This window comes from Glycine max, chromosome 12 (genome assembly GCF_000004515.6).
Source record: "Glycine max cultivar Williams 82 chromosome 12, Glycine_max_v4.0, whole genome shotgun sequence".
Lineage (NCBI taxonomy): Eukaryota > Viridiplantae > Streptophyta > Magnoliopsida > Fabales > Fabaceae > Glycine > Glycine max.
In genome coordinates this window covers 367,833-508,165 of record NC_038248.2, presented here as the reverse complement: position 1 = coordinate 508,165, position 140,333 = coordinate 367,833, and the positions used below count along the sequence as shown (strand labels likewise).

At 33.1% G+C, this 140,333-nt stretch overlaps 18 protein-coding genes and 1 long non-coding RNA gene across 40 annotated transcripts; 7 read left to right on the top strand and 12 right to left on the bottom strand.

Moving 5' to 3' along the window:
* The first annotated feature begins 856 nt into the window (after positions 1–856).
* LOC100786497 (NADPH-dependent aldo-keto reductase, chloroplastic) lies at positions 857–2,943 on the top strand. Its single transcript, XM_003539663.5, has 5 exons — positions 857–1,033; positions 1,225–1,400; positions 1,760–2,003; positions 2,277–2,456; positions 2,588–2,943. Exons 1-5 carry the CDS (start codon positions 914–916, stop codon positions 2,813–2,815), a joined length of 948 nt encoding a protein of 315 aa, XP_003539711.1. The 5' UTR covers positions 857–913; the 3' UTR covers positions 2,816–2,943.
* Positions 2,944–3,889: 946 nt separating this feature from the next.
* LOC100781886 (uncharacterized) lies at positions 3,890–11,529 on the bottom strand. Of its 7 annotated transcripts, none has more exons than XR_003263692.2 (18): positions 11,388–11,529; positions 10,967–11,173; positions 10,798–10,881; positions 10,534–10,607; positions 10,378–10,411; positions 9,801–9,889; positions 9,235–9,349; positions 8,965–9,002; positions 8,336–8,433; positions 8,125–8,180; positions 6,947–7,223; positions 6,719–6,843; positions 6,293–6,349; positions 5,719–5,784; positions 5,305–5,379; positions 4,714–4,795; positions 4,112–4,180; positions 3,890–4,006 (listed from the first exon to the last, which is right to left on the bottom strand). XR_003263692.2 is itself a non-coding variant. In XM_014764378.3 (17 exons), exons 2-16 carry the CDS (start codon positions 11,108–11,110, stop codon positions 4,745–4,747), a joined length of 1,383 nt encoding a protein of 460 aa, XP_014619864.1. In that variant the 5' UTR covers positions 11,111–11,173; positions 11,388–11,529; the 3' UTR covers positions 3,890–4,180; positions 4,714–4,744. The 7 variants fall into 7 exon arrangements, 5 of the variants coding, with proteins under 5 accessions (XP_014619864.1, XP_014619863.1, XP_014619867.1 ...); XR_003263691.2 differs by having other exon boundaries at positions 4,112–4,167; XM_014764378.3 differs by having other exon boundaries at positions 3,890–4,180.
* Positions 11,313–13,443, top strand: LOC100777779 (prefoldin subunit 6). 7 transcript variants are annotated; one of them, XM_041007291.1, is made up of 3 exons: positions 11,313–11,449; positions 11,544–11,564; positions 12,751–13,443. In XM_041007291.1, the coding sequence occupies exon 3, from the start codon at positions 12,766–12,768 to the stop codon at positions 13,153–13,155; it is 390 nt and encodes a 129-aa protein (XP_040863225.1). In that variant the 5' UTR covers positions 11,313–11,449; positions 11,544–11,564; positions 12,751–12,765; the 3' UTR covers positions 13,156–13,443. The 7 variants fall into 7 exon arrangements, with proteins under 7 accessions (XP_040863225.1, XP_040863227.1, XP_040863226.1 ...); XM_041007293.1 differs by having other exon boundaries at positions 11,319–11,449; positions 12,754–13,443; XM_041007292.1 differs by having other exon boundaries at positions 11,322–11,564; positions 12,754–13,443.
* Positions 13,444–14,245: 802 nt separating this feature from the next.
* On the bottom strand, positions 14,246–16,663 carry LOC100812193 (F-box protein At5g07670). Its single transcript, XM_014764375.3, has 2 exons — positions 15,332–16,663; positions 14,246–14,735 (listed from the first exon to the last, which is right to left on the bottom strand). The coding sequence occupies exons 1-2, from the start codon at positions 16,522–16,524 to the stop codon at positions 14,465–14,467; spliced, it is 1,464 nt and encodes a 487-aa protein (XP_014619861.1). The 5' UTR covers positions 16,525–16,663; the 3' UTR covers positions 14,246–14,464.
* A 1,899-nt stretch (positions 16,664–18,562) lies between these two features.
* LOC100811664 (structural maintenance of chromosomes protein 6A) lies at positions 18,563–22,662 on the bottom strand. 5 transcript variants are annotated; one of them, XM_041007288.1, is made up of 9 exons: positions 21,958–22,465; positions 21,751–21,849; positions 21,528–21,633; positions 21,312–21,445; positions 20,588–20,643; positions 20,096–20,182; positions 19,605–20,022; positions 19,190–19,284; positions 18,563–18,829 (listed from the first exon to the last, which is right to left on the bottom strand). In XM_041007288.1, exons 2-7 carry the CDS (start codon positions 21,815–21,817, stop codon positions 19,930–19,932), a joined length of 543 nt encoding a protein of 180 aa, XP_040863222.1. In that variant the 5' UTR covers positions 21,818–21,849; positions 21,958–22,465; the 3' UTR covers positions 18,563–18,829; positions 19,190–19,284; positions 19,605–19,929. The 5 variants fall into 5 exon arrangements, with proteins under 5 accessions (XP_040863222.1, XP_040863223.1, XP_006591964.1 ...); XM_041007289.1 differs by lacking the exon at positions 21,958–22,465 and adding an exon at positions 22,543–22,662 and having other exon boundaries at positions 19,190–20,022; XM_006591901.4 differs by having other exon boundaries at positions 21,751–22,459.
* A 680-nt stretch (positions 22,663–23,342) lies between these two features.
* Positions 23,343–27,897, bottom strand: LOC100809695 (leucine-rich repeat receptor-like protein kinase TDR). Its single transcript, XM_003539620.5, has 2 exons — positions 24,682–27,897; positions 23,343–23,992 (listed from the first exon to the last, which is right to left on the bottom strand). Exons 1-2 carry the CDS (start codon positions 27,323–27,325, stop codon positions 23,568–23,570), a joined length of 3,069 nt encoding a protein of 1,022 aa, XP_003539668.1. The 5' UTR covers positions 27,326–27,897; the 3' UTR covers positions 23,343–23,567.
* A 13,088-nt stretch (positions 27,898–40,985) lies between these two features.
* On the bottom strand, positions 40,986–49,772 carry LOC100811128 (protein RFT1 homolog). 2 transcript variants are annotated; one of them, XM_014764372.3, is made up of 16 exons: positions 49,275–49,768; positions 49,096–49,155; positions 48,921–49,000; positions 48,698–48,792; positions 47,863–48,020; positions 47,528–47,679; positions 46,526–46,644; positions 45,910–46,073; positions 45,666–45,740; positions 44,980–45,051; positions 43,515–43,652; positions 42,700–42,855; positions 41,714–41,766; positions 41,455–41,633; positions 41,254–41,338; positions 40,986–41,177 (listed from the first exon to the last, which is right to left on the bottom strand). In XM_014764372.3, exons 2-14 carry the CDS (start codon positions 49,148–49,150, stop codon positions 41,517–41,519), a joined length of 1,434 nt encoding a protein of 477 aa, XP_014619858.1. In that variant the 5' UTR covers positions 49,151–49,155; positions 49,275–49,768; the 3' UTR covers positions 40,986–41,177; positions 41,254–41,338; positions 41,455–41,516. The 2 variants fall into 2 exon arrangements, with proteins under 2 accessions (XP_014619858.1, XP_014619859.1); XM_014764373.3 differs by lacking the exons at positions 40,986–41,177; positions 41,254–41,338; positions 41,455–41,633; positions 41,714–41,766 and having other exon boundaries at positions 42,727–42,855; positions 43,475–43,652; positions 49,275–49,772.
* A 3,006-nt stretch (positions 49,773–52,778) lies between these two features.
* LOC100776909 (uncharacterized) lies at positions 52,779–55,488 on the top strand. The gene is made up of 4 exons (XM_003539567.5): positions 52,779–53,184; positions 53,860–54,076; positions 54,647–54,740; positions 55,001–55,488. The coding sequence occupies exons 1-4, from the start codon at positions 52,892–52,894 to the stop codon at positions 55,264–55,266; spliced, it is 870 nt and encodes a 289-aa protein (XP_003539615.1). The 5' UTR covers positions 52,779–52,891; the 3' UTR covers positions 55,267–55,488.
* Positions 55,489–55,809: 321 nt separating this feature from the next.
* Positions 55,810–59,491, bottom strand: LOC100787575 (uncharacterized). The gene is made up of 9 exons (XM_006591899.4): positions 59,314–59,491; positions 59,177–59,223; positions 59,037–59,097; positions 57,819–57,858; positions 57,080–57,324; positions 56,934–56,997; positions 56,669–56,760; positions 56,356–56,577; positions 55,810–56,102 (listed from the first exon to the last, which is right to left on the bottom strand). The coding sequence occupies exons 1-9, from the start codon at positions 59,443–59,445 to the stop codon at positions 55,968–55,970; spliced, it is 1,038 nt and encodes a 345-aa protein (XP_006591962.1). The 5' UTR covers positions 59,446–59,491; the 3' UTR covers positions 55,810–55,967.
* A 5,527-nt stretch (positions 59,492–65,018) lies between these two features.
* On the bottom strand, positions 65,019–69,690 carry LOC100800982 (splicing factor-like protein 1). The gene is made up of 2 exons (XM_003539457.5): positions 67,219–69,690; positions 65,019–66,085 (listed from the first exon to the last, which is right to left on the bottom strand). The coding sequence occupies exon 1, from the start codon at positions 69,591–69,593 to the stop codon at positions 67,251–67,253; it is 2,343 nt and encodes a 780-aa protein (XP_003539505.1). The 5' UTR covers positions 69,594–69,690; the 3' UTR covers positions 65,019–66,085; positions 67,219–67,250.
* A 2,161-nt stretch (positions 69,691–71,851) lies between these two features.
* Positions 71,852–72,783, bottom strand: LOC106795223 (uncharacterized). The gene is made up of 2 exons (XR_001383699.3): positions 72,412–72,783; positions 71,852–72,246 (listed from the first exon to the last, which is right to left on the bottom strand). It is a non-coding gene; the product is annotated as an uncharacterized lncRNA (long non-coding RNA).
* A 1,239-nt stretch (positions 72,784–74,022) lies between these two features.
* Positions 74,023–78,753, bottom strand: ATG3A (autophagy-related protein 3a). 2 transcript variants are annotated; one of them, NM_001254461.3, is made up of 10 exons: positions 78,413–78,753; positions 78,065–78,135; positions 77,813–77,929; positions 77,556–77,719; positions 76,493–76,578; positions 75,750–75,801; positions 75,240–75,305; positions 74,847–74,974; positions 74,455–74,556; positions 74,023–74,323 (listed from the first exon to the last, which is right to left on the bottom strand). In NM_001254461.3, the coding sequence occupies exons 1-9, from the start codon at positions 78,571–78,573 to the stop codon at positions 74,460–74,462; spliced, it is 942 nt and encodes a 313-aa protein (NP_001241390.1). In that variant the 5' UTR covers positions 78,574–78,753; the 3' UTR covers positions 74,023–74,323; positions 74,455–74,459. The 2 variants fall into 2 exon arrangements, with proteins under 2 accessions (NP_001241390.1, NP_001354641.1); NM_001367712.1 differs by having other exon boundaries at positions 76,493–76,566.
* A 962-nt stretch (positions 78,754–79,715) lies between these two features.
* LOC106795222 (pentatricopeptide repeat-containing protein At5g66520) lies at positions 79,716–81,525 on the bottom strand. The gene has a single exon (XM_014764370.3). The coding sequence runs from the start codon at positions 81,409–81,411 to the stop codon at positions 79,843–79,845; it is 1,569 nt and encodes a 522-aa protein (XP_014619856.1). The 5' UTR covers positions 81,412–81,525; the 3' UTR covers positions 79,716–79,842.
* A 3,071-nt stretch (positions 81,526–84,596) lies between these two features.
* On the bottom strand, positions 84,597–90,758 carry LOC100793394 (COP9 signalosome complex subunit 4). The gene is made up of 15 exons (XM_003539324.5): positions 89,929–90,758; positions 89,573–89,704; positions 89,335–89,486; positions 88,825–88,928; positions 88,640–88,700; positions 88,210–88,302; positions 88,011–88,111; positions 86,728–86,836; positions 86,589–86,633; positions 86,452–86,520; positions 86,283–86,374; positions 86,133–86,175; positions 85,636–85,695; positions 85,346–85,405; positions 84,597–84,809 (listed from the first exon to the last, which is right to left on the bottom strand). The coding sequence occupies exons 2-15, from the start codon at positions 89,700–89,702 to the stop codon at positions 84,735–84,737; spliced, it is 1,194 nt and encodes a 397-aa protein (XP_003539372.1). The 5' UTR covers positions 89,703–89,704; positions 89,929–90,758; the 3' UTR covers positions 84,597–84,734.
* A 1,705-nt stretch (positions 90,759–92,463) lies between these two features.
* Positions 92,464–96,463, top strand: LOC100786683 (BAG family molecular chaperone regulator 7). Its single transcript, XM_014764368.3, has 3 exons — positions 92,464–93,807; positions 95,145–95,435; positions 96,021–96,463. The coding sequence occupies exons 1-3, from the start codon at positions 93,127–93,129 to the stop codon at positions 96,243–96,245; spliced, it is 1,197 nt and encodes a 398-aa protein (XP_014619854.1). The 5' UTR covers positions 92,464–93,126; the 3' UTR covers positions 96,246–96,463.
* A 6,340-nt stretch (positions 96,464–102,803) lies between these two features.
* On the top strand, positions 102,804–108,589 carry LOC100819495 (trehalose-phosphate phosphatase A). Of its 3 annotated transcripts, XM_006591897.3 has the most exons (13): positions 102,804–103,127; positions 103,409–103,501; positions 105,828–106,311; positions 106,407–106,547; positions 106,648–106,719; positions 106,870–106,995; positions 107,114–107,170; positions 107,261–107,362; positions 107,479–107,556; positions 107,662–107,731; positions 107,825–107,895; positions 107,999–108,091; positions 108,294–108,589. In XM_006591897.3, the coding sequence occupies exons 3-13, from the start codon at positions 106,015–106,017 to the stop codon at positions 108,354–108,356; spliced, it is 1,170 nt and encodes a 389-aa protein (XP_006591960.1). In that variant the 5' UTR covers positions 102,804–103,127; positions 103,409–103,501; positions 105,828–106,014; the 3' UTR covers positions 108,357–108,589. The 3 variants fall into 3 exon arrangements, with proteins under 3 accessions (XP_006591960.1, XP_040863221.1, XP_003541164.1); XM_041007287.1 differs by having other exon boundaries at positions 102,812–103,501; XM_003541116.5 differs by lacking the exons at positions 102,804–103,127; positions 103,409–103,501 and adding an exon at positions 103,812–105,496.
* A 2,460-nt stretch (positions 108,590–111,049) lies between these two features.
* On the top strand, positions 111,050–115,965 carry LOC100810057 (beta-fructofuranosidase, soluble isoenzyme I). 2 transcript variants are annotated; one of them, XM_003540527.5, is made up of 7 exons: positions 111,050–111,725; positions 112,367–112,375; positions 113,344–114,173; positions 114,538–114,699; positions 114,795–115,021; positions 115,115–115,202; positions 115,380–115,965. In XM_003540527.5, exons 1-7 carry the CDS (start codon positions 111,401–111,403, stop codon positions 115,581–115,583), a joined length of 1,845 nt encoding a protein of 614 aa, XP_003540575.1. In that variant the 5' UTR covers positions 111,050–111,400; the 3' UTR covers positions 115,584–115,965. The 2 variants fall into 2 exon arrangements, with proteins under 2 accessions (XP_003540575.1, XP_040863220.1); XM_041007286.1 differs by having other exon boundaries at positions 111,615–111,725; positions 112,295–112,375; positions 115,380–115,876.
* A 1,496-nt stretch (positions 115,966–117,461) lies between these two features.
* On the top strand, positions 117,462–122,865 carry LOC100783345 (agamous-like MADS-box protein AGL12-like protein). The gene is made up of 7 exons (NM_001255908.2): positions 117,462–117,808; positions 117,925–118,009; positions 119,566–119,627; positions 120,181–120,280; positions 120,386–120,427; positions 122,261–122,302; positions 122,455–122,865. The coding sequence occupies exons 1-7, from the start codon at positions 117,627–117,629 to the stop codon at positions 122,554–122,556; spliced, it is 615 nt and encodes a 204-aa protein (NP_001242837.2). The 5' UTR covers positions 117,462–117,626; the 3' UTR covers positions 122,557–122,865.
* Positions 122,866–130,194: 7,329 nt separating this feature from the next.
* Positions 130,195–135,648, bottom strand: LOC100809525 (NAC domain-containing protein 7). Its single transcript, XM_006591895.4, has 4 exons — positions 134,600–135,648; positions 132,804–132,982; positions 132,414–132,685; positions 130,195–131,784 (listed from the first exon to the last, which is right to left on the bottom strand). Exons 2-4 carry the CDS (start codon positions 132,961–132,963, stop codon positions 131,173–131,175), a joined length of 1,044 nt encoding a protein of 347 aa, XP_006591958.1. The 5' UTR covers positions 132,964–132,982; positions 134,600–135,648; the 3' UTR covers positions 130,195–131,172.
* Positions 135,649–140,333: the final 4,685 nt, after the last annotated feature.

Genomic DNA, 140,333 nt, shown 5'->3' with positions numbered 1-140,333 from the left:
GCGCTACTGCCTTTCAAGAAAATCAAGACCAAGGCTAACTGAAAGAAAGTATTTCATTTAGGCATGTTCGAGATAGTGCTAAGCAACAGAAACATATATAAATCTTAAATGTACTTTTATATTTTGTCAGCAAAGTCAACTCTATAAGAGATTATATATAAAATAAAGTTTGAATGTGACAGATAAAAGAAAATACAACTTTTTTGTAACAAAAAACTCTGTTGATGACTTTGTAAGTGAATAAAATATTCTATGCTTTGACAATTTTGCATGTCAAAAAATAGTTTATTTCTTCAACATATTGGTTGCCCACAAAAACCAAAATTGAAGAAAGTAGAGTTTCATGCGCCCACAAGCTAGAACATCATATTTAAATGGTTTTTTTTCTTATTATTATCAAAATTATGTATATAGAGAAGACTTTGGCCATTTTCAGGATAATCAAATGGTTGAAGTGCCAACTCACTGACCGACCTTCAGAGTTCAGAATATGCACGTTATTCTTTTGCATTATATATATATATATATATATATATATATATATATATATATATTAATTAGTGTGGTATTAACTTCCTATGAGGGACTAATGCCCTAAGGTATTTAATTTGCTTTTGGATGATGGATTGGGCCACTTAATAAAATCCCAAGAGACAGGGAAGATCCCATGCTTTGATTTGCATTCCTCAATAATTGATTTTAACTCTTGGACAAATGCAATATTATATATTAATTAGATATGATCAAATTAGATTCTCGTAAAAACTTCAAACCTAAACTATAAACTGACTAGTTAGTATACCTTGACTCCGAGAATCTATATATAGCCAAAGTTAGAGACACATTAGCAATAGCAGTGCAGCAAAAGTTAGAAATAAAAACACATACATACACACATAAAAAGACAGACAGAATGAGGAGCAATCATGTGCGTTTGAACTGCGGCATTACAATGCCTCTTATTGGATTAGGCACTTATTCCTTCCCAAATTATAGGAAGACAACAGAACTTGCCGTCCACAATGCCCTTGAGGTATATATATATATAGTGCCTTATAATATATACTCCTTTGCCTTGGGATTTTCTCTTATTTCAATTTTCTGTCCCTTATTTCACTAGCTCTGCTGCTTGCTATTAGATAAAGGAAAAAGCTACATGATTTTTATATTTTAATTCTTCATTTACCTTATTATTGACACACGTGTGCATATGTACATATGCAGATGGGTTATAGGCATTTTGACACAGCAAAAATATATGGTTCTGAGCCAGCACTGGGCAAAGCTTTAAATGAAGCAATCTGCGAGGAAGAAGTAGAGAGAGAAGACATTTTCTTAACATCCAAACTGTGGGGGAGTGATCACCATAATCCTGTTTCTGCATTGAAACAGACTCTTGAGTAAGCAAATAGAATCTTTGAAGATGTAAATTGCATGCCTTGGCTTTACAACAATCTTGAGGGAAAATTCGGATATACCCGTATCTTAACCTTTGCCTTTTCATGATTCTTCTAAAGTAAATGAAAGCAAATTAATGACCTCAAATGCATGTGATGTATCATCATTACCAAAATCAAAATCTCATGTGTCCAACAATAAGTGAATATTGCCATGCCCCACAAGTGGACTTAGGAAACAAATATGTGACAGAATCTTTTTAATATCACAGCTAATTACTTAATTTTGAAGAATGGAGACAAATCTGTGTTGGAAATCTAATGTTGATTTTTTTCTTTTTTTTTAATTGAATGCAAAACAGGAATCTGGGCATGGAGTACCTAGACATGTACCTAGTTCATTGGCCTGTCAAGTTGAAGCCATGGGTTAACTACCCTGTACCTAATGAAGATGACTTTGAAAAGTTGGACCTTGAGACCACATGGGCAGGGATGGAGAAATGCCTAGAAATGGGGTTGTGTAGGTGCATTGGGGTTAGCAATTTCTCTAGCAAGAAGATTGAGTGCCTATTGGATTATGCTTCTACACCTCCAGCTGTAAATCAGGTGAGTTGAGTTAAATCTTGAGAGCATTTGTACTTCTTTTTTATCATATTCCTAGTGCAAAGTATTTATAGATATTATTAATAATTAATTTCCATTAAAAAAATTATTAATTACTTTTAGTAGATTTTTTGTTTTTAATTACATTTTTTTATTCATAAAACTCAAACTAAAATCTTATTTGAGAGGCCTAAATTCAATTTCACTAGTATTATCATAATGTTGATATTTATTGTATTTATTGACATTACTAAGTCACCCAAAATTGGTACACAGGTGGAAATGCATCCCATGTGGAGGCAAGGAAGGCTGAGAAAGACATGTGGGGACCACAAAATCCATGTAAGTGCTTATTCACCACTTGGTGGGCCAGGGAATGCATGGGGATCTACAGCTGTGGTTAATCACCCTATAATCAGATCGATTGCCTTCAAACACAAAGCAACTCCAGCACAGGTAAAACTCAACTCCAAAGCCTTGTTTATTAAGAACAATGATGTAAAATTATTATCTGTCATGTGAATTTTATAATTAGTAGAATGAAAATTTGTATATATTTAACATACTTTCCACTGTAATTTTTAAAGGTTGCATTGAAATGGGGACTATCAAAGGGCTCTAGTGTGATTGTGAAAAGCTTCAATCAAGAAAGAATGAAGGAAAATATAGGATCGTTTGATCTGAAATTGGATAACGAAGATATATTGGAGATTGAGAAATTGGAGGAAATGAAGATTATGAGGGGAGAATTTCACGTTAATGAAACCACAAGTCCCTACAGAACAATCCAAGAACTTTGGGATGATGAAATTTGAAGCCGAAGACATGGTTGCAATTTATTTACTCCACAGGGGAAGCAGAGAATCATAACAAAAAAGAAGAAAAGCACCTATTTTGTACAACTAAACTTACTTTTGGGGAGTGAACTAAATGTACTGTAACTACATTTTACTTCTGTTGCTTATGAATGATATTTCTCTTTCTTTCTCCGCAATAGTCATCCTATATAAAATTTTTACTATGAGACTCCAAGTCCAACTATTGATTATTACATAAGCGCCCGGGACACCAAAATATCAACTACTACATCATAGTGATAAAAGACTATATCATGATCAACAATGGTAAAAAAAATATATTCATATCTGTAAATTTGATTTCTATTACCAATGTAAAAACTTTATTAGTAGATAATTTATAAATAAATTTGTAAGTATTCTTTAAACTTTGAGTCTTGACGAGCTCTCGGAGTCTAATTCACCTCAATTTTTCTTTATAAAAAAAAGAAACTATATTACAATTTGAATTCACCCAAAGAATTTGGATCCAAGTGTTCTCGAGAATCATAATATGATTCTCTCCATATAACAACTCTTTCCCATAGTTTTTATGAAAACTAGTGTGTTAATTTTTTTTTATTCATCCTCTTCCTATTTTTGTTTTTTGAAAAATGTTAAAGTCACATTCTCTAACACACTCTCACGTTTGCTTAAAATTTATTAAAAATTATAAAATTAAATGGATCCCACATATTATTTAATGACTTTCTCTCTTGATTTTATATTTTTCAATACATTCTAACCAATAAAAGAATATATGTATGAAAGAGTGTGTTAAATAATGTATTGCTAATATTCCTCCAATTTTTTACTCAAAAAATATTCTTTTCTTAGTAACTAATTTCAGAAACATATTTCCAGAATGCATTAAATATATTTTGAAAACTAAATTCTTGAACAATATCTTTATAAGTTTCCTTAAAAGCAAATCGTACATCCATGCATGAATTGCATAATTAAATTCAAACGGATTGGGGGTGTGTATGTTTGTTGATATTTGTTATGCCGCAAGATGTTGATCATACAACGCAATGGAATGGAAGCATGAAATTTCTCATCAAAACACATGATAGATCATACAATTAATTTGGTAGCAAATGTTGATAATCCAATAATTACAACATCTATTATTCAGTTATGCTGCTATCTTTTCCCCAAGCCATGATCCTGCTCACAAAATAAGATATCATCAATGATCATATATTGCAAAGCAAGACCGTAATAGGGCTGGCGATCAGTTGAGTTGATAGCTTTGAACATGATCTTCCTAACCTTTTGATTTGATAAGTTATTCTCCAGCATCATCCATTTACAAAGTGAAGTTGAATCTAGAAACCATCTCTGAATAATTAGCGAGGTAATTATAATAAAAACAATTCTCGATATAGTTATAAAAAGGGTAAAATTCATAAATGGGCGGTTTATCACTGTATGCTTCATTCAGGGTTGGAACTAGAATTGCATTTTTATTGGGGGTGGCTAAAATCGAAACGACTGAACTAAATTTACGGGGGCGGGGGGAACTAGGAAGAAATTTGACAAGATACAACCAAAAACTAAAAAGAGAAATTTGAGTCCTAAACACCAGCTTACGTGAATTCTCATACTAGTACAGTGCAAAAATAATACACTCTCTTTATCATATGTTGTGCAATTTCCCCTAATGAATAACCTTTTGATGAAAAAGTCAACAGCTTGTATCATTGATTTTTTCTTTTTTTTTTGGATAGATTGTATCATTGAAAGATGATACATGCCTACCTAAAAATTAAAAATCTAAACAATTGACACTTTGGTCAATGACATTCAAAGTGCACAAATACATTGGAGAAGACTAAAACAAAAGTAAAATTTAATGGCCATCAATATCATACCTGTCAAAATTGGAAGCATTCATTACATGAACTATGATGGAGCTACTGGTGTAACATTTTCTTTAATACCTTGCTCGATGCACTGAAAGAAATTTAAAGTCATTTCTGAAGAAAAGGGATAGAGGACTAATCTAACAGAGTCAACAAAACGCTTTAAGAAGCATGTAAAAAATATCAGCCTGTAATTAGGAAACTCCAATTTAAGAGAGAGATCAATTTAACTAAGAAAAAATGCTATGTATTTTCAGTAGAGCAGGAATAGTTAAACTCACACTAGCTTTTCAGTCCTTGCATGCTACCATCATCAGATAAGAATGACTAAAGGTTTCATTACTCCAAAACATGTCCACGAGACATATAAAAGGATGTAAGGCATAAATTTGATTGTTTTCAATTTTCATTGTGTCATTATGCTATTTCTTTAGTATTAAGGTTCAGGAGGATATCTTATCATCATTGTTCTCTGCACTCCTTTCTCTTTTCTAACAAACTTCTTTCATCAATCATAAAGCAATATTGAGTACTGGATAGAAGATAAATATACTCTAGGATGTACCAAAATCCAAATGATACATCTAATAAAAAATTTACCTGAAGAAGGTAACCATGCAGCCAATCCAATGTTTGAGGAAATGTTGTTGCCGATACATTGACCACAGTCAACCCCTGTAACATCAAATGACAATAATTTAATAAAAATAATTGCAGATGATAAAAATTTAAAATCTAAAATTTACAGGGTCTTTAGGTAATTCTACAATCAGTGAATAAGATTTTATATCAACAGTTTCACATTCATTAGTTAATAAATGGAAGCAATTCACCATGGAAATATATATAAAGTATAAACTATAAAAACAAGTAGATATAGAACCATTTGCATTGGAAAACTGTGCAGCACTTGTCTTGTTTGTCATCAAAACAAACAACTGTCAACACACTAGTAAAAAGGATTTTCCACTAAATTTCCAGTAATCAATATCACAGTATATCTTGTGGACATACCTGCGATGTGAATGAGCACAGATAATCCTGTATGGTTTTCAAGTTGGCTATAAGCTTCTCATTATCCTGTAAATTGAACAACAAAATTCAGAAAAAGTGTCGGGACAGATCAAGTCCCAATCTTATTCTAGTTTATGCGGCCACCTTATGGTTCTTCAGTGGCACTTCTTGTTCACTTAAATCATTCTCCTCTTGCTAAATAATATTGAAAGCTAAGATTCTTTCTTTAATTAATTGTGATATAGATGTCTTTCTTAACAAAGTTATCACCACCAATGAAATGTTGCAGGTTTTTTTGATTCTTCTATATGATTGTTAGAAGTGGTTTGTCCACAATCACTGTAGAAGCCTTGTTGACTTGTTTTACAAGATAATTTCTATGGCTTCGCTGTGCTTCTATAATTTTAGTCGTTTTAAAGGATTCCGAAAGAACAAATCACTAAATAATTCCTTATCCATACCTTTCAATCCAATAAAATAATTTCCCCTAGAAACTCAAACACAAGAACTGAAAAGTAGCCAAAAGTAAAATACCAAGGCCAGGGAGGGGGGGTTAAGTGAAGAGTTACTGTACCAGGTCTGGACATTTGTCATTAAATGTCCGAGCAGAGATCCACTCCTCAAGTAATGCCTGAAAATAAGGTAAGACTAGTGCATTTGACCTAAGTTGTTTTCAAGAAATTCACCTATCCTACTACTGACAGGACAGAAGACAACAACCAAGACAACACTGAGGACCACAGTTATCATTGTCTTTTCCGTGTCAATATTACAGTTGCTGTAAATCCATGCATCAACCCCTAAACATTATTATTATTTTCATTGACTGCATTAAGTTCCTCATGCACTATAGGAACATCCTAGAGATACACAAAGGACAGCTGTAACCTTGGACAACCAAACAAATCCCCAAAGTCAGACATGCAACAAGTTAATGCAAAAAATCACTTACGCCTATAATTGTTACTTCCATAAAAAATAATGGACAATGAGACAAAACCTTATGGTCAAATTCAGCCATCTTCAAAACAATAGGCACAATTATTGGTTTGGGACCTGACTTCGCCCTACTAATAGTAGTTTTGTCTGTCTCCAGTTCCCTAAGAGAAGCAACTGCAAGAAAAACTAATTTTTTTAAAATTGAAACAATGCCCATCATCTATATTATGGCTTATCTCTTAGTAAGAAACCAATCCACACTAAAATATGGCAAATAAAAGAGACCAACCTTTATGTTCAGGGATGCTTTCAGTTAGGCCCATGGATGCCATGGAATTTGATACTACATCAACCTGGTCAGCAGATACTCCTTCATCAGAGCTCAAAATCCTGGAGCCACCATTACTCTCATCACTGCTACCCACATGAATGTCTTTTATTTGTGCAGTAGCATTATCATCCAATGTCATAAATGCTGGATTTATCTCTTTATTTTCTGAATGTACACCAGAGGGTGATTTATTGTCATCATCCACTAAATAAATGCTAGGATCCAAATGTATCCCCTGTCATAATGAAAATATAAGCAAAGAAAATGAGCCCTCACCAAGAGAAACACATTGATTGCATAGTAAAAAACGAAAAGGCATATCAAATTATTAAAACAATTTAATTGGACATATTTATGGGAGATCAAAGCTATGTATGTAATTATCATTTTTTCTTTTCAATATTTGATTTTCTCTTATTGCATTTTCAATTATTTAAAGGTATGAAAACAAAAGTTACAAATTGCTGATTTTATTTATATTGATAAAATAAGCAATACTATTGAAGATATGAAATGTGTACAAAAGAAGGAAAAACAAAATATCCCTCTACAAGGAAAAGAAAGAAGAAAATAGAAAAACACGCATAACAAGAAATCTCTTTGATCCCTCTGCATATCAAGTATTTGTTTTCATTTTCATTAACATGAGTGGTGTAATACTTTACATAACTAATTTATAAGTTTCAGAATATATTGAATTTTTTAAGATTTTGGACTGAGTGGGTATAGCCTAAGCCACCAAACCAAACCCTACTACTGGACAGAAAAAAATAAACATGAAAGTGGAGAACAGACAGGTAAGAGAAAATATGGAGATTTAATACTGTAGGTAACCAATTGGTAGGTTTTAGGACAACATATACTTCTACATCGACCAAGATACCAAACCCGATTTCTGCATATAGGGTTAACCTAGGAAAGTACATGAAAAATACACCATTTATTCTTGCACTGTAAGGCAGCCACTTTCCTTTGGGGCAGTCTTTTTGGGATCCTTGGTAGCATTGGTTGTATCATTATGATTTGGATAAATTTTTTATTAAACTAATCAAATATCGACTGACCAGCCTAAGAACTGCAAGGATGTTAAACAGGATATGCAAGGAACCTGCCACTACATACATATCCATACATACCTCGATTATAATTGGCTTCCCATCTTTCATTGCCTTTTTCAGATCACCAGCCAAACCTAGAAACCAAATGCCAATTTAACGTATGAAACAATCAAGTATAAATGAAATAAAATATCCATAGCATTCTGTAAAAAAAATGGACTATTTATATGGATGAAAACTAAACTCAATTTATTAAATGATAGAGATCTCAAGAAACAACTGAGAAAACCTTTGCGAACAACCCTGCATTCTCTGCAAAATTCAGTTATTAACTCCTCTGATGAACTGAAGTCTCTAGCCCATACTGGAGTCGATGCCAATGGTGCACTGTGGCAGAAACAAGTGTATCATTCAGATTTGATATATAAAAATATGCAAGTATTAATCACTTCAGTGATCAAAGAGATGAGAATCATCAGGCCAAGAAATGTAAATGCTAACATAAAGCTAAGATTTGACAATTTCTTTCATGTATGACTATGTTGACAACCACTAACAGTTGTACTATATAAATTCAAAAAAAAATGGTGAAATATAGCATTAAACATTTAGATTTATGGAATCAACACATGAATGACAATATATATCAACAGAATCACAGAAACTAAAAACGTTCTGCCATACTATATGAATTCAAGCATAATATTGGATTAATAGACATGAGTTTTGCATGCAATAATAACATTATGTATGTTGTGTGTATAAATGAACTTGATTTCATAAGCAAATAATTTTAGGGCCTTAGCATGGTCCCTTATGAAAACACTTGAATAAATAACTATCTAGACAAACAGAACTTTTAATTAATGCAAAAATATTAGTCAACTTTAGGAAGAAATAAATAAGTTCAAGACATACTCTGTTGATGTGCGCAACAATTCATAAACCATATCTGTCTATCAGAATAAACAAGAAAAATGTCAAAATTATTTGTATTTAATTTTAAACAATCAAAATAAAATATAGAGACAACTCCCTTTAGGTGCCAGTTAACCAGGAAAATAAGAATCTAGTTTGGTTAGCTACATCAAATTGGAGATACTTTGGTTAACTTGCAACTAATTGAAAGCCCTTAATTATTTTATACAACACGAAGATGCAGTTATATTAGAGACATTTAATACCTACCTGTAATACATTTGGTAAATTTAGCCTCTGTGCAAGCTGGGTGGCAATAGTAGACTTCCCAACACAAGCAGTTCCACAAACAAGGATTACTAACGGAACTCTTTGATGATGAAATCTGGATAAATGGGGAAAAAGAAAATGGAAAAGACGGCTCAATATTACTATAAAATTATCTCCCTCAAGTAATTTCTTTTTCTATCTGTATTTTTTTCTTTCCAGAAAACATGAATATGAAATCTTTTCCAACACATTAAAACAGCTAGAAAGACAGAAAATATGTGCATGCTCATAGACAAAATTTGCATACATTTATGTACAAACATATGCAAATTTGATGAATATATACATACATATTACATATATGAAGACGGAAAGTCTATGTATACATATATAAACATAGATGGCATTGACATACATGCATGTGTGCTAATCTTATCGTCATCTTTTAACAAAGGAAGAAAATAAGGACAGAATTTTGTCTGTTAGAAAATGAGGATAAGATATTGATACAGCTACATGTTTTGGAGAAAAAAAAGTTGTCTCCAACAGAAATATCGCATACTTACCTCGTCATCATCTTGTAACGATTTATGTATTCTTCTCCATATCCCCGCCGCTCCATAAGCTGCACAAATAGCACCCTCTTGGAACATTTCTATAAATTTATTAAATTACTGTCAGCATTTACAACAGTGAGGAATTCCAGCCATCATTGCTTCATCCCACAAAAATAATGGAATCCAGAAACCCACAGAAATTTCAGCTCCATTTGATTCCAAATTTTAAAACCATCTAAAAGCAACTTCAATGATATCTGTATCTGGACAGACCTGTCTAAAGACTCAGTCAACTACACTATTTTTATTCTCACAATTTTCCTGTATAAATAAATATCAAAGTGACAATATTTACAAGACATATGCCATGAAAATAGATGTACACCATTTTTAGCCTTCAAGTAGTATTTGTCCACAAAACTTTAATCTCCACAATGAGTTCAAACATGAAAACCTAATGATGAAAGTTTATTCAAAATTTCCTCAAGGTGTAATGTACCACAGCTTACTAAAATAGAGCAGAACAAAGTCAGGAAAAATGGAACTAGGTGTGCGATGGACAAATAAAATCAAAAGTTTGGCATACCTTAAATAGGTTGACTTCCAAGTCAGATTGAGAGCTGCATCATAGAAACACAATGAATTTTCTTCTATAAAACTAAATCAAAAGAAAAAGGGGGAACAAAAATACAAATAAGCAACATCAGGAAAAGGGGAAAGGAAGAGATGCAAACCAACTTACACATCTAGAAGGCTGTTATCTGTGAGCAGCTTCTTCAATTCGAGAGCAATTTTGATAGCAACGTGGTTTGGAATCTGAAATCAAGAAGCTAATAATAAATTATCCAACAATACATCCCTGCCAGTTTTCAAAACTCAACTCCAATCCATTGAATGAATCAATACCTTTTCCCTAGTCTGTAACATCTAAAGTAACTTCAATGAAAATAAGCCTAAATAGAATACAAAAATGAAACAGTATGAACAGTGGTTATCGGATGGGTACCTTGGTTACCGTTAGCATTCTGCTGAGCAAAAATCGGGAGAGAACATAGTAGTGATCCGCATTATCACCCAACCACACCTTCACCTGTATATATTAGGCAGAACAGAAAGCATATAGAAGAGAAGAAAAGAGAATAGGAAGAGAAAGAATGTGTAATTAAAATTGAAACCTTGACGAAATCGTATTTGGAGGAAGCGTTGCGGGAAGAGAATCTGACGGAGGGAAAGGAAGGGCGTTGCTTATCATCGCTGTCTTCGCCACTCACAGGGCTTGTCACAGCCACGCCCTTCTCCTTCTCCTTCTCCCTCTTCATCGATGATCAATCTATCAATGTCTTTCCTCTGTTCTGTTCTGTTCTGTTTCGCTCCAAACGCAACTATATCATATTCATTCATGAGAGTTCCACCATTAATTCTCTTGTCAATATAAAGAAATATTAAACGTATATTTATTTAATTTAATTAATATTATATTTAATATCTTAAACATATAAAAAAAAAAACATTGTCATAAAAGGTTTAAAATGTTTTTTGTTTTCCTTTACGTTAGAAAACACTAGAACACGAGTTTGACGGATAGCAATTTCGGACCTCTCTCACTCTCTCGCAAACCCTAGCGACACATCCCTCGTTCGTTCTCGCCCTCACGGATCGTCAGTCTCTCTCTCGGTTTCTTTCTAGGTTTTGATTTTTTATTAAACTTGTTTTCTTATCAACTTCTATTAATTGCGTGTTTCGCTGGAACAGGCGCGGAGAATTAATTTAGTGGTATGGTCTTACTCATCAATTTTATGATTTAGAATTTACTATTTACTGCTTATTTGGTTTCAATTTTCAATTATCATGCATTTCTTAGAAAGAAAGCCTCCTTTATTTTATTTGTTGGAGCTTCAACTTTCTACTTTTTTTTCTGCCAAATCTATGGGTCTTGGAGTGACCTATGCATGCTTAGCTGTGTTTTTGGTTTGAGCAAATTATGATGACTGTTTATTTGTGTGTATATGGAAGCTATCTATACCTTGTGATGTTGCAATTATGACTTATGGTTATATGATGAACATTCTCCTGTTAAGCTGTAGATAAATTATGGCTAATTGTGGTCCAACTCCAACATATTCAAATTCTTCCTTTTCGATTGAGGTCCAAAAATATGGATTTCTTCTTTTGATCATTAGTTGGGTTGTTAGTGCTTAGTACTGTTAACACTTTTGAGCTTTCATCAGTGGGTTCTGATCATTTTCTCTTTGATGAAATATTCTTGGTATCAAAGTTAATGTTGCTTGAACTATGTCTGCTGATTTTCCCTCTTAAGTTCATTCTTTTTTATTTTGTAGGTGTTCTAACTTCTAATTGCTATCCAAGCTTTACCTTATTTCTTCTGCATGTGAACATATATTTATTTTTTCATTTTCTTTCTTCTGCCCCCTATTCTTTTTTAGTTGGTTGTTATGGTTAAATAGTATCATGTTCATGACGTCTCAAATGCAAGTAACATCATGGATTTTGTAGAGACTGTGAGAGTGAGTGAACGTGCCCCTAGGTGTTTATGCTTAAGCAGGAAAAAAAATCTCAGGATTAGTGAGGTGGAGATCAAAGATCACTAACTTATTTGAATTTCTGCATATGTCAACTAGTATAGTATTTGAGAAAGATGTTTGTTGTTTGATTTCTTCGACCTCATTAAGTCAAACAACTTAGAATTAATTATTTAACTAAGCTACTTGTATTGTCATCATCCAGTTATTTGTGGATACCATATCTCGTCTGTTTATGTTTACCTTGCTATTTCTCTCTTTCTCTTTATTGCAATTTTGAAGTCATTTGCCTACTGATGTTCACTTTTACCAATCGAATACAATTTATGAGCAGTCTGCATTGGATGATGATATATGGTTTATATTACATTCAATTCACTGTGTATGTTATTGTTATGTTATGCCAATTGCCACCGAAGAAGGTCAGAAACACAATGAGTTCGTCGAACCTGAGAGATCTCCAACGCGAATTGGAGAACAAAGCCAACGATCTCAGCAAGCTTCAAAAGGAAATTGCAAAGAATCACCAAATGAGAAAGAAGTACACACTCCAGCTTGGCGAGAACGAGCTCGTCCTTAAGGAACTGGATTTATTGAAAGATGACACAAATGTTTATAAGTTGATTGGGCCAGTACTTGTTAAGCAAGATTTGGCCGAGGCCAATGCAAATGTCCGCAAGAGGATCGAATACATCTCAGCTGAATTGAAGCGTCTTGATGCCACTGTTCAAGATTTGGAAGAGAAGCAAAATAGCAAGAAAGATGCAATACTAAAATTGCAACAAAGGATTCAATCACTTCAGGCTGGGAAAGGCAAGGCATAGTTTTCCCTCACATATTGTTCCAGCATTGTAATTTGACCGTGCTAAGGTTGGATGTGCATTTGTATTTTGTGCCTCTTTGTTTTGGACTGAAGTTGACTCTTAGGAATGTGTTTCGGGAAACAATTTGGAAATTAGATTGATATTATTATAGTTGGTATTGGCTCATTTTCAAGAAAATGACCTGTACAAGGTTCTGTGGAAGGCTTAGAGAAGTCATTTGTTGCAAGGGCTACTTTTTGTGGAAAAGCCATTGGCTTTTTTCTAATGCATGGACTATTTTTTTTTTAATCTAGCTTTCAAACTATTGTCTTTTACCACCCTCCATATCTTTCTCTTCTTTCTTTTTGAATGACAGTTCATCAAAACAATTGCTAGATCGAGCACGCGACGCACATAGTCTTTCGAGAGCGGGTTGTCTCCTCTTCAAAACATTTCTACTACTTCCTTGCCCCCCCTGTTCAGAGATTTTTTTGGTGTCTTAAATTGTACTTCGGATTCAGTGAGATTCAAATTTGGTATACGTGAGATTCAAACTTGTATCTATCTATGATGAGATCATGGTTACATGAGATTCAAACTAATTTGATGTTTCAATTTTCGTTTCTTGTTGGAATGTATATATATATATATATATATATATGTATATATATATATGTTCTAAAGTTATATTTAATTTCGAATGAAAGATTTTATAAATGAAAGAAATCTAATTGTTTAGTTAAATTACAAAATTTTAGAAATTTGATTACTTTATCCAAGCACAGTATTTTGAAAATGAAACGTCACAATATCTATATTAATTTTCCACCTAGACATTTGAAAAAAAGAAAAAATAGCGTTCAAGTATGCTTTATGATCCAGTCAAAGAAAAAAAATATGCTTTATGATGTAATAATTATTCTACTTGGACCTCCAAACTACATCCATTAACAACTTTAAGTGTTGCAAGACATTGACATGTGAACAATCATAAGAAGTTCAAAGCATCTTAAAGTGCCATAACTGGCCCACAGATAACGGTAGCATGGTTTCTTCAAGTACACCTTGTCAAAGAGGAAAAAAATGCAAGGGAACAAGGTACCCTACCAAATTTCAACGAGTGAACTGCTTAAGACTTTTATATTATTTATTATTACATATCTAGGCTTCTCCCTTGGAATAAAGGAAGATGACAAAGAAAAGAACAAACTTGCACTGTCAACATCTAAGTTAACCGTTATAAAGTGATTACAAATAAATTGATACAATTTCCACTATTGTCAGTGAAAATAATCTGATTCTAAGACAATGACCTAGATATAAGATTTAGTTATCGTGCCCTTTTGAAAAATTTACCACCTTTCTTTCCCATGGTTATCCCCTTAACACTGGATGGAAGAAGTGATTTGGTATCTGGGCTCCATCTCAATTCCTTGAGAGTGGTGAACAAGGTTGCAAGCGCAGGAGAGATCTCATTGTCCTTTATATTCTTACATGACACTACTCTAAGGCTCTGAAGATCCTTCCACGAATGAATCACAGACTCCAAACCTTCTGTTGTTAGCAATGAGCACCCTTCTAAGTATAACAACTTTACCCGCCTGAAAAAGAACAACAACCATCAGTTCATACATAAATCCCAAACTATTCCAGCTGGGTGGAGGCACTTCATAGCTTCTCAACTAACAACAGCAAAACAAGATGAAAAGGCTACAAGTAAATCCAAAATATAGCAGCCATAAGGTTCAAATGTTCTTAGTAAATCCAGAATTGAAGGTATGCAAAGAACATTCCACAATAATATAGCAGAACAGAACCACTCCAACCACATAGTATCCAAAAGTTAGCTGCATTTTACAAACTTCTAATGATTTCCCTTGCGGAGTACATAGAAAAATGAAGCTAGAATCCAATTATTATTCATATATACATACACGAATAGAGAAATTTCAGGATCAGTTAATGAAGAAAAACACATAAGAGAGTTTAGGCCCTGTTTGGAAAAACTTCTAAATAAGCACTTACAAAATAAGAAAATTAACTAGATAAAATTAACTTATGCAAAGTTAAAACCAGCTTCTGGATAAGCCAAATCGACAGGACTTCTACAAATGCCAAGGGTTTATTGAGAAGTTTATTAAGACATGACCATAATAGCAAGTTGTATGCAAAAGAAAACAACATGAGCAAGCATTACCAGCAAATCATTGCAAGACTGAACATGCTATTATCCAATCCCCAGCAGTCCTGAATAACAATTTCCCTAACAGCCCTGCACACCGAAAACAAAGCCACGACACTCTTCCTATCCCGCAACTGACATTTCTGCAAATGCAACCGTTCGAGCGCGGGGCAACAACCCAAATACTCCTCCATACCCGGATTGGGATCGATCTTCTTACAAGACTGAAACCTCAAAGTCTTCAAATTCTCGCAGTACGAAATTGCGGCGAGCCACCCGTCATCCATCCTATGATCAGAGAAGGTCAACTCCTCCAACATTTGGCAACACTTCCCAATAGCCTTAATCCCATCAAAGCTCCCCTCACAGCCACTAAGCTCCAACTTGACGAGCCTCTTGCACCCCTGAGCAAGAATAGTCAACCCAATATCAGACACCACCGAATCGTAGAACCCATCAACGTGCCCAACGAGTTTCAGAATCTGCAGATTCCCACACGCGGCGATCCCGCGCAGAACATTGTCGCTGCAGCGCTGCAATTCGAGTTCCTGCAGAGTGGAGCACTCCTCGGCGACGGTGAGCAGGCCGATCTCGGTGGTGCCGATGACGTGGAGGCGGCGCAAATTAGGGCAGCCGCTGGCGAGGGAGGTGAGGCCGTTGTCGATGACTTCGACGGGGAGCATGTTGTCCTCGAAGAAGCACCAATTAGGGGAAGAGTTTGAATCGAGGTGCATGGAAATGACGCGGTTGCTTAAGAGAATGCCCGAATTTTTGGGGGAGATTAAGGCGGCGGAGAGCAAATCGACGTGGTTGAGATTGGGGAAGCGGTGGATGAGTCTGCCGGAGAGGAGGAAGTTCCAGTCGGAGATTCTGAGGGAGCGGACGAGGCGGCCTTGGAGGTTGAGCCACCGCTTGCAGACCAGAGAGTTTGAGTTTCGCTGAGTGGAGGAATCGGAGACTAGTGCAATGATTTTGAGGAGAAGTGCGTCGGATAAGAGAAGGGTTCGATCGGTGATGGGGAATGGGGAGAGAATAGGGTTGGTTTTGTCGGTGGTGCTGATGCGAGGAGAAGAAGAGAGGGAGTGGAGCTTCATCGCCATTACCATTTGGTTTAGGGGTTTCGATTTCGTCCATATGTCTGACCACCGCTTCTTCAATGGAGGAGTGGGACTAGGGTTAGGGTTCACGTTCTCCGACCGAAACGACATCGTTCTCGGCTTTGCTTCCTTCCTATGCTGCAGCGTCGGAGTCTCAAGTTTTGTGTATTACTGAATTGAACTGTGCGCTTTTTAGGAGCCAACGCCAACGGAAATGTTTGTTTGTTGAATGTGTGGGACTCAGATTTTGAATATTTGCTTTTTGCTTCTAACGGCATATAAACACACTAACAGACAAAATTACTTCTTGGGAGGGACTTTTTCTTTCATATGCTGATGTGGCTCCTTTTGCGTCTCACTTCTTTAGGGTAGGACGCATTAGTCACTCTTTATTTATGTGCAGATCCACATCAAAATCAAGGTGTTTAAGAATAATTACTTTGTCAACTATAGCAACGACAGTTTACTGCATTCTGCCTGTCTAGGAACAAATTGATTTTTGAAGATTAACAATTTTTTATAATAGAGGTCACTAACAAGATTAAGTTTAGAAACGCATATAGGTCTTTTTGTATTTGTTTTAGCATATAAACCTTCTTGTATTAGGGAGACTTTTATTTTCTCCAGCGGCAGGGTATATGTCCCCTTATTGTATTTTTGGGTTTAATATCATTTATATTTTTTCAAAAAAAAAAAAGGGTTATAAGCGTTTTGGGCGGTACAGATCAGATATTATTTGGATTGAATCGATCCCAACCCACCAATGGAGGAGTAATCATCGTTCTAAATTAGTGAAAGAGAGCCAGTAAAAAATTTCAGCTTTTATTTATATATTTTCTTACTCGTTTTAAGGTAAAAAATAAAAATAAGTTGTTATTTTGTTATAAATTATAGTTTGGACAATAACAAAGCAACGGCAGGGTTAAGTGAAAAGCTCAGTTTATAAGTAATTGTTACTTGTTAGGTCTTCAAAAACGAACAATATATTGGATTTTTTTGTTTAGATTTCATAACTCGTTCGAGGAGAGTAATTGTTTTATTAACAGTGCTATTTAACACTAAAATTGTCATTACGAATGTCTCGTAACCAAATAAGATTAGAGAGAAAGAATATTATATAAAAAATAGTGTTAGTTTTTTTTTTTAATGAAAACAGTGTTAGTTGCTAACACATAATTTATTTTCTACTTATTAAATATTGAGAGAAAGAAATCGTCTCTCATTCCAAAATCAAAATAGATAATAAACTTCAACAAAAGCATAGAGTAATACTTGGCATCTAAACTAAACCACGTCTGAAAGCTAAGAGAAAATAAATATTACAGCTGTTCCTACTGTAATGATTTTAGGTATATTTAATGACCTATATATCCTAATGAATTCCTCTAAAAAAACAAATATCCTAGTGAATTCCCATTTCAACTTTTCATTTTGGGAAGACATTTTTTTTAGCCACCATATTAATCAATTAAAGTTATCATTAATTAAATCTTTAAAAATATAAATATTTGACTTTTCATATAAAAAAATAAGTAATGAAATTTCAAACATTTATATAATTATTTTTCTAATAAAAATATTTACTGCATTAACAAGCTAACACGCTAATATTTTAGGTAGTATATTTGGACTAATAAAAAGAAATGCTATTAGTCAGTTTTTTTTGTTGTTGTTGAATGATATTAGTTATCATCAACTAAATTGTTAGAAATAAGATATTATACAATGAAAGAAAAGCAAATATTATTACATTTTATTTAATAATTCTAATTTTTTCACCAAATTTAGAAGTATGATATAAAAAACCAACTCACTATTTTCGCATTTTCATTTACTTCCTATACACGGTGAAAAGTCTCTACTTCCCATAAAAAAAAACTCACAAAATAACAATTCTAATTGAAGAAAGGAGAGCAAAATATAAGATTAACTTAAAAGAATTGACAAAATAAATGTCTCTAATTGTGTTCTTGTGTTATACTTGCTTTCGTGAACTCTAAACAAGTTGAATATATTACGGTGACAAGATTTGATTCCACCAAAAAAGAAAGATTTAATATCGAGTGCTGAAGTACACATGAAATTCTCTTTTGAGAGGCAAATTTATGTTTTTTTTTCACCAATCAAAGCGAAGCACTTACCTGGAATATACTTTAAAGGATTAACTTAGACATAATTTTATCTATTTACATTACATAAAATGTATAAATCTGCCTTAAACATGCCCCTCCCAGACACAATAATGAAAAAAAATTGAAGCAAATAATTATCAGATAATGGACATGATTAAACGCAGAATCAGAAAAATACATTTTCATAGGGTTTCCCGAAGCCATAAATAAAGCAAATTACAAACAATCAAGAACGTGGAGCGGCTATTTGCACCTTCTTTATCCTGTCCCCTGCCCTCACCGAACTGCACATTTAGACAACAACAACAATACAGTCAAGAATCAAGATGGGGATTTGCAACTATTAGATTGAAATTTCAATGAACTAGGCTACTCAAGTACCTAATAACCATGAGACCTATGTCCAGATTTTTTTTAAAATCACAGTGCCATCTACATACTGCAAGCTTAATGTGCACGAAACCACCAGTATTGTTTGCAGTCATCAATAATAGAATTTCCTTTTTTTCTATTTTTCATGTTTTCTTTGATTATATATGAGTTCGTAAGTAATATCCTTTAGTATAGTACAGTACAATTCTTACAAGCCCAACATAACACAAGAATGTCTTCACAACAATCATGACTATTGTTGAAACAAATACCTAGTATCATGTGGAGTGATGAATATCCGCTGTGATCCATGTGCCTCAGCAAAATCAACTAGAGGGTCCAAGCTGATTTTTCGGCTTACTGCATCCTGAAGATTAAATCCAAATTCCATAGTAGGAAACATTATTAACAGATGTCTACATTTTATATAAAACGAAGTACAAACCATAGTTATCAATCCAGGATAGTAGCTAACATAAACACTAAAGCAGTATAGTGCATAGTGGGAAGACCACTATTTTGAAATTTCTTATACAATTTATGTAATTCATACTAAATACACAAATTCTCAAAGATTTAAAAACATATTAAAAAATCTTGACATGCTCATAATTAACAATAAAAACTTATAGGTTTTGGCACAAAGCAATAATCAAGTAAATAGTAACAAAGAAAGCCGTGACTAACCAAAAAGATGGAGAAAAAAGAAGTGAATGGGATTGGGTCTTTAGGATACCAATGCCCAAAAACAAGACCCTGGGAAACAGTAAACAGAGAACATAGTAGAGAGACAAATACACATAACACATTAACAGAAAACAGATTGATGAAAAAGAACAAGAGAAAACTAGGGGGGAAAGAACAGAGAATGAAAACAAGAGAGAAGTTAAAAAAGAAGCCAGATGGGTTGCCTGAGAGTCACTAGAGGGTCACAGGGGTCGGGCAGTAGTCACAAGTCAGGCCTGATAGTTGTGAACTTTGAAAGGATTTTCTACAAACTGAAACACTATTTTTACCCAAAACCGCTACCATAAAATGCCCCTCTGTGGGAAATGCTTTCCAGAAGATCATTGACTTGCTGAAGAAGCGTGACCTTGTAAAAGAACTGATTAATAAAGTGTCAGTGTTGCTTCTTGATAAGGCTTGTTGAAACAATAACATCAACATGAAGAGATAACCTTAAATTTATCTTTGTTATTCCCAGAATGCAAAAATTCTCTGCTTTTGTCTTGATTCATAATTACACATGGATTCTCCACATCAATCTGCAGAATGAATAGGTTCAAGAAGTTGCAAGAAAAAGAAAATCACTAAAAAAGGAAATAAAGGCATTGCTGAAGATTTATTTGTTATTAGGTGAATGCAATGATAGAGAATCTAACATTTAACCATGCATATGCAACAGAGGCTTTTGCTCAATGAATTCAACTAAGACAATTAAATAAAATAGGCCACTAAACATGACCTAATCACAACGCATAAGTACATCAGTTCTTCCCAGACAACAACCTTCATAAATTGGAAATCAGGCATGCCAAAAATAACACACTTTTTAAATTTATATCATGCTACAATGCAGCAAAGCATAAGAACAAGTTCAAAAGACATCCCATCCCATTAATACAACGTAGTACATTTAAAAAAGAAGTGTTATAGGAGAGAAAGCCTACATTAAAATGTTCAACGATTTCTAGAAGATCTGTTTTCCAACTGACAACCTTCCTTCCTGTCAACAATGTAAAATAATGGTATTCATTCTTTGCAAAAACAAGATGAATTACAGTCCTAAAAAGATCAAAACTGCAAATGGTACCTTTTCTACTATAGCTAGTGTTGACTCCATTCCTAATCTAAATCTCTAACTCTTCACAATATCCTTTATGTCCCAAATTTGTCATTTCATCAGTAAATTGACACATGATCTAAATTGTTTGGCTATTTTTTAATTCACTACTCGCTCTCAGGAGTTGAGTTCAAGGAGGATGATTGTCAGCACTAATGAGGTTGATGGACTCTATATCTCGTAGAGGATGAAGTTTTTTTAAGGTAAAAACTCAGTAACTTTATGTAGTCGATTTTTGTTCGTGAAGATGAAAAGGTATTGCTATGGCATTGTAGGCTAGGTCTACTTGAAACATTTATTGACTAGACTTCTTAAGATTAAAAAACTAAATATATTTTCTTATGAAGTTTGTCAACTTGCAAAGCATCATCATTCCTCTTATTCTCCTTAACCTTTAAAAAAATCTAGTCCATTTGCTTGACTTCATAGTGATGTTTGGAGACCGGATGGGCCCTATATCTCATGAAAATTAATGTGTTGTCAACTAAAACATCATAGCAGTAAGTAAAAAGCTTAGAACTGAAAACAAGCACAAACACAGGGCAACATACCTTGGTGGTCTTTTAATGTAGCAGAACTTGTTGATTCAGATATCCTACGTTCTACGATGATAACAGGACCATATATTTCAGGTTTAAAAGCACCCTCCCCTTCATTTTGAATTTCAACTTGGATGACAGCATCACTACGGAGAGACAATAGCAATTCTATGAGCAATGTGAACAAATTTGATCATTTAACCAAATGATAGGAAATGGCAGACTTACGTGGCGCCAGTTTTAATGAAATCCTTCAAAGTGGAAGTCCTTTGAGTCTCTTTGGCTCGACAGCCAAATGCAACACACAGTGCAGCTAGGATTGTACTCTTACCACCTGTATGTAAATGCCAGAGCCAAGCAAACAATGAATATATATTTTTCCTTAGAAAAGAAAAGAAAAAGAACAAATGTGTTTGTGTGGTATAAATAAGAAAAAGAAAAGAAAACTGACTTCCGTTTTGACCGGTGATGAAATTGACGTGGTTTCCGAACTCGGTCTCGTGTTTGGAATGGCACATGAAGTTCTCGAGTCGAAGTTGCTTGACGATGCCTGCGGTGGGTTGATGAAGAGTGTGGGAAACCATAGATAGAACTCAGAATTGAATTGAAATAAGTAACGAATGGAGTGAGTGATGAAGAAGAAAACGACGCGAATTACGAGGCAATCAGTGTGGAAGGAAGGAAGCAAAAGACTGAATGAATGGCGGGAAGGAAAAAGAAAGGCGAAGGTTTGGGGCTTTCGCGCTATTGGGTTGGGCTGGGATCTCAACTATCTACTTTGGGTTTAGCGAACGTTTATCTATCTCTATAGTCTACGAATATGGTGAATTCTCTCTTCTTTGTCAGATTCACTCCACCTCGACTTTCACCAGCACCACGGCCTTTGTCTTCCATGGTAGTTTTGGTTTCTGGAGTGAGGGTAGACGAGGAGGACACCAATTTTGAATCAGAAGATCCTCTCCTCACAGCAGTCACTAATGGCGATGCGAGCAAGTCATAGGAAATCAAGAATAAAGGAGAGAGACAAATAATAGGTGCTTCATGGAATTTTCTGGCCATTGATGTTTTTCCCTTTTTTCTCTCTTTCTTCTCTGTTAGTTTTCACACTATTATGGTGATTTTATTTTCATCTAAAAACAAAAATATTATTTACATTAAAATTAATTGCTGAATTTTCTTTATTTTATTTTATTTACTTTTTCTACTTATCTTTTCACATTCATACGGGGCGAGAGATCTTCACCTTCAACGGTGACTGCAACTACCGCATTCGTGCCTCATCCAAGGCATCAACTCCGACCTGCCTCATAAACAACATCATTTTGACATTTCTCACACCCAACATATGGATTTTGAAACCCAGAACAACACAAGATTTGACACTTGAGTTCCGTATAATCACCGTGTTTTCATTTTATTTAAGGTTGTTATTTTTATTTTATTTTTAGATTTTAGTTCGTTTAAAAAAATATTTTCATTAAATATATTTTTAAAAATTCAACCAAACACATTTTTAGTACAATTTTCTATTTCCAACGAAAATCTGACTCGTTTAAAAACCAATAAATCTAACGGATTATATTTCTTTCACACGGTGAGAGACCTAAATCACGTTAGCCGTCGCGTCAATACTAAGTCCCGTTTGCGGTGTTTCTTTAATTGCGAGTTGCAATTTTTTATAAAACAATAATCAATTTATAGTTTTTAAATATAATTTTAGTTATTTTTTCTTCCAATTTTTAGTTTGCAAATAATTTTTTTTTTAGAGTTTTTCATCCTGTAGTGGTAATAGCAACAAAAGAATATAAGGAGTGCGTAATTTTTAAAACTAAACATTAAATTTATAAAATATTTTTTCTTAATTTAAAAAATGAATGTAAAAAAATTAATAGTGAGTTAAAAAATATTTGGTCTTTACTTTTGTTAAATACATTTTTTTTTTAAAATTACATTTAAAAATAAAAAACTCCCTACCATCCCTCTCTGCTTTTAAACTCATTTAAAATTACATTAAACCCATACCTTCTAATTGGTGGATACTAGTGGGAGGCAACATGTGTCAGTCATTCATATGAGCTGCACACTTTTTAATATATAAGCATTAGCAAACAAGAGTCATAACAATATGTAACTGGAGAAAAAAAAACTAGAACAAGTAACACTTGAAATTCCATTGAAAGTAAAATAGAAAATGATTCTCCTATACCAATCCCCCACAATAAGAAAAATATCCAAAAAAAGAAAAATCATTTCAATCATATAAACACATTAACATTGATCCGCAATTGGCTTTTGTGGCAAAGGAATGTCACCACCAACAACCACATTGTCCCCAGCACATCGACCTAGAACACCATCAAGCAATTTCCTCTTTGGCTTGGCCTCTTGCAGCATCAACACAACATCCCTCATAGAAGGCCTATCCGCTGGGTTTCTACTGGTGCAAAGCAATGCAATTCTAAGCATTTGTATCATCTCTTCTCTCACTGAGGTGCACCCTGCCCCTGCATTCTTGTCCAATATGTCATCAATGCCATCTTTAGACTTTATCTTAGACCTAACCCAATCAACAACGCTGTTCCCATCGCCAAATTCTGCATCAACCGAACGTTTTCCACTTAGGATCTCCATCAACACCACTCCGTAGCTGTAAATGTCACTCTTTTCATCGACTTGAAGGGTGTAAGCATATTCTGCAAACCAACAAACAAACAAGACCCTTAATATTCAAGTACAATTAAATTAATGCCATAATAAGACAACAACAAACAGCATTAAACTTATTGTTCCAACCAAAGTCAACATCCTAATGATTCAAAGCAGTTATGATAATTGACAATATTCTCTGTGGGCCCCAGTAAGATCAGTGAGAAAAGCAAGTCACGAAAGTTAAAAATAAATGAAAAGCTCTATCTCTTCTCTTCATGCGCAACAGTACACCGACCCATGCACCGAAATTGGTTAGGAAAAGTCCCTCATAGTCAATCCTCCCTATCACATTGCAACACACCATAACCTTAACTTGCCAGTTCCTGACATTATTGTTCACATTAATTTTTCTTTGTTTTGCTCTGTGGCAGTAGCATCTATAATTCTTTTTGTTCACACACCGATCGAGTAAAGATAAATAGATGGCAGGGGTTATTTAATTTGATAATTTCCAATACCATCAAGCTAGCAAGATTTAAAACTAAGCCGCATGCTAACAATATATAAAGCTCAACTCAAATCAAAACAATGCAATGCAACGCACAAACATAATAATATAATGAAGGTCTCACGAAATAAAAAAAATACTTATTAATACTAGGGAGCACAGAAAAGAAAATTATACTATAGTAGTATGAAGGAACAAGAATAGTAAGGTGGTGGTGGTGGTGACCTGGAGCAATGTAGCCATAGGAACCGGCAATGACAGACATGGACTCGTCGGTCTGAATCAACTTGGCGACACCAAAATCTGCGACTCTGGCCTCCATCTCAGCGTCCAATAATATGTTACTAGGTTTGAGATCGCGATGCACGATGACGGGATCACAGTCGTGGTGAAGATAGCAGATTCCCTGAGCCACGCCCAAGGCGATCTTATACCTAGTGAACCAATCGGCGACCAAATTATCTCCTTTATTTTTGCCATGCAACCAATCATCCAAGTTTCCATTGGGCATGTACTCGTATAGCAGCATGGTGCACTCCTTGTTGCTGCAGCACCCTAACAACCTCACGATATTCCTGTGCCTCACGTTTCCCAACACCTCCACCTCTGCCAGAACCCCTCTCCTCCTTCTGATATTCTCCTTCTGCTTCCCCCACAGCTTCTTAACCGCTATGATCTCGCCACCTGGCATTTCCGATCTGTAAACCGTTCCCGTGGATCCCATCCCCAGTATCTTATCGGACATCGACAAACACTCCAGCACGTCCTCCGCCGTGAAATTCAAACGCTGGAACGCCGTTAACTTCCACGGTCCCACCTCGTCGCCGAAACGCCTGTTGTAGTTCGCGTGAAAGCAGCGCGTTCCGGCGACGAGCACGAAGAGGCCGATTCCGAACGCCGCCGCGACGATCCACACAATTGCACCGGCAGTTCGCTTCGGCTGCTGTCGCCTGACGTCGACCTGGTTGTCGGCGGCGGAGAGGGCGTCGGCTGCGCAGGGTTTGGCCAACACGCCGCCGCATAGGCCCTGGTTGCCGGAGTAGGAGGAAGGATGTAGGTTCGGGAAAATGCCGGTCGACGGAATTGGACCGGTGAGGGAGTTGAAGCTGACGTTGAAATTCTCGAGCGTTGAGCAGTTGTTGAAGTTCGAAGGAATGGTTCCGGTGAGTGAATTGTGAGAGAGATCAACGTCGGTGATGGAAGGGAGAGCTGAGATTTCCCAGGGAATGATACCGGTGAGTGAGTTTCGACTCAGATTCAGTAAAATCAACTTCTGGCAGTGTCCAACGTCCCAAGGAATCGTACCGTTGATGGAATTTCCCTGCAGTTCGAGCTTATACAATGCCTGACACCCTATGAAATCAGGAATTTGACCAGTGATGTTCGACGAAGCAGCAGAGAAGATCGCAAGATTAGTAGCATTCCAAATAGAGGCCGGTAGTGAGGTTCCGAAGGAGTTTCCGGAGATGTTGAAGTACTGCAAGTTACCTAAGCGTTCCGGAATTTGACCACGGAAGTTGTTGGTGCTGATATCTAGAAACGTTAGGTTAGGGAGGAGCGTGAGGCCTTCGGGGATTGAACCGCTGAGGAAATTGTTTTGGATGCGAACCCTAGCGAGTGAGGTGCAGTTGGAAAGGGACGGTGGGAGAGAACCGGTGAATCTGTTGAGGAAGAGTATGAGTCTGACGAGCTTGTTACCTTTGCACACATTTTCAGGGATTGGACCTTCGAGTGAGTTTGTGGAAACGTCGAGTTTCAGCAGTAAGCCGTTGGAGCCAAGTTGCTGAGGGAGGGTTCCAGTGAGTGAGTTGTTGAAGAGGAACAGAGTGTCGAGCTTAGGTAGTTCTCCAATTCCCTGTGGTATTTCTCCTGTGAGGTTGTTGTCCATTAGGTTGAGCGTGGTTAGTTCGGTTAGCATGGTGACTTGAGTGGGGATTGGCCCAGTGAGTTCGTTGTCTGAGAGGTCAAGGCCTTTAAGGGACTTCAATTTTCCTATGGTTGATGGTATTTCCCCTGTTAACCTGTTCTTGAACAGCAGAAGTGTCTCCAGCTTGGTGAGGTTTCCCAGCTCCGGAATCACGTTCCCTGAAATGTTAGTGCTTGAGATGTCCAAGTATTTGAGGTTATAGAGCAATGCGAGTTCTGAGGGTAGTGTTCCTGAGAAATTGTTGTATCCAATTTCCAAGTGTTCTAGTTCAGCCAAGTGGCCTAGTTGGGGAGGGAGTGGACCTTCCAAGGCATTACCGGCTATGTCTAGAAACTTGAGTCTCGGGAAAGTGCCGTAACTTGGTGGAATCCCGTCGCTGAAGTAACTTCCGCCCAGGTTCAGTTGTTCGAGGAAACGAAGGGTGGTTAACTCTTGGGGGAGAGGGCCGGTGAAGCTGTTGCTGTAGGCGTTGAAGTGCCTGAGGAACTTGAGTTTTGATATACCCGGTGGGAAGGTTGAGTTGAAGGAATTGTGGCTGATGTCTAGTGTTCTCAGTTCTGTTAGTTCGAAAATGGCGTATTGGAAACTGCCGGTAAAGTCATTTCCACTGAGGTTAAGGTGGTTTAAGGTGGAAAGGTGGCGGATTTGGGGGGAGATAGTGCCGGAGAGATTGAGGTGGGAGAGGTCTAGGGTGGTGATTTGTGATGTCTTGGAGTGGCATGTGATGGCTCTCCAGGAACACCATATTGGGTGTTGGGGATTGGAGGGGGAGGGGGAGGGGTCCCAGTCATGGAGGTTATTGAGAGGGTCTAGGAGGGACGATTTTATGGAGAGGAGGGCGATGAGTTGGAGGGACAAGGGGGTTGTGGCAGAGAGAACTAGGAGTAGGTGTGTTTGGCAGAGGAAGGAGAATGTGATGAGAAAGAGAAGAAAAGGTTTCATGGTTTTGGGGTGTTGGGAGTTGTGGATGAGAAGGGGGTGGTGTTCAAAGGGGTAAATTTAAGGGAGGGAAGGTTTTGATGAGGATGGCAATCGCTTTTTCGGAGTGCAGGGTGCAGAGGGAGTTTCATCATGATAATTTGCTTCAGTGGGTTTTTTTGGTGGCACTGCTAGCTAGACATCAGAGAGAGAGTGATGAGAGAGAAACTAACTGCTACTTCTTCCGCTTCATCTTCTATTATACCACACCACCATCCATCTACACCCTCCTCTCTACGGTCCAGTCCCTTTATTTGAAGCTCCTACACCATCATCTCACTTTCTCTATCTATCTAATTTTTCTTTTTCTTACCTCAGTATTCTACCTTTGTCTGCTATCTCCACTCATACTTTTAATTTTCTTGGAATTCTTTTCTCCTTTTCTTTTGCTCCCACTTTTCATCATTCCCTTGTTTCCTTTATCTTTGCCTAACAAATCGATAAATATGTGCAACAGTGACATTGTCTCTCGCAGGATCCAAGAAAGCCATCCTCAATTTCCCACCATATTACCCCAAACCATTATTTTAAATAAACCCCCCCATTTTCTTTTTCTTTAGTTTTCTCTTCTTTATGTATATGTATGGAGGCTTTATTTTCTGCTTTATTTTTTTCCCCTCTCTTCATTCTTTTCCTTTATGGTGGTATTTTCGGGCTTTGGTTCTATCTTAATATTCCTTGGTTCCAGCATGGAGATTCAGGTGAGAACCTTGTCCAAAACAGTTAAGTATGGACCACAAATATTCTAAATTGGCTAACACCAGCATGTCTGCATAATCCCAATCACGGAATGCAGTGTCCATACACGCAAATCTATAGCTATAGCTACATAAAATAAATCATTTACCCATACATTATAGTGACAAGATTTTGGGACCAAATTTGGATGATCATTAGACCCTTACTTGGACGTATTGGACGCAAAGAGAACGTACTTACCAAACTTTCTCAGTTTTAAACAAATGAAAATAATCTTGAACCAGCCAAACAAAACAATGATATGCAACAAAATGATCTAATTGTCCAGTCTCTTTCTGTCCTTATAATTGGTTCTAACAAACTTGTGCAAATGTGCAAGGAATGCATTTCCCAGAGAACACATCAAACAAATTCCGAATTGAATTACATTCACCCCCACCACACACACACACACACAAAAACCCTATATTTTTGTCACCCCCAAATGCAGTCCGGTATGGTACATATTAAGTCATTTATCCTTGTTTTGTTTTATACTATATATATCAATGCCACTTTATGATTGGAGAAGAAAGAATAGCACATTATTATTTTCATAATTTGTTATGCCCCAATTTTAGAATGATGGTGTGATATATTTATTTTGTAGGATATCTTGTAGTTTTTTTTTTGGTAATGTAAGATATTTTCTAGTCTGAGACTCAAAAACTAATTTTTCAATATAAAAGATTCATTCTCATTAAATATTCTCTCATACAAGTATGATATATTTTTGTTTGATATCTTGGTTAGAAAAGTATGAGCTGAGAGATCTTTAAAATTAATGAAAAGATTATATTCTTTCATGAAATTACGTGTTGATTTATATAAATGTATAAATATGAATAAACATAATTCTTTATCAAGAGTCATAAAATATTCTTTGAAAGGTTAAAATTTTTCACTAACAAATAAGAGATAGTTTATTTAACATAAGAAAAAACATAATAAAACAAAGAACTTACCAAATTCTTTATATCTAAATTATTTCGTTTAATTCTTATGGATACAGAGAATTAAGAAAATTATTATTGTATAAATAGTTATTGACGACATGCTTGATTAGTCGAATGAGCAAACCATAATAAGGAACTCCATTGTATCTTTATGGAGATTCGCTGCATAGGTTGGCGGAGGAAAATAGATCGACCTAAAAGTTAATATTTACATACGCCTTGTAGACTTGTGTTTTATCTTTTGTTGTATATCATCACTCCTTATTGAATAGGAAAAAAAATGAACTTACTTGTTTTTATGTACTTTGAAAATGTTTAAAGTAAAATAACAAGAAAAATGTTAAACATCATTTCTTTTATAGACGAATCTAACATGTTATTAGTTATACATTTATAGCTGACACTATTTTATATCCACAAACTCATGTATGTGGTTTAGCCAGACCGTGGGAGTAATTGGCCATTGTTTTGTAGAAATTTTTTCTTACAAACTAAGAAATGAAAAAGAAAAATGTCAAGCATATTCTCTGACCTGAATTGGCGCGGGTGTTTGAAATTCAAGATAATGGTTTTGTCAATTTCAAAGCATCAGTGAAAAGAATGTCATACAATGATGGGTTCATTGCCGATGCTTAACTAATACTACTATATTAAATACCGAATATGCTTAAATTTTGTCGCTTTTTTAGCACAGTTTGACTTCACTAAAGCAATACTATGATGGGCAATTACTACCTTCTATCATTAACGTCATTAAAGTATTTCTTAAGATAAGAATAAAGCTTCAAACACAATCATCCTCATCCCAATTTGTTACAGACTTGTGCATGCTGCCATCCAACATCTTTTTCTTCCTCTAAATCGCATGTCTCATTATCTTTACAGAAAATTACACTCGTTTCTTTTTTTAATTACACTTTACCTTTCTCCTTTTTTTATCTTACCAAAAAAATTAATTATTTAACTCATTTCCTAGATACTGTTTAATAATTTAACAGAAAGTAGACACATGTTGATCACATAATTTTTAATAAAAATTTATATCTAAAACATTATCATCTTCTTCCTCACACTCGCACCTCTTGTGTTTTTTCCAAATTTCACTCTACACCCCTTCTTTTTTGTACCCTGCAAAAAATATCTTAATTGTTTAGCTTACATTACACCCATAATCTCTTCCTCCTAAATACCGTTTAATAATTCAACAAAAAGTAAATACACGTTGGTCACATGATTTTTAATAAAAATTTATGTTTAAAATACCCTCATTTTCTTCCTCTTAACTCCATAAAAGACATGACATTATTTTCAACTTAAAAATATTTTAAAACTCTTTCTTTTTTTTCTTTTTTTTCCATTAAACGTGAATCCAACTTTTTTTTGGACGTGAACTCACCTTGTTGGTACGAATGTGTTAACGCCTTTTTTTCTTTTTTTTAGTTCAGCTTTTTTGGTGCGTGTTGGGTCATTTGGTTGTTGTATTTTTGTTGAATGTACTCTCAGCAATGCCTATTGATTGAATATGGTCTTATGCTTCAAATTTTACTATTTTGCTCTTACATTTGTGTTTTAACTCATTTCTTTGAAATATTTATTTTTAATGACTAGGTGTTTGATATAGTATCTCAATCGAGAGCTGCATCTTCTTTCAGTGTTAACAACAATGAAGTAAGAGTCAAATATTAAAGGGAAAATTATTATTGCCTTAAGAAAAGTTTATTCACCGGGTCAATTGTTAATTTGTTATTGAGTATTTAATAAAAATGTTAGGACAATTTTGTCTGTTTATATATTTCAATTGACGTTAATTAACTATGTTAATAGTTAAAGGTAAAAGTAATGGAAAAGGAGGAGAAGTATCACATGTAATTTGAGAAAAATATGAGTGATGTAAATGTAATAAAAATGTTAGGACAATTTTGTTTATTGATATATTTCAATTGAGGTTAGTTAACATCTTTAACAAGAAGGTTAACAGTAATGTAAAAAAAGAAAAAATATCAAATGTAATTAAAAAAAAAAGAAAATACAAATGTAATTTATTCTTATCTTTATTTTCCTTGTCACTGGTATCCGCGGTTCCATGCTAGTATTATATACATTTTAAATGTTTTGACTTTAAGAGTAATTTTGTCATCTACATATATCAGAAATTATTTTTGAAGGAGTATTCTAAAATGATTTTGTTATTTTTATTGAAAAATGTCTTTTTAAATTACTGTATATTGTATACAAAAATGAATTTTACACTCAAACACCCACTAATAGCGATCCATGAGTCCATGACATGCTTTAAAAACTCATCGGAGTGAGAATTTAGGATCAGAATTCAGATGTATGTAGAAAGCAACTCGTTTGGCTAGGTAGCAGAAGAGACCATGAAATGCTGATTATTATAAGAATAAGCGATAGAACACCAAAAAGGCTAATTGCGCCGTACTAGTTGGGGGATTCGTATGTCTCATAGTTTTGCGAACAGAATATTCATGAATGATGTCAGAAAAATAACTATTCAAAACTAGTCATGCATAATTTCTCGATTATATGATTCATGAACGTGTTTAAGAGACACTGTTGCACGTTTTCAATTTGAATAATAATAAATTGAGCTTTGAGATGGAATGAATTTTTATTTATTCTATCTCTTCTCTAGACTCATATATAAATAAAAATAATTAATTTTATATTTATTAAAAAAATTAATTAATTTTATTAATCTTAAATAAATAATAAAATTATTTTTTTGTTTATATATAAATTTAGAGGAGGAGTAATACTCATAAAGCTGAAATTAATGTACTACACTACTACTATATAGAGAAACATGATATTTTATTATTTTTAAGTGGAAGTTTTTGGACAATTGCACGGTACAAACATCTTATTGAAATCCTAGTGTACGTGTTCTAGCATGGGATGTCAATATCATGGAACATTTTTCTTTTAAATTAATAGAAAGAAAAATATTTATTTCTTGGTATTATATATACAATTGTGATTCTTGAACATTGAAATCACTTCAAAAGTATATTTTTAATTAGATCAATTCAAGAGTGGATCACCTATAAAAGTGATCTATTTTAAACCATAATGTTCAATAATGTGTATATTTTATCATAGACCCTTTCCATCATAACATTTCTCTTTCCTTTTCAATTTCTTACCTCCAACCTCCAACCACGGTTCATCACTACCAGCAGCAATTTATGGCACAGATTTTTTTCCCTTTCCTCTGCGACAACAACCAAAGATGGAGATGGAACAACGTCATCATCTGAACCTTGTTTTTTTCAATCAAGCAAGAAGACACTTCCAAAGGAAACAAAAGAACATCAACATCCAAGTGATTAACATCATCCATTCTCCATAATCCAATTCAATGCTTCTCACAAAACAATTAATAAATCTTCACACTGATTAAATTCCAAATTCATTCACAATCAAATGTTTTTTTTCTTCTTATTTGCTGATTTAACTCACAAATCCAATTCAAGCGAAGAAATTGTGAAAAAGCTACAAGATTCTCAACAAACCCATCCAATCTCCCCTTTTCTCTTATTACACCACCGCACCCCAATCCACGTCCCGCTCCACGTTTCCAAAACCTCTGTTCACAATCTATAAGATTCACTTTCGTTATAGCTTCAAAATAAAAGTTCATCTGAAGATAGAGAAAGGATCGATTGTGAAAGGGAAAACGAGAGAAATATGATCAAATCACATGAAGTAGAAAAAGATATTGAAGTTTACGAAACGTTGTCGATTTCCGAAAGACAGTGGTCGTTATGTTTCATTTTGGAATGAGATTAATCTAAAGGTTTAAATTTATAATCTATTTTAAACCATTTAAAATACTGATCATCGAAGTAATACTCTTTTAATTAATACTTAAAAAAATGAAGTTTCAATCTTTTTTATTTTTATTTTTAAACCTTAATATATAGAGATATTCATAAAATTGTAACGAGTGAAATACATCAATACCTAATAGTCTATCAAATTTACATTTTCTCCTCTTTTATGTCTATATTTTTTAAAGTTTCTGTACATCATTTTACACCTAAATGTCACTTCACATTCCTTTAATACTTGTTCATTCTGTTGGTAATCTGCTAACATTAGTCATAAAATGATAGCAAGCACTTTGGATTAAACGCCATGCTGTACATCTCACTCAGACTTGAATTTGTTTTCTTTCATGTGGCATCAGATTCAAATTGTAGGGTGATGAGAGGACATTTTCACAGTTCAAGAAATCTACATGGAAGAGCTTTCGTCATTTACAGCTAGCTCTTAGCATGAGCAGAGAGCATGTGTCCGTGCATGTCTTTTCCCAACTATGTACAATGAAAACGATAATGGTGAATAAAACAAAAATTAGAACAGGGACAGATTGTAAGAAAAAAACAAAAGGGTCATGCAAGGAGGAAACGTACGTACACGTATAGTATATATATATGGTCACGTTTTTTAGGGCATAAAGGGAATCTTAAGTACTGATGAACATTTCCTACGTATGAAGGGGATCCTAAAGCGAAGGGAGCGTTATGGTAAGGTAAAGAACAGTAGAGTTGAGGTGTTGGGACATTTTGAAACTTGAAAAATGAGTTCAAAGGTTTGGTGAAATGACCAAAACAGGTACTCCACAGTTCTGATAGGCACATGTCTGTGAAGTGTGGAGTGGGGCTAAGAAAAACATTGGCAGAGGCAGAGGCCACGCCACAGTTCACAGCAGTAGTTGGGACCCAATTGGGGCATTGGCTTGCTGGAGAGTGCTCTCGTGGGCACCACAACCCCTTTGATCTGTCTCCCTTATACCCCTCATACTTTCTCCCTAAGATCGATGTTACACAATCCGAAATTCATTTATATATTTTTGTTCATTTATTAGGAGAATTTGATTTCTATCTCAGTGTAAAAAAAAATTCACACCAATGAGAAATCATATTGAGGATGATGGGTTATGCATGCCAAAACTTGTGCTTATGTCATCTTAATAAAATAAGTTATGATTAGTAGCGTGATTACTACTGTTATTGTTTAATCTCGATCTTTTTCAAAATGTAATTGATGATAAGTGATGTATATGTGCTCATTCAAAATGTATCATTTTGTGACAAATATGTAGAATTTCTTAGTTAAACAAAAATGAAATATAAAACGACTTTGGAGAAAAATTAGTTTAACGATTTAGTAGTTTGATTTTGCTCCCATTCCTAGGAACTGTCTGAAATATCTGCATGGTGATTATCCTCTCAAAAAGCACGATTCAGGACATATCTGAAATGGACCAAACTTAAATGCATATATCCAGGGCAGATAACAAAAATGACAAAGCACAATAGCCCCCCATATATGAATCACAATTCAGTTCTACAAAATATCTTTTTGTTCTCACGAAAGCATGATCAAAAGATTCCCACTACTTGCATGGCTTGTAATCATTAGTATTCACCAATTTGAAAAGATGCATATTTTTGTGTAGGCATGGTTTGGAATTGGCATGGCATGATGGAAACTGGAAAGAGGCACTGATAGCACACTCTATGCCAATAGCCAAAGCCAATGACTATGAGTATGAGGCTATAGTGCTATGTATGGTGTGGTGAGGCAGAAACAGAAGCAGAGGAGTGAGCATGATCAATGAGGGGCATGACTAATGTTGATGACCCTACCATTCATTTTGATTGACTCATGTGCCATGATGGTTAGGATAGCAAACCCTTCCCCACCCCAAGCGTGATTTCCTCTCAATTTCTTCAACTCTTCACCCCTCTCAGGCTCAACTTTCCTCTTCACTCACTACCAATTTAAATTTTGTCTCTACTCTTTCAAACCATATATTAAAATTAAAATATATAAAATCACCTATATGTGCACTTGGTGGACAAACAAACAGGTTGGTTTGAACAGCTTATGGATTGTGAGTGGAAACTGCAACAGTACATATGTACAGCCCTGACATCACCGCAATGTTTTCTTTATATCTCATGGCGTGACTTCCCTAGTTTTGGGCTGCTACATCACTAATAATGTAGTGGCTGAGGTTACTTCCCACAACATTTCTCAGTGAGATATTTTAGGACCAAATAGTTTCATATTTAGAATTTAATTAATCAATAATTCAAAAATATACTTGAGAATGAATAATAATGTCGATAATGTTACATTATTATAATTATTCGATTGATTAATATGATATGGTTGGCGGGTAATTATGTTTCTTAAGCGTATGGGTGTGTGGACAGGGGTTGAATCCTAGGCCTGTGTATTCGTAAGAATGCCAATGGAGAAAGGTTAGAGAAAAGTTAGTTTCTTAAATGAATTTTAGAATTTTAAAATATTAATCCTAATTCTCAACTGAAGATGTCTATGGCTCATGGTTGGGTAGTGGGTAGGGGTTGAAGTCAAAGAACTTAGTAACAACTAATTATAAACTTAATTATTCTACTTTGTATTAGTGTGTGTGATGTTTATAAAAGTCAGTGTTTTTAGTTCTCTTAGAAAGTCTGTTTCTGAAAACTAGACCTTAATTATCAGCATGACAATTGTCTCTGTATATAGTTATCTATTCTGCTGTTTTTAAATTTCCACAAGTTTGGAAGCCATTTAGGAGTGAGGTAGTGATAAAAGGCTCCAATTGAATAATTTAAAAGAGGTTACAGGTTAAAAGCTAAAAGTTCAGTACGAGTGTGACCATGGTAACCAAAACAATTAAAAAAATGTACCCCATGATGTTTGGAGTTAAGAGGTCTCCCATAAATGTCGATTAATTATACGTTCCTTAATTAATTGTTACGGATAATCAATGTAACATCCGTCCTTTGACATAAATACAGTCTATAATTAACCAAACCTCTGAGAGGCACAATTCAAGATAGAGATATTCACTTCAAAATCAGAGTATGAATTGAATGCAATGCAGAGAAAATCATGCACGTTCCTATGTATGCCTAAAAGGAAGAGAAGAAAAAGGGTACTATGGTTGGGCTAGTGAATGTCTAGAATATGGCATGGGGCAGTATATGTTGTGTCCTCGGAAAAATAGAGACCCAAGAACCGCAGACATCTCAATGTTATTAACAGTTTTTATGGCTTTTTCTTTTGCATGCATCAACCTCTATTCCTATTCTATTTTATGGGCAGTGAGGAAAGCAAATTAAGGCTATGAAAGCTGTAAAAGGACAAGACAGCATGCAGAGAGAGAGATACATACAAAACGGAAACTGTTATGAGAATAGAGAGAATTAGAGAGTTAGGTCCACAAGGGAATGATGAAAAAGTTTGAAACCTATACTCAAGAGGGAGAATGAGGTGGGTGGCAAAAGTGGGTTTGGTTTGGGGTCCAGCCACATTCTTTTTGCAGAGAATAACAGTGTCCTTGCATTGCACTCCTTAATATTAGTCTTTGACTTAACAGTTTTTACCCCCCTTCTCTTTCTCTCTTGTAATGTGCTTGTCTCAGTCTCTTTTTAGTTTGCGTTATTATTTTAATTATGATAATTTCTAATCAAAGTGGAGAACAGAATAATGAGGGTTTGAAGAAGAGTGAAGTGAGAGCATGTGACACCTTTCCTCTAAGTCAAGATTCATCAGACTTAACCCAAGTCTAACTCACTGTTACACCCCTAACGGAATGGAATGCGCGTTACACTCGTCAAATTCAATCATTCACAACTTAAATTGCTACCATTATATTGTTAATTAAATATAGACCAAAACTGTAAATTCTTCATCACATACAATAAATTTTTAGATAATTTAGGATTATTATAATCACATTTTGCATGACATATAGGTCATTGGATGTTATTAATTCTTTTTTCATAAGTTAAAAAGATTAATCCATGTTACATAGATGATATTGGTCGAGATTACATATGGTAGTCCATACTACCTAATAATTTTTTTTCCTGAAACTTTACTATTATTATTATTATTAAATTAACAATTCTTATTATATACTAGTACTATATATTATTCCCTAAGAGGTTATATCATTTATGTTAATTCCTCAACAAATCCAGCCATTTGTGTTGTGTTACAAAAAGTTTTGCTCATTAGAATTTTGGCTACCTACTTATATAATTGGGGAGCTGTTATCCTCCCAAGCTACAACCTTTTTTTAACGTTAATTTAATTTTATAATAGCAGTGGCTCAACTATGTCTATTATGACGCACTCTGGAAGAGTTCTAGTCTTTTCACCACAGGGTGATCAGTGTTTGATTTAATCTATTTTGAAAAGCAATTTAGAACTTATATGGATGGTCTCATCACAAAAAGATAAAGAACAAATATCTACACTTAGTGATGAAGGATACGTATCATTTAAACAAGCTTAAATAAAATTCGGAATGCTATATACTTTTTGGTTTAGCAGATGTTATTTATATGGAAGAAATAGTATATAAAAAAATGTGAAAGTATTGTAACTTAATTAAAGAGGAATAAATTTAGATTAGCATAAAAAAATGAATGAAAGACTTATAGCAGGCCCACCACTGATCCACCACCGAAAACAACTAAAAATAAGACAAGGAAAAAATGAAGACAAGAGAAACAAAAATAAAAGATCACATTGAAAAGGAAGGAAGTTAACTGCATCCAACTTAATCTATAATTGAAAACAAAGTTAAAGGGAAAAAGAAAAAAAAAAAGACAGGTTCATTGGCTAATGGGCGAGATATTAGTTGTATATCACGTAAAAATAAACCAAACTTTTGTTGGCAAGTTAGAAAAAGTTGGAGAGGATAATTAGGAGATAGATGATAGATCCATGTGATCAATAACTCTTAGTGATGAGGAATTTGAAACCTTTGCTTTGGCTGTTGGTGAACCTTTATGAGGCCTTAGGTGAATTTAACTAAAGCAAAGTTATCAAGAGAACTTAAGAGTATACGGTCCCATTATAATCATTACACATGTCATGTTTTATCATATTCATACGGTGTTTGTTGCAAAAAAGATGCTTTAACACGAGATATGAGAGAGCACTGCTAGTTATTTGCGAGTATGAGAAGAGGTGAATAGACAGGCAAATGATTTAGACCTTCTAAAGTAATGTGATAAAGCATAATGGTAATGGAATTTAGAGTCTCTTTTTGGGAGGGGGTGGGGGAGGAGAGAGAGAGAATTGGGAAATTTTCCTCAATATTTCAATGAAGTTAAAAAAATTGTCATATCCTCAGCTTTCCTTTTCATGTTGATATATTTGGTCAATAATGTCGATGCCAGGCCAGTGTTTGCATAATAACACAACGAATCATTTCTTAACTCCAGCATTTTATTAACACTAGGCTCATTTATATTTGCATGCATGACATTCAAGCTTGCTTATATCAACATTTCGAATATGAACAATTTCATTTTGTTTCTTTCTTTACTTTTTCCTTTTTTAAATCCTAATGCATCAGGGCACAAAATTTGGATAGATAATAGATATTAAAATGAAAAAACATTGCGAGGGAAAAAGGGAAAATGGACCACCTCCATGTGGAGATTCAGATTGCCACTATGCCGAAGTTCAAGTAACACTTAAATTGTTTTATTTGGTTGTTCTGATTCTCATATCTTTGAGAATTGACATGGCTTGACTTCATTGACCAAGGAGTGCCATTCTTCTTTCCTTTTTTTTGTTTTCCCTCATTAAATAATTACTAGAACAAAAATGTCCTTTACCATTTCGTCCTTATGCAGCTAAAATGAACACCACCCGTCACACTTTCTTAATCAACGACATAAATATATGATTAATTAAGCATATCTTCCAAAATATTCATCACGATAATGTTAAACAATTGGCACCAAAAGTTTAGTTATCTTTTTCTGTGTGTGATTTCAATCTTGGTGTTTCTATCTTCCCTGAACATGTGTCAGAGGCAGCCATGCAATGTTGCAAAATCAAGCAAAAAATGAGACTGTAGTGAAGTCCACCAAAGAATCCAACCTCTTAAGCAAAACTCAAAAGATAACATCATTCGGTTTTAGAAGATGGAACTCACTTTATAATTTTGGTCGTTGGATACTCGGCTAAAATCCTAGTCTGCATTTTAATCATAAGCTTCATCTCCTCTTTCTACTTCTCTTTTCTAAGCTTTCAAAGATTATAATTACCATTGTTGATAATTTCTAGTGACATTGGAGGCCAACAAACATACCCGTGGCGGTGGGTGTCCTATGAATCATCACCTTTGTTTCTTTCTAGCCATTTCCATCATCACTGTGTTGCTTTTGGTGAATTGGTTTTGACTTTTGAAATTTCTGCCTCACTTATATGACAGATACACTGACAGATATCTATGCTCCTCAAAAGTCTTAATTAAAACGTCCATTTTTTTTATCTCCAAATTTTCAATCACGATACGAGGATTTAACAATTTTAATAGTATTATATATGTCTAGAAATTCCATTTAGTGAATAGAAAGCCACCTTTATTCCTCTCGAGGGTTGCCACGATTATTTTTGCCAAATTATACTCATATCTCTTAAATGAAATTTTATTAGATACCTCTTTCTTTTTAGACTCTTAAATGATTAAATCTCCCTTAATTTTTATAACACCATAATATTATGTATCATTATATTGTGTATCTTTCTTGTTAGAGAAAAATGATCATACGTTAATAATTTTAGATTATCAATGTATAACTATTAAATTCATTCTTCTTATTAACAAGTCTCATGCATTTTATATAAATTGAGAGATATTAAAATAATGTAATGAGAGAAAGATACCGAGTATAATTTTTATGGACAAATTATATTGATACTCTCTAATTTCTTGAAATTTTATATATTTACCTTTTTAATATCTACAGTAACTCCTTACAAGAATGCATAGTATAACGTGTTTCTTTCAGTGTTAAAAAAAAAGTATAATGTGTTTCTTAAATAACAAGAATAAATGCTAGCTGTAATGTATTTTGAACAATTAAGGAGAATCACATTAGGCCTTAAAATAGTGCCAGTTTTAAAAGAGTTACAGGAGTGTCAATGTAATTTACCCTAATTTAGTTAAAGCTTGAGAAATAGAAGAGCAATTTGCCGATTTTTTATTTTGTGATTGACGCCATTGCTTTATAAATGTATTAGGGACATAATCTGCTATTTTATTTCATTTTAGCTTACACTTATAATTGCCATCTATTTTATCTCGTCTACGTTCTCTCCATTTTTCGTCCTCTCTTCAGTATCTTAATCGTCTATTGAATTAAAAGAATCTAAAGTATTTGAAATAAATAAACGGTAAAGCCCTAGGAAATTTTTGATACTATAATGTCGTCATTAAAAAAGGTGTTTCGTAATACCTTTCCCAAGTATCTACAATACGCACAAATAACTCAAGGTCATGAAACCTAAAATTTAGCATCCCCTCGTTTTCTATTTGATGCTTGACGTGGCGACTAGAGGCCTTTGATGCTGGTGGTGTTATAATCAAATAGTGTTTGGTCTATAATTTACAACATTGAAAAACCATAATGCTTGACCATAGAGCCTTGATCTCTCTACACCACCTTTGTCCTTGAAAAGAAACAATTAATATTTTTAAGCAACAAAATCAAAATGAAAAGCAATTATGCCGAATCTCTATTAATACAGAAAGCAAAAAGGAAAATCCAATGACCTTTTCAACTTTAAACACTATGACCACAAGCATGAAACGCGCATGCGGAATCTTTTGTTTATTACAAATTAAATGTATTACATTTTTTTACTGGAGCTAGATGTAATGCATATACACTAGTACTCCCTCATAAGAAGATGCAATATGAAACCTTCCAGAAAGTATGCCGGTAAGAATTAGAGGAATAATAGAGAACATTATTCTTCTCTCTTTTATACACGTCACATCCAAATTTGTTATGTATACAGTACACCATACACGCTGCTTAATATCGCCAAGAATTTAGATAAATAGACACCGCAGAAACCACAAAGAACTCATTGTCATTTTGAATTCATTATGTCAATAGTTTATAGAAAAACATGGCTAATGTAAATACTGTATTATACATATACCAAAATTTGTACCGGTAGTGGTGAGGTTATGTCTGCCACTATTCTGCTGCTTAGGATATAGCCTATAGAAAACTAACTGGCAATCCATCATCTTCTACTAACTGCACCAGAATTGCTATTTATCATATCAAAGGATAAATCTTAAAAAGTTAGTTGTTTCAAAGAAACAAAACTCACCTCAAAGTTATATTGCAGAAATCTTCAGTCCACATGATCATTAAAGCGAATAATTCTTCTGATGAAAGGTTTTTCCCGGCAATAGCTAAAAGACAAAAAAAGTTAAATTAACTAAAAAAAGAAACAAGAAAAAAACAATTATATTCAACACAAGATCTTAGAAGTCAAAAAAATAAACAAATAAAGGAAATAAGAATATACATCACATATGATGACACACAGAAGCAAACCAGCCCAACAGAGAGATGGAGGATAAATGATGGCTAGAAATTATCTCGGTCCAAAAGTACATTCTCAGAAATGAGAGTGATTACGCCTGAAAGTAACAGAGCAATCCATCCTGACGGCAAGCAACCATAGAAAGAAAACGAGGAAGATCCCTGTGGACAAAAGATTAAGAAATCCGGGGTCAGAATTAGCATCAAATTACAGTCAGCCAAATCAAAGCTAATAGCCATACCTGGAAGTAATTCTTTATGAATATAGCAGAGTATAAAATCCTCAAGGTCATATCTTTAGTTGAGTCAAGTAACCATAGAAGACTTTTTCTTTTCCACAAATGATGCAAATTAAATATGGAAATCAAAGGTTGAACTGACAGGGAACACATAAAATTCCTGGGAGATCAACACAGGGAGCATTTGTAGAAATCCTTCAGTATCTTATTGGTATGCTGGTAATAGTTGAACTAATAATGGCATTAGATTTTAGCAGCTTATGCAGAAGTATCTAGGTTACTGAGTCTAGCTGTAAAATAACAAATTGGTATGCTCAAATTCTGTCAACGTTAATTGTCTAGGCAAAAATATCATAAAACATGCTATTAGACAATACAGCAGCCATTTGATCTAACGTGTCTATGCCTCCATATTATAGAACATAGAGATCATATAAATATGTAGCAACCGGGAATTTTCTCATTACCTACACACAGTTCTCAATCACCATAATCAAGAGCTGAAAAGCCAATGCTAATAACAGAATACACAAATTCCTAATCATTGTTTCTCACAGGCACAAAATCGTCAAGTAATGGTTGTTACATTTCCTTTTATTTTTTGGCATACGAGGGCAATTCTTTATTTGCTATTGAGCTGCATTTAGATGGAAGATTCAAAAAGAAAAGGAACTCAATTCAGCATGTTGATTATCTTAATATAATGAGTAAAATACACAATTAACCCAAGAGATGGAATATTTCCTTTATTTGGTTCTCTCTTTCAATTTATTTTTATCCTTTTGGTGAAAAATGCCCTTATTTATTTTCACTGATAATCTCTTTCACATTTACATCATAATTTTCTTTTAACCTTCATTTTGATCAATAGGGGTTATATACGTAATAACTAAAATGTTTGAGCCCCCACATGACTTACCATAAGGAAAAAACAAATGTAAATTGTGAAATAGCATGAAATAAATAACTGTAAGGAATAGAAAGGATACTGAGAGAATTTGCCATAATCAAGCCAACTGCCCCAGCTGACCTTATTAGCAGAACATTCAAAACTATATAGATCAAAGAGAAAACAAGTAGTGAATCATTTGAACGCTTGAGTTGGCTCTCTGTTGCAACTGCATGCATAAAGGCTTCAGAGGTTCCTGAAGCAAGGAAAGAAATATTATAATTATGAAAATGAAGAATTTGATCCTCCAGCGAGCTAGTCATAAACAAGGAAAATAAATGTAAAATGAGTGTTGAATTAACACTATTTCAGTTCAGATTGTTATTTTATCAACAAATATAAGGCAAGGCATTCAAGTGAATCACATACACAAGCAGCATTGCTACTCATTGAACAATTTGACTTAGAATACCAAAAATATAGCATTATATTGGCTAACAAGTAACAGTCTTCCTTCAAGTGTATAAAATATATAAGTAGGTTTCAACTTCAACCATACCCAAATTTAAATATACATCCCCCACCCCCCAACTACCATTTTGATAGAAACTGGCTAAGAATTATAGAAAGAAAAACATAGAAGAGTACAAATGATTCAATGCATTTTACCTTCTTATTTTCCTCTCCTATAAGTGTATATGGAGAAGTTTATCCAAACAGGACCTAACTGCTAATAGAGCTTATCTAACACATTTACTAGTTCCTATTAAATTAAGAAAATACCTATAAACAAGTGTGTAAAAAAATTAGATTATATGAAGAATTAAAAACATGAGATGTCATGGTTGTAACCTGCAAATAATCAATGTACTTACAGAATAAAAAAAATGAGCAACAAGCGACAAGGAAAATCACCATTCATGGCCAAAACAATGACATAAAAGCAATAACAGCGGAGGGCAGTTGATGCTTCTCCATCACTCCATTTTTCACCATAAAGCAATCTAATGAGTGAATAAGAATAACTTGGACCAAATGCCATAAAAACAAGGCCTGCAAAACATAAAGCTGGATATTATACCACAAAGAAACAATAAAATATGCAATTTAAGGCATAACATGTCTGCAACGTCTTTTCCCATGTGGAAAACAAAAATAAAGCTATTTATACAACTCTTTAGTCTTTACAACTGCATAAGTTGTTCAATTTGAGTTTTAGAGGGGAAAGATTATGCAGGCACCTAAACTCAGATGAAGTCATGCAGCTTCTCATAATTGATGCTTGTGAGTTGCGACAAAAAAAGTTGTGTAGTTGTCATTACGATGATAAAAAGTATTAATTCTCCAAATTTCGTGCAAACCAGATTTATGTCTTATCCTCATTTTGGGATCATCTAGTATTATTGTTTGTATCAAATTATGTCCTCAAATGCCAATCACCAAGCAGACCACATGTTTTCCAGTTTCTCATGAAAAGGCTCTTCCTTATGGCATGCCATACCAGTAACTGAGGTCAAGCTAAAAGGAACTCCATTCACATATTTATATCCTTCTTTTATTTTCTATTTAGTTTTCCAAGGGGAAGGGTCAACAACAATCACAAACAAACCCTTTTTCTATTAGATGAGGTTGGCTGCATCAGCCAAACAACGCCATAGTGTTCTATTGTGATTCATTTACATTGGCAAATTGTTGACCTCTAAATCCTTCTTAATGGTTTGGCATATAGTTTTACTCGGTCTTCCTTCTATGGTTCTACCTCTAGTGTTAGACGTTAGGGTTACTTTCCATGTGATCTACTCCCCTTGTCTTCTCCACACAAGCCAAAACAAGAAATTCTACCATTTTTTCTACAGTAGGTACTAAAATTTTTCTCTAATGCACATGTTCCTCTAATTCTATCTTGTCTAGTATGTCCACTCAATACTCATCCAATGGGAAGGGTAACAGTCTCAAAGAGTTAGATTCAAGCTTTCTTTCATTCTTTTTTCTCAATTATCACAAAAGAAATGAATACAGGAAAATGAGAGAAACACATAGGTTTAAGTTTTCTTATTTTTGCAGATGACAAAAGGATGATTCAATACAGCCTTTTACAGCAAACTGAATATTAGGCAATGACACAACATAGCATCAAATATGCTTATTAAGTAATTTATGTCTAGATACAACTTAAGTGAACTATGTTGAGGAAGACTCAACATCAACATTTCTTTTGCAATCTTTGCAGAACCATTGATCATTCTTAGTCAAACTAAGATACCGGTAAATTTGCATCTCATTCAAATAAGGACCAGAAATAATTTCTTTTCACTGAATAACAGGAAAACTAAGAAATATGTATCCAGGAAAAAATATGAAATTAAATGAAGAGACATACCAATCAACAAAACTAACTTCAGAGATTCTGTCACGCCGTTTCCCAATTTCTTGCTTTTTCCTGGATATTGTCCTGTCAGGAATGACCAAAACATATTTCAGTTTGTGAAATTGAAAACAATTTCGCTATGGATTTATGCCAAACCCAAAACATTAAAATTTATTATTTAATATGAAAGAAACTCAGTCTGATATGCTTAGAAAAGAAAATTAAAAGAAGTCTAGATAGAATATTCTTAACATACTCAAGAAATCATGACCAAGACTTTAATGCATGTGACCTAAAAGAATGTCATGCACATACTATATAAAAATAGATAATTAGATATATCTCTCCACGGCATGATATAAGTTATATAATGCTAGCATATGCTGAAGCCCATCCCACCTTATTGTCTCATTTAATAAATTGACTTTGTTTGATCAATTTCTTAAAGTATTATAGTTTGAGTCAAAAAATGAGAGTACTGATACTTAAACCTAATAGACAAATACAACTACCGAGGTAAATGAAGGAGAGAGAAATGAGGGGCAAATTAAGAATTACACCCCAAAAGAAATATGCAATATGAAGAAACAGACAAAAGGAAGAAACAAAACTAAAGAAGAAGCAAACAATAGTTAAATGAATGCTAGACATGCAGGTTTTCTGGTCCAAACATCAAGTAAACAAGAGAGAAATAGAACCTGAAGTGGACCTGGCAAATGTTGCATATGAACTTTCTTCAAAAGGTAAAAAGACAAGTCTCACCACTAAGCTACCTGAAAGGTGGTGATTTTTTTTCAAAAAAGAAAAGACAAACGCATTCAGGTAAGGAACATTCATCATTTTTCTCAAAAAAATAAGAAACGCTATTAAATCTTAATGCAAATAAATTTAGAACATAAAAATTAAGCTTTCTGAAACAAATTACCCAAACCAAATACCAACCAAACTTGTCCACAAGGCCATATACTGCTTGATTATATGGTGTATCCAACCATACAAGTACTATCTTTTCTCCTTCCTGAAGGATCAATTTTCGAAAGGATTGAAAGGTAAACAGCATACACATCTTGGACAACTGCCGGTCAAAATCAATCACTTTTCCTTCTCTATAATTATAACCAGGCATTCATCAGAAAATAAGGCTGAAAGAAATAGATATGAAATTAAACACAGTTCAACCTACAGCAAACTAGAGGCATATATCAGGAGAAACAAAAAAAATCACTATGAGCAAGAAATATTACAGGGGGTAGCATCTTGCAAACACGACCCCTTCACAATGACTTTCGAAGATCAAGCCTATCATATTTCTAATTCTAAGCAAGCTCATTAGACCATTGCTTAGAGCATCTTAACGTAGAAAATTGATTTCTGTGGTTAACTAGAGCAAAATCAATATAATTCCTAGAGTCCTCTCCATAAGTGACTATCTAGGTCCTAGATTCACAGACAATCAGAATATTATTAATTTGCTTTATCTTCTTTTGGAAGAGAAAATGATAAAAAAATATCATGTAACATCCTTGTAGAGATATTTATGACAACAAAATAGCTATACCTGAATGGAAAAAGGTAAGAAACCCTAAATTTTTGGGAAAGCAAAAGATAGCCCCAATAACCAAGAAATAAGCAAGCTCCATATGCAGACTGTGACAATGCAAATATGATTGATTTTTCCTGAAAATGGTCATTCAACTCTGAATCAGTTGCATTTACATGGATGTATCTGTTAGAAATATAAAACATTTATTGAGTCTCCACCTAATAGCATAAGCTTATAGGAGAGATGATCCATAATCCATTATAGCATTATCATAAGTAATATTAAACATTTTAATAGGTTTTTTATTTGGACTTTTTTTTTTATCTAATACATATCTATGTGTGTGTGTCAGCAAAAATTCAAATCAAATTTCAATAGTACTAATATCAGGGGCTGTTTGGTTTAAGAAAACGGCTTCTGTTTTCCCTCATGTTTTCAAAAGTTAGTATAGCAAACAATGAAAACAATTTTTTATTGTTTTTTGTATTCACTTTTTCCTGTACAAACTTCAAAAAAACAGAAAACAAAGTGAAACTAAAAAATAAAAAACAGAAAACATTTCCTCTAAGCAGTAACCAAAAAGTCCCTTGGAAATTCTAGACATGAAGAAAACATCTATATCCAAATTGATTTATATTTTTAGTGAAGTAGTTGTTTTCTCTATTTTCTACAACATTTACTTTCTGTGATTGGATTACATGTCTGATTCATCTGAACAACCTTCAATTCATCAAGATTCAAGAAAGTAACAAATGAATTATTTAAATGAGCAAAAAAGAATATAACCTTTGGTCTGGTGTTTCAATGGTCTAATATGTATGAACAAATGTTAGTAAACAAAAAAGAAAATCAACAGTAATTTGCTGAAACAACAGTAACTAGCAAAATAGAAGTCAGTCCAATAATCAATTAGTCATTAGCATGTTCCAAGCATAACAGAAAAAGTACTGACTTTCTGCTGAACAATAAGTAAAGTAAAGATCAAAATATATGGCTCAGTATAACTAAAGCTCTTACAATTCCAGTTTGCTTCACAATTAGAAAATACATTGTCAAGCACCACGACAGAGTAGCAACAGTCTCAACCATCAGCCGTAATTCAAGCAAGACCAAGTTCTGTGAAAGAATATACACCGGCTCAGCCAGGAGCTCCAAAATGCATGCAAAACCTGGCACAACAAGTGAAATTCACTCAAAATTTCAAAATTTACCTCATTTGATATATTGAAGAGTTATTTAAGGATATTTGGTTTCATACATTTCGAATGGAGATAAGATTATGGCAAAAATCATTAATAAACCATAAAAGGAAAACAAAAGTATAGAAATGACAAAAAACTAGATTTGATTACCATTGATCAAGATAGCTTGCCCATGTGGACTAGAATAACTTATTTGTTGCCACCAGAAGACAAAAAGGCATACTACAACTGTAATAAATATTCCAAGTGGAAAACTCATCCACACTACTTTCATTAGCTTCACAACATCTCCCATTGAAGTGCCATCACTATAACATAAAAAATACATATTACAAATGAAGCTCACTCGAGTGTGGGAAAACTGAATTAAAAAAATAAAATAAATGAAAGATATAAACCCTTAATTCACATTATTTGAATTATAATATTTTTTTAAATACATAGTATTCTAAACTATCAAAGAATTGAGAGACTCAATTCAACTATTTACTAGATCTTTCAACCAAACTATAAACAGGTTTTTAAATATAATTCCAGCACATATTTGTTCTCCAGCCAGTAACATTGTTTATCCAAAGCATCATAAAACAATCAGCACTCACTTATGAATCAGTAGCTTTAAACCTAACACAAAACTCATTTTCCTTTTGAAGCATGTTGCAAAAAGTAGCCCACAACCATACAAGCATAATCAAAGTGGCATCAAAAGAACTAACAAATTCTTCATCATCAAGCATGGAAGAAGCCCAATCACTCACAAACCAGTCAAATACAGTGAATGCCCTCCCCACAATCTGATTTTGCCTATTTATGTAGCCATTCTCTTCTAACTAACAAGCTAGTCTAATGGACTAACAGACAAACAGCTGTTCTCATTCAGTCAGTTTTCATTGTACATCTAACATTTAAGAAGAAGTGAGGGACACAATTTCTTTAACATACACTTATTCCTACATAATAGAATTAGAAAATCATAAGGGATCACCATTTGAGGTCCATCCGCAAGCATGCTCGTCGAAAGCCCTCCCGGCTAAGAAATAAAATACATGTGACTAACAGATGAAACTGCACTGCATACAGCTGCACCAAAGAAAATAATTTTTTATCAAAAATAAAGCTTATGATGCAACTCAGAATGACAACCAAATAAAGAAATCCAGAAGAAAAGGGGGAAGATGGAGATAAAGTGAGTATGGAAAAAGAGTTACCGCATAGTCCTCTTGTGTAAGATGCCTTACAATCCATGTATTGAATATGAATGGAATTCCTCTTGATAAGAACTGAGTAGCTGGATTCATGATATGGGGAAATATCAGAAATAAAAAGCATATCACATCACATGTCTAATGTATTTGAAATGTAAATTGGTGAGATGGCGCTGACCTAATAGGTACTTGAAGGTGCGTGAAAGATTGGTAGCGTCTTTATCCTTCGACATGGCAACTGCGGAAATGAAAACGATTCTTGGATCAGATAGAACATATGTTAGATGATTTGGAAATGTAGACGTATCTGGTACGTTTTGGATAGGGCATCGGAGAGAGAGAGAGAGAGTGAAATACCTAGTTTAGCTTTGCTTAGCTTAGCTTACCGAGGAGGAGAGGACGGTGGAGGATGAAGAAGAGGTTCCGGTGAATTGCGGCCACGGTGAGGCGATAATATATGAAGTGGAAGCGTTTGATTTTGAAGAATTATATTATAAATTCCACAACAACTCAAGGTTCATATCATAGACTACTGCAGGAAGGATGTTCGGCGAAATTACTAAGTCACGCACGCTGCTCCAATTGGTAGGATTTTCGTATGACTCTTCTGGTCTAGTGATACAAATTAGAAAAACTCAAATTTCTCCAGTCATGCTGCTCGAGTGAGAACCTGCAGCATGGTTTTCTTTTTTTCCTTATTGCTCTACTCTATGTGTACTGTTTCCCAACTTAGGAGTGGGAAACAAGTCTCCCACACTGCATGGTTAGTCTGGAAATTCACACCCATTATAACAATGATTGATTATACACGAGGAGGAAAGGACAGGGTTGAACAACACACCAGGGAACAGAACCAAAAACACGTAAATAAATGGGAGGATTACGTAACAAACTAGTTCAGCACATGTGCCACGCACAGTTAAAATGTAAAATTAAATATATAAATGTAGTTATAATATTATATAAAATTATTTTGTACTCGATTTGAAATTAAGTAAATGAGAGCAAAAATTTATAATCAACAAGTTAAAATTAATTTGAAGATCAAACAAAACAAAACAGTTATTATATACTGTCAATTGATAAATGATAAATTTAAAAATATTGTTTGTAACAAGATTCCAACCATAAAAGAAATTGTTTATTTACAAAAAGTTACATTGTCACAATTAGATTGTATTAAAGTTATAAAACTAACCAAAACAAAACATAATTAATTGTTGGATCAAGAAAATTGAAAGATAATTTGGATTGGATGTTAGGCTGCAAATTTTGTAATCCAGCTTTTCATCCAGAGTCAATTTTTGTTGTTTTTTTTCCAATCATTGTATACAATGCGGCATTCCACAACATCTTTCAAAATCAAGTGAGTGAACCTTTTCTCTTTCATAAAATAATACATATTACATGATACATCCTAGAATTAATAATAAGTTCATGTGAGAAATAGAAGAATTTAAAGATTTGACAGATAAATGTGCCTTTGCACTGATTAAGTATATTGTTGAGTAACTTATCAAGTTGTTGCAAATGACTTTATATTGATTCAGCGTCACCTTGAAGGTAACTGAATTTGGTACTTAATGGTATAATGAGTGTCATTTTAGGAAAGATTTTGGATCGCTACTGTTTCTAAAGATGGTCAGCACGGATACACTCTGGCCATCATAGGTCAAGGTGACTTGATGATCTCTATTTAGCCCATAGAAATTCCTAAGTGTAAGGTGACTTGATGGTCTTTGTTTAGCCCATAGAAATTCCTATGTGTTGTTCATCTTGACACTATGATTGGATTGAGCAAATCTTTGTTGCATACAACAGTATGCATATGGTCATTATTGTTTATCAAATGTCAATCTTGTGACAAAGGTCCTATTGACTTAATCATAAGTCTACATTTGAAATAAGTGTAATATTAAAGTGAGAATAATTGTTTGATCAATTGGGTGAAAGAGTTGAAATAATGATATGTTATATCAAAATCAAAATAACAATAATATCATAATAAATTATTGACTTAGTCCTTGACATGAACGGTGGTGAACATCTCCCCTTATGTTCTAGTAATCTACATCATTATCTTTTCCATTTCATAGCAATTTCTCTTATCTTTATTCATCAATCCTAAACTTCATTTAGAGTATAAAAGTTGATATAAAAAAAATGTTGATGCATAAATAATCATACAAGAAGGAAAATATCTAAGTAACATTAGTATACAATTCTATCACAAATCTGTTCTACACATATAAATAGGGTAATAGACATGTATTGAAATTATCAATTGAAACAGAACAACCAAACAGATGCAATATTGTTTTTTTAAAAAAAAAAAAAGGAGTGATAAGCTATTTTGAACATCCAAGATGAAAACATGGGTGATTCTAAAACAATTATCCAATCAAAGCTGTCTTCTAAGAAACCAATTAGTGTTCAATGGTATATATTAAATTTTAATAAAACTGCAAATTTATTTTCTAGAAACCCACTTTCGAAGGGTAACAGAACATAGCTGAAATATTAACGTGAAAATTTCTCTTTCATACTAAACTAAATGGTATATCACAGTCAGAATCAAAGTAGTACAAAAACAAACGAATATGATAACAGTATATGGTTCATTTAGGTTCGATTATGTATTTTAGGAGAGGTAAAACTCACTTTGACTATTTCTCTAGAGTTAATCTCTCACTTTTAGTTATGGGAATACCTTATTTTTAGGGGAAAAATCAATTTTTTTATTAAAAAGACAATTCTATCCTTACTTTTCTAAAGAAATAGTTTAAAACTAATTGTAACATTTTGTTAGAGCTTATGTAGAAAATCCAATTCATCAATCTGATGATGAAAAATTATAAAGGACAATATTCTTAATTAATGTGTTGACCTAGATCATAAGCAGCTAACTGCCCCCTTTAGTTCAACAATGAAATTCTTATGATTTGTAAGCTTTTGGCTCAAAAGTTGAACTTTTTCCTTGCAACACATGCTCAGAGAGGGGAACCAAAAATGCCGCACTTGCAACACAGTTGTACAATTTTTTTTATTACTTTTTAATTATTTTGTATTATGTTTCATTATTTTTTTTATATTTTTTCATATTGCATGATTTCTTTCATAATGAAGCGCTGTAAAATAGAATAGTAGACTTATTCTATCTATTTTTAATTTACAATAAATTTTTAAAATTTAAAATTAAAATTAAAACTGACAACTCAAAACATAGATTTAATTTTTAATAATTTTGAAACTGAAAACAAGAAAATCACTCGGAATGGACCTAAGTTAAGTGCTACAACTATTGAATAGTTGGTTATTCTTCAAGAACCTTCACCTGATTTTCTAGTGTGCTTAGAAGCAGACGCTGTGAAAATTCATTTTCCTAGGGATTAATTTCCTTTCTGTTCTTTTTTTAGAGAATCTTTGTTTCTTCTTGTAACAAAGGAAAAATAGTGGGTTGAATTTAAAACTATTTTAATTTTTCTTTAATATTTAATATAATTCTTTAGATATTAAATCTAACTAAGCCAGTGACTGTGTATTCATCAATATAATTAGATTCATTATTGATTAAATCAGATTCAAATATACATTAACGACCCACATTAAAATAATAAATAAGGATGCAAACAATTTAATTCTTAGTTGAATATAATTAAATCTGTTAGAATTTTTTTGTTGACAAATTCAATCCTGTTACATTTATAATCTTTAAGTTTCAATCAAACTTAATGTTAGTTCAACTCTCCGCTATATACTATGTATACTGAGATGGTTACATAACAGAACCAATAACAAATAACATAAAAGGGATTAAGTAATATTGTCTGTTGTGATTCTTCGCGGGATCATTGCATGCTAATATAAAGTATAAACCCACTTGTGTTTGTGTGTGTTGAGTTGAGATAGAAACAAAACAATAATATAGGAAAGCTGTGGGTGCGCGAGTGTGTGTTATTTACTCCTAACCGAAAATGTTTTGCAGGCGGCTTGGGGCTCCTGACAGTATCAGTAGCAGTTTGCAACAATCCCTTCTCAGGGTTTCTTCTTCTACTTCTAGTCATACCCGCAAGATCAAATCATCATTAAAGCACGTCTATTTGTCTTCTTCTCACAATAATATGAATCTCTCCCCGTTACCTAATCTCTCCCCGTTACCGTCTTTTTTCCCAGACAGCCATGCCCAAAATGATGGTGATGGTGATGCCATTTTTGGGCCCGTTCCTTCTGACTCTGATGTTGAAAATGCTCTCATTACTCTTCAACAGTAAGCAACCTTTTTTGTAGCATTATTTGTAAAAAAAATACATAAACACCCATATATTACTTGACACCAAGAGAAGTGTAGGTATATGACTTGTATGATTTGACAAGACGAGAGAAATAAAAAGAAAACAATGTTTCATATAAGTGTTTGTGATATATGAGTGTCTTTATATCATTACTCTGATCAGCAAATTATACACCTGAGTTTACTTGAAATTGCACATGATCACTTGTTTTTCTTCTTAACATAGATAGATAGTATAGGGCCTTCTAACTCAGTTGATTTTGAATAAGGTACCTGAGTTGTTGTAAATCTCTTAGTAGCTGCTTTCAAATCTTATGGATAAAAAAAAGTGTAGGGTATTTCAAACAATTGAAGAGGCAAGTGTCCAGTAAAAAGGAGAGGGGTATCAGGAAAAAAAATTGATGAATGGTGTAGGCGTAATTTGTTGTTATTTAGTGCAAGCAAAATTATGGGATTTCTAGCGGAAATTCAGAATTGGTGCTTTCTTTGGTCCCCTTTTTCCCCTACTATTTTAGTTATTGCAATATTTCACTATTTTAATTTCTGCACTGCCTTTCTAAAGGGTATGCGTGGCATAAAGAATAAAAACTCTTAAAATAGGTTCTAGGAATATTACTATTTAGTATTTTTTACAATTTTATTTATATGCAGGGTCTTTGGGTCTGCTTCACGCCAGTATGTTAGGAACGTAGATGAAGTAGATCATGTCACAAATACTTCTTTAGTTGACCAAGTTTTTTCAGATGGATCAGAGACAGACTGGAAAGAACCCTCCCTCTCTTCATATAATCCAAGAATGTTACAAACTGATGTTTTTGATAAAGTTACTTTCGCAGTTCATTTATTGCAGAGTGATGCATGTGTTCAGGTGCAATTTATGGTCTATGACTCTTGTTTTAATAAAGAAACTAAAATGTTTGTATAGATTTATGAATAAAGTTTTAATCACTTTATTTTAGTTGCTAAATTCATAGAAACATGTTGATCTGCATACAGAAATATTGGACAGCAGAGCATTGTATGTCCTGTTTATTCTAGAATTAAATAAAGTAAATGACCTTTAATCTGGTGACAAGTGACAACCAGGTTCTTTGGGAAACCCTTAATATTCAATCAATCTTAGTTAGTTAATCTTTTGTCGAAAACCCTGCAGTTTATTGTTCCTAGTTTCTTGTTAGGTCAAACAACTTCTGGTAGATTACATGAGAAGTCCCTAATCGTAATGAACTGATATAGTAATGTTTTTCAAAAAATGGTTCTGCACTATAATAATATTTTTCAAAAAATGGTTTTGCACTATAATAAGTTTTTAAATGTAGTGCACTTAATCTTATGAGTACACACGCAATAACTGGGATTGTAGTGAAGTCTTTGGGTAAAGAGCACTTTTGTTAATTATTACAGGTATTGAAAAACTATTATCTTACTGTTACTGCAGAGGATGGTAAAATCATTATCATCAGATAAATCTCTTTGGGATGCTGTGCTGAAAAATGAATCTGTACGGGAGCTAAGGAGCACAATAACTGCAGGTTGGTTTTTAAACATTGCATATTGAAATATTTTCACAGGTGGAATTGGTTTCTTTTACTTTATTCATACTTACTATTACTATAAATGTAAATATTTTCTGTTTTCATTTTATGTTTTTACTGATAACTAAAACATATTATGTTGATTATATGGTAGAAAGTTGATTTCATTTTTATTTGTTACATGTTGGATGTGTTACTATGACACTTTCACATTTATGTAGCTATCACAATTTGATTAATTTGGACTTTTTGTGCAGAGAGAGATCGGAGCTCAAATGAAACTGTTGACAATGAATCCCCGAATACAAAAAATGTTTTTATGCGGATATCTGATGCTGCAAAAGGCAAACTCATGGAAGCAATTCAGAAAATTATGAAGATGATGAAGAATTTGTTTCAAAGTACACGTCACTGGAAATATGCAGGAAAATCTAATTTATCCAAAGATAAGCTGAGAGTTTCTGTCATGCTTTCCATAATGATCTTCCTAATGGTGGTGGTGGATCGTTTCTATTTAATCTAATTCATTCAATGAGAAGCTGAGAACTTTTGTCTATGGCCAAGGCACGAGATAGTTCAACAATGTGATTACAATTCTCTTTGAATGTTTGGCCTTATTTTCTATGGGTAAAACTTTGGGATTTATTAGTTTTTTGTTCCTTTTTGCTTCTTCCTAGGCAAAAAAAATCTGAGTAAGCTATCATATGGTGCATGAATTCTATCTATAGATAGTCTTTGCTTATTATCTGCAAGATTGTTTACAGTTATGTCATACTCATTGTGATTTGACATAATTAGCTCGGCTTTATTTTCTATATGTCGAGTGGTTTTTACTCCCATAAGATAAAAAATGGCTGATCCAAAACTAATGTGGTTGCCTTGATTAGAATCAAATCTTCTGACCAAGCAATAATAGAAAAAATGTAGATCCCTTGATTAGTTGAGCAATGTTGATAAATGGTTGTAAATTCCTTATTACCTGAATTGATTTCTATGGATAAAAGAAAACAATAACAAAAAAATGAGTTCAATCTTCCACTTGATATTTCATTAACAAAAAAATGAGTTCAATCTTCCACTTGATATTTCATTAATGTCAAATTAGGTCTAGTATCCAATTTTCACTCGCCAATTGTGGGTGTCTTTTTAGTCACATATATTCACATAAGCCAAGAAGGTACTGTGCTACTAAGTGGCCCCTTAGTCATATTTGTCTAGAGTGTTTTACAGTTCAATTGAATCAAGATCAGGAACCACAACAACCCTTTTCCTAAGCTCGCCAAGATTACAACACTGTTTCTGTGCAGTGTTCACCGCCACAATATCTTGTACAGATACACTATTTGAACCTGGAGACACCTGCAAGAGAAACAAAATTATATATGCAATTGTAGTTACAAGGTAAAATAACTAAAATATTGGATAAATTTACCCCCCGGGATCTACTACTTTAGCATCACATATTCTACAATTAAATTGGACACGCACAAGGGAAAAACTAAACTGACTATGCACTTTAGTAATGATAATAAATTGAGAAGATGTGCAAGTAGCAAAAAGGGTATTTTTTTAATTTTTAAAAAAATGTACTATGGGCAAATAACATTCTTACGTCGAACATAGTTTCTCCTAGTTTTAGTTTGATTGCTCCACTCTTGTACACCAGCATTTTGCCCATATATCCCCTTGGCAACTCTTCCAAGGCACTCTTTGACTTTGTGGCCTCTTGCGATACTGTTGATTTACCAATTTTCTCCTTCCCCTTGTTAGTCTGCTTGACCAAAGGCAGAGTAGGAAACTTAAAGAAAAGCATCCTTTGTTGCTGACTCTTCTTCTGTTACAAAAATATCTATGCATTATATCACAGTTTCTGCTGTGTAATGTTTGTACAATTACTTCATTATACGTCATTAATAGTCACTAACCAAGAGCCCGAGTTCTGCAGCAGAATTAACAGTATTCTCATCATACTCCGCACTAGAAGCAGCTTCACCAAATTCTTTCTCATCAAGAATTTCTACCGGATAAAAAATTCAATACATGACTGTCATTGTTAAAAAAAGCACCCTTTGGAGACTTGCTAAGAATATATTTTCTACACACTGTAAATATTCTTCTGGATTTTATCAGTATATTTCATGAATATTAATTCTATTAGTAGTTCATTTGTTTATGTATATGAGAGCAAACCTGGATCTCCAGAATTTGGCTTCCTCAGAGGAAGAGTAGTAGGATAGTATGAGTTTTCATAATCCTGTAGTTGAAGGTTCAGATGCTTAGATGTATGAGCAAGATACAGATAAGAATAGAACAGATGGGTGATGACAATTTCTCACCCATGGTTCCTTGTACTCTCTTTTGATTTTCCTGGCAGATGCATCAGTGGTATCATCATCATCATCAGTAACTTCTATCATGCAAGCATAATTTTGATCCTCAGTAGCAACCGAAGAATGTCTTGAACGAATTTGCTCATTGGCAAAATATTTAGATGGCGAGCCACTATCTACAGATTTACTTATGCCATATGTCCTGAGGGAATGTGATGAACTTCCAAGACTAAATGCAACTTCCACGCTAGCTGCAAGTTTTAAACACCAAAAATAAGCAGCAAACAAAATGAATACAATATTAATCAGGAAGGTGAAGGTAATTTATCATTGTGACCAGGACACACAGTCAACTAATGAAGGAGTCCAACATATTTCACGCAGTCAAAATGCTGGGCTAGTATTTTCCATGGGACTTCTCTGTTAAACAGAAAAGCTGAACATATTTCATGTAAATGTACTATATCTGGTTTGAAACTATAACCACGCTTTTCCCTTTACACTAATACTAACTATACTCTCCATGCGTAGCAACTATCTTTAATTTCAAAATCTTCAATATTAACCACAAAAGTTTTCAAAAAGCAATGCTACTATCATATGAAATAGAGTGATTAATAATGTTCTACAATGTTTTTCATAATTTCAACGATGTCTTTTGGCATGTAAGTTTATGAAAACAAACGACAAATAATGTTTTACAAAACTAATGAAAATTTACAACCAAAAACTAATGAAAACTTGCATTTTGTTTCCACTTTAGGCTCGCGTTTTGTAGGATTTTCCTGCAAACGTAGATAAAAGCAAATCAGTGACACTTTAGCATTAAGGGAAAGAAAAAAGGAACAAATATAAGGAAAGAAAAAGCCTCGTTAGCTTAACATAACAATTGCTACCTTTTGATATAATTTAACAGAGTTAAGTCCGTGTAGTCTTTATGGCAACCTCATTGACATCGAGCTTGATATAGTGCCAATGCCAATAACAGTATTGTTGGGAAATTAGGTAAGGATTAATAAAATATTAGCTTCTCAGAAAGTTCCCTAGCAAACAGTTTAATTATTCTGTGAGACAAAAAGAGTAAATTTGCAGCCTCACATGACATGAGGCATGACATCCTCTTGTGATATTCGTAACATTAACCTTCACTATGGTTCAGGTAACTAGAGAACACGAGCACGCTCCTCTTATTAATATACCTAGCGCATGGGATTTTGGGTGCCATGCCCACATTGTTTGTTTTATATTACTACCTTTTAGTGTACGTAACACTGCATCTTTGAAAAAACTCTCACACTCGCATGTATTTGGTATTCATTATTTTTTTAGGAAAATAAAAATCCTTCTTTTATGTTAAAAGTTCTCACGTAAATTTTTATTATGCGCATTTTTTTAATATAAAAGATTACAATTCAAATTCACACATATAGCAGCACACACAAAAATTGGTAAACTTGTTAACCCTTCCAATTACTTATTTACGCTCTTCACTAACTATTTTTAGTAATAGATTCGAAATTATGCTAAATTAAGAAATGCAATCTTTATATTTTAAAGTTTGACAGAAAAATAATTAGTTTCGCAATTCTTATTTGAAAATAAAAGCTGTAGTTAAAGAGTGTGGATAGACAGCTACTTTTGACTAAATAATTCCCGAATATAAACGTTCTGAGTTTTATTCTAACCTCCTTTTCTTTCGAGCATTTAAACAAAAGGAAAGAAAATTGAGTAATATATAATATTGAATTTTGAATTTTCTTTTTTATAAAAGAACTTCTCTTATTTTTATAATTCATTTTGGCTAACCGATCTAAGATGAAAATTAAGGGGGTGAGTTCTAACTAGTTTTATTTTGACAGCAATTGATTTTGATTTTCAGAGCGACCAAACAACAGTTCAAAAGTTACCATAATTATTTATTAGGAGCACAGTAATGAACATGAAATGATTTAAAGAGACTTACTTGTCGACGCGAGAGAGCTCGAGGCACTGCGCTATCTTCCTTCTGCTTATCATCCGCTTCGCTGCATCGAAGCAATTTCCACAATCAGATACTAACAATAATCTATCTATGCGGAATTCAAAGTGAATTTGCTCAATTACGTTTTGGGAGTTCGGACTGGTTTGAGATTCCTGGGTTTAAACTTGAGCTGAATGAACCACACACAACAAACAAACATCAATTACAACCAAAATTAACATTTTCAGAGAAAGAGAGGGATTTCGTGTATGTGAGTTACCTTCCGGGCTTTTGAAGAGCCCTGATCTGGATCCATGGCCTTGCACTTCAACAACACGAAGACCAAAACGACGAGCTCAGAAAAACGACTATTTTTTTTACGAAAATAGGCTTCGAACCCGTGACCTAACATCGGTTGCTTAGAAACTCTACCACTGAACTAAGAACACTATTTATGACCTCGCCTTCACTTTATATTATAAAGACCTAAGAGTTATAACAATAAATTTAAGTGATTTTGATAAGAGAATTTAAAATATTTATAAATCAAAGAAATAGGTAAGTTAAATAATTGTGTTAAAAAGTCCTCATTCGTTCATGTAAGATGAATGAAAAAGATTATTTTAGACCTGTAACTGTATCTTAACAACTCAACTTAATTTAATTACATATTTCAATCATGTTTGTGTTTGATTAACTCTCATGTGTTCTACTTCTAGACCACTATATAGTACCAAAAGTCTCTTCTCCCAAGTATGGTCTCTTCTATGAACTTCTACACTTTTTTGTTGAGCATAAAACTTATTCGGCCATCAAAATACTTATAGATTTACATCTTATAGGACGAATAATTTGAAATTTTTCAATGATTGATCTACTTAACCGTTCCCATATATACACCTATAAATCTTTAATCTGACATATATTGACCAAATGCGAACATATATACAATTACCCCATTTTAAAAGATATGCTACAAATATATGTAATTTTATATCAATATTGTTTATACTATGCCATTATTTCATGATTATAAAAATCTCCTTCATGTTAATATGTATACAATTTCTCTCATTTAATGACCATTTTGTATTAATTTTAAATGTTTTTTTCTTTATTTAGAAAGATGAAAATGAAAATCACTCGGCTAATTCTAGTTGAGGAAATTTTATAAGTTACTTGTACGAGGTAATATAACCAATTTATGTTCTACACTAAAATTAAAGTAGAGAAAACCATATTTTTTAAAAATTTAAATCCTCTTTACAACTACACTATATGTGTTTCTTCTAAACTTATAGAGAAATGAGTTATATGTCTATTTCTTTGTTTTATTTTTTTCATTTAGGATAAGTCGTACTCTTGATGTTACAGTCATTCAGGTAAACACTATTATAATTCAAATTATTCAAGAGTTACGACTTAAATGGTTTGTCTATAATAATAATATATCTCAACTTTGACCTTTTTTTACCTTAATTCATTGTTCTATGTTTATCTCAACATTGAATTAGTCTTCGAAAAAAACTCCGAACAGGAGTTGAGATCTAACAAAAAGGGTTAATCCTCTATGTGTAAAACCAAGGTTCAAATCTATGTGAAAAAATGTAGTCACATTTAGTATATGATGGTATCTTAAATGAAATTATATTCAAAAGAGAATGCATGTGATTTTTTTTTTAAAAAAAAAACCTGTTTGAAAATACAAGTTTGGTTAATTTTTAAAATTGACAATCATTGTTCATGAGTTTTTGATATTGATAACTGCTAAATAATTGTATTTTGATAATAGAAAATAAGGCAAAATTGTCTTTAAAAATAATTATTTAGCAGTTATTTGCGCTTAAATATTAAAGAATTGATGTTTTGTTGAATTTTGACTGCAGATATAAAAACTGGAGGTGTAACAAGCAAAAAGGCTAGAAAAATTGAAGAAAAGAAGAAAATCTGAAGCAGGCCCAATCCAATACGCGCGCTGAGCGCGCGTCACGCGCTAAGCCCATGATCCAACAGAAGCGCGCGCTAAGCCTGCAACATGCGCGCTAAGCGCGCGATCTACATGCGCTGAGCGAGGGGGTGTCGCGCTGAGCGCGCCTACGAAGGCCCAAAGCCCACTTTAGCAGCTATAAATAGAGAGCCAGTCTAAGGGACAAAAAACACCACGACAGAACCCCCTCTCCTAGGGGTTTCATTTACTCCCTTTCTTTCTTTTACCCCCTTCTCATTGTAAAGCCCTCAATGGCCATGAGTGGCTAAACCCCCTTAGTTAGGGCCTGACAGGCCTAGAAGCCAATGTGATGTATGATGTACTCTTCACTATTTATCAATGCAATACCAGGTTTTTCTTTCCTATTTTCTTTTCTGTTTTTATCTTGCATACTCATCTTTATATTCTATTAGGGGTTAGATGCTCGGGAGAGGGTAACTTCTAAATAAGATTTAAAGAAGATATGCATGCATTAGTTTTAGGGGTTAGACGCTCGGGAGAGGATAACTTCTAATAGAACAAGAAGAAAAGATATCATAATAAAATCATTGCTAGGCATAGAGTGATTGCATTATGCCCATGCGTCAAAGCAAACATCTAGAATTAGAACTTCATGCATTTTATCTGTTGAGTCTTTGCAAAGGCATTTGGGGGATAGATAGGTAAAATAGACTTGTCATCGTGAGGCATCAGGGGCAAGTAAATGAATAGATGTGGGTGGGATAAAATCACCTGAATTGGTAAAGAAAAAATCATAAACTCATACATCCTAGGCAGGTTAGGCAAGTCAGTTCCCAACATTATCTTATCTTGACTTTATCTTTTTCTTTTATTTTAAATTTTAAAAATCTTTTATCTTATCTCATCTATTATCTTTATCTTTTATTTTAAATTTCTTTCATCTTATCCTATCTATTATCTTTATCTTTTATTTTAAATTTTAAATTTCTTATCTCTTGCTTTTAAATTGGATTTGCATTAATCTAAGTACAAACAAAGTCCCTGTGGATTCAACACTCAGACTTCCGAGAACTTTACTACTTGTAACGATTTGGTGCACTTGCCAATGAGTTAACAAGTTTTTGGCGCCGTTGCCGGGGACTTTGTTTTTCGTACTTGATTATTTGCATATTCCAATTTGTAAGCAATTAGTTTTCACTTTCTATTTTTTATTTTTATTTTAATTTTTTTATTTTTTTTTATTTAAAAAAAGAAAAGAATAAAGTAAGAATGAGTAAAGAGAAAAAAAATTGAAAAATAAAACAAAGTAGCTAAAATAAATAATAGATAAAAAAAAAGAAGAAATGTTCTATGTTTATCTCAACATTGAATTAGTCTTCGAAAAAAACTCCGAACAGGAGTTGAGATCTAACAAAAAGGGTTAATCCTCTATGTGTAAAACCAAGGTTCAAATCTATGTGAAAAAATGTAGTCACATTTAGTATATGATGGTATCTTAAATGAAATTATATTCAAAAGAGAATGCATGTGATTTTTTTTTTAAAAAAAAAACCTGTTTGAAAATACAAGTTTGGTTAATTTTTAAAATTGACAATCATTGTTCATGAGTTTTTGATATTAACACAAATCATGAATGAAATGAGGAAAGATACAGACCAAACCTATGAATATAATAAGTATTAAGAAAGAATTTTGACTCTTTTCTCTTTAAAGGAAAAAAAAACACTATAGATAAAAAAACAAAATTGAAAACCTTTTATTGAGAAAATAATTACCATTATAATAAAATACATATACATAAGAGACACACACATAGAGGATTATTGACTCTTTCAATTTATTTTAAACAACGCATAGATTAATAAATCGACAGTAAGAGAGTAAACTTCCTTTTAATAAATTGTCAACTTACACTATTGCTATTGCAATAAATGTTTTTCAATTTATACCAAATTTTTTGGGTACATACAAGTTATACCAATTACACAAGCAAACACATTTAGACCAACTAGGTAAAAAAATCCTTGAGAATGTTTTCATGTTACAATAAATTTATAGGTAATTTTTTGTAGTCCAAATGTACAATAATAGACAACTAAAGACTAATGTATTTTAAGCTATAACATAAGAATATATGCAATTTAGAGGTGGATGTTTCGAATCGAACCAGTGCGTATTAAGTTATCACTGTTGGAGGAAGAACTGAATAAGGATCTGTTGTTTCTACAAGCACGATGTCTAGGGTAATTATGTGAAGTTGTGAACCTTGTCTATATCAATCAAGGCTTTCGTAGTGCCAAAAAAATTTCAGTGGTCGTTCTGGTTTAAAGAAAAACATGCAAAAAATTGAAAAGTGCAGCAAATTTGATGTGCAACAAATGTTAAAACATTGAACGCTAAAAATTTTAACAGTTGAATAGTAAACTTACATGCATATTTTAAAAAAAATTAACTTACATGTATATAAATATGATTAAAATGAAATTATTTTACAAAACCAATATTTTCAAATTTCTCTTATTTCTTCTCCATAACATTTATTCCTCCATTTTACATATATGATCTTATTGTTCAATCTCATTCATTTTTTTTTTACTCACATATCTCAAATCCTTAACTTCCTTTATTTTATTTGGTTTCATCCAATGGATCTAACACAGTTCAATCTCAATCTTTCGTCAAATTTGACGCAATATCAATCTCCCAATGATCCAAACAACACAGATCTTCTTACCTCAAATAGAACTACTACACACATGACATCAACGACCAATGTCTACCCAAGTGAAATTGATTTACATGATTTAAATTATGTAATTTAAACTATTCTTCATCATTTTAAATAAAGCATATATTTCATGAAAATAAACAATATTTTTATTGTTTCTGAAAGTTTTATTTTGATTACTAAAGAAAAACTTTGCAAAAAATAGTACAATAAAATCCTTAATTTTTATAATTTAATTGCTTCTTAAATATAATATTTATTACAATAAATAAATTATTGATGAAATGTAAAAAATACAAGATTATTAGTGGAACAAATTTATTGAATTTGATGAAATTGTTTGATCGAAAAGATAATGTGCTTACATGGTACTCAATATGAAAAAAAAAACATAAGCTATGTAGACTCACTTTAAAACTTTAGATATGCTCTCTATATGTACGCGCAGGAAATTCATTAATAGCTTTTCGTGGAGAATGATTTAACTCTAACGTCTACTAACATCACCAAGATCAGCTTTTCATGGAGTATGAATTCACTATTTTCATCACCCAATTATCCTATTGATTGGATCTAATCTATATCAGGTAAAATAGGAAGCACGACTGCCCACAGAGTAATGCCTTGGTTTAAATATAAAAAAACTGGTTAGTGAGTGGCTACTACTGCTGGTCTCTTGTGGCAGACACAACATGTTCAAAACAGAAGTCTTTCAATATTATCAAGTACTGGCGGCGGACACGCAACAGGTTATCGCTATTTTAAGACTTTACTCCAAGGGAATACCATGTAGATGAAATAGCCCATTTCCGCGACAACGATAATTATAACTCAAAACACAGCAGTTATCTTGCACCAACATGAACGAAACGAACGTTTTTTTTTTAAAAAAAAAATGCACGAATCAATAACTAAATCACACACAAGTATGGCCAAAAACTAACACATAATTGCATATATGAATCATGAAGACATTGCAAGGTCAAGGCATGCAACCTTAAAACTGATTTACTAGGATAGATTACCAGGTTTCTGGCTTTAGTAAAATGAGGGTTAAAGGACACTAACAGTTGTGTAAAGTCTTTCCAACGCATAGTTCGAGTTCTAAACTAACCACGATTAGAGATTCTGACTGCCCTAATAATAGATTCCAGAAAGAAAAGAAAAAAAGAAGCTTCCTGTTTGTTATCAAACCATGAAAAAAACAACATATACTTTCAAATTCTTCACATCTTAAAGTACTTAAACAAAGGGCATACTACTTTTTGGCAGACGGAGCCAGAAAAAAAACCAAGCACACCAGTGGGGGTTTGATAACCATGACCTAATATTGCATGGTTGAATTATAAAACTTTATATATCCCTAGTCACAACAATACAAAGCTGTATTAATTCAAAAAGGCAGATATGAAGCAGGAAAATATAGAAATTTTCTACAACTCCAATTCTTTGATCATTTACTCTATCTTCGCCCAGCAACAGAGCTAAACGAAGCATGAGCAGACCACTCAAACACTATCATTTTCACCTCAGCCTTCACCTTATGCCAAATAACATTGGCCATGTCAACTGGACCACATGATCACTTCAGAAACAAATGAGAAACTTGATAATTGCCTGTATCATGATACAAGAACTTGGTGTTCATAACACCATGTTAGCTAAACTTTTAATTTCAGGCAAAATGTACAAATGCCACCAAAGTCGGACATTTATCATGCCAGGAACAGAAAAACGTTTCAACTCATTTACCTGTCACACTGAACTGTCAAATACATTTTATAGTTGCATGATCAAACCATTTTAAAAAAATAATCTCTTCTACCAACCCAGAATGCCTAAAACAAATGGCAAGGTTTGATTACCTTTATGATGAGAGATGTATGATTAAACGCATCTAAAACGCAGCTTCAGCACCAAGTGATTAAGAGAACTAGAGTCCTCAAACAAAAAAAATATTAAGCTCATCACCAAAACTATAAATAAGTTAGAATCAGTGAATGAAGTAAAAGTCTAAAACAACTGTGACAACAGAAAAGTATCAACATGAAACACCAGGAACCAGCTGCCATAAAGTTCAAACAAACTTCCAAAGGAAACATTAGCAACCAGACATTACTGTGTAAATCAATAAAATGCCACAGAAAATAATTCAGACAGTATTAAGTCCTACACGACAAGAAATGATTAATAATAATCATAACTATAATATGCTTTTGACTTCTGCTGTATGAAGACTGCTACCAACTTCTAGCCCGAATCTCTGCAAATTTCATAACAGTACAGCAAGGTTAAAGAAGTGAGTCCCAAACTTCGAAGAAAGACATGGCAAGAGGTTAGAAATCAGGTTCACAAGAGCTCCAAGAAACATCAGGCCTGTCACAACGTTACATCATAACAATGAAGAGTTAAGAGAGGTAAAATCATGATAAAATATCAAATAAACATGCAAAAGGCCATAGTTAACTTTACGCATGATTTTAAGCTTGAGAATGGACACTGTCAAGAAGCAGAAACATTATTGAACAATAAAAGAAATTTATGGATGTAATCTGCAAAACGACTCATTCAAACATAACCAATCAGCCAGCACATAAAAGAGTTTTTTGCTTTATAATCCATATCAAGATGCAGATTTTATACCTGAACCATAAACTGTATCAAGTTTCTGCTCCAATGCACAAAAAAGTTATTACGGGGACTAGATACCATCACATTCATACATGAGCTGGAGAAAATAAATCCAAGAAAATTTTTGTGTAGATATCACATACTTACACAATCATATACCAGTTTGCCCTTTCTTCTGTAAGGGCCCTTCAATTATACAAAAAAACAGGTGGAATTCAAGTTCACAGAACGTTGAATACATTATTTTATATAGCTAAAATAGGCTTTATTTGGGGGTCAGAGATTTGGTAGAGAGGCTTTTGCAGCTAACATTGCCCTCTATTTGCAGAAAAATAAACTACAGGGAAAATTAATACATAACAAAATTAAGAAACCTTGGGAAGGTTAAAAAGGAACCTAAAAATTCAATAAGAATAAAGCAAAGATGTGCCAATGAAGCAAAATGAGCATACAAATAGCAATAACCCACTTGTAGATGAAAATCCCAACTTGGAAGAGGCCACACAGCACAATAAAGGCACATAAAAGTTAATTTTAATAGCATTAATGTATTAGGACCAATCCAAATCCAAAAAATTTCTTGGCCCCACCTGTCTTCAATTAGAAGAATATCAGAAAAAGCTCATGGTTTTCAGGGGTGCTCATCCGCTGAAATAACTTTAAAATGTCACTTACAAACGGGTGATTAGTAACATTTTAATTCTAAAAGAACTTGTGAAACCAACAATTCTAAAAGGGTTACATACTTAAAAATAAAATAAAAAATAAGCCTCATTTTAGTTGTGAAAAAAAGCCAGGAATTGAATGCTAAATCATATCAAAGTATAACATGTATATGGTCAACTATTAAACACAAGAAATCAAGATGGCAAACGCACCTTTTGGAACACTGAACCAAAATTGAACAAAATCATTTCATCTCTGCCATGAACTTTTCATACTCTGAATCAGCTGATGAAGCAGGAGGAGGCACTGATGGATTTGCGGCCCTAGGCACATTTCCAATGCTCTGGGATTGATTGTCTGCCGATGAAGCAGGAGGTGGGACTAGAGAATTACTGGCCCAAGGCACATTTGCAATGTTGTGGGATTGATCTGAAGTTGAAACAGGCATGGGGGCAGAAGGGGGAGGTGGCGGAGGAACTGCATTATAGTAAGGTGGATATCCATAAGATGCAGGATATGTAGGTTGAGGTGGCATTGGAGGTCCCGAATTACCATATACATTAGCTGGTATAGACTGAGTAGAGGTACTGTTGTCAGACTGCACTCCGGGAGGGTAACTCTGCTGCACTTCACTAGAAGTTGCAGGCTGGGATGGGGCACCGGGAGGGCCAGTCGGCACAGGAGGGGGATATTGAACCCCATAAGGAGGCATAGGTTGACCTTGCATAGGTGGATACATAGTTGACCCAGGTGGAGGAGGAGCATAGGGAGCATATGGAGGAGGAACAGGGGGTCCCCATGGCACTGGGGTACCACCGTAACTCCCAGGAGGAGCAGTCCCAATGGGGCCACCGGCAGCATACTGTTGGGATGGATATGCACCAAGTGGCTGACTTGGAACAGGATAAGTTGGCACAGCAGATGCCGGTGGTCCAGGAGGTACAACAGGCTGAGGAGGCTTACCAGCAACTCTCACTGCAATTGTTCGACCCTCAAGGCGATAACCGTTCATGGCCAAGATTGCATTGTTTGCCATTGTAATATCAGCATACTTCACAAAACCATATCCTTTACTTAAACCCGACATTCGATCCTTGATAACTTTTGCCATAACAATCTCACCAAATTGTTGAAATAATTGGATCAGGCCATCGTCATCAAGAGTGGGCGGCAAGTACCCTATGTACAAATTCGTATCATCAATTTCCTTCTTAATTGCAGCAGCCCCTAAGCCAGCTTGAGGTGCACTGCCTGCAGTACCAGAATTGTTAGCCCAAGGAGGATTGCTTCCAGAAGTGCCTGCACCAATTGCCAATGTACTGGTTTGCTTTGTTGCAGATTCAGGAACCGAACCTCCCAACTCTGCAAGGAAATTCTGATACTCATCATCCATCTTCTTCCCAGTCGCACCCTTCACCGGACAATCTATGCTTGGATGACCACCATCCCCACAATGCTTACACACAACTTCACTCTTAAACGTTGAAGTCCTAGTAGGACATGCATATTGGCGATGACCAGGCTCACCACACAACCTGCAATACTCCTCGTCCCTGATCGTCCCATTCAACGCAGCAAGCTCCCTAAGCTGTTGCCTCTTGTGCTCATTCAATACCTCATCCACAGGCTGCAAGAGCTTCTCCACCATACCCGCAGCAGCCTCAAGTGACTCCGGCGTCTCAGCCTCTACTAACACATGCAAATCCTCATTCTCCGAAGGGTCAGGTTTCAAATCCCTCTTCTGCTGAAGCCTACCCTCTTTCACCGATCCCTTACCACGAATCACAATTTTAGCACCGGTTTCTTTCTCCATCCGCTTCTGGGTGTTACCTCGAGGACCAATAATAAGTCCAATGAAATTGTAACCAGGGTATTCCTTCATCGGTATATAAAGCTTCTTCTGAAGCTTGGGCGGCCTATAATCCACAGGTGGCTTAAACGCAGGATTCTTCTTTATAATCTGAGATATAATTTCCTGCCTCTCCTTTTGCAATCTCTCACGCGCACGATATTCCCTAGTGTTAATTCTAATGCCCATGTTATCATATATAGGTTCAGGCGAAGGGGAACGAGCACCTTCAGGGCGATCATCTAAGGGTAAACCTGACTGTAACATTCGACTAATCTCAAGAAGCCTACTATTCAAAGCTTGAATCTCGGGATCGAATTCAATACCGCCCATGAAATCAGGAAGCTGAATCACCGGTTTAGGGTCGTCATCGGCCCAACGAGACTTCCTCTTCTTCGGTCCGGTCCCCGAATCGCCGCCGCTCTGTTCATTCGATTCCGGCTGCGGGTCCCACCGACTGCGGCGGCGGCGCTTGCTGGTGGTCTCCTCCTCGCCGCCGGATTGATCCCTGTCGGTGCCGCTCCGCGTCAATCCTTCGGATAGCAATGGCTTCGAAATCTGAGGATTCAAGCCGTTGTTGTCGGCAGCGACCTGACTGCCGTTCTCCGATGGTTTTCCGAGGTTGGTGCCGTTACCGTTTTGCCCGGTTTCCGATTGATGTTGCGGCGGGTTGTGATACTCTGATGGATCGTAGGTAGGGAGGGGAGGGGGATTTGGGGTTGAGTCGACGGCGTCCATGAATTGAAGAGAGAGAGAGAGAGGGTTGGGTTAGGTTAGGGTTCTAATCTGAGCAGTGTCCAGATTGTGATGATTTAATTATGAAGTGTCCACGTAATGTAACCCAGCCCCTTTATATATGCAAAACGAGTTGGATACGGATTCCAGGTTTACGGGTACGGTAAACCCGGATCCGATAATATTTAACGCAAACCTTCCACGAGACCTTTTCTTAGGAAATAACAAAACGATGAGTTTCGGGTCCAGAGGGATCATGCATCTATGGGTATAAGAGATTGCAATTGCATGTTCTTATCTTCCTTAAATTTAATTTTTATTATCTTGTTTGACAAATGAGTCCAATTAGTATTTCAATTTGAAGCAGTATTTTAGTTTGTACATTATGAAATACTTCTAAATTATATAATAATTAAAAATTATGATAAATATTTTTAACATACAAATTATATTATTATAGATTTGTGATACACATTTGTGATAATAAGGTTATTGATATCTATAGATAAATTTTTACAAAAAACATTGAAATTTAATTTAAAAATAAAGATGAAAAAACTAGATAGACATAGACGGGATGTCAAGAATATTTCATAAAAACATTTTCATAAAAAAAATCTCTTTCAACATAGCTATTCTAATTCACATAGAGAAACGGATCTATAAATTAAATTTTTTATATAATTAATATTATAATATTACTTAATCTATAAATTATAGTATAATTAATTTTTTTAATAAATAAATATTTTTAAATATATGAATTATATTTTAATTTCATAATGGATAGTTTAAATTATAATATAAGGTTATTTTAACTATGGATATTAAAAAAAATACCACTCATTAAAATTCAATTTAGAAATAGAGATAAAAAGTGTAAATTGAAAGTCATAATCGATTAGGAAAATTAAGTATAAAGATAAAGATAAAAGAAGGATAGCCGGAAATGATTGAAAGATTTTTTTTATTAGTTTAAGGAATAGAGATAAAATTATATTTCCTGATTTTACTTGGCATATGCAACTTTTGAAACTCCACCATCCAATATCATTCTTTTAGGATGAGAATTGGAAGGTTTCACCCTTACAGCAACACATGATTTGTTTCTTCTTTCAACTAGATCTTGATATTGGCAGTGGATGTGGAAATTATATATATATATATATATATATATTAATTTTGTTTATGATTAATTTTTGTTAAAAAATTTGACTTTAGTGGAATCTCTTCTTCTAATTAAGTTTTTTCCGTGCACAAGACTTAAAACCTAATACTTTATTAAGGAGATAAAATCCAGACTCACTCAGACGTATATATATACCTTCAGACTTCATTGTTACTCTATATTTATAATGCTTATTTTTTTTAGCAATAAATCTCCCTGCAAAGAAGTGGATACATGGATAAGGAAGGGGACAGCAGCATATGATAAGACAGTAAAGTAAATCAGAATTTGCTTAGATATTTTGTAATCCATGTGGCGGCATGCAATGCACCATGATGGCAGTTGCACCACATGCAAGGTTAGTGGGGGAAGCATCTTGCACTTACCTTCTAATTATATATGTGAAATTTTCAATTTGTCCACAGTTAATTGAATTCCAATGAATGAAGTTAAATGTAGCTTAATTTGCATGTTCATAAACGGATGTTATAGTACTATACTATATTTACCTCAATTATTTTTACTGATAGGATATATCTAATTATCCTGACAGGAACATAACTTCCTAACTTTTTCAAAGGTATAACATTAAAATGCCTCTAATAATCTCTGTAATTTTTATTTTTTTTTTCTTGGGCCTCAGGCTCATTTTTAACTCTCACTTCCCCTGTCAAAAATCAAAACAACACTAAAAAACTACACTTTGCCCTTCTATATTATTTAAGTTCATTGTTGGATTTTAATATAAGCATATTGATACTTCTTTTTCGTGCATTAATATAATAACAGTAACAGACTCTTGAGTATGGTGTAAATTTTCAAGCTAAACTCCTCAAAATGCAGTAAAAAAAAATAGACAAAGAAACCAAGAAAAAGACACAATTTATAAGAAAACAGAAGAGGAGCAAATAATGTTCAACCAAGTCAATAAAGAATCATATCAACACTGCAAGTCTTGTAACCATTGAAAAGATTATAATTTCATTTGCAAGGGAACAAAGCAGATGGAAACTTCAATGCCACAAAAGTGTGGCAACAGCATCAGAATCCTTCTGCACAGTGTTGATTCTCGTCCTAAATAACCACTGCTATGAATGAGAACTCCTGAAATTTATAATTGTAGAAAGCCACAACTTGAGAATATATTATTCATTCACAATGATTATTAAGTATTGATACAACTTATGAATATCATTAGATAGTGTGTCCCCTTAAGCCAAAGATGGAAAAGCCAGAAATGACAATTCAAAATCAAACCATCTAATTTAATCTAACGTGAAGCGGAATCAAGAGAGGGGTTTGGTTTCTTGAGTGAGCATGATGATTTGAAAGCCTCAATCTGTGAATGACATTTGACATAGTCTCCCTTATTCTCTTCCAAACACTTTTTTAAAGCCTCCACATCACATGCTGAAATTATTTTCTTCACGCTGCTGCTATCATCTCCTGCTTTCTGATCCATGAGCTCCAATTGAGAATATAGAGATCCTGCATTTTACATCAAATAGCAACTAATTCAACCAAAATAATATCACAGCAAAAAAAAAGAAAAAACAAGTAATTTTGGAATTGAAATAAGAGAATAAGCATCGAGTAATCCAGTCCAGTGTTATGCTTGAAAATTGGTAGAAAGGAGGAAGCAAAATGTCTTACCGTAACGAAAAGCAGAAGCACGATGCTTACGATGTAATTCTATTTCACCGAAACTGAAAGCAAAGTGTAACTTTACAAGCCCTAACACCGCTGCGGAAGACGAAGGCGCCCGAGATGGATTCTGTTAATTAAGACACTGAAGGACTCGATATTTTTAATTTAAAATGTGGTAAAATTTAATGATTATCTATACTTAACATGATTCAATGGCCAAATTCGACTATGTGAGACTTAATTGACATAAAGTTATGGTCAAATTAACTATTTGATCTTTTTTTTCTTTAAATTTTAAAGTTTGATTTGATGATTTATTTTATTTTATTTATTTATTTTAATTTTTTATCTTTTAAAAAATTTATTTTGATCATTTTTTTCAGTTTTGTTATTTGATTCATTTAAGAATAATGTTGTTAATTATTTAAGAATAAATTTTTTAAGTTAAAAATGAAGTATAAGAGAAGGGGAAAAAACCAAATAAAAAAATTATTTTTAAATTATTAATGAGTGAAAGGATTAAAATGAATAAAAGAATTAAGATAAAAGATTAAATTAAATCCAAAAAATAAAATAAAGGATTAAATTATACTTTTTAAGAGATTAAGGAAAAATAACTCATTAGAATAAAGTTATTTGAATTTTTAACTATTGTCCATATATATATATATATATATATATATATATATATATATATATATAACTATTTCTCATAGTGTTCTTGATCTTACTAGAATAACTCTTAACTTATTTAATAATTTGGGCATTATTTATTTTGAAAATTTTATTTTGGGTATCTTGCATTTTTTTTCCCTCCTTTCTAACCCATTTTTTTTTTTATTATAACTTATATCAACATAAAGCACATGAGTTGTTATATAATAAAAGAAAATAAAATACCAGTACAATTTAGAAAACATGATAATGATGTGTGTTTTTACACATTTATGGCATAGGTACGCCTAGAAATATTTGCCATTCTGACACTTCTTTATCCTAGATTAAAGATTTTATTCTATGGTATAATCCAAGTAGATTTCACTCAAAAAGTGTATAAAAAAATTATGAATCGTTTACATTATCTCAAACCAACTTAAGCATAACATACTCTTCTTTATTTACATTCTATCTTCCCAACCGAAGTGCAATTAAACTTCATATAATGATTCACAAACCAAATTTTGGTCACCATTTGAAACTTTTGATAATTCCATGATTTGACATTTTTTACAATGAAATGGTAAAGTCTAATAACTAAAGCTTTTTCTACGAATATCGCATTATCTTTCATTTTCCGACATTCTATTTTCATTAATAATTACAAAATATTTCAAAATTTTCTAACATTCTATAGAAAATGATAAGCACTAAAATATTTTCATATTGTCCGAATCCTTGTAAATAAAAAATAGAACTGAAACTGATCTGTAAATTTCTTAACTAATAAGAACAAAAAATAAAAATGAAAAATAATAATCTTAACATTCTCCTTTTTTTTCTCATTTCATTTTATTTTCTCTTTGCTTTCCCAAATTAAGCCCCATGGATAGGAATATTTTAGTTTCGCTAACTAGAAACACATCAACTTTACGAATGCAAAACAGATTAATTTAACAATTGACAAGAACAAGAAGTCAACCATGTCTAATTTATAGTATTATAGGGACAACCATAACGTTGGATAGTCGTCTTACGAATGGGTATGTCAATTATGTACACATCTGAAAGGAAACTTGTTCAACATCCAGATAGCAATAGTCATGACTCACACGGTCATAATTTACATGACATGTACACCAACTGTGTGACAATCAACAATTATACGTAGAAAAGTAACAGAAAAGTATTGGTGCTTTGGATCAATGAAAAGCAACAATGGACAATATGCCCGTGTTATACTTGAACATGCAGCTACCATCTGAAAAAAACCAAAGAATACAAATCATCACAATGACTAACTAATATCTGTCATGAAAAGAGCATATTCTGCACAGCATGCGGCACCATCACTAGTGAAGGATTTTAATAATACAAACAACAAGCAATTACCTTAGTCAATTGCTGGAGCTACCAAGATCAAAGTCCATCGTGTAATCATACTCAATTGTTGGAATTACAGAAGCCATAAATTTTAGGAATAAAAATAGGTACCTACAGAAATAAGTATATATGATTATATCACATCAGAGACACACACACATATATATGTTAGTTATTAGGAACAGTTATTGCACTTAGACTCATGAACTAGAAGCAACGGGGTAAAGTTCATATCCAATGACTATACGTTTGTGAAGCTAACTGGTACGAAATATTTGTATCATCGGTGCCACAGCATGGGTTACCAGTAGTCATAACTAATCAAAGACAACCTCAATTTATATCATATGGATGAATTGTTTCTCCAAATGAAAGCAATATCATAGGAAGAAAGGGTTTACTTGTCAACTTCAGGCTCAACTCCGCGTGACATCAACACATCAATGATTTTCTTCATCACTGCTCCATGTCGACATGGATGAATAGATGCATGCTTCCCTGGCAAGTGAGGATGGTCCTCAATTGTTACCTGCAACATTTTTAGTTCAAAAAACATGAGAGAATTAGAGAGAGACGGTCTTTTTTATGAGACAATAAAAGAGATAAATATTGAATATTAGATCTAACCATGAATGGTCAAGTTTAAAAATACAAAAATCATGTGGTTTTTTACATTTTTTAAAGTCATGTGACTTTAATACCCTTTAATCTTGACCATTCCAGCATAGTTGTACGGTTAAGATTTACTCCTCACTAGATACATCTCCTATATATATTCGCGTGCCATATCTCACCGTTTTGCGTGCATGGTCTTGACTAACATCTTCAAGAACAAGTTCTGGTTGCAAAAGCATCCTTGACTGCCACAAGATTGAACATGGAATCACTAAATCAGTAACAAGTCTGCAAAGTATAGAATTGAAATTTGGAAATGATGAAAGGGTTAAATGAGAATATAATATGTGCGACAAGAAAATTCTCATTCTCATATTCCAAGTTTGACACGAATGTCAGACACAACTTCATTTTTGTAGTCCCTATACTTCATATAGATGACAGGGGGACTGTGCAAATGTTTCCATCCTTATTCAAAAAACTAGGAAGAATACATTCACTATGGTTCATCCACGTGTTAAGAATCAGGTTTTTATTTTATTTTATTTTTTGGTTGGATACATCAGGTTTTATTCGCTAGTTTAAATCAGTAATGCTAATTCTAGTTCTAGTAGCTCTGCCATAGCCCTATATAGACTAGTCAAAAGTGACTAAATTACAGTTACAAGAATCAAGAGAATAAAACAAACCTCGTCATACCCAGTAAGCCATACTCGTGGTGTTTGATAATATTTATCATACCTGCGAAATGAGCAAGGTCCACCTTTTAAAATCGTTGCCTGAAAACTATTTGTTTCTACTATGAAGTATATTATTAATTTTTTGGGTGGGGTCGGGGAGTGGGAAACAGAAATCCATGGCAGAGAAAAGAGGTAAAGTACAACTATGACAGGATAAGATATTGTCTAAAATAGAAAATTATACCACTTCCACAGTTCCTGTCCAGAGAAACATTTTTTTAAAAAAAAAAAAAAAACCCTGTTTGGAGACATGTTTCACATTTATAATTCTTAAAACAATAGACCATATTCAGTTTACGCCTTAAAGATGTTTCTAGTTTTCATTCCCAAAATAATTGCTTATAACAGGTGAAATTTTAGAATCTGTATAAAACTTTCCAGATACAGTATCAACAATGGATCATGGATGCCAAATTTTTCATCAAATCATAAATAGCAATTTTGTTGAAGCAACAATAATCAGAACATCAAAGACGGGCCATAGACATAATCCTATCTTATAACAAGTTTAGAGTCACCCATGAAGATGCAAGAACTCCACTTCAACAATTTGCATTATAGATATTAAAGTCATAAAAAATTATTAATAGAGAGAGAGATTTAATAAACCTAGTGGAGGCCGGAGGGTTCAAAGTAGAGAGTAGCATGCATAAAATGGCAGTCAAGAAAATTTATATTGAAACTCATCTTACGTGATGCTGATATCGTAAGTCCGAGTTCGAAGAATATTATCGTCATCAGGTTCATGAGCAACTAGATATGTGGACTGAAGAGTGGCCTCCATTAGCATAAGAACAAATAAATGACATAAATCATATTTCACGAATCAGTATCAAATAAACAGCAGGAATTGGTAAAGTGCATTCTTAAAATAAATAAACAAACCAAATGGAGAATTATATGAAATATTATTACAAATTATATAAATAAATAAAAACTAAATAAGCCATCAGGTGCATCATGGCCAACCTACTTAAACATTAAAAGAGAATAGAGAAACAGTCATTTAACCCAAATTATCTCCTGAATCATCATACTAACTGTGAATGAGGAGTTGAGAAACTAGGTATCATTAACATGTGGTTCTAGGGTCATTCTAGGCTTCATTCTAAATGCTCAAAGAGGTTGTCATGATGCATGCACATTCAGCTATATTTTTCGACATGATTTACCCAAAAACAACTGAATTTGGTGCATACCATCCTCAATCAAGATACACAAACCTCCAGTTTGGAGTTACTGAATTAGTAAAAGACTTGGATGCTCATGTTCAAAAAATCAGTTATGATAACTTAGTAAACGGCAACTGACTTTATAAAGGATTTCAGCCATTAAAATAGTTAATAGTCTTCTAAATGGAGATGGGAGGGAAAAAGCATAGTTACAGTAGTAAACAGAAATAGATAGGTACTTAGGTTTCTACTTGATCATATGCATGAAGATTATTCTGAAAAAGTGATGACACCTAAAATGTCAGTGTATCCTCAAATGACACTACTATGCAGCAGCATGACTCCTATTCCGACCTCTCTTCAAAACTTCTTTTCAGGGTCTCTCTGAAAATTAAAAAATATAAATGCTAGGAAATATCAGCCTAAAGAAACTTTGACCTATGACACTACATCTGCAAATAGCAGATTGCATATTCATATTGTCCTTCGTCTGATTCAATAAAAGTTAAACATCAAGTCTGAAATTGATGTAGGACAGTTAGGAAACAGAAACCCCACTTCCAACAATGTGGTATCAACTTACAGGATCATTTTCAACATTGGAAGTATCGTCAAACTCTGCCATATCTGGAATATCTTCTCCCTCTTCAGCTCCCATGTAGGAATGAATTTGCTTAATAGAACCCTTTTTGCTGATTTCTAGGCTTTCCATGGAAGGTAAATTCTCATCCTCATCAGATTTGGTTTCTTGAGAAGAAGAAAAATGCAAAAGCATAAGATAAAAGGATTAAAGCCAAAGCACAATATACAAGCCTCCAGTCCAATACAAATAATACATGCCTTTGGGTTTCCCATGAGTTGCTAGCCAGCCATCATTATCTTCATCATCGAGTAGAACTTCCCCTCCAGCAGCTTCATATTCCTCTTCAACAGATGCAGCTCTCCGAAGACAAGGCACTGTTAAGTATGAAGCAACTCCAAAAATCAGCATGACCATGAAACAGGACATTCTCAGATCTTACTGGTTGCTTTTATGAGAGGAAAAACAAAGAACACGCATGATGTAAAGGCATACTCAGATCTTGATCATACCATTTCTAGTAATCAAGAACTGTTTCTCAGGTGGCAAGTATGGCTTCCTCTTGCCTGGATCACCCGATTCCCTATTGGAAAACAGAACACACAAATCAACAGCTAGTGAGAGCCTTCATGCTCAAGCAAATTCTACATTTAATAATAGGTAATGAATACAAACAACCCTTTTGTTACAGGGCATCCTCAAGGGGCAGCAAAATCATTCAAATTGGGATTTCGAAAGGAACAACCTTTCAGCTAAAAAAGGCAAGTTGAATTTAAATATCCAATACCCATAATCAGGAGAGAAAAAAAGGGAGGGGGGCGGGAATTGAAAATTAGAAAAAAGGGGGAAATTGGAATTACCAGGACCAGGTGGGGCATTTGGCAACGAGATTATCGCCAGCGGTGACGAACTCAGAGACACTGAGAACTCCTTTTTCTTTGAAGGCGGAAACGGTTCGGGGGCCAGTAATCCTCTCGACGGTGCCTTTGAAGGCTTCGTGAAGCTTCTGAGTCAGAACCATCTCTTCCTCCCACTAAGGATTTTGGGAAATTCCGAAAGAGATTGAAGGAGGAAGAGGTGAGGTTGCGAGAGAGAAAAAGGTTTTGAAAAAATTGCCCCTTGTACAACACGCTCCCTTTGTCAACATCTCATCGATGTAGATTGCTGAAGAATATATATATATAACACAAGGGAAAAGGGCATCATCAAGAGTGATGATAAGAGTGATGATATATGGAAATGTTTATAATATCATATCATATACTTTATCAATATTTGTTATTTTTTGTGCAAGTAATTTATCATTTTGGTAAATACTAGTAAAATATTTTAAATTTGGCAATATGCTATAAATTTATGGTTAAGATATATTTTAATCTTTTATTTTATTGTAAAATATCATTTTATTTTTTTTAATTTTAAAATTTGAGTCATTTTATCTTTTCACATAAAGGACTAAAATTATATTTTTTCTAATATGAGGAACTAAAATGATCTTTTTTAAATTTGAAGGATTGAATTTATTTTAAATTCTAGAGACTAAAATGATAATTAATTAAGTTAATTTTTGCATTCAATTAGAAATAACTTTATTATTACAAAATTTTATAATCTTTTCATAATTCATGATTGAAAATTTGAAATACAGTATATATTCTACTTAATATCTAATAATTTTATATTATTATTATTATACAATAAAAAGAATCTTTAGAAACCTCTCTCTTTAGTATGAAATAATTTACGTGCAATCCTGCAAGTATCTTTACTACTGCTTTTAATTAAAATTTTATGGGAAAATAATAGGTACAATCCTATAAGTATTTTTAGTACTTTTTTAATTAAACTTGAACCTCCTAGTATTGTGGGAGTTACAAAAAGAAAGTACAGTGCTAATTAAAAATAATATAGTAACATACTTATAATATACTATCCTTAAAAAGTAATAATACTTGTTTATCAAAAAAAAAAGTAATACTTAAATTTATCCTCTTAATTAAGATCCATTTAGTGATTAGGTTATAATAGGACAAATTATTATATCTTTTTAAATCACAATCTATTGTTTGATGTGGGTATCTTATCTTACTATTTATCCTATCCTATCTGTAATTTTTATCATGTGAGAAATTATCATTTCTTTGATGTTCATTAGGTCTTATATCCATTCAAATACTAAAAAAATACATTAATTAAGAAACTATTAGTGGGAGAAAAATAAAGCCTATCTGTTGTAAAATCCCACAAGAAATTTCTGAACGTGCATAATTATGTCCTCAATGTTTTACTATCAAAAAACAATAATTTCATTTGATTTAGAATAATCCTCAAGTTTGTTACCAAGGTGGTTTAACACTCGATAGACTTCAGCCGGATACGAACCACAGTGGTGGTTGTTATCATGAACAAGAAACTTGTGTACGGTTTGATGAATCTCTATGAAACTCGAACCAGAAACAGCAGGCACACCTCTGTCTTTCATGAATTTCCTGGTCTCCAAAACAGCCTCCCACTTCCCCATAGTCGCATACACGTTCGACAAAAGAACGTACCTTCCACCATGCCCAGGCTCTAACTCTACCAAATATTTTCCAACTTTGTGCCCCAACTCAATATTATTATGCAAGAAACACCCATTCAACAAAGACCCCCATATGACTCCGTCCGGTTCCACTTCCATACTCTTAATAAACTCCAACGCCTCTTCTATTTTCCCACTCCGAGCCAACACATCAACCACGCACCCATAGTGCTCTATCGACGCCACAATCCCATATTTATCACTCATGTATCCAAACAACTTAAGTGCTTCTCCAAACAGGTCCTTGTGATTGCACGCGGTGAGAACGCCGATGAAAGTAACGGCGTTGGGCCTTGGGCCCACTTTCTCCATCTCCTCAAACAGCTCAAGGGCCTCCTGGTTCTTGGCGTTAATAGCCAAGCCCAGTACCATGGCGCTCCACGCCGCTACGTCTTTGGTTTTCATGTTACCGAACACCCGCTGAGCAGGTTCCACGCACCCGCATTTGGTGTAGAAATCAATCAACGCGGTTCCGAGCTCAAGTTCATAATAACATTGGCTTTTGTTTTGATCCACGTAAGCGTGTATCCACTTGCCTTCTTCAAACGCGCCAACGGAAGCACACGCGCTGAGAACACTCGCCAAAAGAGAGTTATTCGGCTTCACATTTCGGTCTTTGAGTTCACGGAAAAGTTGAATCCCCTCGCGGAAACAACCGTTCTTGACGTAGCCAGATACCATTGCGCTGTACGACACGTCGTTTCTCTCTCTCTCGGGGATTGCGTCGAACAAGTTCCTGGCGTCGTTTACCAGGCCGTTGTTGCAGTATCCGGTAACGAGGCTTGTCCAGCATGCGACGTTTTTGTAAGGACTTTGGTCGAACAGGCGGCGGGCAGCGCGTGTGGAACCGTGGTTGGAGTATGCGGCGAGGAGGGAGGTGATGACGTAGAAGTCGGAGACGTGGCCGCGTCTGATGATGTGGGAGTGGAGCTGATGGAGGAAGGGGAGAGAGGGAGAGGATTTGGAGAGGAGGAGGGAGAAGGTGCGGGAGTTGGGGGAAACGGCGGCGTTTAGCATCTGGATGAAGAAGAGGGAGGAATAATGGGGGGAGAACGCGGTTATGATGGTGTTGTAGTCGAAGAGGTTGGGGAAAGGGATGTGAGAGAAGAGAGTGTGGGCGTAGCGGAGATCGCTGCGGGCGTAGAAGGCTAGGAGTTTGCTTGAGATGAAGGCGAATCGAGCGAGGCCGTGGGTGATGGCGTGGCCGTGGATTTGCTTCATCTCTCTCATGCTTGAGCATTGTTCCAGAAGACCAACAACACATCGTGAAGGAGACATATCTCACAATGCTCCTCTGTCAGTGTCTTCGATACTGTTTTTAACTGCTTCTCTACTTCATATATAAGACAATTATAACTCCTAAACAAGTTTTCAATAAAGAAAAATTTATAATTTACGATTGATTACTTTTGAATGATAAATTATCAAAACCATTAAATATTTAACAAATACCAGCAATTGCTCCAAGAATAAGAAACAAACGTAAATTCTAATTAAAATTCAAAATTGATTAGTACTCAATTTTTAAGCAAAAGTAAAATTATCTATAGGAATAGAAATAAAAAAAACTAAAGGATTTATATCAAACTCACACTCTTCTTCCATCCTCGTATAAAAAGTATGCATTGATTGGTATGTCAATAATTTTTATTTAGGAAACGAAAAACAGAAAGAGAAACAACGTTGAGGTTTGTAAATTTTTTGGTCCTAGGATGCTAGAAAACGGTTGAGTAAATGTGGTGACAGTTACCATCTATAATAAGAGACAATTGTGGAACCGTTTCCACAAACACAATAAGCAGTGTTTGAAGCCTGAAGACACAAAGTAAATGAGTGTTGATCGCTGAAGAAAATGGCAAAGAGTTACAAAAATTTGCAGGCAAAACTCCAAGAACTCCAATCTATACTCGATGAAGCGTTGCTGCTTGGCCCCGACATTCAGTCCCAGGACTCCATCTCCAACGACATCAAACACAAACTCGCTTTCATAGGAAACCTGTTAACTGCCGAAGTTGCTTCTCATCATCCATCAAAACCCCATCATTTGCACCACATTTCAGAGAGGTTATCCACAATGGAGAGGGATTTTCATCATTGGGACTCTTTCAGATCACTCCCCTGTAATGATTTTGACAAAGATTCTATTTGCTCTTGCACCGATTCGTGTCTCAACGATGATGAAACTGATTTGATTGCTTTTGAAGACCCAGAAAAGCTTTTGCTTGATTCTAATTGTGAGAAGGCTATGGTGGAATATAGTGGTGCTGTGGCTGAGGCAACTGGCTATGTTGATGAAGAGAAACAAAGGGGAGAAATGAATAATGGATCTAACAAGTTGGCATCTTTTGATTATGAAGACGCAGAGGACTTTTTTGAAGACTTTGCCGGAGACAAGGAACTTGCGGAATTTGATGGTGCTTTACTTAGAAAAACTGAGAAGGAGGGTAAGAAGGATAATGATTTGGAAAGAGAAGAAAGTAGAAACAGTACATTTGGGGAGAGATGTTCTACACTGGCTGCTGGAGTTGTCATTGGCATGATATTGATGGGCTTCATTATGGTAAATATTTCTGCTTGCTTTCATTATGTACAAGAAGCAAGCTATGCCATTCCAACTTAGAAATAGGGAGCTAAATAATGGTAAATTAAGCATCTGGTGTTTCTTGCACACAATTTACTTCAAAGACATTCTACAAGATTACTTCTTATGGTTGATATGTACTTCGTGTTTCGGATTTAGATCAGTTCAGTCAAAATATTGTGTATGTTCACACTAACCCTCACTTGAGTGGATGAATTTTGAATGTTTTTTCTCTTTGTAAAGTGGTGTTTGTTTCGAGATATCAAAAAAGATTCTTAAGATGAAGACTTAGAAATATCACATTTTATGTTTGATACAAGTTTCACGAAAACATTCATAGGAATGATTGATTTCTAGAAAATAAATACACTTCCTAATCTCACAGTATTACTTCCTAAGAACAATGTTATATAATACGAACGATTCATGGCACGAAATGCACGAAACCGCTGTGCAATTATTTTAAGAAATAATAAATTAAATTTTAAGAGAAAAATAAATAACAACCATTTAATATTGTGCCGCTAATGGTGCAAAGTTCTCGCAAACTCGCACCAAAGCCTTAGCAGCCTCTCTGGTAAACAAATGCAACCTTTTAAACCATTGAAGGAAAATGCTCAATTTCAAAGCACGAAGAAAAAGGTACCACTGGTGTCACAAAATCAAGAGAAACCAAATCCGTTAGACTATTACTTCTAGTCGTTGACTTCACTGCACAAACCCTACCACTCCTGTCTTTATTTGTCTTTGTACGATGACAAAGTATGTGAGACACACACATATCAATAGTAGTGAGAGTTTTGTTGAGGGGAATTGAGATTGCAAAAGAAAAAGAAAATTGAAGTGGCCAAAAAATGGAGCAGGCAGGCACATGAACGAAAGCAAAAAAAAAAAAAAAAAATAACAATACATTAGACGAGTCATGTCATTCGTGCAATTCATACCAATTTTTTTTTTTTTGTACCATTAAGCATTTTCCTACTTCCTAATCCCATGATAAGAGATGAGTATCTTTCATTTTTGTAGAAATGGAAGTTAATCTTTACAATAATTAGCCATCCCTGTTTGATTGTTCCACATTCCTTATTTTACTTTTAAAAAAATCAATTAAATTAGTTTTGATTAAATAAGACACATGAAATAAATATTTTTTTATATCAAATTAATGAAGATTATTGAACATGTTAAAAATTACAATATTTCGAACAAAAGTGAGGAAAGAACAAATTTGTTATAAGAGAAATTATGTGATGAAGGAAAAAAAAATATTATTATGACTCTTACTAAATTAGTATTATATTAATTAGTTTCACATTCTTATATCATATTAAAAGTAATAATACAATGTCATACTGATTAAATAAATGAAAATTTGTTGTATATTACATTCAACTTGTGATTTATGAAATATTATCTTTATTTTGATTTAAGATTTATGTTTTATATATTACACTGATTTTTTACGAAACATTATACTAATATTATTCTCAACATGTCTTACAAATTTAAAAATTGACGCATTCGCTTATAGTAGACATTGTGTATTCTTGTGTCGTAAGTCGTGACTATAATACTTCGAAGCTGAATTATTTGTAAATAATTAAATAAATAGAAGAATTCCTGCGGGGCTTTCCCCCCGAATGGTCTGCAGATGTTTTAACAAAACTAGCGGAACACAATCTTTTTCGTTAATAAATAATGTTGCTGATCAAATGCAATAGATAAAAAAAAAATAAGCAGACAACATCATTTAACCACAAATAAAAGATGTCCCGAATAAAATTTTCGAGAATGTAAATACCTGTGGAGAACCAAAAGGCACAACCAAAATGTGTTTCAGAATCTCGTTAAGCAGAAGCAGTAATTAAACAAGCCCTTGGGATAAACCAAATTTGGAATCTAATATATGAGGAAATTAATGGGATCGTTTGTATAGTGAAGTTCACAAAAAATCAACAAAAGAAAAAGAAAAGATGATTTACTAAGAATGTATAAACAAAGAAATTGTCAACCATCCACGTTAAACAGGAACCGGAAAACCCTTCTTAGCCATGCTATCCAAAACATCGTTGAGGGCTTGACATAGGCCCACAATCTGCAACAAAAACCATTATCAGTAAAAGGGCGAGGAAATTGAACTACTGAAGGTTACTACTAAACGGCACAACACGCTCATTCGCTCCATCAGAAGTTAAACAATATGGTCCTCAGTCCTCACAGTACTATATGCTAGTGCAAAGGCACACACAAACAACACAAGTCAATCCTACAAGTACATTTAAGCACAAAACGTAACATACTTAACAAGTACACTATTTTTCTAATTCTCCTTTTCTTGAGGTTCATTGGAATTGATTATATTTTATATCAACAAGTTAAACTCAACATCAACTTACTTTTTTCCGAGATTCATTCTTCAAGAAAAAGATTAAAATTGGAAAGAATATTTACTTTTTAAAAGTTTTATAACATCACTGGAAATTTCACAAATTTTATGTAGCCGCAGCAGATATTATGGGCGTGTGAGATTCCCTGATTATTTATTTAATCCACCTACGACCATCCCCTGATTACTTGTTTAATCCTACGACCACTGCATCCAAAGGTATCAGATATTTATAACAAAATTACCTGCTGGTCCCATCGCTGCAACTCTTCAGTGTCATCATCAAAATGTATGACAGCCTCAACCTGCAATAAATCACAAAAATTGACCATAACTTTTTAAAGAGGTTGAGAAACTAAAAACCTTACAATGATGTTTTCCCCACTCTCAGAACAGCTAAAAACTCTTCCCCTACATCATACCCTAAGCCTTTCCCTAGTTCCCATACAGCAGTCCAGCAAGAAGATTCCTTCAATTATTATTTATATTTCCTTATAATACTTTTATAAACAGAGGTCGCAATGGTTATTAATACCTGATCGATAGAGCCCCTCATCCTATCCTCATAAATCATTCTTGATGCTATCTTCTCAGCCTGAGAAAAGTATTGTTAGAGAGAAAGAAATATCAACATAAATAGAATATAACAAACTTTAGGACCATTGAACGTTGAGAGAGAGAAAAACGCTAACAACACACTCTCACATTCTTTATAACACACTTTTTATTATCGGCATAATCTTATTGGAAATATCAAAATTTTGTAGGTCTCACTTCTTATTTAATAAGTCTCATTCATGATTTTGTAGTTCCAAAAAAATTTAACCAATAAAAGTATATTAAAGTGTGTTGCTAGCACTCCTTTTGACCATTGAACATTTTTTCATTATTTAAATTGGATGATTAAACAAAAATAAATCTTCAACATGGAAAAGGGACATACACCAGAAACATGAAATGGTAAGTTCAATAGAGTATGTTATTTGCTCTTTGCCAAAAAATAAGTTTAACTGTTGAGACAAAATTCTATACCTTGTGAGGTGGGATCCCCAACAGTGTGCCTAGCTCATTAAAGCTGCAAGAGAGGCATACAGAGCTTAAAATGTGTGTAACCTAATAGCAATAATGTTAAAATGATCTAGACATAAGGAAGAAATAAACTGATAGTATAATTTCCCAAACCTGATATTAGTATAGAGTTTGCTAGCACTCAAAAGATTATGCTCAATCATAGCACGGTCCAGCACAGTGAAATTGTCTGGAAGAAGAGCTTGCTGTGGGAAAAGAAAAAGCTGAGGCCTACCGACTATGACTTCCAAAAATATGAAGATACAGTATAAACTAAAATAACCTGATGTGGTTTCAATTCTTCTGCAAAAGCATCAATTTCTGGTTTTCTGAGAATTCTCTCCAAATACACCTGATATTCAAGAGATGTTATGTGATCCGTGTGGAAGGCCATATGAGAGGGGAGGGAGAGGGAGATACCTTCTGCAATATTGGATAGATCTTCAACTTTGAACACCGCTCATCCTAATCCAAGCCCACAAGCATTATATATGATGAGATTTGACCTTTGCAAACAGGATTCTAAAATCTGTATATTGTTTAATGAGTAAACATTCACCTTGTACAAAGTGGCAAGAACACGAGAACGTTGAGGTCCTGCAGCTGCCAATATCGTGCATGTAACAGCAGCAGATAAAGCTTGTTCAAGAGCTTCCTCATTAATCTCCCTATAATATTATAAATAAAGATAACTGCCTAAGAGCCATTTCAGATATATGTAATATATAGACTAAACATAAACCACATTGGACACATGCCAAAGATATTATAAATATGGGCTTATTCCTGGCCATGGGACCAGCCAAGGTTCATGATACGTATGACATTTATCATCATTAGGTTCTCACTCACATATTAAGTTCTTCTATTGGTTTAATAAATGCTGAGATACCACATTTAAAACATAAAATGTGAATTACAAGATGTAGTTATTGCCTCCCAATGGACTGAGGAAGTAATACTGTTTTGTAGACCAAACTGGAATCCAGTTTAGGAATTAGATTCATTATGGACCCAAAAAATATGTGAATGTTATCATCAGAATTAAGGAAGGCCACGACTCTTATCTGGTAATGCACAAGATTAACATATAAATTGCAGTTTGCCAAAATACTTGAAAAAAGTGTGTTTTTATGTGTAACTTTCAATAGCATTAAATGTGAAAGAAAGTAAATGGTGGATTGGCATCAAATGCAGTTTCTGAAAGTTTTCCAAACACGCACTAAGCAGTTCCGTTTACAGTGTCAAAGGTTCATACTCTGGCACAAATATCAGGTACACAAGTATTAAGCATTCAATCAAGCATCCATGTATGGTTGTTAGTTGGAATCTTAGGGCCCATGTGATTTGAAAAAATGTTTTCTGTTTATACTTTTAAATATAAAAATATAAAAATGTCACCTTGTTTTCACTCTTTAGTATTTTTTTAAAAAAATTGGGTAGAAAGCAACAAAAAAATATTTTCCCTGTTTCTTGTATAAAAATTTGAAAACAGAACAAAAATGATAACAGGGTGTTGTTTTGGTAATTAAAAAAAAACAGAGTGAATGAAACAAAAAAAAATCTCAAACCAAACAAGTGAAACAAACCCTTATTAAACTAGGATTTGGATTGTAGTATCAAGCTAAATTCTGGGATCTGCAACAATAGAGATTTCAAAAGAAAATCTAAGCTGAAGAATATATAGGCAAACGCGAGAGACTATTCCTATTATGGAAAGAAAAGAAAAAACGATGGGGGTATAATGACAAAAAGAAGTCAAGATGCAAACAGATTATCTTAATTCACACTAAAATGATTAGAAAAAACTAAGGGAGGAAAAAATAACACGAAAATACATACTCGTCTCCTATTTGCCTTTTCTCAATTTGAGATATATCATAATACCGTAATGCTGCTTCCAAAAACTTCCTCTTCAAATCTAAGATCCTTGCATAGCAAACCTGAAAACAAATAGGAAAAAAATGGGAAAAACAGATGAGGCAGGCTCACGCATCTATCTTTTAGATCAGTTACCCTTTAGCAGCTATCATTTTCAAACCTTGTACTTTAAATTCAGTACTTCATGCTGACTATTGCTGACCAAGAATGATGCTTTATTAATAAAAGCTTCAGCATTGACAGCATCATCATCCTGCCAAATAAGCAAAATTTATTTCAATTAAATTTACGCCTCTGGCATTAATAACAAGTATGCCAATCATATTTAAAAAAGGAAGAAACATCCCCATACTTACAGCATTAAAATTATTTCTTATGCATGTGCATAAGAGTATGAGGAACATAAACGCTTCAGTTATAAAAATATTGCCTTCTTGAATATGAAAATGTGGAACAAGAATAGGTAGGGCATGCTTTAAGACTCTAAAAATTATAGATATGTATACTCATGTTCTTGTGTGGCTTGTTATGACTCCTAATAGCTACTACTTCAATCAAATATGGATTTCATTGCACAAAAGAGTCAATACCTCAAGATATAAACAAGCAATTTGGACACACTTTGACAACCTGAATGCATCATCTATCACCCTGATAAAATAATTCAAAGTACAAATAAGTAAATGAGAGACATTTTAAGTTTTGGCTGAATTATAATTATAATAGTCTACACAAGAAAATAAATATAAGACTAGGAGGTAAGAAATTCTGAGACCTCATTCCTGAATCCAGGTCAATACCACTGAGCATTTGAGCTGCTTTAGACCATTGCTTCTCAGATTCATAAAGCTCAGCAAGTTTCTCTCTAATAACTAAAACCTATGATAAAACAACAAGTGGCCATTAGAGTAATTGAATTGAAAAAGAATGATTCATTCCTCTCACAGACACCACCTCACTACAATTTATAAAATTGTGCCAAAGAGCACAATTGTTGTGTTCGAAATAACTAAATCACCCTTTTTCTTTTCCTGCTTATCTTTTGTATTGAAGAATTTAATCCCTAAAGAAGTAAATAAGTAATATCCACGAAACTAAATGAAAATCTACATGATAATTGATTACACAGAACCGTAGTTTTTTTTTTAATTTTTTTATCTTGTTCTATTTATTGAGAGAAACGTTTCCTAATTGCAGTTAACAAGTAATAACTAAACGTTTCCTATTTATTGAGAGAAAACATTAAAGCATGCAGTATTTCAGCTGAATGCACAAAATTTAAAACCTGCTCTTCGAATGACACAACACGAGGCTGAATTTGGGCAAGGGCGTAATGAGCAATCTCTTTCTGTATCTCAGGCTCCAATCTTCCCAACTCTTGAGCAAAAGTCTGCAAAAGCTGCCGAGACACTACTAATGGAACATCATCTGATAACACTGAAATATGAAATTCAAAGGTCTGAGAGCTTGAAAATGAGGAGCACTAACCGCATAAAAACCCTAGATGAGAAAAGAGACTTAACTGTGATCTATGAATTTCCTAGCCTGAACAATGTCATTAGATGAAATGACAGCAGCAAGTATTTGCTTATACTGCTCTATCTTCTGCCTCTGGTCAGTAATCGCAGAGGCGCTTGCAAAAGCACTCTCCATCACTGTCGCACGTTAACAAGTTAACATTCATCAACACAACGCAACCAAATCTATAAAACCTAATTAAAAAAACAAAAAAAAAACTAGTATAGAATTTTAGATTCCTCAATATTTCTAGCAAGTCGTAACTTCATTCACCAATAAGAAAACTAAACGTTAACAAATAAACACTGAAAAGATAGCGACTATTATGCAGCAGAGAGTGAAATCGGTTGGTGAGGTTTACCTATCGGCGTAGTGCGAGTGTTGAGCGTCGCCAACAGTTACAGGTTTCGCCGGTGGAGATTGTGATTCCTCACTCCTCCGTCGTAAATTGGAATCAACGACACTCTCTCAAGTTTCAACTCTGAACTCAACCCTCTTCACCTTCATATGTTGTCCTTCGCTCTTTATTTCTATTGAATATTGTTCCATCCGGTTCATTTGACCCAAAAAAATGCTGACACTGCTTTCATTGGGCCTCCTTATTCGACTTCAAGTTTACTTTGGGCTGGGCCTAAATATTAGCTAAAGTTATTGAATTAATTTTAGAGCTTTGTTATTCGCATTTTATCTTTCACTTTACAACTTTTTTTTTTTTAACAAAATTAACTTTGATGGAAATAAATTTAGGCTGTTGTGCAACTGAACAGAAATACATAACAGAAAAAAAAATGTTTTGTATCTACTCTACGCACACAATGAAAATAAGTGTTTGTTATATAATAATTGAAGGTAGGGGTGTCACTTACGTTCGGCTGAAATTTCTAATTGTGTGAGCGTCAATAAGTGTTGCGGGAGGTATAAGCGTAAGCAATTTCAATAATCAACCTCGTATGATGTATGATATATAATACTAAGTTCATAAGTCGTCCTCTCAAATAACGCCAACAAAAAATAATGCAAATAAGTATTATGAAGGGTCTCTTTTGTTGAACAGTGATGTATGGATGAAAAATATAGTGGAACCACTTCAGATATTCACCACACACACGAATGAGCCTCTAATACACAGGCACTCCAATTTGGAAAATATTTTATAAAAATTATATTTATTTAAAAAAAAAAAAAAAAAAACAGCTCTTAGACTTTTCTTTCTCTTTCTATAGTTATGTTTTCGAGTGAACCCAGGTAGGTGCAAATTTGAAGAGCTTAACTAATCAATAATCATTGGTTTTGTTCATTATAATGGAGGCTACCCAACCTTGACTCCAACCTGATTGTTATCGCGGAATTAAGGCTATATTTGGATTATAGTTGAAAATGTATTTTTAGGAATTTCAATGCCTATACTACAATTATAAAACACCAAACGAAGCACAAACAATTGTCGTTTTGAAAATAAGATACAGTTTTATATACCTTTTATTCCATAATTAGTCTTGTTCTTTTAATGGAAAATGGTGGTTCATCTTATTCAATAGTGAATAAATTGCATTCCTTTAGAATCCATATATAAACAAAAATAACTATTTTCACATTGAATAAGAGATAGTTGAAAAATATTTAATTTTATTAATATCAAATAAAAAATAAGATTATTTCTAAAATGTTATTTATTGAAACTTTATATCATTAATAAAATATAATCATTAGAAATAGGTTTGTAATTAAATGAAAAAGTATTTTAGAAATTCTATCATTAAATAAAAATAAAATTAGTTAAATTTATGTATATTTAGATTCATCAAACAAAACAACCTTTTGTTTATATAGAGCAAATATTGTTTGAGTTTTGTCATGTTTTCATTGGGAATGTTATTATGGATTATGTACTATCAATTTGATTTCGGGTTTTAAATAAATTTATTACGGGACTTTAGCCCCTATTTGCCAAAAAAAAAAAAGTGAATAAATTGTTTTGTACATAAAAGTTTGCCAAACTAACAACTTGTGGTGGAGTTCTTCAAGCCAAACATTTTCTTGGAACGAAAAAACTAGAAAAGTCATCTCATCAGCAACATTATTGTTTGTACATTTCTCACACGGTAAAATGACATAAGGGATTGTTTTTACAAACAATTTTTCTTAGAGAGTCCATTTTGAAAGTATTTATAGGGAGGGATTTTTATTTTTGGGTATTCCGCCAGTAGGATTGGCAGGTTCCTTTATGCGGTAAAGCAGTCAAAGGTCCCACCATTGGAGATGGCGTAAAACAGCAAATTTGGAAGCCCCGCAGCGTATTCTGTCATTTGTAAGGGTGAAATGTTTTTTTGTACGGAATTTTTTTTTAACTTAAAACGGGTATAACTTTTGATAGGAATGTCCGTTTGAGACTCATAATATGTCAAAATGCTAAAAATTGAATGAGGAATTCAGGGGATTAGAGTTCCTTTATGCAGTAAAGCAGTCAGAGGTCCCGTCAGGCGATTCCTCGTTCAATTTCGAGCATTTTGACATATTATGGGTCTCAGGGACATTTATATCAAAAGTTATACCCGTTTTAAGTTCAAAAAAATTTTCATACAAAAAAACATTTCGCCATTACGAATGACAAAATAGGCTAAGTGGCCTCCAAATTTGCCGCTTTACGCCATCTCCAATTACGGGACCTTTGGCTACTTTCTAGCATAAAGGAACCCGCCAGCCTTATGACAGAATACTAAAAAAAAAGACCCTCCCTAAAAATACTTTCAAAATGGACCCTATAAGAAAATTTGTTTGTAAAAACAATCCCCTTACGTCATTTTGTCGACCACCCAAGAGGTATTTGATCATCTTAAATATTTTTTAGATAGACCAAGAAAGTTAATAAATACATGAAAGAATGTAACAGATTTATAAATTGAATTTATCATTATTAATTCATTTATTATTGTTTTTGTTCATGATTAATATTAGAAATACAAATAAAAAATTAATTAATATCGCATAGAATAACTAAGATAACACTTATTGAAATGAAAGGAGTTCTATAAGCCCATTATCGAACTACATGTTTAAAAAAATATAAAAAATAGATATTTTATCTCAAAAGTTAAATTAAAGATTAAAAAAAAATAAATACTAAGTATTTTTTAATTATCATCAATTACACATTAGGAGCGTGCATGACTTACTCAATCGGGTGATAATTGAACTTGTAAATATTGAGTCAAATTATTTGACTAACTAATTTTAAGAACGACTTAAAGTTAAACATAGCTCGACTGGATCTATTAGCTTGACAAAGGAATAGGGAGAAAAGGATACAGTGATGTGACATTATTAAGGGTGTTGGTTGCAGAAACACTTTCCTCCGATCACAAAGGAATAGGGAGAAAAGGGCCCCAACGAGTCTAAAGATTCCGAGTACGCGGCGCCCCAAGTTCATACCTAATCCGTCATCCCCCACTTCAAATTCCACTTATACCCTCATCATTTCCTTTCCCTTTAAACCCATCATCATTCCCTTTCAACATCACATTATTCCCAACGAGTTGACACCGATTCCACTCACCCAACCATGAGCCGATTCAGGCGATTTGAGCTCATCGAACAGCCACCTTTCTTCCCCTCATGCTACTCTTCTCCCTTCCTCGTCCAAGACTCACTTTCTCTCGACCTCGACCTGTTGCCACTTCCCAGCCCCTTCGACGCTTTCGCAGATCTGCTCCACGCGCCGTCGTTGGCTTACCGGCGCCTGGAGAGGCAGCTCGATAATGAGTTGCGCTTGCAGAGCCTCTCTGACCGCGTCGCCGAGCTGGAATCGCGGTTCCACCGTGTGCTCGGCGGAGATCGGAAGTACACGTGGACGGCGGAGATCAAGGGAGCGGAGAAGAATGGGTTCGATAGGAAGTACAAGTGGGTAGCGGAGATCGCTGAGGAAGAAGAGAAGAAGAAGAAGAAGATGAAGAAGCAGGTGAAGGTGCCGAAGGATAGGAACGTGACGTGGGATGCTGAGGAAGAGGAGGAAAACAAGAAGAGGTTGCTGAAGGGTGTTGCCAAGAACGTGAAATGGACGGCTGAGATCACGGGAAAAGGGGAGAAGAGTGGGAGCTCGAGAAAGTACACGTTTCAGGTGCAGAGTGGGGATGCTGAGAAGAAAAAGGAGAAGGAGAAGGAGAAGGAGAAGAAGAAGGGAAATGGATCGCGCATTGTGGAGATTCACGAGCCAAGTGGTCATAGAGATGTGGTTTTGAGACAGGTTGGGTAGCTTTCACCTCCCTTTTGAGTTTTGCCATGTGAACTTGTTTAATTTTCGTTGGGTGGAGTTTGTGAATATTAAATTGGTAGGCCAATGATTTGGTTGTCGGTGATCCATTGTTGAGATGAATATCAGGGTCATATGACAGTGATGCATTTAGATTTTGACTGTCATGTTAGGTTGTTTAAATGCGACGTCGTTTGCCTATTCATGTCTTGGCCTCTTTCCTTGTTGCTCTGCGCCTCTTTCTTATTAACCCGTCTATTGCTTGTACTTTCTATGTTTTTTTTTTTTTGGGTGTAGATTTATGTAGATGTAGACAAGTAAGTAGGAAGTAGAGAGCATGACTTGAGGTGAACTGTGATTTGTGCTTATGACAGTCACTATGCATTGTGCTCCCCCCTCCTTCCCTAAAGTGCAATTTACAAATGTAAGCTCTAAGCTCTGAAAATCCCTTGTAATGCCAGGTTTCAGAGAAATAAAGGAGGGGGTAAAGTTAAAATGTCATTATATGTAGTAAACAGGAGTAAGCTAGTACAGTTTTTTATGCAACATGAATAGTCCAACTGATGCATGTTTTCTATCCCTTTCCATTTTGAAGGAGTATACACATCTCGGCATGTTAAATGATATGTTAGAGCCATATGATGTGTCATTTGTTACCGGACGAGGATTTGTGATTTAGAAAACAAAAAAATAAATTGGGTAAATGGAAAAATATTAATACTTGGTCGAAAATTTTAATTTGGATTTGATGTTTAATGTTAGCTTTCTAGCCCTTTGTATGACTTGATAGGTTTCAATAGTCATTGGACATGGATAAATCTGGTTAAATTAGCATTACTGGTTACCTATGTACTTGTGATTCATAATTTAATGAATGTTTATGTTTCTTAAATTTGTTGATCTGTTTTTCATAAACGTTGACTTCACATTGTTGTACCTTCTTCCGTATTAGTGGTTGCTCATTCTTGATAATTGTGCTCTGGCATTCTGTGCCAGGGGTAGGAGATGCATTGTTAATTTTTCTTCATGCTAGTGGACTGGGATTTATGTATACAATTCAAAATCCAAGGATGAAATCTGTGTGCTCAATACATGTTCTTATTAATACTTTTAATAAATGGTGTTCCATTATCAAATAAACATGTCTGTGACCATTGGAGTTTCAGTCAGTGGCATATTTTCTGTTTTTCACCTTTATCATCCCCGGTGTATTTTTTTAAATTTTTTAATGAATTTTAGATTCATACAAATAAATGCTACTATATTTAAAATTTGGAAGATTTTGAGTATACTGAGTGTTGCTGCTTTTATCTAACTCCTTATTGAGGAAGGCATTTGCCAAGAGGTTCGGAGCTGTTCAAAATGAGAGGGGCAAAAAGAAGGACTTGTCTCCTCAAGATGCTGCATTGTTGATCCAGATCAGCTTTAGAGCTTACTTGATCCGTAGGTCAAAGGCTCTTCGTGCCCTTAGAGAACTGGCCATTGCAAAATCTAAATTAAAGGAAATCAGAGCCCAGTTCAATAACTTTTCCTACCGACGTCATGTAGCTTGTAATGCGGAGGAACGCCAGCGATTTTCTGAGAAAATAATTGTCTTGCTCCTTACTGTTGATGCCATTGAGGTAGTGATCTCCATTTTTGGATCTTTCTTTGTGGAACAGATTGAATTTTTTCCTCAATTTTTGAACTGCTAAATGTCATACCAAATGTTAATTTATTAGTAAGTCTGTAATTGACTTTTATAGTCCAGAGAACACAATATAACCTAGTAGAAAACATGCTTATATACATGAGTTTGAATAGTCATAGGTAGCTGATATCGTATTTATCATTATCTTTACTACCTTGTTTAACAGTTGTGCAAGCATCCTGGATACTGCCTCCAATCTACATGTCTCTATATTTGGTTCAGGAATTAAGCATGGAAGTTCTCTTATTTCTGTAAAATTTTAACAGTGATTCTGATGATGTGAATGAAAATACAGTTATTAAAAATTCGAGTCACTAAAAGTCAACTCATTATAAACCAAATAGGCATTTATACTTTATCTATTTAGTCATGGTTTACTAGCCAAATAAACAGGAAAGAACTGCGTACCAGTCAGAGAGTTGGGAGAAATACTTGACAGTTGCCTAACACCATAAAGGAACAAAATACCACCATTTATTGGTTTATCTAACAGATTTGCTCATTTCCTGTTTCGTAGGGAGCTGATATTATGGTAAGATCTGCCAAGAGGTCAATGGTGGATGAGCTGGAAGCAATGCTTGATGTGGTAGATCCCCAGCCTGGTGGAAGATCAGCATCACTCTCCTCCTTCAAAAGAAGGACATTTGATATGCCTGATGGAGTCATCCGGAAGGAAATTGAAGAAGGGGTTGCACAGGTTGTGCAAATGCTTGAAGAAGCAGAGAATAGCAGCGAAGCATGACTTTGAGATCAAGAAAGTAATATTTTATATGTTTATTTCGAGCTTTCCTTCTGCTGTTGTAGTTTGTTGGTAGAGACGTATTTTAATCTAGGATTTCGAGACTCCTAAATTAGGCTTTTCCTCCAATGCTGTTTGTTTTGCTGAACTTTTGGCACATTCTGGACGAAAAGATTGGCTTGTGTTGGAGCTGTGTTATTTTACTATGACGATTTAGAGAACCTTGTTCATTTGTATCTATCCTTTAGTCTGCAGTAAATAAGTTAGTCTCAAATGCGAATGCGATGCATCTTATTTCTCTGTTCAGGTAATTCTATCGTTCGTGAATATATCTGTTTAAACGAGGTGTGGGCGAAATAACACCTAGTTAGCTCTCTTTCGCTAAGCCATTTAAACAGAGACAATAATGTGTGTGGGAGTGTGTTAATTGAAATCAAATGTCGACAAGTGAGAATAGAAATGTTTCTTTTAAGGATAAATTACACCCCTTGTAACTTCTCTGGAGTTTTAATTCATCAGTATTTCCTCACTAATTTAGTGTAAATTAAAAACATTATAACTTTTCAACGGACTTCATTGGTAATCAATGGTTGAGACATGGCAAACAATAAGGTTACTGAATTATGTAGGCTTGCCTCGAATAATAGTTAGGAACATTTCTAGTACAAATAGAATGTAAGTGCATTGCACTACTCATTGTGGAGATTGATGAAAGAGATGTGGTTTTATAGACAGGTTGGTAGCTTTCACAATCTTTGAGTTATGACTTATGACGTGTTTGGTTGGAGTTTGTGGATACTGATACACTTACGGTTCCAGGTGCCTTGGTTAGCGCAGAGGTAGCAGAGAAATAGAGAAAGCATGCCAAAAACAAATAAAAAAATGTGATCCCACACCTTACACAGAAATAAACACTTAGACTAAGTTTTTGCAACGCTGCTTGTTTTTCTTCCTTTATATACTCTAGCATAATAAATCGCACTGTATACGAGTGAGCGTAAGTTTATAATTCACAAATTCAATTTTGTCTACGTTCATATATATATATATATAATGTTATATTTTTGGGGTTGGAAATCCAGGATTTAATCCAAGCTCTTTTTGACGTAAGAGGCAACTTTAATAGAAATTCTTTTTGCTCAAAAGAAAAAAGAGAGAGAGAGACTAAAAGAAAATTCAAATTATACTTATTTTAATTATTTAATATAGATAAATAATATTATGGTATTTTTATTTGGACTTTATTTTTTTCTGACTTTTATAAATGTAAATTTATTTATTAAATTATTGTAATTGAAAAAACGAACTCAATTTTTTTTTCTTTTAAACCCCCCCCCCCCCCTTTGGACTTAAAACTATTCATTGCCTCGCAGCCCATGTCTGTCAGCCCAATCCGAAATTGGGACCCCAACCTTGATAAGCAATGCTAATCCAAATCATGCAATTCTCGGATATGAAATAGTTATCCAAAATCCAAATCTGGATATCACTGAGTCACTCACAGTTTGACTTCAATATAAGGAGCTCTACCTTCCATTATTATGTACAAATCCTATCCTATTACCTGGTCTTCTTTCATGTCTGGGTTGATTTAAGCGTTAAGTAGCATATTTTTGCTGCATTGTCATCCAATGTTGACGCATAAAGGAAAAAAGAAAACATACTCAGAGTGACGCTGCTGTGATTTATTGCCTTAAATAATTCATAACCTCTGCTGTGATTTTTTGATCCCATTAATTAAGGGGTGTTGTGAGGATACTGCTTCTATCGGACGAAAACAGATGTATTTGTTACATGGTAGCCATGGTACCCGTATCTCTAATATATATTTTAAGCTAAAAGAACTCAAAGTGAGTCTAGTTAGTTGGATTTTAGATATGAAGGCATTTGGAAGAATTTATCTGAGTTTTATGCATGTGGCTTATAACCCTTTTTATTGTTTTAATCTTATTCCAATAACAATATTTATGTGTAACTTTATTAAAATAAGATGTTTTTACTTATTGTTTAGATATATAAAAACATTTCACTTCATTTAGGAATTGAGGTCAAAAGTAATTTATAAATATTCATTTTCCTTAATTCATGGAGCAACTTTTAAAAGACTAATATGTGAGATATAGCTAAAACAAATAATATATTTGAAGCAGGGAACCCAACAATTTAAATCTTATTTTTAAATTTTAAAAGGAAATATGTTATAATAAAAATTATGGTAAAATATAATACAATTAGTTTTAAATTTGAGTCTTAAATATATAATTACATTAAATACTAAATCCTCAAAGTAAAAAAAAAAAAAATTATGATGTTACATGATCTAAATAAAAGTGAAAAATACTTGTAAAAAAACAAGGTTTTTTACTATGTAGTAATACACGAAATTGACTTCTTTGTTATATGCGATGAAAATAAAATAAAATGTTAATATTTTTACATGATCAATAATTTCTTTAATAGCCTCTTTGATCATTTCAATGAAGTTTATAAAAATTGAATGTATTTTCTTAAATTTTGAACAATAAATTATTTAGATAAAAAACAAACTAATTAAAAATTAATAAATATATGTATAAATTACCAAAATAAATACTAAAATTATTATTTTTTTAATAAAAACAGGCTGACAGGTTAGTCCATTTCACTTTTCTCCAAATTCTACATGAACATCTAAATCTGGGTAGACACCAACAAAAACATCTCAACTTATTTTTTAGTAGGATAAAACAAAATAGGTTCAAGAAAGGATTAAAGATCCCGATCGATCCGACAAATAAACATGGGTCAAAACGAGTTGATCCGAAATGTCCAACGTATTTTACCATCACTAAAGTTTGAGGTGTAGAAACCTAAAGTTTTTTTTTCTTCTCTACTAAACTAAACATATTATTAGTAAACTTGGTTGACTTTGTTGTTGGCATTGAAGCCTAGAAAGTTGGAGTTTCTAGAGTGGAAGACTATTGAAAGTAGTTTGGTGTGGTGTGCTATGCGTATTGCCTGCCCTCGACAGTTTGATTGTGATCTGTATATAGTAAGCCCTAATATCACGGCGTTGAATTTTGCAAACAAATATTAATTATTCTTAAAGAAAATGGGAGCCCAAGAGTTACTATGACGGTGCCTTTCCATTTTTTATTCTTTGCTGATGTCATCATATTCCATCACTTCTTCTTCATACTCCTGTCGCCAGCGCGGACTCGGCCCACACCTCCCTTTTTGTTGTTCTACCTATAATTATATATTGTTTTTCATTCACGTTGCACTTTTAATTAATTAGAATATATTATTTTTAAATATTTATTTTAAAACTAATGAATAAATAATACTAGTATATAATTATTCCCTCACAAATAATCATATATGATAACTTTATTTTTTATTGTAATTAAAATTTTATGCATGTATCAAAAAATATAATTAAAGATTTATGTCCTTTTAATATAAACATCAATATTTATTAATTAATAAGATAAAAAATGTAATAATAAACAATTTTAAGTTATTTTTCTTTCTCTTAAACAAAAGTTAGCTAGTCTTCAATAGATAGGTTTTCTTATTCCTTTTTGGTTTATCTGCTTCCTTTCCTTACGTAAGGTAATGGCATGCTAATCCAAATAACGAAAGTATTATGTTTATTAAAGTATATATGTTATTTTTATTTTATTTTAAAGGTAATTAAAAATGTTTTAAAATACTATAATACAAGATTAATAATGAAATTCACAATAAAAAATAATTGAAACGAAAGTTATAATTAAAATAATTAATCTTCAATTTTTTTTATAGAATTTCAAAATTAATTAGAAATAAACACATTAGACGTTAGTGACTTGATTAGAATCCCTTTAGGAACTTCCATCAATGAGATAGGAGATCAGAGCAACACTAGATGAAAGAGGAAATCGAATTACTCGGCTAGTGAACTTGATAATAACAACATATATATTGTTTTTTTAGTGGAATGAGACATACATAGACGCTAGTTTAAGATGATTGTAGGAAATATTAAAATAGCAACCAATTTGCATGCAGAACATGCAGATGCTCGACCGAGATTGAGGCTTTGGATCAACCGTGATGTATAGAATCTGAAATTGGTAAAAGGTCCACTGCTGTTGAAGCCATGGCTAACTTTAAGATGATGAAATGATATTTCAGAGTAGCGTAGAGTTACATTCACCTCATATATATGGTTGTAGCTAGATGTCGTAATCACACACAACCACTTCATAAAAAAAAAATATTAAAACTTTATATTCATTTCACAAGTTTTAGGGAAAAGATACAGGACGGATGTGTAAAACTTGTTTATTATAGTTAATTTGGTCAAGCCTTTTTAAAAAAATTGTAATGCAAACTTAAAATTGAAATATTTATATTTAGGATTGAATTTTGAAATTCTCTTTCTTTTATGTCGGGATAGTTTTTGTTTATGTTAAAATGAATCGTCTTTTTCCCAAACACAAAATTCAAGCTTGTATAAAACACGATTTATTTTAGTGCTTTATTCAAACACTTCAAAAACCTCGTTCAAACGTTAAATCCATCACATTAGGGTACCCTTTTTAAAATTTTAAAACCTCACTCAAACACACAAACCCACAAAAATAAAATATAAAGCATTAAAAGTACACATTTTCCTTTTCCGACCTGTTTTATTTCATATATTCAAAGTCATGATGATTTGAACCTATACCACTGGATTGAGGTATATAAATTACTACAACTTGTTTCAATCATTTACTGATTGTGACTAAGAATAACACATTAAATCTGTGTCGATCAAAAGAGTTTCACACATTCGTATAACCACTCATCTTACTTAGTATATGCATCCGTATATGTGTGTGATGCTACGTCTTTGTGGGTCTTAAATGAACCCCCTCCCCCAGTTTCCAATTATGTAAATTTATAATGTTTGCATAATTAAGATACATTAAGAACCAGCTAAAATAGTATTATATATAGCTAGCTTGGATCTGGGGTGTGGTGGTAAAGAAACCACATGCATGCTTGGCATTTAGGGAAGGTTATAGTTACACAATCCACTCTTTGACTGTGAAACTAGGCTTTCTTGAATTTAAAACTTGATAGGTCTGATTCATATTGATGATGTCATGCTTGCATCTCTGTAAATGACTCAAAATGAAAGAAGCTATAGCCTGCCGGTGAAATTAATGTTAATGGATCCAGATTGACATTTCATTGTTAGGAAAACAGCTCACTTGCAATTAAGATGCATGATACCTCTTCGGACTTGACTTCCAGAAATAATACGTAGATATATTTTGAATATTGATGTTTATGAATTTGTTTTCAACACATTGATATTTTTGGAGTGTAGATGTGTTGAGTATTTTGCCTTAATTGTGGAAGTAAAAAACCCTTAAGTAATTTAGCTCATTAATTTAAAGGGGTTAATTTTAAAGTTTGAATATTACTTAATTTTCTCATCATTTATTTGAAATAATTTTTTTATTAATTTAATTTTTGATAGATACATTCTCGTGGGAAGGAAAATAAAACCTTAAAAAGATAATTTTATATTCTTAAAAATGATTGAAGATTTGACATAAAGTATCTAATAATAAAAATAATATATTTTTTTCCAAAAATTATAATCATAAAAATTAGTGCTAGGTAATAATAATAATAGAAAACAAGAAAAAGTTATGTATTCACAAATTAAAAAGATTTATACGATCAGTTTATTATTTTTTAAAATAATTATTTTAAAATAATTCAGACATTGATGTATGATTATATGATAGTGTAAAATTATTTTATAATTACATAAATATTAAATAATAATAATAATAATAATTTTATCGTAGGAACTTTTTTTTACTTAAAAACCACGAATCATCATCGTGTAACTGTCTCGTTGGTTAAATAATAATCTCAACAACGAGACACAGGAGGGGAATTGATAGACATCAACCTATACAGCTATACTATTGTTGTCCTATTTTCATCGAATTCATTTTACTCCATCTCGCATTTTATATTATATAAGATAAGATAGTAATATATATAGTGTATGAGGTAAGATTTTTTTTTATTAATAATTATAAGAATATATATTTAATAATTTTAAATTCAATGTATATATGTTCTTTTAATAATTAAAAATATTTGTAAGATGTAAGTGTAATCAGATGTGAAGTTTAATTATTTATTAAGGTTACTGTAGACACGTGTCTCTTTGATCGGGGTTGACAAGATCAGGCCCATCCCATGCCACTTCACCTCATTATGAGGCCATCATTTCTCCCAACGTGGACCCCACTTGTGCCACGTGGGACCATCTCACTGGCTGTCTCCGACAATTCCCACCGTCACCGACGACTACCACTCGTTCCCCAAAAGCGACAACACGCTCTCTCACGTCGTCCCCACGTACGTGGCGGGCCCCGCTTCCCATCGTGGCCACGTCGACCTCGTCTCATTTACACGTGTCCTCACGCGCTTTCCCTCCGTCACGTGTCTCCACACACTCCAGCATTTTCCCCTTATTATTTTTAATTTAATCAATCAAAATAAGGGTTCGCGAACCAATGAAATCAAATCTTCCCTTTTCGTACTTTGGTTGTGCGTTAATCATAAGGAACCCACGCGCCGTCATCTCTGATCACGCGCTGCCAGCTTTAGAGTTGGAGAGTGCAGGCCACGCGCGGGGGGCGAGAAGAGGAATTCAGGGGGCGTTTTTTATTGGTGCTGTTTCCCAATTCAACAACCGAGGAAGGTTTCCTTGTGAAGCACGTTTGGTGAGGGGGCGAAACGCTATAAATACCACGATCCTTATTTACCTGTTTCTTTCTTCCCTTCTTCGCCGCTTTGCTTTGCGCACCGTTTCGTTTCGTTTCGTTTCACTATTTTTTTCAGGTGAATATTATTGCGCTTTTCGTGTTTCTCCCCGAAAGTACAAATAACGCATTGCCTTCCCTATTGTCTCTGTGTCCGTGTTTGGCTGCCCATAATATTACCCCATTTTTAGCTTCTGCCAAACAACAACTTGTGCCTTTTTTTTTGTCTCCTTTCTTATTTGTTTCTTTTTAGCCTTTTTGTTTTTTTATTGGCCGCCAAACTAAAAACAATATCAGTATTTGCGTCTTTTAATCTGGTATTCCTCTCTTCTGACTGGTGCTTCGTTTTCGCCTTTCAAGATATTTAGACGAAAACAAGAATCCGCATTCTGATTCTGAAGATTCATGTCTAATCTCATTTCTTTCTTCCCTTGGTTGGAGCTCGTTTTTTAGGTAAAGTATATTTCTTCTTCTTCTTCTTTGCCCTCTTTCCTCTGTTTATTTTATTTGCCTTCCAATTTGTTTGTTTGCTTTTAGTTTTAAGACATTCAAAAGGGTCGGTGCCGTTTTTGACTTGTAAATGTTTCGTGTTACCTTCGCTTTTAGTAATTATTATTATATATTCAATCTCGTGTTAAAAGTTTTGGGAGCTGGTCAGAATCTAGGATACAAAGCCACCTTTTTATTTTCTCTTTTCAACTCATTTTGATTGAAAAAATGTTTTTTTTTTGTTCATTTTCTTTTTCTAGTTAATCATATTCTATTTTGACCGATCCTTGAGTGATTGGTCAATTCGGTTTTTTCAGTTTTTCCCGACCCGTGAGATGGGTACTTTCGATTATTGATTCTGATTTGTCTTCCCTGAAGCTGTTTTTGATTATGCTCTGATGTGATTTGCTTGTTTACACCCTTGATTTTTTTTAGTCTAATTGTTTGTTGTCCTCATCGTGTAAACTAATGTGAACCATTTAAAAGAATGCAAAATATAAAGGAAATGAGGAAAAAGTCAATTTCTGAAGTCTACATCACTCTGTGTTCAATTTCCCGGTCATGGGGTTGTCTTTCGGAGTATTTTAAACTTATACCGTGGAAATTCTTGTAATTTACAATTGGTTTTGAAGGAAATGTGCCTTACAAAGTTTGGGAAAATTTGTATTCTTTTTCATTGTTTATTGATATTCCTATGTCAGTTTGTCTATTTCATCACAGAATCTTTATGCTCTGGGTCCATATGTATTATTGACTCCCACTCTTTGTAGGCCCAAGATGTGTGGTTGCATATGGTATTGTTTTCTTTCGTGTCCACTAAGTGGGGTAGTACACCTTTACATTATGCAGAAAATCAGCAATTTCTTAATTGTTTCATTAATCATTAACAGCTTAGTACACTTAAGCTGTTGAAATTTTTTATCTTCCCTTTTCTTGTTAGTGGTAGTTGGATTTTTTCATTCCTGATTTTTTAAGTGTAATTTGGTCTGTTTTCATATTTATTCTGCATCATGTGTTGTAGTCATTGTTAGTGATTTCAATCATGTCATGTTTAATTAGTTGTTACTCTGTAGTAGATATAAGTAGTTTGTCCATTCTTTAATAAATATCTACAACATTCATCGTTGTCACGATCAATTCTCATTGAATGAAACCTTTCCTGGAGTGGAGTACCCTTTAGTAATCAAGTGTGGAAGAGTATGTATTGTTTTGATTTTCTTAAAATGGGTTTCTTTTATCCCTGTTAAGTTGGGGTAATTGAGTTTATATGGAAAGAGTCGAATCTGCAATGAGAACCTTACCTTTAGTACCAGTCATGATTGTCTCTTTTTGTCAATATAATAGTTAATTACTCAAGCGACAGATGATGTGAAAATGATACTAATTCTTCTGTTCATTACCTGCTCTTGCTGTACAATTTTATAAGCAGCAATCTAGGATAAACTGTTTCATTTTCCCTTTTGTTAAATTGTTTCCTTTTTTTTTAATATTCTAATTACAAAAGCAAGAAAAAGTGTAATTGCATACTATTGTCATAGATGCTTTTTCTCTTTCAATCTTTTCATATACAAGTACATGAATAAACATGTTCCTAACTCTAATATATTACTCAACTATAGTTCAAGGTAAACCTCAGTAATGTTTAGTTGTCAATTAAGGCCAACTTGTGCTTTGTGTATGTATATAGCTCATACTAGTAGGATGGACACTTTAACATCTTTATTTGGATTTTAGTGAATTGCATTTTTAGACCAATCATTAATAGGAAGAATCCTTCTATTGAATAAATAAATGATAGGAAGAATCAATAATACTTCGTTGCCTTTTATTTTTTAAATGGTTGTTAAAAATTTGTTATATAATTATGCTTTTGATAACAGCTGTTCCTAAAGCTGTCTCCCTTCACTTTTTCGCTCTCTGCTTCCCATTCTTGCTTCTGCTTGCTTCATGCGTTTCATAGTATAACTTCTATACATCCCAAGCATCTTTCGTTATTTATTGATTTGATATTGATTTTAGCATTTTCATGTGCACTGTTTTCTCTCACATCCGTCAGACCTACAAGTTGTTTTTCCATTTCTATTGGATGCTGCTTATTATTTATATATTTTTTTCATATTTAAAAATCATGTTTCCAATACATGCCTGCAACTCTTTTATCACTTTGGTAGTTGATAGGAAGATGTAAAAGTGGACTCAAACTCAAGATTTCCATTTGTTTAAACTATTCCAGTCACCTGATATTCAAGTACTTTAAAGTAAATCAATTACATATGATCATTATTTTCAGGAGCTCAGCAGTTGATGGACTGTTACCCCAAGAGCAGTGACAAGAAAACATTAAAGAGGTGGTTTTTTATTGATAAAAGAGTTGGGTGAAGTGGAAATCTGATAAATATTATTTTGATTGGTACTCTATACTCCTTAAAGTTCTTACATTGTTGCTGGACTGTAAATTGATTTAAAATCTGGATCCCATGGACTTGAAGTCGAATCATACTCCTGTTCTCACTGATGCTGCACCTGTAACAAAGTCTAGACTGGGTGTGCATTCCAGTTTGTTGCCTTACTCCCATGCTGGGACAACCTTTACACATGGAATGTTATTGACTATCCCGAGGAAGAAGACAGGAATTCTTGAAGATGTTCGTTCTAGTGGTTGGTTGGATGCCATGAAATCATCTTCACCTCCAGCCAGGAAGATAACAAAGGATGTTGGCCATGGGTTTGCATCATCTGATTCTGAAACTGCTGGTGCTTATTTTAGCTGGCTGGTATTACATACTTCTCTTTTGGTTGTTTTCTGAATTTCACAATGATAAGGTGGTTGTTTATGCTATTTCTTTTTTCATATTTGTTAATTTCACAGCTAAAATACCCATCCGCACTTGCATCTTTTGATCAAATCATGAACTATGCAAAAGGGAAAAGAATTGCGCTGTTTATGGATTATGATGGAACTCTTTCACCAATTGTGGATAATCCTGACTGTGCTTTCATGTCCGACAATGTATGTGGTACTCTCCTTGGGTTTACTATCCATAACATCAATTGGGTTTTATTCTTTTCTCATTTTTCTTTGGCTAATTACAATCCTGTCAACACTGTAGATGCGTGCTGCTGTTAAAAAGGTGGCAGAATATTTTCCAACAGCAATAATTAGTGGAAGAAGCCGTGATAAGGTAGTTGAACAATTTTTATAAAAAACAGACAATTTTCTATCTCTTTTTAATTCCCTTATCTATCTGAGCACCACTTCATACACTCCTGCTTTCAAGAAGCTTCCTTGTCGGTTGCTCGTTCTAACTTTCGAATTACCCCTGTTGGCTCAGGTATATCAATTTGTAGGACTAACAGAACTCTATTATGCTGGTAGTCATGGAATGGACATCATTGGGCCTGTTAGACAATCTGTATCTGATAATCACCCAAATTGCATTAGGTCTACAGACAAGCAGGTACTGGGAGTTGAAAGTTTCTATCTGTGATCTGTTTTATGAATATCTCTCTCACTTTCTGTTCTCTTTCTTGAATTATTTTATTAAATGGCTTCTGTTATTATCTTTAAATTTACAGGGTAAGGAAGTAAATTTATTCCAACCTGCTGCTGAATTTCTGCCCATGATTAATGAGGTATGCATTTGAAAAATACTAACATGAGCCACCTTTCAATATTTTTTTTTCATCAGAACATGTTATCCTGATTGGCTTATGCTTGAGCAGGTACTTAATTCTCTTGAAGAGTGTACGAAAGACATTAAAGGAGCTAAAGTTGAGAACAATAAATTTTGTGTATCTGTGCACTACCGGAATGTAGATGAAAAGGTTATAGGCTTGTGTTCTTATGCTTAATAATTTTCTGCTAACTTGATTTGCCTTTTTCCTAATTTATTACCATTGCTATGTTTCTAAATATTTTTCTTTTCAATTTAATAATACAGTATTGGGATTTGGTGGGGCAACATGTTCATGATGTTCTGAAGGGTTATCCGCGTTTGCGCTTAACTCATGGGCGGAAGGTACTGTTTTTAGAGCCAAAGCCAACCTGTTGAGTCATTTTTTAGGAGATTCAACTGTTCAATGCTTAGATTTCTCGTTTATAATTTTTGCTTACTATTTTTCAGGTTTTAGAGATCCGACCTGTGATTAACTGGGATAAGGGAAAAGCTGTCACGTTTTTACTTGAGTCACTTGGTGAGTTCATTTTTTGTTTTTTAGTATAGTTTCTTTTTTTAATGATCACAGTTCATTGTTTTACAGTAACTGACATTAGGCATTGTTTTTTAGGGCTAAACAATTGTGATGATGTGCTTCCTATATATATTGGAGATGATCAGACTGACGAAGATGCATTTAAGGTAATATTTAGGTTTAAGTGATGTTGTGTGGCGCACCTATTCCCTGTATTTTCACCTTGCTCTGTTGATTTCTTTAATACTGATATGGAACAATCTGTTACAGGTTTTGAGAGAGGGAAATAAAGGTTATGGGATCTTGGTGTCTTCGGCACCAAAAGAAAGCAACGCAATTTACTCTCTGCGTGATCCGTCAGAGGTAAATCTCTCATTTTTAACTGAGTTTATATATTTTGTTTGAATTTATTTTTTTGTAGTTATTTGTTCATTTTTTATACTAAAAAAGCTTTTAGCAACAGACACTGTAAAATGCTATATAGATCATTAGGTATAATTCTTTGTGGCATCTTGTTGGTATTATTTGCTCCTAACTTAAATTTACCTTATCATTGTATCCACAGGTCATGGAATTTCTCAAGTCCCTTGTGTTGTGGAAATCAAGCACCTTAAAAAGCCTTATATAGTGTATAGAGGAGAGAATATACTCTGCTATACTATACTATGTCATAAAAATAGCTTTTTTCGATTTTGGTTTTCTCAGAAACATTCCAAGAGGTTTACTGGAGCAGATTTACGCACAGAAGAACCTCTTTTGGTAACAACAGCGTTGTCGCTACCCAGTTTTTTTGCTCGAAGCTCTTGTGGTAGCTGTAAATTCGTCAACTCATAATTATAAATATCTTAAAGAATTAAAGAATGAGCTGAGTTGTTTCGTTTTTTTTTTCCTTCTCTCATTACAAATGTATTGATATTTAATCATTGATGTTTCAGTTTTGATCACTATATCTAACCACTAAAACGGGAGTCACACATGCGAAATCATTCATTTGTTAAGTCATTTTGCATGTAGTTTGACTGTTTGAATAATATAATTTATGATAGCTTTTGATGAGATATCCGTGATAGCTAGCTCTTTTGCCCATTGAAAGAAAAAAGAAAAAAAAAGGTTACTAGCTTTTTATTGTGCACTGCTAAAAAAAAAAAGAAGCAAGGCACGGGATTTGGAGTCTTGTCTCTGTGCAAGTTCCCCACGTATAAAGGATCCAATGACTTGGTTGATGAGGAATTGTCTGATGCCGATTAGCCAATTGGGAAGGACTAATTGTATGCTGGAGGCCTAATTAGAATTGGAAACTCTAGAAAAAAAGAAAAGGCCCAATGAACATTACGGCTTTGGAACTGAGGAATAAGAGCTTTAATCAAATAGTCGATAGTGTTTTATTTTGAACTTTATGGTTTTAAAGACCAGGGCTGTCAACCAGTAAGTCATCTTTTCAGAGCTATACTAGTTTTTATGTAGATATGAACTGATATTATTTATGTATAACAAAGATATGTTGTGTTAATTTATTAGATCAAATTAAGCAATACTCTGACTATTAGACTAATTTCTTTTTGAGTTTAAAAACATTACATGCCACGATTTTTTCTTCATGAAAACCATTAAGTAAAGACGTAAATTAAAATTAAGTCAGTATTTTATTAATATGTTTTCTAACACTATTTTATATGTTAAACACTGATATGATCTTTAAGATAATTATTATAAAATTTAATAATTTTTGTAAGTGATAACTTGTGTTTGTATAAATTTAATAATTTTTATAATAATATAAAAACATTTAATCCCATAAATATACTCTTAGGTTGTGTTTGTATAAACTTTTCTATAAAGTACTAAACTACTAATAGAATAAGAAATTAAAAACTAAAAATCCATTAAACTTTTGTTATAAGATAAAAATTAACTTATACACTTAATTTTTATATAATTCCTTTTTATTTAACTTTTATAAAAACTACAGGATATAAACTGATTTTAATTTAGGTAGAAATTTAATGTATTTTTCTTTTATTTTATATAATTTTCTTTTGTAAGTGTTTATAGAGAAATTCACTAATTATTTGGACACAACCAGCGGAAAGCCTGAAAGTGTTTCATTTTTCAAACAAGAGAGTTTTACATAGATTCACAAGATTCGTCATTCATACAGCATTTTACGAGCGAAAGTTCTTATCTCAGGGATTAGGTGATTAGCGTGAAATTCACCAAAAGAAGAAAAAAATAAAAAGAAAAAGATGATTGGCGTGAAACTTTGCCTTTGCCACTTTTCTATTCTCCCATCCCCTGTCCTGTCCTTATCAAATCCACACGATGGCGTGGCGTCTATAAATATGTAGGGACGTAATTAATATATATTTTTTTCAATAAAAGAGTATAATAAAATATCAAATTTTGCAACCAAACGTATTAGACATATTTTAAATAACATACACAATTAATATTATTTATTCTTTTGTTTGAATAGATCCCCATTTTGTGAGATCCTGTTATAGTATTTTTTTTTAATTAAAAAAATGTGATATAAATCCTTAAAATTAAAATGACATATTGTTTCCAAAATCATTTTAGCCACGCACATTCATGGAAAAGAAAATCGATGAATAGAATATATATAAAATTGAGGTAGGCAACGGAAGCGGATCGGTTGGTGAGTTGATCAGAGAATAATCGACGGACAGACACATATATACTTGATTGGTATATGAAATACGTATGTAGATTGGTAAACGACTTGGCGTATTTGTGCAATGTACGACACCAACACCGTAGTTCCCCAATACTTTCAAAATTGGGAGAAATGGTGTTACTTAATTAAAGTTATGGTACGTACGGTATACTATATTTCTCTTATAACTTTTTCAATAATATAGAATTAAGTGTACCTACGGCTTGTCGTGAATAAAGAACTATCACTGAAATTAGGAAATTTTGTTTCAGCACTTTGAGCTTGAAATATTTTAAAAGAAGTTGATATATATATTTTTCACAACTAGCGTTTTGATAATAAAAAATTATAAAACGTTTATGATTAATTTGGAAATGTAAAATAAAATTTCAGAAATTAAAAAGAAAAAAAATATCTGTACCTTTTATAATCTAGAAATAATTACACCATTTTTTCATTGAATTTTCAAAGAGCTCTTTTTAACAGTTTATTTGACCTACATATAGTTATATTATTATTATTTTAATTTTCCATATAGCCGTCCAAGAAAATGAAAAACTCAATTAAGTATGAAGTTACGTGCAGACAACGGTCAAGATGACCATTTTGTCTTGTGCAAACCTACATGCACATCAAATAATCAAGTTGTTATTTTTCATAATTCATGTCCATAAGCAGTACTATAGAATAGTTTGATTTCCAATTTTTATCCAAAAATCCCACCTGTCCTTCTATGTTGCCACAATATATCTATATATATGTATTTATTCCATCTCTTTAATTTGCTTCTTTCTCCGTGTTTGCTCTCCACTCTCCAGTTAGATTGGAACCACCAATCCAACTTCTCCCATACCATATCATTATAATCGGTTATCCATATTCAATTATACACTTTCCTTTTTTTTTTTTTCTGTGAAAGTTTCATTTTGTCATTTCTGCTCATTAACAATATAGCTAGTATAGACACTCAACGAGAAAATAACAAGCTATAGGCCGCCATGAACCCTGATCTTGAGCATGCTCCGCAAATTCCCTTGCTGAATCCTCCAACAGGGGAAAGTGGAAGGAGAACGCAAAAGGGTACCCTTGTTTTCATTGTCCTGATGTCATTGTTTGCACTTATTATCGTAAACCTTCAGAGCCATGAGCCCAGCTTAGAAAACAATATCACATTAATACCTAAAGCTAGAGGGGTTGCTGAGGGTGTATCAGCCAAGTCAAACCAATATCTGTCACACAAAGCTTCATATAACTGGACAAATGCAATGTTATCTTGGCAAAGAACAGCTTTCCATTTTCAACCTCAAAGGAACTGGATGAACGGTAAGCTACCTCAACTTTTCTAATGTCGACGCCACGTCAAAATACATACACGTCCAGCTATTAATTTATTTAAGTGCTTACAGTACACACGTGTTTAACCAAGACTTACATTTTTTTCTAGCTTTAATGATCTTTAAATGAATTTTTGACTTAAATACGTACATTTTTATTATATGAAATATATAAGTTTTTAATTTACTTTTAATATTTCATAATTAATAAAATATATACTACATTTTAGTTCCTGATTCATCACAGTCTAAAAACACATTGCCTTAAAAAGAGAGTCTAGAAACACATTATTTTAAAAAATTTAATTAAAAAATGTCATGTTTTAAATGATTGAAAATATATATTTAAACTCGTATTTTCAGTATAGGGTAATTTTTTTTTTATAAAGTGGACTCTTGTTATTTAATGAAATTTCTATTTTGTAACACCCAGATTAAATCAACCAGAAAATAAAAAGTATATCAAAGAATATATTGTTGATATTTTTATGACTAATTATCTCTTCAAAAATTGCACCTTATTCCATTTTTCCCCTCATTTCCTTTCGTTTTCTGAAGAGGCTAATTAACAATGTCTTCTTGTTCTATTGGGGTTGCTGTGCGCATGTTTGTTGGTCTTATCTGCTTCAGATCCTAACGGTACGTCTGTTCATTTGCCAACTAGTCTTTATATTTATTTATTTTTGGCTTAGTTCTTGACTTCTTTAATTATCTTTCAAAAATGCTGTTTTGCTGGTATCTCTTGAATTATAATATCTGCAAACATATATGAAATAAGAATTTTGATTATAGCACGAGTTAAAAAAAATATTAATTAACTATAAATATAGTATTGAATTAGCTTTCATTGATATAATTAATCAGCTGGTTCGGCCAACGTAAGAGGCTATGCCTCTATTTGGGATTCTGGGTGCATATAGAGTCTTATGATTTGGAATTTCATAAAATTAATCTGAATCACATATTTACATTTAAAGATGTACTTTTCGTTTAAAAATACGAGAAAATTTTTTCCAACTTTAAAATGAATGAAGACTTTTTTGGTTAACTATAAATATATTAAATAAGCTTAATGATTAAGTTTATATTAATAGTATAGTATATCATAGTGATAGACAATTTTGCTGGTATATAAAATTCAATTTAATAACGCAACTAAAACCGTGCTCATTTCATTCACTGCTTTGTTACCTTCAAATTCGTAAGCTTGGAATCCATCGTGTTGACAAGTTATACTTTCCTTCTTATGATTAAAATTATGAAATTTTGAATTTCATAACTCTGAATTGGGCAACGTTAATGTCAAGGGATAAACTTGGAAGTTTCAGTGAAAAAAATGAACAAAATTATATTAAAAGCTAGCATGATTTAGAGTTTGACCTCGGCTTTTAGTTTGGCTAGCAGCTCTGGGCATGCCCAACACGTTGTTTTCAGCTGAAGCTATCATGCATGGGTCCATGTTTTTATAAGAAAAAGTCAATATCATATGGGTGTCAAACATTGGGAAAGCAGTTTATTATTCCCATGCATTGCGCATTTGTTAAAAGATATTGATTATGATAAATTTGTAATATTGTTAAGACAAGATTATATATCCTTTGTTGCAGGTCCATTGTTTTACATGGGGTGGTACCATGTATTTTACCAATACAATCCGGATTCAGCCGTGTGGGGCAACATAACATGGGGCCACGCTGTATCCAGAGACTTGATTCACTGGCTCTACCTTCCCATTGCCTTGTTTCCAGATAAGTGGTTTGACGTCAACGGTGTATGGTCAGGTTCAGCAACCCTTTTGCCAGATGGCAAAATCCTAATGCTCTACACGGGTAGCACCGATCAAAACGTGCAAGTCCAAAATCTTGCCTACCCCGCCAACCTATCTGATCCCCTCCTCCTTGATTGGGTCAAATATGCTGATAACCCTGTCTTGGCCCCTCCACCAGGCATTGGGCCAAAGGATTTTCGTGACCCAACCACTGCATGGTTTGGGCCAGATGAAAAGTGGAGGATCACCATTGGCTCAAAGCTCAACGGGACAGGTCTTTCATTGGTTTATAAAACCCAAGATTTCATCCACTACGAGCAAAATGATCACTATTTGCACCAAGTCCCGGGAACGGGTATGTGGGAGTGCGTGGACTTTTACCCGGTTTCAGTAAACGGGCCTAACGATGTGAAACATGTGTTGAAGGCTAGTTTGGATGACACCAAGGTGGATCATTATGCAATTGGGACATACTTCATTGAAAATGATACATGGGTGCCCGATAACCCGCATGAGGATGTGGGTATCGGGTTCAAATTGGACTATGGCAGATACTATGCGTCAAAGACATTCTATGACCAACACAAAAACAGAAGGATCCTGTGGGGTTGGATTAATGAATCAGATAGTGAAACCGCTGACTTGAAAAAGGGTTGGGCATCTCTCCAGGTATGTTGCATGGAACATTTTAATTGAGTTGAGTGAATTTATTTAAAGGGCACCAAAATATTAATCATGCGTAAATACTTATCTTGCCAAGTCTGTCCAAGTTAGATGTATTAAGGCTAACCAAGAGTTTCTCAAACACTTGAAGGCAACTCTACCTCGCATATCAGCATTCATTTTAAAGACCTAGTATTAATTTGGCAAAAAATATCAATTTGACTATTGACAACGCTCGAATTCATAAGAAAAGGAACTCTGGCAGTGGCAGAAAGAGTTATCAAATTTTACATATTGGGATTTAATTAAGGTTGTTATAAATTCTCATCCACACCTTTTCTTTTTTTTTTTTTTAAAAAAAAAAAATCAGACTATTCCAAGAACAGTAGTGTTTGACAAGAAGACTAGAACTAATTTGGTTCACTGGCCAGTGGAAGAAGTAGAAAGCTTAAGACTTGGCAGTTCCGAATTTGAAGGAGTTGTGGTTAAACCTGGCTCAGTTGTGCCACTGGACATAGGCCCAGCCACACAGGTTTGTTAATAGCATTAAGCTACTCACTTGGTTTTTGTTGCATAAGTTGTGAATATATAGTTAACTCATACATACATTTCTTGAAAAATTTTCAGTTGGACGTATTTGCTGAATTTGAAATCGAATTTTTAGCATCCAAAGGGAGTGGCAAGGACAATATAGGATGTGGAAATGGAGCTGTTGATAGAAGTGCTTTGGGACCATTCGGTATTCTGGCTATTGCAGATGACCATCTTTCTGAACTAACACCAATTTATTTCCATCTTTCTAGTACTACTAAAGATGGCAGTTCAACCACTTCCTTCTGTGTTGATGAAACTAGGTACTATAGTTTTCATTTGCTTACTTGAATTAATAAGACCAAAACCGTGAAATCTAATCTCATGAGCATGAAATGTTATTGGATATAAAATAGGTCATCAAAGGCTCCTGATGTTTCAAAGCTCGTTTTTGGAAGCAAAGTTCCTGTTCTCAGTGATGAAAAATTATCAATGAGGGTATTGGTAAGTATGAATAAGATATATAATGCTTACTGTGTATGCATCAGCTAGCCATCGTGGCTCTTATTTAGTTTCTGGACGAAGGAATTCTTACACATTTTCAGTTTAGGATAAAACTGCTTTCTTGGTTAGCATTATTATGTAAGTTCATGTGACAATTAAATTTACAATATGATTCAGGTGGACCATTCAATCATTGAGAGCTTTGCTCAGGGAGGGAGAACAGTGATCTCATCTAGAGTTTATCCAACAGAAGCAATATATGGAGCTGCAAGATTGTTTCTGTTCAACAACGCAACGGACATAAACATCAAGGTCTCGCTCAAGATTTGGCAATTGAACTCAGCTTTCATACGCCCCTTTCCCTTTGACCAGAAGTTGTGAAAGTCAAAGCTATGGATGCACATTTGCATTTTATTATTTTGCAAACGGTTATCATTATTGCCCCAGCGAAGTAAGGAAAACAAAACAAATCAAAACAACAAAGTCTTGTGGCATCAACATGTATAAATTACAGCTTTGTAGGCATACCGATGCCATGGATATCCATATTATTTGGAATTTGTCAAGAGTAATTAAAGTCTACCACTAGAGTAATTATATACGGAGACCCTTCTATTGTATTTTTTTTTCTTTTTCTTCCTATCATTTTATAGTACATATCATTCTTACACTTCTCTCTCATTCTTTGAAATGGCATATGGGTGTCATTGTGTCCATGTATCATTGTTTTTCCTGTTATTGATGCAATTCCTAGATTCATATTTATCCATTTGCTACTATTATGGTATTTCTAATCAGCATATATTTATTCTTGAATATAAACACTGTCCTGACAATTGTTTCTCCAGCGTCAAGTTAATTTATCGTGCTTTAACTTGATACTTTTTGTTTATAAAGTGACAAGCAAGAGCCAATGGCCAATGGCAATGAATAAGAATTATTAAAAAATAATTTTGGTCAATTACATTATACTTAATGGCACTCAGCTTTCTTTGGAAGAATTCCTTGCTCAATTTTAATTTAAGCTATGCTATACCCCCCAATTCTATTATTCACTTTGAATTATTGGACCCAATTGTGATACAAGAAAATTCGGATGTTGACTATATATTGATATTAATATGATATGATTCCTCGTTCTGTAGTTCAGTGCAGAGTGCATCATGATTAATGTGACCAGGAAAACAGATAATCAGCCTATCAGGGGAATAGTTCCAGGATTTGATATGATTTAATAATAGTTTAGCTCAAGACCGTTTAATGATTTACTTTCTTCTGCTTTATTTGATTCCTGGTTTTATTCCAACACTATTCAGTTTGTGTTTGGAATTCGGTTAAATTCAACTAAACGCTAATCCATCCCTTCATTTCTTCTGTAGGTTTGTTGCTTTCGAAAGTGGAAAATTTTGTTTACAAGGCTTCAAACGGGTTTCCAATTACATCCTCAGTGAATAAAAGTGTAAGAATAGAAGAAAAAATCACGAAACCTAATCTAGCAAAATATTTCCATTATTAAAGTATAAAATTATATTGTTTCTCTTCTGATATAAGATGATCTTTCAATCTAACTAAAAAAGTACAGTGAAAGTCCAATTCCTTTCTTCAAAGAAGAAGAAGAAAACTCTCATTAACACTCTTACTACCTCAAACAAATTGGATGATTATTCTACTCCTCACCAGTTGTTCATCAGGAATGTAACTTTTTCTAAGAGTGAATAACGGATGGCAATGATAAACTTGCTGTAACTTTTCGCAGGTCTGATGTCACAGCTAGCATCCACCAGGAAAGCCATTTGTGTTAATTTAATGTACGGAAAAAGCAGTTTCTCCTAAAGGCACAGAACAGAGTAGCATATATATTATTTTGCTTTGGCCCTTTCATATATGCACGATATAATATATACAGTTGGGCGCACAGGAAATCAGGAATAAAGGTTGCGCAGAAATATTTTAGTAAAATGAACCATATTCTATGGGTGCAGCCACCATAATATGAATCACCTTTAGTATCACATGCTTTGATGTGATTTATCATCAAATTGATTGGAATCCATACACTTCTGACTGATGGATATAAGAGAGTAAACAAAAAGCTAATGTGGTGGAAAGTAGGCGCGGTCACATATTTCTTAGAATACATTACTTGTCATTACATTATTATTAGTATTTAAATAAGTGATGATTCCCTTGGTGGGAGGTGAAATGTTATATTTAATATATGGTTATTATATAAGGTAATCAATCCCAGAAAATTGAAGCAAGATTGATAGAGATCAAAGTCGGAGAGAAAGGGTACTACGTACGTACCTGCAGGCTGCAGCAACCTCGAAGCTAGTTCAAACTAGTGGGAGGTTGTGTGCATAGAAGCACAAACAAACAAACTCATCATCATACTCACAATTAATGCAAATTAAGCATTGATTAATGGCTCGCGGAAAGGTTCAGCTGAAGAGAATTGAGAACCCTGTGCACAGGCAAGTTACCTTCTGCAAGCGCCGAGCTGGGCTTCTTAAGAAGGCTAAGGAGCTATCTGTGCTGTGCGATGCTGAAATTGGCCTATTCATTTTCTCTGCCCATGGAAAGCTCTATGAACTAGCCACCAAAGGGTCTCTCTCTCTCTCTCTCTCTCTCTACATATACTTGAAACATGTATGCATTAGTATTATGGTCTCTGAGTTTTCACTTTCATTTTTTCTGCTTGGTTCATATATATGTATGAAAGAACCATGCAAGGGCTCATTGAGAGGTACATGAAGTTCTCACGAGGAGCTCAGCCTGAAGCAGCACCTGAAGCACATCCTCTTCTGGTACGTACGCAATCACTCTCTCTTTCTCTCTATGCTATCTAGCTATGTGTGCATTAATCAATTTCAAATATCATAGGAGAATGAACAAAATAGCTTAGTCAATAAGGGAAGTTTTATTGGTGTCAAAGAAATTAAAAATGGAATAATCATCCTTGTCATTATAATATATAAAAGAATCATCAATGGTTTTCGATGCATTATTAAATAATAGTAATAATATAATCAGTAATCACCGAATTAATGTTTGTTCTCCCTCCACTTCATACAGGGTTAGATTCTATAATTACTTATTAGTATGTCGTGTTTTGTAAGATCTAGCATGACTAGTCGCTTACAAATTAGTAATTAAGTTAAAGGGTTATAAGTGTATGAGTACCATACACTTATACGACCAAACCGTGTATATCAAATGGCACTAAATTAAACAAATTAAAGGCATGCACAGTGATACCTCCAAAAACTTGCCTTTGAATCTCATACTCAGTGCCGCTAAAGAGCGAGCTTTCACCTTAGCTTCCCTCTGTTAGTCGACCAAAGAGTACAACCACAACGACTGTTGCATTCATCTCTCGCCTTCTTCAAATATAACAACTTGAGCAGGGACAACTTATTTGTATTTAGGTTCTTCAACACATGGTCTTCGTCAAACTATTAAAAGAAAAATTATGAAACATACAAAGGAAAAAGGAGTGTAAGAAAACAAGATAAGATGTATAAATTGATAATATGTACAAATAGGAACAAACACGTTTTCTTTAGAAATCTTTATTTTAAAAGAATTTTTTCCGGGAAAAATGAGAAAGTATACAATAAGATAAAAAAACAAAAAATCCAATAAAATATTAAAAAAGATGAAAAGATAATTTTTGAAAACAAAAAAAAAAGATATGGTATAAAAAAATGCAAAGTCTGATCAAATTGTTTGTGTATACATTGTTTTTCCTCTATACAGTTAAGTCAAATTCAAACAATTGTTCATTCATCCTATTCTTATGATCCATGAGAATTAAATGAGCATAATCTTCTATTGCATCAATATTTGTTAGAAGTGTCTTTAGGAAATTTGCAAGAGAGTTTCAAAGGATTTGAAGGAAAAACATTTTTTCCTTTATCCACATCAAATTTTTACATATTGTTTTACATTTTTTTCCGATAACTATATTGTTTTACATTTCTTGTATAAAATCATATGCTACATCATTAATAAAATGAAAAAAAATAATGTTTAACAATGAGAATGCAAAATGAGGGTACAAAATAACTGATATAAGCATTAATTCAACTGTAGTATGTTGTATGTGGTATGCTTGAAATATTTACATTTATTTATATCCTATTATGTACCTTTTTTTTTAACTAAAAAGTTATTAGTACAAAATATTTATTAAATTTATTGATGACTATTTTTTGTGGAAATTAATGATTTGTTGGTGTTATGTATCTATTTTTGTATTGTCATTATTAATAATTGACAATTTATATGCTTGGTTTATTATGATCGATGATGTTTTTTTTATTCAAAGTCCTACTCACTTTATCGCATAATTATTGTATAGGATGCTAAAGAGGAAACTAACATGCTAAAACAAGAAATCCAAACATTGCAAAAGGGTATCAGGTACACAATGTCGATTTTTTTTATTATACTATTTGTTTTCCAACAAAATATTATACCGTTAAATACATATAATTAATGTAATAAAAAAATAAATTAGAATAATTAACTAATTTTGTACTTCCCCAAGATTTCAAGTTTTTTTTATTTATTGTTGACTAGCTATGTCTTGATTAGCGATATTAATGAAATGGTTATGTGGTATTTCTAGTTGGTACTTGGAATAACATTAGTTTGTAGAGGGTGGAAAAACACCTCCGCACTTGCCTATAAAATCAAAGGGAAAAATAAAATCAGATTACTGATATTAGTTAATTAATTTTTATGGCATAAATACATCATACATGTAGTTATCTTCTTCAAAATGATAAAAACTAAAATATCTTTGTGTGTTGTTGTTTTCAGATGAAAATGTCTTATGTACATAATTGTATTATACCTCTATAATTCTTTAAAACAAATCAATTATTTAAGTATAATTATAATTTTATAAGAAATAAAATTTATAAATAAGTCGGAAAATTAATTAAATCTTATTATTATCTTAATTGCTTAGGCATTTGTTTGGAGGAGGAAATAAGACTATGACAATTGATGAATTACAAGTGCTAGAGAAGAATCTCGAAACTTGGATATATCATATTCGTTCAATGAAAGTACGTACTGACAAATACTTTGTTATATAGTAAAAATATTAACGTATTGTCTTTTATGTTAAACATGGATAAGTAACTAGTATGCATATATATGATGAACGACAGATGAACATCATGTTACAAGAAATTCAAGCTTTGAAAGATAAGGTACGTAAGCAAAACTTATTATTGAATTTACATATTTTTAAAATATTTTACTTGTCATTGTATCATTGTTAGTAAATTTATATATTGCATTTAGAGAAAATATATAAAAAATTCATTATATATATATATATATATTGCATATATAATGTAAATAAATTAAAATATAACAAAAATAAATATTTATTAGAGTAAATTATAATTTTAACCCCAATTTTGTGCAATACACTAAACAACTTTTACTGCAAAACAATTTTCAGCAATCATGATTCACACTAATTTACAATAATAAATATTCATTTTGCATTATCATGCTGTGGTAGTTTTAATCTTCTTAGGTCTAATCCCCTACTTCTATTCAAAAACAAATATCAAGTTAGAAACAAATAAAAAAACAGTAAATAAGGAAGAGGATTATAAACTTAAAGTGTTAAGACATTTTTAGTTAAAATGCTTTTAGACAAATAGGTTACTGAAATTAAACACACTAATTTATAATTATCTCGCACACAAGTAAAAGTTTATAAATAAATTATTATAATATACAATTAAAGCTCATAAGCTAGGAAAAATCTAAAACACAAATGAAAAAAGAGATTATAATTTTTTTGCCTAAAATGTTTAATAAAAAAGCTAGGAAATAAACAACAACTCAATAAATGAAGACGAAATATATGTGTCTAAAAGGACCGTGAGCATAGGTTCATACAATAAATGAAAGTAAGACTTATGATTTCTCATAGGATGTAAACGAACTGAACTAGATTGGACACTTGAAGTTTAAACTTGACTTATGAAAAACATGAGTTGCTTAAATTATCTCATTTATTTAAATGAATCTAATAAAAACATGAATTTGACTTGTTAAAAAAAATAAAACTTAAACTTTTCTTGTTTGACTCATTTATAACTTCATTACTTTTATTTTTATGAATTTTTTTCTTAAATTATTTTCAATTTTCCAATTAAGTGTGTTTTTGTTCAATTAAGCGTTTTCATACAAATAACAAGATATATGCAATTTTATTTTTTCTATTATATATATAATTGAGATATTAATTGAGATATTCATGAGCTATTAACAAGTTGAGCCTGAATAATTCATGAATGGTTCAACTCATTGCACCTCTAACTTCTCGTACCAAAATTTGATGTGTGTGCATGTATAGTTAAGGCCAACTTGATTTTTTAAACAAATATAGGTTACTCAAATGAAAATTAACTAACTCTTTCTTTGACATTATAGGATGAGGGCCTATAAACAAATTTCATTCCTTTAGTAATGTGTATGAGATGTAAGGACCTAATTTATAATAACATGATTAAGTTATTTTTGTATTCCCACTGAAATAGTTGATTTGTTTTAGTTTTGTCAGATAATTGATTTTTATTTTTTTTGCTTAAAGTTGTTAACATTGTATTTATTTATTTTTTTAAAAAAATAGGGTTTGAAATATTAGGGTTTTCAATTAAAATTAATTAATACAAAAAATGTCCATGAGGTTCATTATCATGGGGAAAAAATTAGCAAATTTACATTGTACTGGGTTCATTGAACCGAACCTCACATGCACAAGCCTATGCTCTTTACTAACTAATTATTTGAAAATTCAAAACACAAGGTGATTTATACAGGATTAAAAACCTATAAAAGCAAGCAATATGAGACTTAAACCTTTTAGAATACTCAACCACATATACAACTAATTAATGAGATGTGATAACATACAGATGGAACCTCAATTTATGTTAGAATGCTGTTTCGAGTGTATGTGTGTAATTCTTAATTTTTTTATGTCAATGAGCGAACTAACTTTTTACCTTTTTGAATTGAAGGAGGGAACACTTAAAGCGGCAAATAAATATCTCCATGATAAGGTAATAGTTTTATCAAGTATGCATTTTCTTTATATATATATATATATATATATATATATATATATATATATATATATATATATATATATATATATATTGTAATTTTATACTTTGGTCTGAAAATAATTCTAATATGTCATTACATTTTACAGATTGTGGAGAATACTGCAATTTCTAACTTTGCTCAATTTGCTACTGATACTTCGAATTCGTACCCGCTAATCATACAAGATGAGGTTTTTCAACTCTATTAAATGAGTTGTTTCTACAATGCTTTGTTTACATGCTTTAATAAGGGAAAGAATGACGACTGGGCTATGCTTCATAACATTAAAAAGTGAAGTATATATGAAGCATGAACATTGTGCCTATCTTACTTACCAAATGGTGTGCAAGCTTTGCAATAATTTGTAACATTAATATTGTGGCAACCTAATATTTTTATAGATAAGTTTTTAATGTAAAAGACAGAAAAGTGTGGTTTCTGACTATTAATTTTTCTCTGTCATGATCAGTAATGTAATATGTTTGTATAATGGTTTATTTCGTGGAAATCACAATTATTTAAGCAGAATAATTTTTTATAGTTTAAATGACTAATTATTCATTTATTAATTTAACTAACATTAGGGTGAGAATTAAGATAAATGTGATGCAAAAAGCAACATAAATCTAACACAAGCTGCTATTATTATTTTTATATATAAAAAAAAAACTGCTATTAGATCATGCTGGCCCATTTTCAATATGAGTTTGCTTTAGTCAGTGAATCCTCCTGTTTGAGTCTCTGTTCAAGCGTCCACTTCATAAGTAATCATGTCATTTTCTTTCACCATTGGTACGAGTTAGTCTTTCCCTAGATGTAAGTGACTAAATTTTGATAGGAGATTGTGAGTATATTTTAGATGAATATTTTTTTATAAATAATTTATTTTATGTTAAAAAATTAGTTGAAATTTAAATCTTAAATTATTTAATTGAGAAACATAAATCATTGTGATTTGTATTAATCATTATTATTATTTCATAAGTAATCATAACCAAACTGGAAGCATTTTATGAATTTGGAAGGGAGATGTATTATTATTGAGTAATAATATTATGCAATTTATTTATTTTCACTTATTTTTTAACCGATTCAAATAAACGAAAAAAATAGTCACTTTTCCCCCTTTTTATCTATATTCATCCAAATAATTCATATATTCTGTTTTTTTACTTCCATTATTATTATTATTATTATTATTATTTTTTATTTTTTTATTTACGTTCTATTTCATTCCTATCCAACCATATCACGAATGTATATTGTCAAAACATGTTTCTATTTTTTTACTAAAGGAAAATTTAACATAAATTACAGAGAATTTTAAAATTAATTATTAATTTAAAAATAAAAATAAAAAGTGTCAAATAGTTACAAAATCATATATTATTATTATTATTATTATAATTATTTCACATTAAATTTTGATAAAATAAAAAATGTCTTTATATTTTAAAATCAAAATTTAAATTTATAATGTATGCATATAATAAATTTTTTTATTAAAATGGAATTTAATTATTTCATAAAAAATAGCATGTTATAATATAATTAGTATAATCTATAATTAATTTTTTGAAATAATTTGTAATTAACTACATATTCATGTACTTAATTATTGTCCCTACTTAGAAAAAGTCGTCTGTTATACTGATACCACACGCATTTTATTATTTTACTAATTTAAAAAATATCTATTTTTCATTTCATTAATCTTCTTATATTATTCAAGAAATAATATATATGTAAGCTATTTAGGGAGATGATTGTCTCCTTAATCATAAAAAAAAATGATTGTCTCCTTAGTTGAAGCCCATGCACCTTTTTTGTGGTTGTGTAAATGGCCTTTCTTGCGCATTTGATGGCTAACATTATCATTCGTATATCTGACTGAAGTTTAACACACAATTTATGTAAATCATCGCTTTTTTTTATTATTACTTCTTTTGCGTAGTATTTGACCAGAAGAAAATGGAGTAATGGGGAGAAATATGATGCATTTTTTTTAAATAAACTGTTTATAATTGTGTGTATATATATACATATATTAAATATATTCTGTTAAATGTTTTATAATACTTAAAAATAAGTATTAAATATTTTGATATTTTGAATAAAATAATTTTTACTTTCATTTTTTATCTCGTGTCTAAGAGGATATAATAATAAAGTAAACTTTTAAGAACTTTATTTATTACATGAAGGATATAATAATAAAGTACTTCATTTTTTCTCTTCTTCTACAAAAATAATTAAGAGGATATATTTCTTCACCAAAAAAATTAAGAGGATATATTTTCTCTCCTCCATTGTCAAAATTTCTATCTCTATTGCCTTGTTCAAACCAAAAAATTCATTATGGTTGACACAAAATCATAAATATGATTATTAATACGTTTATATTAGTAACGAGAGCTTTAGCAATAAGATTCACTTTGAAGTGAAAATCCAATCAATAAAGGGTAAAATGACACAAGAAATCATACTAACAAGTGAATAAGTCAAGGACAGTAATTAACATATATTAAGTATATTTTATTAAAGAAATTTATATTTAAGAACAAGTATTAAATTATTTTCAAATATTCAATGCAATAATATTTATGGAATATTTATTTATGTTTATTTCCCCAATTATTGAGTTTTATATTAAATTCAATAAATAATAAAAGCTTGTTAAAAATGTGTTAGAAAATAAATTGTTAACAATTATAAATAATAATAATAAATAAAACTAAAATAAAACATTAAATATAATTTTTATCAGAAAAATAAAATTTATTAAATTATGAAATATAAATTAAAACATTTTCATTTCAAATGTGAATCTCAATATTATAATTTTTAAATAATGAATACATTAATGAAAAATACTAAATACTCATACTCAATTAGTTGTAAGACTCGTAAAAATCAAGAATTCAAAAATTAATTTTTTTTAGATTACATATAGAGACAATCTTGTTTGAATAGGATAAAATCATGATAATTTTTTTTATTTAAGTATTTAACATAGTTATATATTCATGATTTAAATTTGAGCTCATTAATAATAAGTTGAAAGAACTCCAAGGTAAGTGATTTACACCTGCTTCACAAATTAATCATTAATGATATCTTTTTAAACCCATTTTTACATGCTGGTATTAATTTTTTACTTTTGGAATTTATTTATTTAAATCATGAATATGTGTGTGTAAAGTAAAAAAATGTTAATATATCATTGATTTAAATTAAAATATTTTACAAATCTATAAAACTAGTATATGGATTGACTGACAAATAATTGTTTTAATTTGATCAATAATTAAAAATTTAAATACGGTTCTATTCAATTTGAGTAAGATTATTTATTATTCATAAACTCATTTTTTTGAAATTAACAATAAATACAATCTTAATTTTATATTTTATGCATTATCTCACTTTTTATATTTATATATAAATATATAAAGAAGATGGATCTGCCTTACTTTTGAATGGCGGAGGATTAATTTCAAAATAATTGAGAGGCACAATGCCAACCGATGAATATTGAAGAACTGAAAAATAATGAAACGAAATAATGAATGTGTAAACCTTAAGAAATACTACTAAATAAAAGGATATATAGATTCCAAAATGACGTCAGTTTTGTGTCCTTAGAAGTGGATGGTGATGAAATAGATATTAACATATATGATTATGTCGGACAGGAATTGAATAAAATGTTGATGAAAGAAATAAAAATAATTATATATATTAAAGAATAATTGAAAAATGAAAAATATATACACTAAAAGGAATAATTATTTTTATTAATCGTTATAGATTCATGTATTATTCCCCCTGGACAGTCCATACGTATCGTAATGCTAGTAAGTTATTTACGAAATAATTATTCTCCTATCGCCCTACCGAGAATTCTGAACTGGATACCGGGAAAGTGAAGTTTAGAAGTACGTTCGAATACATACGTGAATGGCTCACTATTAAAATTAGCTAGAATAAATTTTAATATTATATTAAAAAACATAAGTTAAACTTAATTTAATCTCAAAATATAAATAAAAACTTGTCAGTTTTTTGACTGAAAAAATTGTCTGTTATTAACCGATATAAAATTTTATCAAATTTTAGAGTTACATTATAACATAATTATTACTCTTCCGTTTTTTTTTATCTAAGAACTAAATTAGAGATTTTGTTTATTTATTTTTATAAAAACTAAATGTTTCTTGTATTAATTATGTTTTATAAAAATAATCTTAATTATGACTCATTTTCAAAGTTCAGTAAACAATAAGCAAAATACATTAATGCTTTAAGCTCTTTGAAAGTCTAACTTGTCATATTTTGTGATTTAATGATAATCCAAAATTAGTTTATACTACATGTGTATAAATTTTTTCTCATAAAATTAAAAAACAAATATATACTTCTCCAACATATATCTAAATATTAACTAATTTTATCATATTTAATGAAACAATCTTTAAAATATCATTAATTTAATTGAAATTATATTTTAAATAATTATTTTCTTCTTCTTAATATTAAGTTCTAATGAAAGATAGTCAATAAAAAAATTTAAATTAAATAATATTAACTAATATTTTTAATTAACACAAATTTTGACTAATTGGTACTTATATTCGAGACAAGCGAGAATATATATTTTGTTTTAAATATAGTTTTAAACTCCAAAGAAGAAAATGTATTTGATATCAAGAGTATTTGCAAGTTGCAGAAACTTACAAGAAATAAAAAATCAATCCAGTTTTAAAGAGCTTATTTTTAGTCCACTTTCACTATATAAAGAATTTTATATTGTTTTTTTTACAGAGATTTTTATACTGCTAACTCGTGCTTTGTAAGTAAACATTTTTTTCTCTCTTTAACTCGTTTTAGAACTAAGGCAATATTAATTTTTTAACTATTATTCATTTTTCCAGGCAGGTATAAATACATTTTATTTCTTAAAAACGTAAAGAATATAGCAATAGAAGATGACATATATAGCCATAAATAAGGTAACAGCTTGAATTATTGAAGATGACATATATAGCCAGAAAGATTTTTCCCATCAGGGTGGGGTACAAACAAAAATACGAGTAAAGGTTTTCCTTTCAACATCTTTATGATTCTAACTTGATCATGCTAAGAAAATAAGGTTGACAATTTTTAACCGATCATGATGTTACTATATCTCGTATTTTTAAAGTTAACTACTTTTAAAGAGGGATTTTTTTGGAGACTAGCTTGGACCATAACCAAGTTATGTTTGAGGTAGTATCTATGATTCACGGATAATGATAAAGGTATACATGAGATGAAGGATGAGTAATGAAAATAATATTTGAGTTTAATTTGCAAGAATTCCATCTCATTGGAAGTAGATTGCAAGCAAGTTTTTTATGCTTTCCTTTGAAAAAAATCAAATCTTCATAAATCAGTATCTTTTTGTCAGAAAGTGTTGCCACTGCTACGGTCTGAAACATTGAGAACTATACAATGAGTTTAGTCCAAAGACAAATTAATCAAGTTGTTCATTTTCTAATAAGGATGTCAAAGTTTTATACTAATCATCATTATGTTCATGAGTTAATTACTAATTGTGTTGATGCTATTATTATGAATGAAATAATATATGAGTTTGTTACTTTCAAATAAAAAAAACTCGTACTATTGAATACCCCCTTGGCAATATACCATACAGGGCATTAATCATTAGAAAGTCCAAAGCTCCAATATCCTGTATTGTATTTGTTGGCTGAAAAATACAGTACAAGTGTACAACGGATTCTATTAGAGTGAGATCCCAATTTCACATTATTAATAACAAAACTTCGAAATTAATATTGTCACGGCTCACTTCACTCCAAACCACATTAATTGTACGCTTTAAGTAAACATCCTTAATGAATTTACACTTCTCCTTCGTAGAAATATAAGGTAGTATTTACTATCAAACACTATACACACCATGCCGAGTGGGAGTTGCTTTTACATTCATGCATGGTGGGACACAAATTACATTTGTGTATGTAGTGGATGGGAGAACATAATAGCATTCACATGGAGATGTTCCTATGTGTGAACGAGTGATACTTTACCGTTCCTTCCATTACAAATAACATATAATATAAGTAATATATACTAAAAAAATGTCACACTGTAAACTCTAATTATTCATCCACTCTATATATGTTATTGCTATGGCATGCCCTTGTGGTGGCTAATTTTTAACGCATGCACATGCTTTCTCTCTCTGTCACAACTTAATAACTACAAGGAATGGACACGCGAAAGCAAAGTCAGAAAATAGCTATGACTTTGAACCTCTTTTACTACCTTGGAATCCACAACTTAATCACTGCCTCCATTTTTATGCATCTTTATCTCCTTCCACCTGGAACATGGTTCATGAGTGTGTCTGGGAACATAATTGCTTAAAAGGGAAGAAGAGTGGAAGATCAAGCTTGACTTCACAAGAAATAGATGCCATTGCCATGTATATTATAATTTAAAAGTAATGAATAAAGTCTAACAGTTCTCACCTTTGCAGTTCCCATCAGCATCCATTGTGCTTCTTCTCTTGCGTATATATTAAACCCATAGGTTGCTATATATCAAGCTCTAAGCTCTAGAAGGCTAGCTCATATTTTTTCACTTCATTCTTTTGAATTAGCTAGCTTTATTAGGTTTTGCATTCACTTCTCTGCTATAGGCCATTGTTCTTGTAGTAGGTATACCACTATCAGAATTATTTCTCTGTTCCACAAAAAAGAAGCTTGGATTTCATGCTTTTCTGCGTGTTGTTTTTATATAACATATTCATGTTTTCTTATCTTAACCCATTTATATATCAGTTTTAAAATTGTCACCTTTTCATTTTCTTTGTTTTTTTCGGCGAGCACAGTACTTACTGTCTTGTTGCATCGCATTCTTTCATCATACACTCTGAATTTGTTGCGAAGAGCTTCTTTAGTTTTTTGAAGCTTAGTAAGATTGTGATGCAATTCTCTACCTCATATTTTTTCTGTTTATACACACGTACAAGTGGCTGAGTTGCAACTTTCTTTGTATACCCTTACTATTGCTAGATAGCAAGCTTAGCAGATGTCTAATTCAGTGGCAGGTAATTATTTGACAAATATACTGACACAAACAGATTTGATATACATATTTCCAAAACAAAGATATATATAACCATCTTTCAGGAAAATGTATAAGAATATATACATTTCGTCTACTTAGTTTTGAAATTAATCCTTTTGAACATTTATTTTTGCGGTCAAAGTTGCTTTATCGATCGATCCTCACACTATTTACACTTTGATTTATATGAAATGTTATGTTTCATTTATATGCCAGCCATTTATTCTATTAATTAAGATGACTCAACCCTATATTATTACACTTTGTGTTTGATTGCTATTATTAGCGCAGTGCCTGTAGTATCCCACATATATTGGCATTTGTTTAAAAAACAGTTGAAGTCTTCTACAAGGCGTTCAAATTACGTATATGATATGGAACTTGTGATTCCTATCATGGCTATACTCATTTGCTTGCATGATTTGGTACCACTTGGAATAACTAATTAAAGAGCTAACTTCTTGTATTCCCAATCTCAAGTCTATAGCTAGCTAGGTATATCTTTTCCTTGCCTTCTAAACCTCAGATAGATTTCAATGCATATGCGGGGTATATATTGCGAGACTTAGGAGCAAAGAATATGTGGTACCATCATTTGTTGTCTTGTGTGTGTTAAGTACTGTTCTCTTTTGTTGCTTCATCATCAAATATTATCACACAAGCCAAATCAAGATTAGGCCCATATAGGTGCGGGGGAAATGGAGACTTTTTAATTAGATTCCTAACTTTTGGGAACAAATCCTTCATCAACCCTTGATTTATCTTATTATTTAAGCTTGATGCTTGATGGACCATCACGAATCATTATATATATTTATAATCTTTGTTTCCAAGGTAACAAGAGAGCATGACTAATATATAAGACTATTTGAAGAAGAAGATCAAGAGTATTTATGGATTAAAACCAAAAAACATCTATCAAGATTTTACATTTTCATCTCATAATTTACTATAAATTTATAATAATTCTTAACATAAAGAAATTAAAAACTAAGTATTTATTCTCTGCAACAAAGGCACAGAATTAAATTATGTCCAAATTGATTAAGAAAAAGAGATATAATATTTATATAAAAAAATTATGCAACTTATATAATACTCTATTCTCTTTCTCTTTTTTTCTCTTTCTATATATTACTTCTCTCTTATTTGTAAAAAAAAATTATAATAGAGTTTCTCTTAAGAAAACGATAACTTGTTAAATAGATGCTGATCAAATTTAACAAACAAATAAAAAAGAAGAAAAGAATAGTTTATTCTATAACTACTATTTCATTTAATTGTAACATACAGACATAGATATATGTATATCGACCACCCGGTCATAATCCAATGAAAACAGCGGATGTGGCTGTTGGACCTTGGCTTACATATGTATGTAGTAGAACCCATCATGCATCCGTAGCAAACAATATTGCAACTTTTAACCCTGCAAAGCTTTCCATCTTCAGGGAAATATAGATGGCTTTTGCCTAACTATTTGATCCTTCCATTAACTTTTTTTTTTAAAATTGAATATGCTAGAAGCTTAGATAGAAGTAGTGGAACGAGAAGCTCCACAATAGTTAAAGTTTCGCCCATTACGTTTATTATGTACAGGCACTTAAACAGTACTTGCAAGTGATGTTTTTAGCTAAGTACCCTATAATTAGTATGTACCCAAAACCGATATATAAAGCAGCCACTATTTCCACAAATCAATTGGGCAGCTGGAGTTTGATGTTGATGCATTTTGTTCAGGCACCACTAGCTCTTGTTTGTCCAGATGTCTGAACTGTACATTGCTATTGTCCGTGCCTTGAAAGATATTGTCTTTGGAAGCATCTTGACTAAGTTGTGAAGCAACAAACTTGTCAAGCACTCGCCAATCAATTACTGGATCCACTGCTTGTTCATTGGAATTGCTGTTGCCATAGGTTGCCTGAAAGTTTTGCTGTTCTTCTTGTATGAGGGATGGGGGAAGCAGAGAAGTTGAGTGGTTTACATGGTCTAGAACATATGCTGCCATGGGATTATTAGGGGTTATAGCAGAAGCAGATTGAAGCAGTTTTGGGCTCTCTAGAAGTGGAAGCTGGAGAAAGTGGTCACGAGGCAATTGGTATGGCAAATCTAGCTCTTGCTTGCAAGGATATGGTAGCTGGTAGACCAAATTAGATTGAGAGGTTTGCTTTGGTGAGTCTAAGTCAAGCATGAAAGGGACTTGGTCATCATACCAACAGGGGGAGTCATGCTCACTCACTTTACGCATGGTTGTTACTCTCTTCTTGAATACTCTACACACAACCCATCCTTCTTCCTGCTTCAGCCATGCATACAAAATTCAAAGAGTCCACGTGAAGGACAAAACCATTGTTAGTTTATGGGGATGTATTGAGAAACTCACCAAAAAGAAAGTTGTAAATATGCTAGCTAAGTAATTAACAAGGTTATGACTTATGGTGGCTAACCAATAATAAGGAATAAAACATGAACTCTATACTATAAATGCAACATGCATGATGTCGTTTCCTTTTATTGTTGGATTAATTAATGATTCTCAATAACGTTTAATTGGCTTGTCACTCGATCGATTGAGCCTTTGCACAATTGTATATGGAGTATTTAATTTCCGATAATTTCATCAAACAGCTTATGACTTGTTAATTATAAAATGAATTCAAGGTGGAACTCTTTATTTTTCTAGGGTCATGTTCAAAAGTGAAGATTAATAAAAGGGTTATTTATATTTTGAAGAGTCTGGTTTTTTCACATCAATTTTTACTCACTATAAAACTATTTTTATATCTCTCTACAGATCAATAAGTCAAGCAAGACTTACGGCAAAATTCCATATCTCTCATACAAACACTTATAATTAATTAAATAAATATTAGGAAACAGTTTTAATTTGTTTAAAAGCATATGACTTGAGAAATTATAACTTGCCTGTGGAGTGCCATTTTCATCTGTTTCAAGCCGATACTCGTGCATTATCCAATCTGACTTTTGTCCATTTGGAGCTCGACCTTTATAAAAGACTAAGGTCTTCCTCATGCCTATCAGCTCATGCTTGGAATAGATTGCCTTGTCTCTTCCTGTTGCTTTCCAAAACCCTGCTGCAGTCGCTCTATTCGTGCGAGTTCCAGTTGGATACTTCTTATCTTTATGGCTAAAGAAGTACCATTCATTTTGTTCTTCTGTTCCTATTCTGCAAATCTCTTTAAAATTTAAAAACAAAAAAGAAAAAAAAATGAAGAAGTTAACAAATAATATATATCTTTCACCAATAAAATTGTCCCTCTTGAATTTAGATGCTATGAACTCGATCAGTACTACCTTGAAGATCCCATGGCTCAATTTTGTAGAGGTCAACATCTTTTATGACATCTAGGTCAATCCTCCCTGAAGTAATTTTCTTCCTAAGGTAGTAATCAACAAGTTCTTCATCCGTAGGATGGAACCTGAAACCGGGGGGGACATGAGTAAAAGTATTCATGTTCTCCCACTCTTTAGTCCTGCAAATTTAATAAATCGGATCAGATACTTTGTAATTATTAGCTTCGCCAAATTTAAATATCCGCAAGATAGAGAGTAAACTTTGCTTTTTATCATCATTATGCCAACAAGTTTACTGTACCAGTACACCCCATACAAATGAAAAATTTGTCATATTAAAGAAATAAACAAGCAACATGGAAATTTTTAATATATAGTTTGGAAACTGATCAGCCAATTGATTTTCCGGATATTAGATATAGTTATACTCATAAAATTAATTTCCTTTTCAACCCGGGTGAAAGGATTAATAAATGCAACTGGAGATGCGAACTGCAAAAATTTAACTACTTAACACCTGGTTGCAAAAATTAAAAAAATTTAACTATTTTAACATCAAGATTATAGGCTAGGACCTCCACCAAATATCTGCCCGCCCGGTCACTTGAGCCATTCCAAATTGGCAAAGACAAAATAACTGTTCTCTTGCACTTTGATAAGGCAAATTTGATCTTTGTATTGAAATTTTCACCCTTGTAAATAATTAAGAAAATATTGTGTCTTCGTTCGGTTCCTTTTCTTTCTTTTTTGTTTAATAATGTTTTCCCCGAACGTATTGAAAGTAACCATGATTAGAATGAGTTAAAAGTAGTTTTCCACTCATAAGTTTTAACATTTAATAGTAGCTTTTTAAAATCTAGGGATGAGGTTGCAGACAAATAAGCTCAACTTTTCTGCATAACTTTGCTACACAGCAATGACTTCAGAAGATAAACTCAATAATAAACATCAGGTTTATTATCAAAATCCCAAATTTAAATACTTATTGGACCCAAATTTTCACAACCGAGGATTAATCTAAAACCTTTTGTTTTATAGAATCTATATTATTGTCACTTTTTTTCTCTTCTCTTCCTATCTTTCTCGTGCAGTAAGAGAAGTTGTATAAATTAAAAATAAACTTTAATTTCTGCAAAAGAAAGGTGGGAAAAAAATGATATACTTAAATTACCATACATCTCAGCAAATTAAAATGTCTATATACAGTACGCGCGTTGATAATATTAAAGGTTATAGATCAGATCGTGCATATATTGGAAAAGAGGAATAGAGTTGCTATTTAGTATTTGTTTCTTGCTATATAATATATATGGTGAAAAAGCATGACGACCATCATTATGCGTGTGAAATGTTCACATAGTCAACACACATGCCATAAGAGACATGCACAAGACTTACTAGTACTAGATGAACATACAAGTGATTGTCACTCATTGTGATTGCCACTAATACATGACCCATGCTTATAAAGGGATAAAGTTAATGAACCTTCTTATAATGTCAAACAGTATGTTTAAGCTTTATAACCAAGATCATGCATATAGAAAAGAGCCTCCATTGGGAGGAGGGTGGTGCAAACTAAATGAATGAAAAGGCCCCTTTAAATAAGGATCCGTTGATCTGAGAAGTGCGAAGTCTCCAGTTCTATATCTTATAACAAGTTGTTCACATCGATGATTTAGAAGAAAGGATCCGGGTAAGGTGGTTCATCAGTCTTCACAGACATGACAACCCAAAGAAAATTTAAAAAGGAGCCGAAGAAACAAAAATAATTCAGAGAGTATAAGAGAGCTCACAGATCAAGCTAGCAGCAGTCTTCACAGATCTGGGTAAGGTGGTGCAGTCACAAATCTTCCTCCAAAAATGATTTGGTTTTTATACAAACTGAGATGAAAGTGGTGGTATGATATGTCTCAACTAATTAACTCCAACATATATAGTGGAAGCTCCTAAATCAGACAAAACGACAATAAAAGTACTAAAAAAGGTTCAAACAGTAGTAACAAACACAAGTCCTCGGGAATAAAACCCGTCAACTTTTTTTGTTTACTTTTTGTTCTTTCACAAGTCACAGCCTGTGCTGTGTATGTTTTACTTGTGGGATCCGATCCCGAGGAAAAAGCATAAAAAGGGAACAGAAAGAGGCAACGTCTGAGGATCAACGCTGGAAAACAGAAGACAAGACAAGTAGGGTTAAACAGGAAGGAAAAAATAATAAAAAATAAAACAAAACCCTAATGATATAATATATGCTTCTCTTTGGCTGTTGGCAAACAATATACGGTACTAGTATATGTCATGAACTAGGTCTCAATGTCGGTTGAGCTGAATTGGTGGGAAAGGTTTTTGAGTCAGAGAGAGGGATAAAAGGTGGCGGAAAAATGGCAGAGGTAGAGGCGCAAGGCAATGGTTTCTCTAGTGCCACCTCTACCCGAAACCGAAAGAGACCCAACCAACAAACAACAAGTGAACAAGAAAGACAAGTTTTTTTTTTCTCTCTCTCAGAAGGGTCTCTTTCAATTCTATGTATCAATCTGCAAGCTTTGCATAATATATGAGCTAGCTAGCTAGGTTTGTGTAGAGAGGAAAAATTTGTGAAACGGTGAAGGGCAGAGAGGAACTAAGAGCACAGACCAATCACCAATCTTAAAGGGCTGCCACAAGGGCACTAAAAAGAGTAAACAAAATTGGTGGTGACGTAATGGAACAGCCAACCCCTCTGGCTTTTACAAAAAAGGCACACAAATGAGGCATGGTGGCCCCCACCTTCATTCTTAGTCCCTACCATTTCCACCCCCTTCGATTCTCAACTGTAATTAAATTGTGATGATGGTCTTTGGAAATGACATTGGATCTCATGGATGTTCTACGGGACATTTGGCCCTCATATATATATGCCAAATCTTGAAAATTAAAGCTAGGCTAGGCTTGGCTAGCTAATGGTTTCTCTTCTTGTCCCTTTCATGTTAATTCGATCTTTATCACTAGCTAGTGATGGTTGTTTGGCTTATAATTATTAGCCTAATGATACATTTCTTGCAGGCCTTGCATCAATCTCAAATTACTAAAATTATAGTGATATATATTAACCATACTTGTAAGAACATATGTATTTATTCATTCACCTGATTCATTCCAAAGTTGTTACCTCACAACAATTGGATGACTGTTCCTCTAATAATTATATCAAAGTAAATGTGGAAAAGTTTAAGTCTTTAATTAAAGTGATAATAATTATTTCATTTGTCTTGAGCGAGACAAAAGAAAAGAATTAATTAATTGTTTGAAGCAAACATTTTTTCATTTTCTTTTCTCATTAAGTAAGTGACATTATATGACTTTTCGTCATAATAACTAAAATTTCTTGCATTAAACTTTATAAAATAAGTACTTCATAAATTTTGTTATTCCAGCGTTGGTTTAAATTTGTGGACTAACTAAACCATGATACTGAATCAGTAAAACATATATACAGCTCATGGTGCATTAATTTGAAAAGAAGAACAAGAAATTAAAATCTAGCTAGAAAACATTCTTCTCTGTATCTAAACATGAATTATTGTTACAAACGCAGGTTTGAAATACATTAATTATCTGGACAGGTGGGTTCAATTAATCGATGAAGGGATTTGAATAAGAACATGCATTTCTTATGTGTTTGGAATTGAATTCCCAATTGATAAGTACTCCTCTACATTGATTATTCATCTCTCCATAAGATTAAGTTTTCAAACATGCATCTATTAGCTAGATAAGTGATTTTATTAAAGGCCCCAAAAAAAAAATCCTAGGAAGTAACCTTTCGATCAAGAATTTCTCTCAGGTATGCTACCAGTGATTGACTGATAAATATAAAATGCTATAGTTACTTATTCTTCCTACCACACTTTGTGAATAATAGAAATGAGTTTTGTATGGATAAAAAACCTAACCACTTGTGAAATAAAAGAAACAAGAGTGTAAAATGATGAATTGGACTTCTCCTATAAATTAATAAAAATTAACTTATGCCCTTTGCAATGTTTTCCTGTAATGAAATGTGGAGTAGATTAATGAAATGTGTAAAATGTTTTCCTTACAAAAAAGTTTATCCAAATAGAGTTAGTAGAGTAGATTAATGAAATGTGGATTACCTACTCTTTAGCATTTATGTGAAATTAAAATATCTATTATAGGAGTGTTGTGAATATCATTCAAGAAAGAACGCAAAAAAACCAGATATATCTTGATACAATATTTGAAAAATCCAAAGGTAGATGATGAAATGTTTGTTGGGAGTTATTTAATTATGAATTTATTGTTTATTACAAAATACAGTAAACAACCAAAATGAAAACTCTATTGAAGCGTCGGACTAATTAGTAGTTTACTTTTTTTCCTAACTGCATACAATAGATGATTATGCAATGCTAATTACAAGGAATTAAAGTCAAAAGGAAATAGAAGGCACAATCGATCGGTACAACATTGCAGTATTCATCACCTGTGCCCCTCAGATTGACCAATGAAATTTTTATTCAACTACACAATTATTTATCGTTAATTTAGCACAATGCCAGTATCGACACAATGATGTTTTTTCATTTAAAAAAAAAATCCTATTAGTGTATAATCAATCCCATATTAGTATGGCATGATTTCATTATTATACTTATTTAGATGTAACCAACATTTACTTGCGACCAATGCGTTTCCATCACACTATCGAGGGTCATAATTGATGCTATGTATATACAGTTGCACGTCTCACTGTCACAGGTGGTGGACTTTATTACGGAATTCATTCCCCGTCACAACAACTGGAAATAATTCCGTCCCGTTCTCAGAGTTCACATGTTTGATCAACGGCTAGCAATGTTTGAAACCCCAGTCCTTTGCATTTGGACACTGGTTTTTCACAACCACTTTTTCTCTCTCTCGTTTTTAGCCATAAAACCATTTTACCTTTTGAAATTAATTCCATGCACATGCGTAATAGTCTTTATTTTTATCTGTATATATGAAAATAAATTAGTTTAATTTTCAATTGGGTATGTTGTGTATATCATTGCCTATAAAAAAAATTGTTGTGTATATCATCATTTGGGTGAGATTTTATTAGAAGATCGGTCACGTGTTTTTTATGTTAGACACCGGAGAAGAAAAGTAATAAAGTAAACTAGAGATACAAGTATTTCACACAAACACAAATATATAAAATGAAATATTAGAATAATTAAATAAAAAGCAAACAATAAATTAAACGTTAATTGTAAACAGTTTCATCCCCTTTAAAAAAAAAAGTTACAAAGTGTTTCCCACACTCTGTAAGTGTGAATTTTCCTTTTTGATGAAAAAGTGAATGCTAGCTTGGCCTTAGTTTCCCAGAAGTAATCACTAATTGATTTATAAAACCTAAATTTGAAATGGAGATACGACTATGAACAGACTCCTAAATATGAAAGTATTTTGTTTTTCTTCTCCGTTTTGGATTTCTTAATGTTGCTTGTATCGATTTTCAGATTATTTAGTTTTATCTTTATCTTTTTGCGACGTTTGTCGTGATCTTTTAATATGTTATACTTTTAAAAGCAATAAGTCATTGCTTTTGTATACATATAAAAACGCCATTACTTTTGTTACGACATTATTAAATATTAAAAATACTACTCAACAAGGGAGCATCGATAATCAAATAATATTATTTTAGAAGGTATATTAGGTTATTGGTTGCTGTAAATGGATTATAATTAATGATCCATGAGAGAATTAGCTTGAGAAATTCCATCATAAAATTTAAATAGATTATTCCAAAATTGTTAAAAACTATAGACATACAAGACTTTAACCGACTTTCGTGCATTTTGTTTTTGGAAAAAGAATTTGTTATCCTAACTTTAACCGCAACAAACAAAAAACAAAAATATCATTGTGGTACCCTTTTGACAAATATTCTGAAGTTCCTGAAACCTGGATTGTAATTGTTAAATATTATTATACTTTTTATTAGTAAAAGAGTACACGCAGTTGTAAATTTTGTAGAGAACATGACAGATGGGCCCAAATGTGAAAGACTAGAAAAAAATTTTGGTTTTTAAAAGTAAAATCATTGGGCCCATTTATGAGGCTTTTGCAAAGCGGCTGAGCTTGCTAAGCCCAACCCAGTGAGTGACAAGTGTGGTGGAATGTGGGACCCACCTTCGTGTGATGGCTGAGTGTACTAGCGGCTTGTGGTCCGGCGTGAGCTAGCCTATATGATTAGAATTGCAAGTTGGGCTGAGTTGTGCGGAGCCCACTAAGGTATGTGGGCCCAAGACGTGGTCCATCTTTGCTTTTTGTTGCGAATTGGGATGTTGATCTCCCACACTTTAGCGCAACAACACGTGCAATTTTACCCGAGTGGGCAGAGCAACTCATAATAACAATACAAACTAATTATTACTGTGGCTGTTTTCTTCAACCAAAATATTACTTTGTCTTTATATATAGAAAATGTTGGTTGTAGACCAATATAAATGTGTAAAATGGATATAGCAATGTACTAGTTGGTTTTACAAAATGGTTTTATGTGAGCGTGGGTATTATTTGCACCCATTAATCAATAAATAGAAAGCTGAGTTGACCTTTTAATGTGGGGCCGTGATTCAATCAAGTAGACCCCAGTGATGAATCATTACTTTTGCTCACGTGGCAAGGCAACACAATGGGGATGCCAACATGGGGCCCCACCTCTCATTCCGCTTTCTCTATGGGCTCCATGTCCAGAGTTGCTATACTCCCCAAAGACAACATCACCATCAAATGCTAAAGCTCAGAGTATCAATACAGCTATGCTACATGAGCGGAGCTTCAACTTTTTTTTTTTGGAGTTAAAATCAATTTTAATATTGTGTCATCACCTTGTTTTCACAAAATGGAAATATATACCTATTACCTAAAGTTAGATGATAACAAAACAGGGAAATGTACATGATTACATGTGGGTTTATGCCACCTTAAAAATGATATAATACCAATTATAACGATAATAATGTGAATAAGATATAGAAAAGATTACAAGTGTCTTTTGGAATCATAGTCACCAACTTTGTAGTGACTCGCAGTTATGCAATAAACTGCTTCACAGTAAGTTATAACATACCACTTGTATTTTGTATTTTATTTTTCACACGGCAGAACATGTGTGTATGGTGAGCTATCAATTATGTCATGCTCTCGTAATAAAACGCGTGATGAAAAATATTTGAAGTCATAACCTTTCAATTACTGAAAAACTAACCATGTTGGTTTGTTTTCACCCTCCTTCTTAACTAATTAATTATTTCTATTATTGAGATCTAATAATAGAATAGACTAGAGACGGCAAAGAAATAGCCGTGGGTGCTCACTCAAACTTTTTTGACAGGAAAAACTTAATGTAACTAAATTTAGAGCTAGAGTTGAGTTTTCTCTATCATATACATAACGACTTAAAGGTCAACTTTAAAAATAAAGATACATGCCAGAACTTAAGCTCAGCCCAATCTTATGGTGAGTAAAACTCGCTTTTAG

Coding starts and splice junctions, on each gene's coding strand:
- LOC100777779 (XM_041007294.1), top strand. CDS start 12,628: ATGTTCACTTTTACCAATCGAATACAATTTATGAGCAGTCTGCATTGG.
- LOC100786497 (XM_003539663.5), top strand. CDS start 914: ATGAGGAGCAATCATGTGCGTTTGAACTGCGGCATTACAATGCCTCTT. Junction 1,401..1,759: donor GCATTGAAACAGACTCTTGA/GTAAGCAAATAG, acceptor AATGCAAAACAG/GAATCTGGGCATGGAGTACC. Junction 2,004..2,276: donor CACCTCCAGCTGTAAATCAG/GTGAGTTGAGTT, acceptor ATTGGTACACAG/GTGGAAATGCATCCCATGTG.
- LOC100811128 (XM_014764372.3), bottom strand. CDS start 49,150: ATGTCGAAGGATAAAGACGCTACCAATCTTTCACGCACCTTCAAGTAC. Junction 46,645..47,527: donor TTGTGAAGCAAACTGGAATT/GTAAGAGCTTTA, acceptor GACCATTTTCAG/GAAAAATCAATCATATTTGC. Junction 41,634..41,713: donor TCATAAAGAATTACTTCCAG/GTATGGCTATTA, acceptor TTTTGTCCACAG/GGATCTTCCTCGTTTTCTTT.
- LOC100819495 (XM_006591897.3), top strand. CDS start 106,015: ATGGACTTGAAGTCGAATCATACTCCTGTTCTCACTGATGCTGCACCT. Junction 107,171..107,260: donor TTCTGCCCATGATTAATGAG/GTATGCATTTGA, acceptor ATGCTTGAGCAG/GTACTTAATTCTCTTGAAGA. Junction 107,896..107,998: donor CTGACGAAGATGCATTTAAG/GTAATATTTAGG, acceptor AATCTGTTACAG/GTTTTGAGAGAGGGAAATAA.
- LOC100793394 (XM_003539324.5), bottom strand. CDS start 89,702: ATGGAGAGTGCTTTTGCAAGCGCCTCTGCGATTACTGACCAGAGGCAG. Junction 88,929..89,334: donor TTGTGTCATTCGAAGAGCAG/GTTTTAAATTTT, acceptor GTTTTATCATAG/GTTTTAGTTATTAGAGAGAA. Junction 88,303..88,639: donor TTGCTTGTTTATATCTTGAG/GTATTGACTCTT, acceptor CTTATTTGGCAG/GATGATGATGCTGTCAATGC.
- LOC100783345 (NM_001255908.2), top strand. CDS start 117,627: ATGGCTCGCGGAAAGGTTCAGCTGAAGAGAATTGAGAACCCTGTGCAC. Junction 117,809..117,924: donor TATGAACTAGCCACCAAAGG/GTCTCTCTCTCT, acceptor TATGTATGAAAG/AACCATGCAAGGGCTCATTG. Junction 120,428..122,260: donor TTCAAGCTTTGAAAGATAAG/GTACGTAAGCAA, acceptor TTTGAATTGAAG/GAGGGAACACTTAAAGCGGC.
- LOC100787575 (XM_006591899.4), bottom strand. CDS start 59,445: ATGTTAGGTCACGGGTTCGAAGCCTATTTTCGTAAAAAAAATAGTCGT. Junction 59,098..59,176: donor CCAGTCCGAACTCCCAAAAC/GTAATTGAGCAA, acceptor GCTTCGATGCAG/CGAAGCGGATGATAAGCAGA. Junction 56,103..56,355: donor TAGGAGAAACTATGTTCGAC/GTAAGAATGTTA, acceptor TTTCTCTTGCAG/GTGTCTCCAGGTTCAAATAG.
- LOC100800982 (XM_003539457.5), bottom strand. CDS start 69,593: ATGGACGCCGTCGACTCAACCCCAAATCCCCCTCCCCTCCCTACCTAC.
- LOC106795222 (XM_014764370.3), bottom strand. CDS start 81,411: ATGTCTCCTTCACGATGTGTTGTTGGTCTTCTGGAACAATGCTCAAGC.
- LOC100809695 (XM_003539620.5), bottom strand. CDS start 27,325: ATGAAACCTTTTCTTCTCTTTCTCATCACATTCTCCTTCCTCTGCCAA. Junction 23,993..24,681: donor CTATGGCTACATTGCTCCAG/GTCACCACCACC, acceptor GTTGGTTTGCAG/AATATGCTTACACCCTTCAA.
- LOC100812193 (XM_014764375.3), bottom strand. CDS start 16,524: ATGTCGTTTCGGTCGGAGAACGTGAACCCTAACCCTAGTCCCACTCCT. Junction 14,736..15,331: donor AGTCTTGCAATGATTTGCTG/GTAATGCTTGCT, acceptor GTTCTTTTTCAG/GCGGGTAAAGTTGTTATACT.
- LOC100776909 (XM_003539567.5), top strand. CDS start 52,892: ATGTTTTGCAGGCGGCTTGGGGCTCCTGACAGTATCAGTAGCAGTTTG. Junction 53,185..53,859: donor GCTCTCATTACTCTTCAACA/GTAAGCAACCTT, acceptor ATTTATATGCAG/GGTCTTTGGGTCTGCTTCAC. Junction 54,077..54,646: donor AGAGTGATGCATGTGTTCAG/GTGCAATTTATG, acceptor CTGTTACTGCAG/AGGATGGTAAAATCATTATC.
- LOC100781886 (XM_014764378.3), bottom strand. CDS start 11,110: ATGAAGAGGGAGAAGGAGAAGGAGAAGGGCGTGGCTGTGACAAGCCCT. Junction 9,003..9,234: donor ATTTACCAAATGTATTACAG/GTAGGTATTAAA, acceptor TTATTCTGATAG/ACAGATATGGTTTATGAATT. Junction 6,844..6,946: donor AAGCATCCCTGAACATAAAG/GTTGGTCTCTTT, acceptor TAAAAAAATTAG/TTTTTCTTGCAGTTGCTTCT.
- LOC100811664 (XM_006591900.4), bottom strand. CDS start 21,883: ATGGTTTCCCACACTCTTCATCAACCCACCGCAGGCATCGTCAAGCAA. Junction 21,446..21,527: donor TTCATTAAAACTGGCGCCAC/GTAAGTCTGCCA, acceptor GTCTCTCCGTAG/TGATGCTGTCATCCAAGTTG. Junction 20,183..20,587: donor AAATCGTTGAACATTTTAAT/GTAGGCTTTCTC, acceptor TTCATTCTGCAG/ATTGATGTGGAGAATCCATG.
- LOC100809525 (XM_006591895.4), bottom strand. CDS start 132,963: ATGAATACTTTTACTCATGTCCCCCCCGGTTTCAGGTTCCATCCTACG. Junction 132,686..132,803: donor TGAGCCATGGGATCTTCAAG/GTAGTACTGATC, acceptor TAAATTTTAAAG/AGATTTGCAGAATAGGAACA. Junction 131,785..132,413: donor ATGAAAATGGCACTCCACAG/GCAAGTTATAAT, acceptor TGGCTGAAGCAG/GAAGAAGGATGGGTTGTGTG.
- ATG3A (NM_001254461.3), bottom strand. CDS start 78,573: ATGGTTCTGACTCAGAAGCTTCACGAAGCCTTCAAAGGCACCGTCGAG. Junction 76,579..77,555: donor CCAATGTTGAAAATGATCCT/GTAAGTTGATAC, acceptor ATGCTAATGGAG/GCCACTCTTCAGTCCACATA. Junction 74,557..74,846: donor GTTGAGCCTGAAGTTGACAA/GTAAACCCTTTC, acceptor TTATTTCTGTAG/GTACCTATTTTTATTCCTAA.
- LOC100810057 (XM_003540527.5), top strand. CDS start 111,401: ATGAACCCTGATCTTGAGCATGCTCCGCAAATTCCCTTGCTGAATCCT. Junction 115,022..115,114: donor TTCTGTGTTGATGAAACTAG/GTACTATAGTTT, acceptor GATATAAAATAG/GTCATCAAAGGCTCCTGATG. Junction 115,203..115,379: donor AATTATCAATGAGGGTATTG/GTAAGTATGAAT, acceptor AATATGATTCAG/GTGGACCATTCAATCATTGA.
- LOC100786683 (XM_014764368.3), top strand. CDS start 93,127: ATGAGCCGATTCAGGCGATTTGAGCTCATCGAACAGCCACCTTTCTTC. Junction 93,808..95,144: donor GAGATGTGGTTTTGAGACAG/GTTGGGTAGCTT, acceptor TTATTGAGGAAG/GCATTTGCCAAGAGGTTCGG. Junction 95,436..96,020: donor TTACTGTTGATGCCATTGAG/GTAGTGATCTCC, acceptor CCTGTTTCGTAG/GGAGCTGATATTATGGTAAG.